Here is a 144,179-nt window from a genome sequence, read left to right on the forward strand (position 1 = left end):
CAACTGCATTAGTTACAGAATATAATAAATACATTACAGAATATAATAATCCTTTTAAAGTTTCTGATAACTGCTCATATTTTAGTGCAGGTTATAGGTGAAAAAATTGATCATCGTTACAGCCTCAACCTATTTTTTTATATTTTTAAGTATGTAATTTTAATTGTATTTTTTGTTAGTATTTATAAAAGTGTGTACTGAATTAATGGTGGTATAAACTACTTAACTAATTAAAGAATAAAATATACTATTATTATGTATACATGTTTTATTCAATCTTCTTAAAACTAAAACAAACACTTAAAATAAATTAAGTACATATAAATCCTATAAAATTTAAAGATTAAAAAGTAAAACAACTAAAGACAGAGGACAGAAAATACTGTACTTAAACTATTAAATTAAAATCAAAAACAAATTCAATATTCTTAAAACTAAAACAAACACTTAAAATAAATTAGAACATATAAATCCTATAAAATTTAAAGATTAAAAAGTAAAACTACTAAAGACAGAGGACAGAAAATACTGTACTTAAACTATTAAATTCAAATAATATTAAAATCAAAAACAATTTCTCGATGACACAATAAAAAAGTCATCGGGATATGTGAAATTCCATCATCATAAGTCCTCGTAAAAGATAAGTAATAACTTTATTACTTATATATTATACTTTTATTTTTTTAATAATTACAGTTAACTAATGTTTTTAGTGGGTTATTTCATATTTGTTGCGCTTTTAGGTAGTTATGTGAATTTGATGATATGTTAGTTATTTTTTAAATGTGTCTGGCTAGATGTAAGAACCATGAAAACTGTCTGGCTCTTAAGGTAACATCTTTTAATAGGTCCCCAACTAACATATATAAAATTTAGCTTTGAAACTATAATGAAAGTTAGGTACAATTTTATACACCCTTACTACCTGTTTCCGGCCAAAGTAACCACAACCCAGACTTGATAATCGCTAGTCGTTCTTATCTGTATCGGAGACATATACAGAGAAACTTTCAAGTTTATTAAAGAAAGGAATGTCTGGCTGTCGTGGGCTCTTGATCTACTATACAATTTAAAGATTAAAATGTAAAACAACTTAAGAAAGAGGACAGAAAATACTGTTACATTAAATAATATTAAAATCAAAAACAAATTCAATATTCTTAAAACTAAAACAAACACTTAAAATAAATTAGAACATATAAATCCTATAAAATTTAAAGATTAAAAAGTAAAACAACTAAAGACAGAGGACAAAAACAAATTCAATATTCTTAAAACTAAAACAAACTCTTAAAATAAATTAAGTACATAATTATAAATCCTATAAAATTTAAAGATATTAATCTAAAATAAACGCTTAAAATCATTTAACACAGTAAATATCATCAGCTCTATAAAAAAAATAAAATGGTCACAAATCCAGTCGCAGTCGCTCCATTTCTCTTTTATGGAGTAGTTCCTCACACTCCCTCTCACATTCATGGAGGAGCTTTTCCCTTTCCCTTTCTCGCTCATGGAAGAGCTTCTCTTGCGTCTCCTCCAGTGCAAGGAGTCTCTGTTCAACTGCCACAAATTCTGAAATATACAGCTGGGTTAACAAACAATTGAGAGTCTGAAATATACAGCTAGGTTAACAAACAATTGAGAGTCTGAAATATACAGCTAGGTTAACAAACAATTGAGAGTCTGAAATATACAGCTAGGTTAACAAACAATTGAGAGTCTGAAATATACAGCTAGGTTAACAAGGTGCAAGTTCAAACTTACTTTCTTCCACTTATCTTGTGATTTATGTACCCCACCACCAATTGAATTTAGTAAGACTGTCAGCCTTGCCCATATTTCGTCGGCTTTTACTCGACCCTGAAGTCCCCACTGAGGTCACCATACCTATAGGTAACACACACCAACGAAGCACTTGGTATTGATATGATTTCATTGTTTATTATAAGAATAATGAAGTAAGTTTGGAAACAAAACTGTATTTTTTTTATAGTACCTTTCCATGAATTCTATTAGAGCAGAAAATTGCTCCGGGCTGGCGCTGAAAAATAAGTACACATTTTAATAAATTAAATTTAAACCTTGAAGACATAATATATTTTTATGCATCATTGCAAATGCAAAATGAACTTACCTCTATATGTATTTTTATAATCTAAAGCAAAACCTGAATTTTTCAATTCACTTCTATTAAGTAAATTTATTGACTTTCTACTTTTTCGGCAGTTTAATTATTGAATTATTGAATATTTTTCAACATTACTAATGTCAAACTGAATGACAGTTCACAGTTTGACGTACCCTGACTGACGTTAGAATTCGAAGCCATAGACATTAGCGTACGATCCAATAGAATGAGCGTTCGCAAAGTTGTAATCCACTTGGCTACCTGTCGTATACCGTATTCGATAAGACGTCAACGTTTGTAGAAAGAGAAACGCTATGAAGCGTAAGCCACTTGACTAGGCCCCCAGGAACTGTAGAACTCAACTGCACGCGATAAGAACTCACATTTTTTTTTGATCTGCTAAAAATTATCTGCTACGGGAAGTTGGCAGATTATTTTTTCAAATGTCGTTTTTTAAGGTAAAAACGCCAGAACTATTTCTAAAAAGTATCAGGAACTGTAGAACTCAACTGCACGCGATAAGAACTCACATTTTTTTTGATCTGCTAAAAATTATCTACTACGGGAAGTTGGCAGATCATTTTTTCAAATGTCGTTTTTTAAGGTAAAAACGCCAGAACTATTTCTAAAAAGTATCAGGAACTGTAGAACTCAACTGCACGCGATAAGAACTCAAGTTAACTAAGTTTATTAATAAGTAATTATTAATAAGTAAGTAACTAAGTTTATTTTAAGTAATGGATGAAAAATATATCGGCTTTGAAAGTTCAATTCTAGAAAGGACATAGTTTTTATTCCATTTACATATATTTATTTTGAGATTTCATTTCGAGGAAACCGATTCCGGATCTGCGCCGAGCGGTTCGAAGAAAATAAATTAATTATTAATGAAAATTAATTAATTAATTACTAACATGGGGTCTTAAATTAACCTTATTGTCATATAATAAACGCTTTTAATAAAGTCTTAGTAGTACAATGAATGTCTGAATTGTAAGAACTTTTTTATAGAATCGCCGAGCTTATTTCATTATCTTCGCGATGTTACTTTAATTGTTGGATATTAATTACATTTATGGTGAATAGACAGATTAGACGATCGCTTCTAGTACTAATCTGGTTAAAAAAAATAATAAAAAAGTATGATTGTTCTATCTTGTCACATATTATATTCTGTAGCTTTTGTGGTAAACCCGAAATAGTAGTAGTAAAACTTTAGAATACTTATTTTTAATATTATTAAAAGATATAATTAATTAATCTATAACATGAAATGTTTTTTTTTTGCATTTATTGCGTCTCTAGATATGCTATACAAAGTAGGTAAATGATTTCCATCTAGATTAAGACTTTTTCAAACACTATAATATTTATATTCGTTTGAAAAATAAAACGCCAAGAGAGTTTTACTCTTTTACTAAACAGTTGCACATACGATTGTATTTTTTATATCTTTCAACTTCATTTCTTTAAATGAAACCTCTCACGATTTAAAGATCATTGACCTCAAGCTATGCATTTTAAATTTTACGTTTCGTTGGAATCATTGAAACGAGAAGCCATCTAATATTAACATAAATGCATGAAAGAGAATCAAATACATGGAACGTTTAAATATTTTTAATACCGAACATGTCCTACAGTCATACTGGCTCAATTTAAATTGTCAAAAGACTAGCTATAATTCAACTAGGAACCGTTGAGGCAATGAAAAGATTCCTCGCATATTATAAGTTTGAAGGAGCTGTTTCGCGCATGCGCGGTCTTTTCGCTCCTTGGCCCGAAAGTTAGCGGGTACAGTTGCGAATGGAACGCCGCGCAAGGCCATTACTGCCGCGCTTTAAAAAAAACATCGCTGTTCGAAATTCGAAATACGAATTGCGTGCTTCTTTTTGGATTAAAAAAAATATGGCCGCCTTCTATGAATACGCTTCGTGTTGAAATGATTTTTCCAGACTGATTGTGACTTATTTTGAGTTTTTTGTGATTTAAAACTTGTGATGATGTGGTCGCGTTCAGCGTTGGTTCTTTTGCTTGGAGTTTCAGTGTTGTTCCGGTGTACGGATTCTGTTGGTAAGTTTTTATCACTAATAATTTGAAAACAATATTAGAAATGTTAAGAAATAATTTAAGCTTGAATAAATAAAAAATTATAAGTCCTCGAAGAGGGAAGGGCTAAATGGCTCTATATTTTTAACTGAATAAATGAGACGAAAAGAAAATAAATAGTTTGATCATCAAAGATGTAAAAAATAAGAAATAGTTTGATCATCAAATTATATTTTACATTTTTTTAAAAACATGCGATACCATAACCGATATAGTAATTATTTAAACGACGTGATATGAAGGTAATATTATAGTTTTATTACATATTTTGAAATGAATATTGGAAATTTGACGTAAAGTGTTATTAATATTTTACACGATGTAGGTAGGTAACTTTTGTTTTTAGTCTTTTTTATATTGTTGACTTTTATTTATGCGATCCGCACGTACCTACATAATACATTTTCCAAAATAGTTAATATTTTTATCATTCAGAAAAGCCTTCATTTATGATTTCAGTTCAAAACAATAGGTACCAACTTTTAATATTTTTCAATGAGAAATCCTTATATCCATTGAATGAGTCTTAACTCGCACACAAAGAGAGGAATTTATTAACAATAAAAAAGAAGAATCTTCATACCATTTCGCACAATAGACAGATATGCAATATCTCCCATATGAAAGTAAGATCACAATAAATCAATACGAGATATCGCTATCACATAACTCATAAAAAACACTTTGGCTTCAGTAAAATATTATAATACAATGTCACTTCTTACGCAATCATATTACGGACCCTAAGACATTCGGATCGCGATGGGACAATTCCTACAAGTTTTGTTCGATAACTTTGCCCTACATGTAAGGTACCGTAGGGCATATAGGGTGGGGGTCAAATTTCATCGGAACCCTTCCTAACTTTCATAGAAATGTATTGGTTATTTTTCCAGAGATATTGAAAGTTCTGTGAGGACAGGGACGGCTGTAGATTATGACGGTTGATCTATAGGAATAATATTCCTTATGAGATTAGATTTCTTGGAAACGCTTAATAATATTTATTACACACACATATTAAAATATTACTGGCTGGCATCAAACATCTATAAGAAACATGTTCGTTAACAGATTTAAGGCGTATCTGTATATTACATTTCTGGTAAAGATATACTGCCGTGCTTCCAATCGCTATTTAGTTATTTGTACTTAATTTCAGAAGATTTGTTTCTTTATTTACCTTATTTTATAAATTTAAAACACTACAAGACAAGGTTTAGGCTATTTTTAAAGAGTACCTATCTTGATAGCTTTACTATTGAATGAAAATTAGCTGATAATAATGAAATAAAAAAAAAAGTTGTTTCTGAGACATAACTTATTAAGATTATCTTAGCTGAAGGTTAAGAAATAATTTAACGTAAGAATAATGAATTAGGCACGTAGGTAATAAAGATAAAATGAATAATACCATATTATATTTAAATATAAAATATATTATGATGATTAGTTTTAGCTTAATTATGCTTTTTTAATTACTAGCTTTCCGTCCGCGGTTTCACCTGCTTAGTCTAAAACCTAATACCTAAATGATATACGAAAACTTTTCCCTCGAATCACTCTATCTGTTATTAAAATCGCATCAAAATCCGTTACGTAGTTTTATAGATTAAGGATAAAATAGGACAGCGACTTTGTTTTATACTATGTAATGATTTAAAAAATGAAAAAGATCAAAGTTTGTATTTAATAGAAATAATTAAAATTAATTTAGAATTCACTATACGAAACAAATCGTATGAATTTTATTAAAGACTCGTAGATAGGTTTTGCTTTTTCCATATTCTGACCATCCAATATAATATGTGTTTGCACACAAAACATCAATCTTGCCTCAAAAATGATACCCGTCAATCATTGATCGATCTATCTTCTGGTTTTTAGGTATTTTCAACCGATTTCAAAAAAGGAATAAGTAGTAGTATTCGACTGTATTTTTTTTTGTTGGCTCAAAACTTTCGACTTAGTGAACCGATTTTAATGATTCTTTTTTTAAAATAAAAGACTGGTTTTATTCAATTTTTGTCTTGTACATACAATTTGAAAGTGGTTTTAGATTTTTCTTAATAAATAAATACCTTTATTACCTGTACAATTCATAGGCTATAACATTTCTACGTTAATAAGCTGACGTTATAATCAACGAAAATTGATTACATTCTTAAACACGTAAGGCTTTCAGGGCCGCCCACGGTGTAACGAAGAGCCTATACAATATATCAACGATCCATCAACTTATACTGGTTGAACTGGTTCCTTCCTGGTTCTTGTAATGGGTCATGGTTGAATTCGTGTGAATATGCTTGTGGTGGAAAAATAATGCTAGCAAACTGAGCTTATGTGGTACTAAAGTCTTTTAAAGAGTGTGCAAATACGAATATTTATGTGAGAGATACCTTCCTATTACAATTTACTCTTTGGTGTACACTATAATGTCGATATTGAATTGATATGGAGTGCATGGGGTTACGGGCCATGCTATGTTTTATATTCCTTGAGTCAGTAGCTCGATGATAAAAATTATAGTCGCGGTACTACCATCCACCGCGCAAGGTGTGGGCACTGAGTCATTATTTAATATTATTTCACATAAGTACCTACCTAATTATAATTCACTATGGAGAGTTATTTAAATTCTCCGACATTTATATTTATTTAGCAGATTATTTTATTTACAGCCATAGCAACTTCTGTGTCTGTTTTTAATATCCAGTCAAACAATGACTATAATTAGTATATAAAATTCTCGTGTAGCGATTTGAAGATGCGGATGAAGGCGAAATGGGTTTACTGATTCTCATGAAATTTTGTATGCATATAGAGTAACATAATATTCTATTCTTATTTCCTTAAGTGATAAGAACAAAGCAGAGCAATGTTTGCCGGGACCAAAGAATGTATATACGGCCGGGACAGCTAGTTAACATTATTTAGGTACTATGATTATGAATTGTATAGTATTGATGAAAATTTGAGCAATTTTATTTAGGTATTTGGCATTGCTTCAAAAGCGCATTTATATTATATTTATTAACTAAATTAAATCGTGGCTTTTGAATTAAGTTTTAATATTGACTTGCAATTAAGGAGGGCGGCGAATCGAATGAGATTTTTGATTGCTTCTATATTTTAACTTTGAAAGCTCGAAACTTTAGACGATCTTATTTATAACTTTTTTCTCATATTTATTTCAAAATTTTACTTATAATACTAATTGCTTCCTATGGTTTGTGAGTAAACATTTTAGATTTGATAAATATTTTCAGTGCATTCGATACATTTGAATTGATCAGATGTCTATTGACCTTTTATTTTTAATTAATGACAACCGTCAAATACCTTGTATCATGGAATGTAATATTATTCAGACCGTAAGAAAATATCTTTCAAATCACACTCATCTGGAAAAATTACATAGTTTATTTATTTCAATAATGTCCATCTAAATCCAAATTATTATATTATATAATATTTGCCAAATTCTCTAAAATATTAATCAACCATCGGTATAATAGTTAGGTTAGGTCGAGAGGTCGATATCCGATGATACTTAACATACATGAAATCTATCTACCACAATAGATATTTACTGTAATATAATATCTTAGGCTAGTCTTAATGAACATTAGCTGCAGTAAACAAAATTTGGTCAGCACTTCTATTATTACAATCCCTGTAAGGCGCGGGACATATACAAGCGGCGCGGCGCGCATCGGGCGCACCGCGGGCGCGCCTGCCGGCGCGCCTCGGGCGCGCTGTTGGCGTCCGAAAATGATATTTATATAGAGTGGTTAAATGCATTTTCTTCATGCATAATTTAGTAAAATTATGTTTTTTGTGCTAAAAGAGTTTAACATTAATTTGAAAGTAACGATTTTGTTTTGATAATTCCTTGTAAGTAAATAGCGAGGATAACCCCACGATTGCAAATATATCTTTGTTGGAAATGTTGGAATTTACTTGGAAAATTTTATAGTACTTTTAAAGTAATTTTAAAGTAGTACTGGTGTAATGATGGAAGAAAAGAAGGTTAAAATAACACAAAATTTATATTGTACTAGCGGTCCGCCTCGGCTTCGCCCGTGGTACATATTTCGCAATAAAAGGTAGCCTATGTTCTTTCTCAGGGTCTAAAGATTATCTGTGCCAAATGTCATCAAAATCGGTCCAGTAGTTTATGCGTGAAAACCATACATACATACAAACCTTTCCTCTTTATAATATTAGTATAGATAAAATATGGTTTTCAAACACAGGTTTACATTTAAACCATATAAATCTTATCATTAAAATCTCAGTTCAAAAGTATTTACAGTACTGATCATTCCACAATATTATTACAATTACAAATAAATAAAAAACACAATCAAAATCAGGATTATCTTTATTTCTGACATTGTAGATACATGGGAACTTTCATTATGCTCTTCTTCATTTTCACTTTCCCTACTGCCATCACCTGTGTAAATCATTTCATCGATTAATTCAATTCACCTTTAAAAACTACACGAAGAAGGGTATGTATTAGCAGCTCTATATAATTCCACACAGAGAGAACACGTGCAGTCACCACCAATATTTAAAGACGACTGACGGATTTTTGAGTTTTTTGACTGACAGGCTACCGTCTCCGCCCGATTTGTTTTTGATTGTGTATGACCGTGAATTGACCTCTATTTGGGGAAGCGCGCCTGCGGTACGCCTGCGGTACGCCCGCGGCGCAACGGTGGCGTGCCGCCTCGACGCCTGTCCAAAATTCTTTCATACAAAATGTATAAGAAGGATGTGGTGCAAAACAGATTGAAGAGGCGCGCTTATGGCACGCCCGCGCCCGCACCGCTTGTGTTTGACCCGCGCCTAATACTATTCAGCATCAAGCGCATGAAATAACATAGGTACAGTCACAATGCTGATTCTGCATAAAATATAAGTGCTTGTAAATGTAACCTACATTTGTTTGAGAAAACTTGGAGCTCGCTCCTCGAAATCAAGTTCGGAATAATGCCTAGGGATTGTTATGTTTGCGGATTGTTCCCACGAATTACAGAAACGTATTTGACCACTGAGCAAACTGCTTTGTATTCAGTTATTACCATGGTTATTACTATTGTCATTTCGCTCTAATAAAAGGGATAAAAGTTTTCGTGTATTTGCGTCTGTGTACAGATTTTCGTCTTGCCGGGATTTCAAACTTTTATTGGCAATTTGGTACATGCTTTTGGATCGTGGTTTTGTATTGATAACATATTATAGAATATAATGTGTTTTGATTAGGTTTTATATCTAAAGCCACACAATTTCTGAATTATTAGGCAAAAAAGGGGATTAATGGAAACTGTATTATGGAACTGAAAGTTCTTTCAATTATTATAAAACTAAACATTTCGATTCACATTCCAACTTTTATTTTAAAAATGCCACACATTCTCAAAGATTCAATCAAATAATTTAAAATTCCGTTGTCTTACATGAACAGATTTCGTGTAAAATATTTGTAATAAGAGAATTTCCGAATAGGGTCTGACAAGCCCGGTATTTGCTGACGTGGCGAATAAAAGCCAATACACTGAAATGCTGACGATATCTGAGAATATTATTGTTCATTTCATTTACTCGCTCTTATATTAAATTATTTCATAAATGCGGGTATAGAATACGGATTTATTGTAAAAACCTACCTGGTGGAATGATCGGAACTTACTTGTTTAAGACTGAGTTTTTCAACGAATTTATTATCATGACCCGTTTTCATAAAAATAATGAACATGACGTAGTCTATGTATGTCTATGTAAATGAAGGTAATTTTAATGTATGTAGATTTAAATAAAAAAAACCAGCGAAGTGCGAGTCGGACTCATAATATTAATATCATCATCATTCATTATTATTCCCATAATGGTCATAATATAATGAATATTGAACATAAATATTATAAATGCGAAAGTAACTCTGTCTGTCTGTCTGTTACTCAATCACGCCTAAACTACTGAACCAATTTTCATGAAATTTGGTATGGAGATATTGTGATACCCGAGAAAGGACATAGGCTACTTTTTATCGCTGGAAAATGACGCAATCCCGGAAATCCCAGGGGAACGGGAACTATGCGGGTTTTTCTTTGACTGCGCGGGCGAAGCCGCGGGCGGAAACCTAGTATAATATAAGTAGGTATAGTTTATGATTATTATTTATTAACATTATTTCTACAAAGACAATGTTCATATAAATTTTATAATTTTCACACCCTAATGTTATCATTAGGGTGTAAATTTATACAATTAGAACATTGTAACATTATTGTATATTTAACATGACGTGTATAATAATTATAATATTAATATAATTCAGGTCAAATTTTGTATGAATGAATTAATGATACTCAAGCTAAACCTACGTCGCAGACTCCTTGGTAATTATAACATCAATATTTTATTAAGGTTACAAAATGATATAGTGTTGAATATCAGTCCCTCTGGGGAATGGGCATTGTTAATATGAATCTTAGACCCGTAGAGCTGGGTTGAGACCTTGACTAGCTTATTTAGTTATTACTAGTTAGGTTAGTTAGAACACACTTTTAATTTATTACGTTAATTTATTAGGACTTAGGAATATAACAAGATTCCTAATTAATATAAATAAAAATATATTTATTTTGTAAGTAGGTACATAATTTTTTATTGAAATCATATTTACGACTAGCTAGCTGTGCCGCGCGGTTTTACCCCCAAACGAACCCGCGGGCAAAATCGAGTATTTATATATGTCATGTGTTATCCTGACGAAACTGTAAAGTTTTATCCGAATCCGTTCAATTTTTTTCGTGCAATCTTAACAAACATTCTCACAAATTTTCGCATTTATTTATTTTAATTTTGTTTGTTGTATGTTATTGGAATAACTGAATATTAATCATTAAAAGATAAAATGAGTTTTCTGTTAATTTGATATTTCCGGACAGTCACTTCAAACGAAAATATAATTTCATACAGATCGAGCAATATTGTGATTCTGGAAATTTCAAACAATTGAATTTGTAAGAATTTGTATTTGAGTAGAATATCATTCATTTTGACGTGACAACGTCTTAAATTAGGTTGCGACTGGGAGTCACTTATGAAAAAGTGTAACGTTCGGTGACGTTACGATGAGTCACCGAACGAGAGAGAGGCCCGCGGTCTGCCGCGCGCGCAGCACATAAATATTCTACCGAGAAAAAGACGTTGTCACGTAAAATCTTCGCCCGTAAAACTGACTTTACAGGCAACCATTTTTTCTATATATATATATAGTAAACAAAAAAACAACAAATTCTTAAGTTTTAAAGGTCTCATAATTATTTATACTGGATAATTCAGTCAATTTGATCGTATAGTAAAAACGTTATAATAATATTATAATTCAGAATCCATCGGGGTAAATTGCATTAACTGACCGATATAATCCTACTTCAATCTTCATTAGTTTCATTAAGTTTATTTAAAAATAATAAATCTTTGATTTAAAGGAATTTATTAAACATTTTTATTTCGATAAACGCGTTATTTTGCGAACTTAGCACGTCGCTCCTTTCAATCAATTACGGTGTTGTTGTAGGAAGTATACTAGGACCACTTTTATTTGATTTTTATGTTAATCCCATTCTTGGCTTTATGCCTATTTAAAATAACATTTTAGTAATCAATTGCCAATACACGTAAATTAAAATTATTTTAGAAATACTATTTATCAGCGTTCGCGTTAATCTAATAGGTTTATGTACGCAGTTAACCAATATAGCGTATTAAATTATATTTCATGGCATTTCGGGCATTTGCAATTCGATGAATCAAATCATTTTCCTGCTGAATACATTCTGCTCGAATGCCTGCAACGCAGAGGTAACATAATTTAGAACAATACTGAATTATACTTTGCTTTGTTTATACGTGTATCTATCCTCTAAAATTGAGCTAACAAAACAATGTTTATTCTTATACTTTTTATTAATAAGAATTATTATTCTTATACCTACATTTTATTACTAGGAATTTATTAAATGCGAAATGGGCTGAATATAAATTTACTAGCTTTCCGCCCGCGGTTTCGCCAGCTTTGTCTAAAACCTAATAAATTATACTAAAAATTTCCTCGAGAACCACTGTATCTGTTAAAAAACCGCACCAAAATCCGTTGCGTAGTTTTAAAGATTTAAGCATACATAGGGACATAGGGATAGAGAAAGCGACTTTGTTTTATACTATGTAGCGATAGTGATTAAATGCGAAGGTTATAGCATGGACTAATAGAATCTTATTAGTCCATGGTTATAGTGAACCTATTATTGTTTTAATTAATATTAAAGTTTTTGTGAAAACATATATTTTATACAAAAATCTTTCCTGTATCTGGAGTATAAAAAAATATCACCACAATGGTATCATTCATGAATTTCGCTGCGTGGAAAACTAGAATATTATTACGTTGCTATTTTTTCGTATTTTATAGAGCAGCGAAGAATAAAAAAATCTTTTTGCGTATAGAAATTTTGCGGAATGGTGTAGTATCGATAGCGCTTCTTTAATGTTAATTAATGTTTTGAGTTTGAGTTTTGAGTTTGAATAAATACTATAGATACGTGATAAATAATATTAAAACTAATACTTAGATATAATTTTAGAAATATATTGTATTTATAGTATTAAGCATGTTTAGAATATCCATATCTCTCGAAATCTTTATTAAGGTTTTATGAGAGGAATTTCCAGGAAGACGAACGAAATTTTTAGAAATATATTTTATTCATAAACGGGTTAGCTAAATAATGGTTCCTGGCTTTTAAGGCAACTTTCATTGATGTTTTTTTGTTAATTTCGACGAAAACAAATTCTCGAAAGGGCGTTTGTCCACTACAAGGAATTTTACGGTCCGGCATTCCGATTTTTTACGGTCCGGTATGGCACGCCATTAATCTATATATACTAGCTTGTGCACTATACGTAATTTTACCGTCCGACATTTTACTTTTCCCTATTCCGGATGGTTTTTTGTGTCTACGAGTCGCTGTAGGTATAATTGTTTTCGAATGCCCACTTGCTTGGATTTTACTGTTTTTACTGCATATGCCAATTGAAAGCAAGCTCTTGTTTTACTTTCTTTTAGTTGGCAATGAGATTTGAGAAGTCGGTATTGTTATTTTATATACATTGACCAAGCATTGACCTATAATTATTATCTAAGTAAGTGTTGGTAAGTTAAAGTTCAAGTGGGAATAGCTTTAGCTCCTCGTCACCGATTAAAATAAATAAGTGAAACACGCATTTTAAATCTCTTACGGAACTTTACTTTTTATTATAACGAAGTAATATACCCCGTTTTCCAATTACAGCACTAGAGCGCATTGTGCGGCATAATGCTTAAGGTTGAATGTTCCAACTACAGCAACGCTTCGCACAATCGAGCACTAGAAAAAGTAAAGCGCGTGAATTGATGCGTGCAATAGATTTATTGTTAGTAATTATTAATTGTTGGAAAAAAATGTAAAGCTTTCGTTTCATTGTAGTTTTTTCGAAATAATCAAAGTGAATTCAAATTGTGTTAAAAAAATAAATATAAGTATGGATGAAGGTACAAACATTGAAAAAAATGTTAATGAAATAATCAAAATCCAAATTACTTAAAATAACCGTAAATATTTTTCAAAATTATTATGTATACCACTTTATCTATACATTAATGAGGTTATTGCTAACTCTATGAATATTTTTTTTTAAACACTGAACTTAGCGCAACCTGCTGGTGCGTTTCATGTTCCAATTAAGCATCAGCATAATTCGGCATTGTGTGGCACTGAGTCGCATTATGCTCTGTAATTGGAAAACAGCCATAATATTTCACCTTCTATATTTTTTACTCGTTTCTTGTAAAATGCAAAAACAATCATTTATGATAGCATTATACCGCCAAACTTCCTTGAACTGAACCGCACTGATCCGAGTAAAGACGGACAGGTGCACAAGCAATTCATCGGTTTTTTCATGCCACACCGGACCGTAAAAAATCGGAATGCCGGACAGTAAAATTCCTTGTAGTGCACAAGCGCCCAAATGCTCAATTGATAAAAATGGTTTTCCTGAAATACGTTTAACCGTTGTTTTGTATTTTAATTTGATTTTTTTTATTGTTTCCTTAAATTTATGAAAAAGGAAACTGAAAATTCGAATATTGAATCTTTAATTTAAGGTTAAATATAAAATAGCTCAAACTTTTACAAGTGTTTTTAGTTTTGGTAATTTTTATAATTCCAAAAAAAATACATATTACATGCTCTGCCGAGGTCATGGACAGATTCATTATTATCAGATTTTTATTAGGATCATAAAGTGCAGTAAAGCATTATAAATACAGAAATATAAATCCATACGCCTAATTATTAGACATTAAGTATTGAAATAATAATTCTATTAAGGGCCGATTTTTCAATGCTTGGATAAAACTTATCCGTCCAATAAAGTATTAGTTATTACACGATATTATTGAAATGTCACGTAAACTGTCAAATACGGGCAATTAGAATACGTTTTTAAAATGGTAGTTTTATACATTATTCGACGAATAAGTTTTATCCAAGCATTGAAAAATCGGCTCTAAATCAAATCTATTTTACGTTTCAATAAATTAACATAACACGCAATTGAAATTTATCATCGTAGATTTAAACAAAGCTGACGCTTTGACTAAATTATAAGTGGTTTATTCCCAAAATTCGTTCCACAGTACGATTTACAATATCTGTCCTATCCTACTAATATCTACTAATATTATAAATGCGAAAGTTTGTGAGGATGTGTATGTGTGGGTTTGTTACTCTTTCACGCAAATACTGAACCGATTACAATGAAATTAAGCACACATAAATGGTAACTTGGATTAACACATAGGATAGGTTTTATCCCGGAAATACTACGGGAACGGGGACTATGCGGTTTTTTATTAATAACGCGGGCAAAGCGGCGGGTGGAAAGCTAGTTATTTTATAAGCCGCAAGAATATTCCGAGTTACAATAGAACGTTATCTTACGGTCGGATATTATGTTTGTATTGATCAATATTATTCCATTTTTCCATCTGTTGATCCGTGTAATGGAAAACCTTTGTCTTAGCTGGGATAGACTTTTGAAGAATAATATGAGCGATTTCAATAAAGATTTATATATTTTATTCGGTTTTGAACATATGCAGTTTGATTATAAGATTATCTAGAATCATATTACTAGAATATCATTAATCGAAAATGAGCATGAAATATAGTAAAGAGATTAATTAATAACGAAAAAAGAGGCTTGCATTAAAACGCTGCAAAAATGTACGACTTAGCATTAGTTGATTATTTTTTCTGAATAATTTTTATCATATAGGTAATTTTTATACTATATATTTACTGAAAATTATCGCACATTTTGAACGATTCAATTATTATATTAAATACTTCACATGCGGCTTAGTACAATATTACTTTTTATTAACTGCCAAAGTGTCCTACTCTTAATAATTGTTTAAATAAACAAAACATGGACGTTCTCAAGCAGTCCCCCTAGCGATCAACCGCGCGCTACGTTGCTTAACCAGTAAATTGTTTAACGGCGTGCTTAATTATACATATGAAAGCTCTACGATGTAGTAACCAGATTCCACTAAAACCTCGGAAGTTTAATACCTAACAACGTAAATCCAATGTTCTTGTTCCTCTTCGTTAAGCTTGTGAAATATCGGTGTTCGTTCGGTTTATCATATTGTGTTACGGCGCCTTCAAATCAAACCGATCCAAACAAGAGGTCTTTCATGAACATCCGCGTACCAATCTTCAATGCGAATGAATATTCAATCGGATCCAATGGAAGCACTTTCATTTTAATCAAAGAACTCCATTCAAAGACTTTCAAAAATGAAAGACTTTCGAATATGAAAGCATTTTTAAAAGTTTGAAGTTCGAATATTGTGTAGAGCAATTTCACAGTAACTGCAACTGGAAATAAGTTTTAAGAACTCGAGGTGAATACAATTGTCGAGTTTTACAGATCATTTAAAGCTTACAAAGACAGTTGTTTGTTGCACCTTCTACATTTTCATGTTTATAGATAGAGACTTTGTATCCGATATTTTTGTAGTATATTTTTATATACTTGTTCTTGTTCTGTATATCCCGTTCTTTGTAATTATGCGTCATATTAGTACATTCATTTCAAGCATGGTTATATTATGATTTACTAAATTTAACATCACATTTATTAAGCTATTAACATTGATATAAGAAAAGAACTGGAACACCAAACATTTCATATCAAAAACAAAAAACATATTACCAATTTCTCCTTCACCGAATTAACCAACGTCCTAATCATCTAAACATATAATATTACCGACCTTTATTATATACCCTTTTAGATACATAAATGTTATGTACAATGTGCATTGATATCTCATCTATTTGTAATATAATTCCACTCCAATAAACCCGACTTACATTGCACCGGCTGTCAAACCCAGGTACAGCCAGCAGAAATAATTTCCCATACTTAAATAAGCTCTCGTGAGACTTAGCATGATGGGAATCGATTTTCTGTTGTGATGTTTACGTGTGGACATGTAACGTTGTTTGAATCCACGTTAGAAATAATTTAGTATTCATATTTGTTTATGCTTGCTTTGGGAGTAAATATATTGTGTGCAGAGTGAGGAATGTTACGTTATTATATTATTTTTGTTTGAGAGTTAATATGTTTAAAGCTTTTTCTTTGTGTTCTTATTATCATGGAGGATGGATAGGAAAGAAGTAATTAAGGAGGGTAGTATAAGGGTGATTTGATGTTGATTGATGTCTCATTTTCGCGTGGGAATAATAATGATGAAATAGGCGGGGAACCGTTCCTTTTGAGAGGAATTAAATTATCATAGAAATATTGGACATTTTTAGAAAAACAACGCTTATTGCATGATATTCATGTATTTTTAAATAAATGTTCTAATCATTGTGAGCTTGTGATTTTATGATTCCGCAACAAAAACAGGCATCTGATAAAAACATGTGAACCCATACAAAAATTCTATGGTTTTAAACAGAGCTGTCTATGCAGGATATAATCAAAAATAATGTTCACTTGTAAAACTATCACAAAAGTTAAGTCTTAAAAATTCTTCCATGAATAATTTCAACGTCCATCTTGGACGATAAGTGCTCTTTAAAATACCATTTCTGATTTATGACTAAGAGCGGTTTAATTTAGCGGTGGATATCGCCCATTACGCCTTGATTTATGAAGTAACAATATTAACTTTTTCTATCCCAGTTTTAAAATGAATAAATGGCTTCTTTGAACGATCTTTTTGTAATTTTCTGATATGATCAGCAAATTTATGGTCTCTTGAAAGGAGCAAATACTTAAATTATATAGCGATTTGAGCTAAATCGATTATAATATTCGCAAAGGGATTAGATATTTAAAAAAATATAGTTTCAAGTTGGTTTCGAGGTTGTTTCCATAGAAACTATTATGATTTTTAAATTGGATAACGTTTTTAATCTTCAAAGCTAATTTCACCGTGAAAATGAACTTGTTAAAATAATTGCGAGTCTGATAAGTCAAAGGTCGCGACTACGATAGAGAAGGACGAATAATTTTTACTTTTTATTCTTGGCTCGGCTTTGGTGTACTAGTCGTTCCGTTGTTATGTTATCATATTATAATATAACAATCTACTACAATGAACTCACGAAGGAAGGTAGCAAAATATTTAATAACATATCGTGTGTTATTTACCTATCACCATAATTCATAGATAAAAATAATTTTACTAGTACCTCAAAAATATGCAATATTTTAATCACATTATATTGCTGTCAAAAGCCAATCGTATCCCAAAATAGCTTTACCATTCATCAACATTATTCTATTTGTTTCGTGAATAAAAACTTCATTGTTTGAATTTAAATGAACAAAATAATAACCACAAATAATTAACAATTCGTTTGTATAATACAACAATGGTATAAAAGAGAGATCTGAATGAAATTCAGCCAATAACGTAATTAGATTTTACTTTATAAGTATAATATAATATTATGTGGTGTAATTTGTTTACGAAACGTGATATTATTTTTAGTACCTACTTCTGTAAAATCCAACTTTAATTTGCTCCTCTAACTCTTATCATCTACTAATTGAATTGTTATTTAAGAACATAATAATATAATATACACAAATAACAGAAAATACAACCTACGTTAGTTATGGTTTTATATGTATAGCGACCATATCATTACACCGATGACAAAAGCTTTTACAGAATGACCTCACCTGCTTATTAAAATACAAGTAACAGAAAATATATAGCTAGAGATTCGATAAGCGCATTATACGCGCATTTCTTACTCAGAGACACAAAGACGGCTTTTTGCTGAGACCATTGTTAGTGCTAATGCTCGCATTGTGCTGCCTTCACAATAGGTTACCTAATAATTAGATCTCGGACTGTTGGTCAACCGATTTTCAGCTTTGTAAGCAATTTTTGTTTAATGTGCTTTTGTTGAATTTGTTTGAATGAGTATTTTATTGATTCAAAATATAAAATCATTTTTGTAAACTTAATTAATTTGTAGTTTGGATAGTCAATATGTATTAAGAAAAGTACTATATTTTTTTACGTTAATAGACATTAATTTCTATTAAATTTATCATAGGTACCTACCGTAATATACATTATTTTTCAATAAATTCTGGACCCACTACTAGATTCAAACTAATTTATTCCACACTAGAATCAAACTCAAACTCAAACTCAAACATTCATTTATTCAATTAGACTACTATTTAGTAGCACTTTCGAATCGTCATTACATAAGTATTTTTTAACATTTACCACCGATCGATACCTTATTAAATCTACTCATCTCAGACTATAAAAAACAACGTAAGTACCTATGCATTAGTTAGCCCTAAATTCCATTCAATTTAATATACAAAATTCAATTGGATGTTTAGTTAAAACACATTACAATTGTAAAGCAATAAACAACACATTAGGTAAAAGGTTAGAATATCTTAATCTTCTTATATATAAAATTCTCGTGTCACAATGTTAGTCTGCATACTCCTCCGAAACGGGTGGACCGATTCTCATGAAATTTTCTGTGCATATCGGGTAAGTCTGAGAATCGGCCAACATCTATTTTTCATATGTACCACGGGCGAAGCCGGGGCGGACCGCTAGTAATTCATAACAACATTCCACTGCTCGCCGTTAGCTGAAGCTCAGATTAAATTCCTATCATTGTGAAATTTAATGCTAATCCCATATGAAATATCTGTTCTATTTCGAGAAAAATGCCAACTGTTCACTTTCTATTATTGTTTTTATTGTAATTGAATATCGACTTTATTTGATACGTTGTTTCGTTTAAAGTATTACGAGTATTCTCAAGTGCCTTTTGTAGTTATATATTTTTGCCTGCTTTGTAATATTATGAAAATTGGATACTTATATGCGAAACTAAAACATGAGAATTGATTTTATATAATACTAGCTTTTCGCCCGCGGCTACGCCCGCTTTGCCTAGACCCTAATTAATTTCATAGGTACGCATAGGTATCACTCTATCTTAAAAAGAAACTGCATCAAAATCCGTTCGTAGTTTTAAAGATTTAAGCATCCTTAGGGACATAGGGACAGAGAAAGCGACTTCTATTTTACTATGTAGTAATAATAATATGTTATAAACAATGTACTTTACATTCTGTTCCGTTGTTTGTTTTATTCGTTTCCTATCAAAGTCCTAATTAGGTGTTAGTTCTATAATTTATCCTACTATTATCATTATACTGAAATTTGTTACTTCACATTGATGCTGTTTGTTACTTCACACAAAACGCTGTATTTCGTACAGAACAGATAATAATCTGGATTAGTAAACTACGTATTACCCAACACGCTTTTCAGTACAAGCAAGTTTGTATTCAAGAGTTAACAATACAGTAATTTATTGGACTTTAAAATAAAATCTTCGTCAGGTAAGGTAAATAATTGAAAACCAATATACGTAGAGCTCGTCTTTGAGCATTCAGCATTGAATTAATGATCGTCGCTCTGCAATTGATGTAACTCCGACTATGTTTTATCGCGTTTTGTGTTACTATTAATTGTTATATTATATCGATTAATCTGTTCAACTGATTTGAATCTATTTGAAATTGACGGATGCGCTGTTTGAAATGTTTTTGAACGACATTGTTCATTCAATTTTCGATAGGATGAGTGGCAAACCGTAAGGTATCTACTTAATTTTACTTTCAAATCCATACTAATATTATAAATGCGAAAGTAACTCTGTCTGTCTGTCTGTTACTCAATCACGCCTAAACTACTGAACCAATTTTCATGAAATTTGGTATGGAGATATTTTGATACCCGAGAAAGGACATAGGCTAATTTTTATCCCGGGAAAATGACGCAATCCCGGAAATCCCACGGGAACGGGAACTATGCGGGTTTTTATTTGACTGCGCGGGCGAAGCCGTGGGCGGAAACCTAGTGCTTTATAAATGAGAAACATTAATTAAATCTATTCTACGTAGACTCTAGTCTATATTATATTATCTATCAGTATTACCATGGTATTACGTCAAATTATCATTCATAGTGCATATTTGAACCGAATAATGGGGTGGTAGGTATAATCAGGAAGCGCCCTATATATCCTATTCTCGGAAATTTCAGTCAACTTCATTTACTACCAAATTAAGCTGAGCATATAGAAACTAGAGCGTTTTGAACCAATGTTTTATGTTAGTGTGACCTAACATGAATAAATATATAGTTTTATGTTATTAATAGTTTTAAAGTAATTAAAAAAGTAAATAAACCATATTTTATTTTTAAACTTCTACAGTGGTAGGTATATTAGGCACACTGGAAAAAATGTCATAGAGTACCGTTCATAGAATGCTTTTTATTTGCAATTCCATTCGTAATCGATACGAGTGCAAAAAATATGTACATATTGCAGTTACATTTTCACAAAAATACCTATTAATTTATATTTTATAGAGTTTTTGAGTGGACATTCTAGATAATATATTATTTTGGATTCATAAATATAAGTTTAAATTTATTATTCAAGTAGAACTATTTGTATTTCACACAGCCACTACTCTAAAACACATAATGCATGTTTAAATTGTCGCTTGGCTACAGTTATCTAGGAAACCTAAAAGCTTATTTATCGATTGAAACTGGAAACCATTGTAGTGTTGTGAAGACAGATAGCGAATGTCTTTGAGCACACAGTCTCAAATTAATGATAGTAATTCCACAATTGATGTTTAGTCGGACGTCTGATGTATGGATACTGGTTGTTAAGATATTTAAACCGTAATAAACTAAACAGTAAACATGAGTAGTAGTAAAACAAGTACTAAATAGCAGAGATAAAATGGATCGTAGTAACCGCGTCCTTTTACTGCTGTAATACGTAAGGTAAATAGAAAGTAAAAACATTATACTGTATTGAGTACAGTATCATGGGTATACATAGAATATTGCCTTTTAAAATAATATCATTATTTTACATAATTGATTAAAACAGTATCTTTTATTATATTCTTTAGTATCTGAAATCTTTGATCGACTTTAACAAAACCGTTTAGAACTCTAGGCGATAAATATTTGGAAAGAGTAATCGATCATAATTTAGATATTTGAAATGCAAAAAGCTCTAATTTCAGTTATTCTTGTACTTCATCGTCTTCCATACATTTTATCAAGATAAACAGATTTTATCAAGTCATAATAATATGTATTAACAATAGAATCGCGGCTGTATCTGCAACAAACGTTGCAATAATAGCAAATCAGAGCACGGTCGCAGTTATAGCGTTGGTTTAATTCAAATAAGCAAATTAATATTATACTAAACTCCCATTTCATTGCGAATGCAGGATTAAACGTAGTCTTGTATAATATAGATGAAAAGATAATAACATGAAGTCAACGTTTTGAAATTTGTATACGATTTGTATTCACTACACTTGCTTATTTTTATGAACAGATATTTGCATACATTTTATTTGCTATCAGACTCCAATTATCTTTAGCTTATCTAGCAGTTTAAATGCAAAATGAAGTGAATAGACGATCACTGAATTTATCAGTGTTTAAAATAACAGTGAAAGTTAATGCATGTACCTACCTATATTATGTACAAGGCAATTTTTTTACTATTCAAAATTTATAAAAAAATCCTACGAATAATATTTTAGAACATAATTCAAATGCGTAAATTTACCTTTTTAATAATTACGATTTCTGTTAATAAAGACGTAAGTAACCATATAAACAGTCACTAATATAATGATAGCACATTTCGCACTTATAATTCCCGGCGAATACACATATTTCCTACCCTCTAAATGGTCACTATTTTTCTTGTAAATACATTCATCCATCATCGTCAGAGATGAAGTCAGTGGCTAAATAAACGCAGAGTTATTTATCAAAACCATATTTCTGAATGCTTCGGGTCCACGAATAATAAATTTTGTTTTGCAATGAGTTAATGATACGTGCGTTTGTGGAATATTTTGTTTGGGTACAAAGTTGGTTTACGGAGTGAATGTTTTATTTAATTTGTATTGGAGTATTAAAATAAATCTCTATTATTTACTAATAATATAACACTGAAGTGTTTATTTGTTTGAAAGCGCTAATATCAGCATCTACTGCACCGATTTCAAAAATTTCACAGTCGAATACCTAAGTAGGTATGTAATTTCTGTGTGCTTTGGGACTAGGTGTACAATATATATGTACCATGAGCGAAGTCGGAAGTTAATAACTTACATAGGTACTTTCTTGATATTCAAGCTGCCACATTTCTCACTTATATTAAAACCATGCCATAATAAATTACCGTCTATCTAATATAGCAAAAGACTCAAAATAAGGCCCCTACCATCACACGATAATATCCACAAGACAATAGCAATAAAAGCAAAGCCGTATACGTGACAATAACGTATCTAATATGTCGCCGTCAAACGTTCGACCCGCCCGTTTTCTCTCCGCCAAATTGCTACCCATTCTAACCTGCGAAACAGGCTATTTAAATTTTACGTATCGTGTACGAACTGCATTTAGGCAATACATACTTAGTATAAAACAAAGTCGCTTCCCGCTGTCTATCTGTTCCAATGTATGTTTATATGATTACAACTACGCAACGGATTTAAATGGCGTTTTTGAAGAGAAAATTCTTTAGGCGCGACGAGTGTAAATTTCAAGGCCGAGTCATGGCAATACCGTCACGTAGCGACAATGCGACGATTTCTGTATCTTTGAATTATGCCAAAGAATTTTCACTTCTGACTGACTGCACGCTCTTTTTTCATAAGAGTAGTGGGTAGTTCTTGAGGAAGGCGAAGCGGGCGAATCCGCGGACGGAAAGCTAGTTTAATATACTAAATATGGATATTAAATATGGATTCTGTAGGATTCATAAATCACAACAGTAACAATAGGACTAACCTTTGTTTCGCTTCAGGTACACTTTATTAATTATCGCATTACCTAAGGTATTGGCATTAAGAAATATTAATTAAGTTACCTTTCTCTTGATATCTCGCAGACGTATAATAAATATGTCTTTGTCTTAGCTATAACAATAAGTTGTGAAGGTTGTGTACCTTTATAAGACATATGGATTGTTAGGTAAGAAGTCTATCATTTACTCGTTGTCTAAATTATCATCAATACAACGTTGATTTTCTGTAGGTGTGGGTTGTTTCTATCCAAGTAGAGTATCCAATTCAAAAGCGACTTATAAACAATATTATTCAAAATTATACCAAAAGTATACTCATTACTCTGAGTGCTACGTATTTGTTATATTTAGTTATGCTTCATGCGATAGCGTACGGAAAATGTTTAATAAATTTACTTGAAAAAACAAAGGGAACGAAATGCACCTGCTATTTTGCTCGGAATCGTGAAATTTATTTCTTAAAGTATTTAAGGCGTATAAGTTTCTCTGTTGCTATTTGCACCGCCGATGTAAATAATAAAGCGAAGGTAGTCTCCCTTTATGGACTCCAACATTGTAAGTTGCCACAAAATGTTTCCTTTAATCTCCCCAGAAGGGAAATGACGCGGAAGAATGAGATTTCGGGGGAGATACGATGTTTTGCCATTATTCAGATTCACTTGTGTACGACGTCTTGATGTTTGAGTTATTTTGAAGTGCGTTTAATAATAATATTCGTGCTCAACTTTGGCTTATATGTATTTTGTTGTTTTTAGCCACTTTTAAACGCGGCTCTGTTTATTCGCTTTTATGTGTTTATCATCATCATCAATACATATAATAAAATTCTAGAAAAGTGGTGTCTGTACAATGAAAATATGTAAAAAAAAATTAGCAGGGGTTATCACTAAATCGATCCCAAACCCAAAACTGTTGTTAAAAAAATTTTTGTCTGTTTGTCTGTTTGTCTGTTTGTCTGTTTGTCTGTATGTTTGAACACGCTAATCTCAGAAACGGCTTATCCGATTTAGATGCGGTTTTCACTAATATATTGTGGTAAGCTTCATTTAACATTTAGTGTTTATTTCATGTCAATCGGTTCATAAATAAAAAAGTTATGACCATTTAAGTAATCACAGCGAACATTTGCTAAGGCATTCTATACATGAATTACTTTATTACGTAAATTATACGCTAAAGTTATTCCTTGACATGTCCAGATGATCATATCGAAAGTCCCCAAGCGTGGGGGGGGTGGTTATGCTGAGGGGGTAGTGGGGGGGGGGAAAGGACCTTTATTTAGATTTTTGCTCATAAGTCTAAAACCTGCACAAATAGCATTATGGTTACTTCTAGGTAAATTTTCTATATAAAAGGTTTTTTTTTTAATTATGTCGTAGGTATTATATTTTTAACCCCTGACGCAAAAAGAGGGGTGTTATGTCCGCTATGTGTGTATTGCGTGTCTGTCTGTGCCACCGTAGCTCGCTAACGGGTAATACGAATTAGATGCGTTTTTTTGTTACATTAGTTGTTTATTATATTATATAGGGGTAAGTGGGAATGAAAAAAACGAATGTTAGTTGTTAATGTAGGTTGTTAATGTAGGTTATACCCAAGTGATATACCAAATGAAAATAGACGACATGTCAGAAACAATTAGTCAAATTTTATCAAAATCGGTTCATCCATTTATTTGATATAGGGGTAAAAGTGGGAATAAATAAATGAATTTTATCAAATATACTCAAGTGACGTATCTAATGAAAGACATGACGTGTAAAGTACAATAAGACATATTTTATCAAAATTGGTTCATCCATTTATTGGATAAAAGTGGCAATAAAAGTTGTCAAATATACCTAAGTGGCATATCAAATGAAAGGGCATGACCTGACGTGATATAATGAGGCATAGGTATTTAATCAAAATCGGTTCATCCATTTATTATACATATAGAGGGGTAAAAGTGGGAATGAAAAAAAACGAATGTTGTCTGTTATACCCAACTGATATATCAAATGAAAAAAGACGACCTGTCAGAAACAATTAAGTAGTCCAATGTTATCAAAATCGGTTCATCCATTTATTTGATATAGGGGTAAAAGTGGGAATAAATAAATAAATTTTATCAAATATACTCAAGTGACTTATCTAATGAAAGACATGACGTGTAAAGTACAATAAGACATATTTTATCAAAATTGGTTCATCCATTTATTGGATATAGGTATAAAAGTGGGAATAAAAGTTGTCAAATAATATACCAAGTGGCTTATCAAATGAAAGGGCATGACCTGACGTGAGAAGTATGATGAGGCATATTTAATCAAAATCGGTTCATCCATTTATTGATTTATAGCGGTAAAAGTGGGAATGAATAATCGAATGTGGTCAAATAATATAATCAAGCGGCATATCAAATGACGTGTGAATTACAATTAGTCATGTTTTATCAAAATTGGTTAATCTGTTTATTACATATAGGGCACCTTACGGGTGATAGTGGGGATAAATAATCCAAATGGAGTACCAAACGAAAGGATATGACATGTACATAATATATAGGTATGATTAGACATGGTTTAGATCAAAATCGGTTCTGCCATTTACTAGGGGTGAAAGGGAAAAGTTGAACGTCTGTGAAAGTAGAAGGAATATGGGAGCGGGAGAATAACCACATCCTGGAAATTTTGAACTCTTCTGTACCTAAGTTTTATAGCTCAGTTTAGTAATAAATTTTACTAACAGTTCTTTTGTGTTATTATTTATTTTATTTCTTAACTTTATAATAATGTGTAAGTACTTATAATTTAGTTGTATATGATAGTACGTGTTTCAAGACGTGTTTACTCAATAATTGTGTGTTAAGTAGTAACTACTATGCAGTCACTATTCCACGCGGACGAAGTCGCGGGCACAGCTAGTTGTATAATATATTATGTGTACGCTATTTTTGGATGTAATGAAAATATAGGCAATAATTTATTGGCTATATGTGCCATCAAATTATTAGATAAATTTATTGCTAATATTATAATATACCTAATGTAGATAGACTAATGATTTGAATGTTTTGTGAATTTAAGTGAATATAAAGTGAATCAGCTTTAATAAAGCTTCTCGTATTTATTCAGTAAAATTGGATTGCAACAAACAATACTCATGAAATAAAACACGTTAAATCAAAAACATTGCACTAAATAAGAGCATCAGCATCAATAGATAGATAATAATATCAGAGGTAGCATTTTTATTTTATTATTTATAAATTTAAATCAACAATTCTGAACATTAAAGTCATTCCAAGTTTTAAGAGTAATGAAAAAAATGAATTAATCACACTTTATGATTTTGTGATATTAGATAATTGTACAGGTTGATTTTAGATAACAGTACTAGATGATATGATAAGGTAAGATATTTTGTGCTTGAAATTGTATACGTAGTTAAAATGTTCATGTTGTAGAGTGAACAGGTTCTTCCTTCTAGGGAAGCGCGTTCAATCTTAGACCACATCTCAGCTTATCATCAGGCGAGATTGTGGTCAAACGCTTCCCTATTACAAATAAAAAAAAAATGTTCCATGCAGTATATTATGCTCCCGTTCACTATCTCTTAATTATTTTTATAGTTTAATTTTTTTCACCTCTTTTTTCAAAACAATTTTATTCACATTTATTTACACACAAACAGATTAAACACATCATAGTACGATTATGCAAGCTACTTTCAGAACCAAAGTAACAAAAAGATGAAACAAAGAAATCTGTACTTTAATTAAATCCACAAAGAAATGGTTGGAAAATTCATAAGTTTTCTCAACTTATTTATAAGAAAGACTCGTTAAAGACCAGAAGAAATAAAATTACTGTTAATTCCATTTTATAGGGTTTGTTTTTATCACGGTTTTAGAATGAAAAGTAAACGGTATAAAAGGTAAAGCTATTTCTTTTCAACTCAGAAAACATTATAGTCAATTTAATGTTTTTATTCTTTACTGTTCTTGTATTTTATTCCATAAAATCGTAAAACTGAAAATAGTTATTTATTATTGTACTTTTTCTATTATAGATAAATAATAAAATAGTCTTAAATTACTATGACTATATTTACCGAATAGGAATAGAAATATATTTATCGTTCTTATTATGATTGATGAATAAAAATTAGGTACCTATTCGAATAAAGGCGTCTCTCAAACGACACCAAAATTGTCACTACTTTTGGCCACTTATATCTAAAAAGAAATTTTCAGCTGGCGCAATAAAACCATTCTAACGTTATTATTATACAATCCAAATCCCGCGATTTCGACCCAAATTGCCCAGCAGCTGTTTAATTTACCCGCCGGTCAAATTTCGACCGACCGCATTCAATCCGCTCGAATTTTAATTTCGGCTCAAATAGAACGCCCTTCAGTATTCCGTTTTTATGGATCATTCGTTCGATGCAATAAAATCAATTACGAAAACATGAGTGAGTTTTTTGAACAATTAAACACTCGATCACTAAAACTAAGCGAATGGCTGAAAATTTATTTTTGGCGCAATTTTTCTATGAATGGTATGTTCTATATTCATTTGAAAATATAAATAAAGCACCGAGTTTTGCCTATTCTCAGTGTAAAAATTTAAAATGTTATATGAACGCGTACTAAATTAAATATACGTAATAGGTACTTGATATAATATATATTTTCCATCCTATAAAACATAAACATTAGATAAGTACTAGGTAATAATGCACTTCACGATAATTATCTTATTAACTAACCGCTAAAGTAACAAGCGTTTTTTTTACAATTATTATTGATATCCACTGTATTAATCGCTAGATACAATAATAATAATTAGTCTTAACTGAATCACCATATCATAGTTTAGCATAAAATCCACAAAAATCGTAGCTCACGTATTTCCGTACATTTATCACGAGAAATGCAACGTACAAATACGATATTTCTTTCGTGTTTGAGATACAGTTGACAGTCGATTCATCAATTGTTGCGTGTAGACCGTTTGAAATATTGTAGCACATATTTCTCGAGAACTTTAAGGGTAAAGTAAAATATTTTGAAAGATTTTACATACTTCAGATTGGGAATTTGATACTTACTATTAATGTAATATTTACTGTATTACCTATTGAAAATTTAGTATTACAGTATTAATTACTAATTGCCCCGCGGTTCACCCATGAACAAAACAACGTGAAAATCATCACTATTCCACTAAGTATTTAATACTTTTCTAAAAATCTTCTTTTTTCGTATCAAAATTTTATCTAAATCTGTGATGTAGATAAGTAAAAGTAGTATCTATATTATTTTACTTCTTTTACTTACACTTTCATAGACTTTCGCTATACTATTAAAATGGATTGTCATTTGCCACTGTGTAAATGTTTTTGTTTAAATATAAATATATACATGAGGAAACTTTGTAGACGTCTTAGTTTATCTACTTTGTTTGTAAACAAACTAAAGTCTAAAGATAAATACGATTAGGTTATCTTAAGACCGGGGTATTAAAAGATTTGACACTGTTTTTATAATTTCTTGTTATTATTTCGTAAACCATGATGTTCTGTCACTATAAAATAAAGCCAGTCTATATTTTCTAAGAAAATAAGAGATAAGCTTATGTTTTAGATAAAAAATACAAACAAAGTATAATATTTCAAGTTAGATTTATCCAATTTGTGAAGGTCTGGTATAAAGGTTAATACAGCATGGATTTCAATCCCAAAATGTAAGCTAAAACCTATCAATTCTATCGAGGAAGGTTTATTCAAACGTCGTGAGTTCTGCAAACTGATTTTATAATAATATTATGTAGTTAAGTATTAAATGTTTCTCTACCATAAATTCCTAATACAATTCGAAATATTGTTTCAATTAAAGATGCTAGAATATCATAAGACTATTTATTAACTTCTTCGTGAAGATTGCTAGTCTAAGGTAAGCTTCTACCTCTCGTGGGTTTGATTTACAGGTATTTTTTTACTATTAGGTATCTTAAAACTACGGATGTAGTATGTATTTGTAAACAACTAATAATATGTAGCATATTAATAATAAATAATGAGACTTTTTTTGCTTAATAGAAGTATGTATTCTTTAATTTCGTAGACCGTAGACTTTTAGATTGCAGCTTGTTTATATAGGTACTAATCGCTGTCATAACTTGAGGTAGACTATTTCCAATCCCTAACTACCGTCCTTTGATCAGAAGGCACATGGATATTGCTTCAGCCTCGGTAAGAATTCTTTCGGATCAGATATTTTCTTTAATGAAAAACCTGTCTTGGGACGATCCCAAATATTTAGGGAATTTTTATTAAAGGTATCAGATGTTACTGATTTCAAACGGTATAAAGGTATTTACCGTTATAAGTACAGGATAAGATAATATGATAGGTATAGGTTACAAGCCAATCTTATTTTATTTTGTGAGTAGGCTTTTATGTATTTTCTTAATTTTGAGGTCTGCTTACGTAGCACTACGGTGAAAAGCAATAAGCAATATTGTGTTATTCGGTTTCAGCCAAATTTCTACGTGAAAAACAATAATCATCGTAGATTTCTGATTCGATATATTGTTAGAAACTAAATCTTTTGATAGCTATAGCTAAATAAATCTCTGCATTTTTGTATATCACTCTGAAAACTTGCGACTTCATCGATACTCGAATTATTATCGAAGAGTAACTGTGCCCCGCGGTTCTACCCGCAGTGCTCCGCTCCTGTTGGTCTTAGCGTGATGATATATAGCCTATATAGCCTTCCTCGATAGGCTATCTAACATCGAAATAATTTTTTTAATTGGACTAGTAGTTCCTGAGATTAGCGCGTTCAAACCAACAAACTCTTCAGCTTTATAATATTAGAATAGATAAACAGAGCTTACATTTGAATACACTCCCAAAACATACGGTCGAAAATAAATTGAATATTTAATAGCTATTATAAGTAATACGTAAGGTCTCTATAACCATAAAGGAAATTGTGTAAAAGGGTGTATCGGAAAGGAAATAATCAACCTCACTGTACGTAACGTGACACACTGATATGCTCTTAGCCAATCTCCAAAGTGCTAACTTCGGTGCGACAAGTAGTGCAGAAACATCGCTTGACTGCTAACTTGTAACTTCAAGTTATGTTGTAAACAAGTTATATTTTGGTATGATATACGATTATGTTCGAGAAATTGTTTATATAATAGTTAGGAAGAACCAAAGAACCATTTCAACACACACAACAAAAAAATAAAATAAATTACACATTATTATAAATGGCAACACATAATATTTAGGGTGCGGTTGTGTGCGCCAAAAAAGGATGTCACTCAAGACTATGTGTGTGACTATGATGATGTGTAATGATTTGGAATTACACTTCTGAATTCTTACCGCTGTTTTATGTATGATTTTATTTTAAATATTATAACATACAGGAATATAATTTCAAGCTGTTTATATTAGACCATGAAAGTGAGAACAGAATAAGATACATAAACCTTTGTGAATTGTAAATTTGTAATATCTCTAACACAGTTGACTAGTTTCTGTCAGCGGCGCCGAAATTCGGTCAAGGATTGTTTCTATTTATACTCTAACAACATTGATCTTTATTAATATATTTTATGAGTTCTATTCATTATATTAATTAATATAATTAATGGTAAATAACTTTATTGAACAGATCGTAAATTACAGAGTTGAAAAATTTATAAAAAGAAAAAGACACGTACAATTAGCACATACTCATCATCTATTCCAGACTATCGCTAAACAATCATTATTAAACCAAATCAACTATATGAAATATTGGATAATTATTTCTTTCAATTAATAATTCAACAAAATAGCGTCTTCCATATGTATAGAAAGATAATGACTACGTGTATTCGACATATTGATTAAAAAGAAAACATTAAATTATAAACCGTAGTTAATCCAGACAAAAAAATAAAAATAAATAAAATAAAATCTTTATTTTGCTTTAAACATGGTATTCAATGGTGATACAATTATATTAATAAAGCACAAACATGTTCAGCCAATACAAGCATGCAAAATTAAAATAATTACCATAAAGGAATTAATGGTGCGTTCGGGTTGAACTTTCCATGAACTCCTTTATGGTATAGAAGTTTTTTTCCTTAAGCCAATTAAGAAGATTTTTTCTAAATTTATAATCATTAGACGTCTTTAGGTTATTTTTCAGATGATTGAATATTTTAACGGCCATCCCCACGCAACTTTCCCTGACAAAAATGTCCAATACAGATAAATGAGTAACATTTACACGCGTAACGTTTAGAAACGAACAACACCACGTAATTACCAACAGGTGATGTACGATCGACATAATTTACGCAAAACTCTAGGCAGTTATGAAATATTCGTGTAGATATATGAGAGAGGTAAGGCTGATGTATGAGCCCATTCTGTGGACTGATGCCTGTAATTATAGATGGGCGAGCGTATTTGTACAGGATTACTTTTTTAATTAAGGCTCTTACGCACCTTGGTTCTTGATTTTGTGTGGATGTTTTAGTTTCGCTTGTATTTAGTTTTCTCGTTCAATATTGATTTTGTATTTATATGATTGGTACATTTAAATATCAAGAATTTCATTTTGGAAATATAATTGTATTCTCAAGTTTCGAATTCCAATCTTTTAATGATAATTGAATCTTATTATATAGGAAATTCCTTTGTCGAGGATTCTTTGAACAATTTTCTTTCAGTTCATAATTAGCTCTACAAATGTAAGACAGTACAACGTTTTAGCATTTTGTTCTTTCGCCTATTTAAATTAAGACCTTTGTTTCTCCTTATATTAACACTTATTTGAAGAAACATCTTATATTAATATAATGAATTAATCTATATAATATAATATTATAATAAAGCTGAAGAGTTTGTTTGTTTGAACGCGCTAATCTCAGGAACTACTGGTCCGATTAGAAAAATTATTTCGGTGTTAGATAGCCCATTAATCGAGGAATGCTATGTATCATCACGCTAAGACAAACAGGAGCGGAGTAATGCGGGTGAAACCGTGGGGCACAGCTAGTTATTAATAAAATGTTTCAATATAATATGACTGTTTACACCTTCATTCATAACATCAAATCTTCAATTTAATCCCTAAATTGGAAAAACAGTACGGTACTTATTACGCTCAATACTTAAGTAAGGTCCAGTTAGCGGCAACTCGATTACATCGTGATAGAGGTCCGCTGGGAGGGTAATAGCCTCACTAATGCACATGCTTAGTATTCATGTCTGGAGACCAGATATTTTACATGAGCTTATTTGATGCAGATTGGTTGAACGTTTTATAATAGAAACACAAATATGATGTTTGGAGATGCTTGGGTGGACGTTGGTCATCATTTTACTTTAAACGTATACGGGGTAAATTAACATACCGGAGGTTTGAAACAGTATGTACTATATTGTGTTTTGTAATAGACATGTAACAGCGATAGCTAAGAAACCTTCAGGTTTCTATCAAAGTAATCACATCTATATAGGGGTTCAAATTTATTAGAATATAGAGATAGCTACAGTCCCGAGAAAGGACTAAGGATAGGTTTTATCCCGAAAATCCCACGGGAACGGGAACAATGCGGGTTTTCTTTGACCACACGGGCGAAGACGCGGAACGAAAGCTAGTGAAGAATAAAATGATGACTGTAACCTGAAGTTATACTGCACTTTTAGCACAGTAATTACTTAACAAAACTGCAGCTCGTTAATCAAGGCAGCTCCTCGGAGAGCTATTCATTTAGCGAGGAATTAAAACGAAATATATCACTCTCTGGTGGATTGCATGCTAAGTATATTATGACGTAGTCTTGTGGCTCAGCTTATTGAAGTATGGTTATAGCTGCTATGGAAATGCTCTCGTGATGAGCAATGTGCTCAATTATATTTCAAAAGGAATAGCTTAACAAAGCCGTTTTTTGAAGCAATATTTTGTTATGAAATTAAGACTTTTTAATGGGGTTTAGGCTTTTAACGCGGGCATAAATAATGTGATGAAGAAATTGAGTATAAAATCCGTTTAAAACTTTTCAATTTCTAAATGTTTAAACTTAAATTGAAGATAATGTTATCGTAAAGAATTTGTTATTAAAATGTTTATTTACACATTCGTTTACAGATAACGAAAATAAAGAGCTAATATTAACGAGATTAAATCGTAAACCTTAATATATTTTGCCGACGAAAACTCATATCTTGGTGGTACTTAATAATTACAGGCATGACTCAACCCATAAGAATAAAATTACTCGTATAAGCTCTTAAAGCAGTCAAATTACGAACTCACGTTGAAGCTGTTTAATATTAATAGACTTTTCAACTTATTAATCTCGCAAAGTTCGTGTAGATAAGGGCTTAGCAGTTTAGAGGTTATCTAAGGGCAGTTGGTGAAGTTTCTAAGCCTATAAATCTTGCTTAAGTAGCAATACTAATACAAGTGAATTCATCTTAATATATATAAATCTCGTGTCACAATGTTTGTCCTCAGTGGACTCCTAAACCACTTAACCGATTATAATAAAATTCGCACACCAGTGCAGTTCGATCCAACTTGAGAGATAGGATAGTTTAAACATGTAGGTACCACGGGCGAAGCCGGGGCGGACCGCTAGTTACATATAAATGCTAAAACGTATTAATGTGATTTTGTCTTTAATGTAATTTTGATATGCTGTGTGTCTGGGTATATTATGGGAAGAAATGAGGAGTAAAATAGACACGTTTTGTACTTTTATGTCATAAAAATTTAAGTCAAGGTGCTAAAGAAATAATAACAATTGTTGTTTTCAACGAATATAATAACTAGTGAGAGCCCTCGGTGTTCGGCATTCATATTAGATTTGTAGAATTTATGGAACATAATATATTACAAATCAATACAGATTTGTTAACCAATTTATTACAATAAAAACCGGCCAAGTGCGAGTCGGACTCGCATACAGGGTTCCGTACTATGGGGCCCCTCTTAATATTTTGTGAAAATTTGACCTTTCTGGCTATCACGGTTTATGAGATACAGCCTGGAGACAGATAGTCAGACAGAAAGACAGCGGAGGCTTAATAATAGGATCCTGTTTTACCCTTTGGCTACGGAACCCTAAAAATCGTAAGCATTATTATACGTAGAGGTATTAAAATATATGCAAAGGAAGCGGCTCTGCATTTATAAATTTCAATTGAACGGAACATTTTGCCTACAAACATATAATTGTAGTGTGTTTTAATATCATGTAATTTGGCAAAATATTGAAGATGTTTAAAATAGGTATATTTTGTGAATTGAAACTGAGACGTTAAGTGCTTAATTGCACGCCTCATAAGCGAAGCGTTGAGGTGGGTACTACTGTCACTTCGCGCAAAACATCTGATTTTTCAAACTTAAAATGTCTTTATGTATCATACATTGCACTTGTAAGATAATACATACACACACATATTAAGAAAAAACACTATTTTTAACGTTCATGATATTTTTGATGTCATTTTTGTTATTTAAACTAGTTAAAAAACAGTTTAAAAAAGTTCTGTCTTGGACGTCCGTGTGTCTGTATGTGCGGATCCTTTTTCTTGTTAACACGATAGCGACCGAAATACTTTACTAATCGAGTCTTTTTTTTTTCTCTTACGCTTGAGTATGCTCAGGAATAGAACCCTTTCATTTTTCAGGGTCTGATTCGATGTGGTTTAATTGTTATTAAATAAACAAGAATAATAATTAATAAATATTTATTAAAAAAAAATTATGAGGCGTGCACTTTTGGATTTTCCAAATTTTTTAAGATTACGCTGCTCAACTGCTAAAAGCTTTGGGTGAAATAAATAACATTTGGAATAGAAATAGCTCCATATTGGATTATGAGTTCACTTACAAATATTTAATTTTATTGCTTTAATTTAGTGTTATATGTATTTCTGAAACTTGAATATACCGTAAAAAGACACACAAAAACTTTAATTTATTTGAAACGTAAGATGTCGTAACGTAAGAAATAGAAATTTAATCAGAAAATCTAAATCATTATCGTTTTCTTTCATAAGGTGGTCTTAATCTTATAGCTATTTCATATTCAAATGTATTCAACAAACTAATTTGCGAGAACATAATATGAGTTATATATCAAACCATCAAACTATCGCATGATAAAACTGACTGAATACACAGAACTAACATTGAGTTCATGAATATAGAAATGAGAAATTCAACATTATCTCAAGGGTTAGTGATATCGAGTGAGTCGACGTCTTGAACTAAAATTAAATAATAACTCTACGACGAAGCGTATTGCATAAAATATTAAGGTCATACTGCAGAATACACTTCTAAAACAGATGTGATATTACATTGTCTGGATTCAATAAGTTATTTTATGATATCGCAATTGAATTTTGCATTTTGATGGCCGAGTTATGTAACGACAATGTTTTTAAATTATGGATGTGTGTGCTGCAGAATATTTCATGTTGTGATTATTCTTTTTGCGTATTATGTATGAAATATGTTATTGTTATGGTGTTAGAGCGTGTTATACTTAGTGGTTGGTGAGCATTATGCCGCATTATGTGGATTTGCTTGCCGCTATAATAACAATATTAATATGATGAGGTGTTTTTATGAATCTGAACATTCAAGTATCATGCATGATATAAACATGTATATAAATAAAAATGTTAATATTATAATCACGACACTGGACATTTTCTCTTGTTCCATTTCATGCAAGTACCTATGTGTACATAATATTATTATGATAGTCAATGTAACCTAGGTATAATAGGTTTAAAACGGAATTTCAGGTTTTATTTCTTAACTAAACCCTCTAAATACGAGACAGTAAACATAAAATTATAGAGATCGTAATAGTACCTACATATTGCTATAATTCAAATTTGCTTTCATATATCGTTATGTACGTTACAAAGTTCGCTCAATGTAAGTAAGCGGTGGTACCTCAAGAGATCAACTTATCCAACAGTGTAACAAGGTAAACGTCGGAATCTCTCCTTAGGGGCTTCAGTAGAAACTATTGACAACCCTTCCGCGGAAGGTAACTCGTGTAGGTTGTAGGGAGATGTATTTAGAGAAGGAAAAAAGCTAATAATCCTACTTTAATGTTATAAATGCGAATGTATGTTTGTTTATTACGCTTTTACGCAAAAAACTGCTCGACTGATTTGTATGAAACTTTACAATAAAATAGTTTATACATAAGAATACCACATGAGATATAGAAATACGCCACCTATTATTTAAGTAAATAGCTTGCAGTTATAAAAGACTGAAATAGTATAAAAATCAAGGATACAAAATATAAATAAAATAAACACATGAAACTTCAGATGTAATTTTTAAGGTCATGACTTACTTTAAAAGTGGAACTTCTAATCAGGTTTCATATAAATAACTCATTTCAGTCAAGAAAAATATGGTTAAATAATTATTATTACGAATTATCAACTTATGACACAGGGAATCCTTGCTTTAAATTCAAACCAAACATTTATAAGCACATGCTTTTAGAAGCAGATTTGAATTGAATGAAGAAGTTATTTTGAAACAGTGGTTATCGCGTAAGCTTAATATAGATTTGCATTAAATTTGACGACGAATAGTAAAGAAACTTCATAAAATAAAGCTTTATATAGAGATGTATTCAATCTGATCTTATTTTTCAAAACTACACGAACAAAAGGCTAAACAAACTGAACTGTATTTGAAGGAATTTTCAAAAAAATGGCCCAATCCTTTTGACAAGGCGTATCCGAACACAATGCAACGCCTACGCGAGGAGCCAAAGAATTCACTATAGCAGAAGCTTAAAAACAGTATGATATTTATTCCGGCTCGTAGCTATTTATTTAATCACTCGCGATTCTAATTCAGTGAACGGGATGTATGCTATGTACGAGTGCATAAATCCTTTCTATCTAGCTATTACTCGCTGCATTTTTTTTTTTTTTTTTTTTTATAGTTAAGCGGGCAAACGAGCAGGCGGGTCACCTGATGGAAAGTGATGCCCGCCGCCCATAAGCATTCGCGTTGTCAGGGGCACCGCGAATGTGTTGCCGGCCTTTAAGAAATTTATATGCCCTTTTTTTGAAGGTCTCCTTGTCAAAGACGTTTGGAAACACCTCAGATGGTAATTCATTCCACAACGATGTTGTTCTTGGCAAAAAATTCCGGGAGAATCGCACTGTAGTAGATCGCCATGCATCCAGATGGTGAGGATGATACTTAAGTTTGTGACGCGAAGTGCGGTTGTGGAAATCGGATTGTTTGGACGTGAATAAATAGAAAACTGGTTGCGATGCTGCATGCTGAACGATTATCATTGACGCAATGGATTGTGCATCGTTTATTCTGAACTGTTTTAATTAATTGCATTTTGTTTATGTGCTAATGAATAGAACAGATTAGTCATTTAGAAATTTAAGATTTTAACGGATTTTAAAAGCGATTTATTTATTATATTATTATGCCGATGTTTCTTTCGCACACATTGCATCGAGCGCGATTTCTGGTCACAGAGAGACTGTTTCCCCATGACCAGTAATATAATAAATAAATCGCGTTAAAAATGCGTTAAAATCTTTAATTTCTAAACTCACGTAATATCAAAATTAAGAAAATACAGTTTAGGTATTCATCAACCTTCAACGTAAAAAGTTGAAGTGTCTGCTCGTTTTTGATGCTGTATTCAGTTAGAATCAGCTCTTATTAGACAGTTGAGATCCCATCAAAAACATCCTGTAAAAAACCCAAGTCTCGCAGCTCAGTCTTTCTACCGTCAAAAGTTGTGAGATCCATGTAATACCAAGTCGGTTAATCTATTTAGTGTCTACTTGAAGGACCTTCTGTCTTAAGTTATTACATAAGTTATTATCATGCCAATATTAAAAATATTTAACGTTTTAAACAAATAGATCGACTTGGACATCGCTTGATTTGATTATTAGTATGTATCACACTACACAGCACGACGGGCCAGCGACCAACAGGAACGAGAGTTTCAATCGCGTGAGGCGCGAGAGACTAAAGAATCTAATATAATATTGTAATATTCATTTTGTTTTCATGCGATGTCCAAGTCGATCTATTTGTTTAAAACGTTAAATATTTTTAATATTGGCATGATAATAACTTATGTAATAACTTAAGACAGAAGGTCCTTCAAGTAGACACTAAATAGATTAACCGACTTGGTATTACATGGATCTCACAACTTTTGACGGTAGAAAGACTGAGCTGCGAGACTTGGGTTTTTTACAGGATGTTTTTGATGGGATCTCACTTCTTTTTGTAGAGCCTTTCTTTTTGATACCATCTACTTCTAACGAATTTTGTTAAAGGTCTTACTACACCTATTAAATTTATAACCACCACCAACCACCAACTGCATAAATAACTTTGTAATCCCATATATTTATATGGGATTACAAAGTTATTGATGCAGTTGGTGTATTTGGAAAACTGGACCGAAATTACAAAATATTTAAGTTTTCCCATGATTAAGACACTAAACTCTATATGTATTCCAAATATGAAGCTTCTAAGTCTGCTAGAAGTGCCTTGGACTTTTGATGATCGGTGAGTCAGTGAGTGACAAAATTTAGAAACTTTAACAAGTTGTCATTCTTAAACTACTGGTTCAAATTGACTGAAATTTTAAATATTCCGTGTTTATACAATGCCGGATTAGTTACTGAAGATTCAGGTTTCTTGCTTTATCCACAACCGCATTATAGGGGGTCGAAAAAGGCCCGAATTGCTTCGAGAAAAGGATGGTACGGCCGTGCCGCTTTTTTTTTGCTCGACTTGGCGGGGGCACTGCCGTGCCCCCAGATATCTATAATATTATAACTTCGTCAGCTGGTTAATTACTTTATTAACTAAAAATAAATTATTATATTTTCTTCTAATAATTATAATGCTTCTAATGAATATTTCATTAATGGGCCACAGTAATATTTTGTGTACATATTCAGCCCTACAAGAGATCGTTAAAGTTATATAGGTACGTTTAGAATATTATTATCGCGCTTTGTGTGAAAAGGAAAGTGGCTGAATATAGGAATCCCTTATAAGTAGGGATTTCAGACTCAGTAAGAGGCTAGAATCTACGGCTCTAAGAATTCTTATAATGTATCAACTTGTATTTGAACGACTGGCTTATATTTTGAAGTAAGATATTTTTCCAGTAACTTTCATATTATTCTTTTATACTAAAAACACTTTTATCATATAAATATGTTCAAAGAACTTCCAGTTCTGGCTTAAAGTGACTTCGCGTAATTTATAATAGTAAAAAAAAAATAAAAAATGGAGCCTCCTCTATCATAATATTATGAATGAACGTTTGTACAAAATTTATAAGCTTTCGCAAGTCTTGAGTGATTAAAAAAAAATGTAAAAGTTTAACATTTATAAGATCGAACCAAACCCAACACGAGTTTATACAAATTTTTCTTACAGAAATACCTGGTTTTTAATACACACCTTTACCTCGTTTACACGGGTAATGTTTCTAAAGGGCAGTACACATTGTTATTATAATAAATTCTTGTTACAGACCTTCCGCGGTTCGTAGGGCCGGGTTCAAACGTCACGGTCACCGTAGGCCGGGATGCCGCCCTTACCTGCCGGGTTGACAACCTGCAGGCTTTTAAGGTAAGATATTATGATCTTTTTATCAACCCTTTTATTTGTGCTTTTGATATGTGTGGGAAGGTATTTGGGCGTATGTGTGTTTTATTTAACAGGAATTATTGTAAATATTAATTAATCCAATACAGTATTATGAATCTATATAACCATTAAATGGTTATATAGATTTATTTTATGATTTTATATAGATTTATTAAATGGTTATATAGATTCGTAATACTGTATTGGATTTTAGATACGTCATAATATTATAATTTATTGTTCAAGCATAAAGAAAAACAGCAAATTAATAAACAGAATTGCGTGATGTTATTACGTTGGCAAGCGCAAATAAATATTATATCCATTGCTCTATTTCCATTTCATAATATACGTTTTAATAATTTAAGGATTATTTCGTACCTTTTTTTATTGGTATAAACTGCTACAGTTTTCCTACTATTATATTACAAGCGATAGAATTGCAAGCGAATATGTCACCAATCTCAATAATTGGGGTTAGAGAGATAAGATTTTACGACAAGTAAGGGTAACGTATATGGGTTTTGACTCGGTTTCCTTATCGATATACCGTGGCTTTTTGTTTTTCTGTATAATGTAATATCGCTAGAAAACAGCACTGTTAAAGATAATTTGTTTCATCGTGTTTTATTCCTTGGGGTTAAATATTTATGTGCCTATTGAGAATCACGATGTTGACACATAGCAAGCTTGAGTAATATTTTAGAATTAATATGATAATATTATGTGGACGTTATGTAAATGAACGAGCCAGATAGTTACTTGTACAAGATATTTTCCTTGTAAAATGGTCTGTTTATAAAATTACTGCGTTTCTTACATCCAATTACTTCGAACAACGCTTTAAAATAAAAGGAAAGTGACGTGACAATTTGGCACAATTCAAAAGGGACAATAATTCCGTATTAACAGATAAAAAAAATAAAAACTCATCAACATGAAAGACGAGGGGACAACGCATTTATCAGCTATGAAGTGACTGAATAAAACATGATCAGTGGAAACCGTGAAAGGGAAAAAAACTTCGCATTAATCATTTGCAGGCAAAACAGTGGGTCCTTAATTTATTACGGAAATTGACCTCTGTACGGCTCGTTCAATGGTCTGTTTTTATAAGCTTAGGGTTTACATCGCTGTGTTTAATTGCGTTTGGGATTTGGAGCACATGTCGATTTTATTACGTCTAAATTGTTCATTTTGGAATATGGACACATGCGTTGATATTGCGTTTTGATTACTTGTCTCATTTTATGAGGTATATGTATATGAAGTATTTTTACTACTACTAAAACTTTTACTATTTGTATATTATCACTAGCTGCGTCCCGCGGTTTCACCCGCGTAGCTCCGCTTCTATTGGTCTTAGCGTGATGATATTATAATATAATATCATCACGCTAAGACCAATAGGCTATACATATTATGTATAGCCTATAGCCTTACTCGATAAATGGGCTATCCAACACCGAAAGAATTTTTCAAATCGGACCAGTAATTCTTGAGATTAGCTATAATAATATCTTTTTATTTATCCAATATCCATCTTTATAACATGATCTTTATTTTAATTCATTCATTCAGGTGGCCTGGCTGCGCGTTGACACGCAAACGATCCTGACCATAGCGGGTCACGTGATCACGAAGAACCACCGTGTCAGCGTGACGCACGGGGACGGCACGTGGTCGCTCATCCTTCGGGACGTGAGCCCGGGGGACGGGGGGCGGTACATGTGCCAGGTGAACACGGAGCCCATGATGAGCCAGACGCATCTGCTGCAGGTCGTAGGTAAGCATTGATATGACGACATGATTTTAAAGAACATCTACAGAGTGGTAAATATACGTTACTAGCTGTGCTCCGCGGTTTCACCCGCATTGCTCCGCTCCTGTTGGTTTTAGCGTGATGATATATAGCCTATAGCCTTCCTCGATAAATGGGCTATCTAACACCGAAAGAATTTTGCATATCGGACCAGTAGTTCCTGAGATTAGCGCGTTTAAACAAACAAACAAACAAACTCTTCAGCTTTATAATATTAGTATAGATAAGTATATAATTATAGATGATGATTTAAAACTACTTATAGAAGCAGTCTTATTGAATACGTAAGTAAATGTGTGAGTTTGTGATGTTTACGTTGTGAGTAAAGTTATCTAGTAGTTGTTAGAGTTAGATCTATAAAAGCTCATGTGAGTAAAGGAAAGTAAGATTTGTAGCATAAGGCTATTAGTAATGAATATTTATGTTTATAAGTAGTACACTCTCATCGCTTATATTGATCAAAAAATTTGCGCTCTTAGAAAAATTCACGTACCATTGTGATTTATATAATTCAAATGAAGCGTACAGATAAATTTAATATTATAGAAAAACACACACCCACTTACACATAATTCGTTTTACATTCGAACAAAAATCCTATTGTTATCGATAAAACCATTTTAATCCATCAGTCCTCGGAATCACAGACACAATAGAAAATCTATTGTGTCGCGCCCCGATCGGGGCTTACGGTGGTCAATGGGTTAATCTCTTTTTTGATATAAAATTCTTATAACATAAAAGGTTTTATATCGAACATATAAAATTCATCAATTTGAATAAAACTTTCCAATTTTTATTGGAATCGTGTAAAGAAAATTTAAAATTTAATTACCTACCTTAAACATTGTCAAGTTAAACTTTAGAATATTTAAAATTCGAGAGCAGTACGGTAACGCAAACATTTAGAAACCTAAGTTACTCAAGGAATAGCAAGTCTTGCAGAGTAAACTCGTTGAACCTAGGCTCTTAGAGAATTCTAGATCGCGATTTTCTTTCAAACTCAAATTCCGAATATATTACTCGTTAGTTTGCAACTTTGGTCTAACAATATGTGCTTTGATATTATGTTTACGCATTATCGATCCTGAATATAATATTATTGAAAAATCGCTTTTGGTTTGGTATGGTCAGTTACAAGCAGTAAAGCAACTTTATATTTATTCAATTATATCATAGTTTAAGGACAATATAAGAACTTCTTATATTAATTGTAAACATATAGGTATAGGTACCTTATGAAAACTCTATCTAATTATATTATAGCAGAAAGGCAGATGGATTGTATTGTGTTGTATTATATTATTCCTAATTATTTAAGAATTAATTATCAAAAGAAAGATAGGTAATATCAATCAAGTTCATGAAAAAATTACAAAGATGGCTTGGATACAGAAAATAATATACTAAATTGCAATTTCACCCATGGATTTTGAACAAGACAGACCAATGTATATTTCTACTTATACTACAGGGACAGATAAATAACGTGTGAAAATACACACCAGCGTAACTATACAAAAGTTTATTTTCTCGTGGGGAAGTAGAACAATGTCTTACTTGATCGTAACCGATATAATATGTATAAACAATTTGAAGACAATATATTCGGAATGTAAAGTTTACAAATATATCGCTTACGTATCTATGATATTCTTTCATTAATAAAATTACACTTTGAATATAAATTATAAAAAATATAGTATGTAGGTATTGTAAAATTAAATACACTTTGGAACTTGTTTATGATTTAATTTCATGTCCTGAGGTAACTTCGAGTAAAATCATGAAGAAACTAACTTATAGGTACCACAACTCATGGAATATGAAGAAACTTAAATTTTCTTCCCTGTCAAAAACAATTTCTTTCCTTATTCTATAAAGCTGGCAATCCATCTGTAGAATCGTAAGGTCGTTTACCATCAGGCGACCTTCCAACTCTAACATATCCTACATACCTTATTAAAACCAGAATTTCAATACACTATCCTACCACAGTGCCTCCAGACATAGATGACGAAGCCAGCAGCAGCGAGCTGGTGATCCCCGAGGGGGGAGCGGCCGCACTACGCTGCGTGGCGTCCGGTACCCCGCCCCCCACTATCACTTGGAGGAGAGAAGATTCTAGACACTTCAAGATTAATAATCAAACATCAGGTAATATATTCTAGTACTTATAGCTTCCAGATGTATATAGATCACTTATTGGATCAGTGGGTGAAAGGCTTTGATATATTTTAGCTTCGAATGGATGAGTGAGCGAGCTTACACGCATGTCTTTCCGATTGCAAACAATGAAACATTAGGTATGTATCCTGGCGATTTTGGGAAAGGAAAACATAACAATGAAATACTTATTACGGATTTTTTTTGTAATTTTCACAGTTAATTGTGCATGTGTTTTTCTTTAATTAAATTTACTGTGAAAGTATGAGCTATCATTATTTTTGATACTTCATCCTATTAAACGGTTTATAATCTGTGCTAAAAATTGGGAACTTTTTGCCGTGCTTAATATAAGCCCGGGCGAGTTTCTAGGATAATATACAGCTATGAAACAATTTAATTTACCAGCCATTTTTCCTGCCATATATTCTTGTACGGTATTTATAAGAAGGCTGTCAATACATTAATTGACTTCGCATCCATTTTATCAAGGAAAGTTATCAGAGTTTATTCATATACCATAAATACTCATAAGTTATCTGACAGTAAAAAATAAGCATTATCTTTTTCAGTTATACTATCATGTTAAAATGTTTTATGGAACCAAACATTATAAAATTTAGAACAGCGATAGAATAGGAAAGGAAAACGTTTTAAGAAACATACCTTTGTTAAAACAATACTTGATGGGATATGAAGTGCATAAGAACAAAGCTGTGGGCGGAAAGCTAGTTATTATACTTATATACGTATAGAGTAAACAAAGTACATCGCTTCATTTACCAGGTAAATAATCTAGAATCAGTATCTGTAAATATAATTATTTTATTCAAAATATCAAACGTCAATAGAAATACATAATATAATTATAATAGCTTGAAATAGAATTTATTTTTTTATTTTAGAAACATTCTTTAAAACTTTGAATACTTAATATTTTTATTAAGAAAATGACAAGTCTCTTTGGACATTAAATTATATAAAAGAAATACAAGTCACACAGGAGAATAAGCTCTTAGTGAAGTAATTTTATTTATATCTGGGTTTGTTTAGCCGGAGGACTTTATATCAACATCAAAGAGCTTTGAAAGGTATTGTTATTTTTACAGGAAATACTTATGTTTTATTGTTACTGAGATAACAATGTTACCAAATACAATATGTCAGGTGAAAGTAATAGGTTTCATTACTAAAAAGTTAATAAAATGTCAATAATAACGTATTATTTAATTTCTTTTTATCTGCTCTATTTCTCGAAAAAACCTCATTAAAAATTACTTAACATTACGATTTATAGGGCAAAAAGTACATTCAAAATATTACATATTATTCAAACCACATCCAAAATGTACCAAAGTAAAAAGAAAAAGTAAACAATCCGAAAGTATATTTCGTAACTCGGCTCTGAAAGCGAAAATAAATTCGGTGCAGAAACAGGAATAAAATCAGGTCTTTTTAATGAGGACGTATTTCATCCTTTACAATGTGATGCTGGATTGCAAGTGAGTTCTGTTTTACTTAGGTGCGGTATAACTTTTTCGTGCGGCTGGCCTCGAGTGATTTTTGCGGAAAATAACCGAAAAGCCTTCGAAAGCGCTCGAATTTATGGATACTTTCACGTTTCTGTTCTCAATGGATTTATTTTTCAATGGCAACTTTATAGAACTTCTCTGTAGAGGAGTAGAACACTCCAGTTCGAAGCGTGTTAAATTAGTCTGCTATAACCAATTTATTTTACCTATACAATGAAATGAATCTGCTCTACAACTGATGTATTTACATATTAAATTTCGAATCGAACAAAACAAAGGGACAAAAAGGTCCTAAATCCAATTGGCAAAACTCATTTCCCTAAACTATTTCACTAGCGCTAGTGATATAAATTTCAGCAATGATTCTCTAGTACTGTAACAAAAAGTGTCACAAACTACAAACAACGGCGAACTGAAGCAGAGCGTAAATTGAATGTACTGTATTTGCTCTAAATGAACCCGGGCTTGTAGATCCGCGACTCTGTGAGGGACTGCTGTTCTATGCTAATTTTGGTGCATATATACATTTATTTGGAAAGTTGAGTGTGTCTTGATGTCTTCATTCTTTGCTGCTTTTTCTATTGATCTAGATTTTTAGGAAGGATTGAAATATGCAGTACGAGTATGTCGTGTTTGAATTGAATTCTGATAGAAATAAGATACTACATTGGACTTAACAAGCGTCTTTTTAATTTTATAATAAATTATACATATTTATAAATGGGAATGGGAAATTTTTGTGCTTCTTTCATTTCGTATTTCTACATATTGTCATGTTCGTATACATGATAATGAAATTAAGATATACTTAGTATTATAATATACGAACTAAAGATTTTCAGCCAATGAACCTCCTCAACCAATTAGGTTAGCGCACTCGAACAACAAAACAGAATTGAAAACGGATAAAATACGTCATCATTAGTGGATCCATACAATCTTCAAGTCAGCGTCGCTTGAATCGGAAAATAAGACCAAAGATTTGAGATAGCTTCAATATTCTTAGAATTCGTGCACTCGGAACTGAAAGCAACGACGTTTGGATCTGTAATCCTATCAAGTTTATTTAGTTCAGTCTTCAAGCGTAAACAAGGTTTGCGCATCAGGTAATTCGAAAAATTTATGTGCAATCTTTAAACACGTTTTGAAATGGACTTGCTTGTGTATGTGTTTAAAGTGATATTTATTTATTATGTTGATACAGATGTGATACAATGACGTCATTATTAATTTAGGAATTCTGGCTCCAATGTACTTTAGTAAACTAGTTACATTAATATGTAATTGAAAACCATAATATGTGTCACAGTTTATGTAGTAGGCGTTCACAAGTAATTAATATAAATAGCGAGTATGTACATTAATTTGATATATTTAGCTCTTATATTCCTAGTATAAAATAGATGGCTGACCACTGGCCAATTAAACGTAGTCGATTCAACCTTTGCTAATCATAAACTTTTAACTTAGAAAAAAGAATAAGTATCCGTGTGTAATAACTTAATAGGAAGCACAGATATCGTAGTTTTTGTGTTGGGATCTCATCCCGTGATATTATCCTGTACATCTAGCAATTTACCAGCTTGATTATTTATTCATATAATATTCATTATTCACCTCTTGCGATGTTGTTCCATGCTTCGTCATGCAGCACCTAGTGTCCTTTAAAATTTCAGATCTACGATATTATGTTCTGCTATTTGACCTTTGACATTTCAACTTGCTCATACGATCAGCTATAAGAATAAAAGAGAACCTTGCAATTTATATACGAATTGTTTCACGTTACCATATAATATAAATCTTAATACTATTATAAAGGCGAAAGTTTGTAAGGATGTATGGATGTATGGATGTATGGATGTATGGATGTTTGTTACTCTTTCACGTAAAAACTACTGAACCGATTACAGTGAAATTTAGCGCACATATAGAGGGTAACTTGGATTAACACATAGGATAGGTTTTATCCCGGAAATCCCACGGGAACGGGAACTATGTGGGTTTTCCTTTGAAAACGCGGGCGAAGCCGCGGGTGGAAATCTAGTAATACATAAACCGCAAACGCATAAAGACTTCCATTTGCAAAGCGATTCAATTCAAGCGCAAAAAAAAACTATAGTAAGGTTCTTGGTATGTAAATGCAAGAATTGTTGAGTGCGGAATGAAAAACACTAGACCAGACGAGCCGTCGAATAGTATACAAAAAACACTTTTTCCTTTGTTTATTTATGCTGCAGTTCTTTAAATTGTGTATACTGTATAGGCGTCTGCGCTTACCATTAAGATTTAATTATAGTACATTTTTACATTGTTTTCGTGGATTTTGTCGTTCTTTTCGGGTCTGTGTTTGAAGAGTTGCATCTGGAGTGGTTTGTTATTACGAAATTGTAGTCTTTGTTGGACCTCAATAATTTTGTTTCGATCCGCAGTAGTACCTAAGGAAATAATGTACTGCAGTAGGTATTTAGGATTTTATTTTTTAAGATTTATCCAAAAAGTACTTTTTTAATAGCTTATTAAAACAAGTACATGTACGAAGGGGGATGTTACGAATATGTGACAAATAAAATTTAATTGAGCGGGAACCATCGATAGTCAATTGTTTATAGCCTCAATAATCATATTTAGTTAAGACTACAAACAATATTGTTATACGACAAATATTAAACAAAACCTTTCATAAATGTAATCAAACCGTAAAATATATAGAAGAACCAAAATATCTTTAAAATACACGACAGATATGAGGTCATCATCTCATGCATACAAAATAGAAAGAGTTTGTATACCAAGAACTTTACTTAAACATACAACCAAATGTCTTGTGAATCCTTTTAAGAAACTTTATTCCTTTTGTACATATTAAACCCGCTTTAGCAATTCATCTCCTAGACATTTGAACAAGATACGTAAATGGCGTCACATCTTGGAAAATATTCTCTCTTAATGCTCCTACATTAAGATACCATTTGAGAATGTTGCTTCGGTAATAGTTACATGTTAGCTTGTAATGTAGTATTTTATTATGTTTTGTGATAATTTGCTGCGTAGTTTTATAGCATGATTGAAAAACAAATTGGATTCACGATCGGCGACAAGTTTAATAGTATTCGATAACTTTGTGTACATATTAATAGGATATTATAAAGATAACGTCACAATGTTAATTCTAATATAGAATAACCGATTACTAGTGTTGAAGTGCACTTTTTAATTGATAACTCTAAGGTCAATAATTGTTCTATACTTCTTTATTTAAGTAATTATATATTGTAACGATTTTTATGGATAAATTATATTATATAGTAAATTACATTATAGGTACTCGAAATGCCCAAGCTTGAAGATTTCATATTTTTGTCAATATATTATGTAATACAAATCCCTACTAATAATTGTGAATGTATGTTTGTTTTTTACGTGTTCACGCAAAAACTACTAAACCGATTCGGAATTAAATTTGGAACAGAGATAGTTTGAGACCTGAGAAAGGACACAGGATATGTTTTATCCTACAGGAACTAAGCAGGTTTTTATAAAACAAAATACTAAATATTTCCTTTATTCTAGTGTCAAAGTCAAGTGGCGAATGGCTGAATCTAACTAGCGTAGAGCGGACGACGTCAGGCGCTTATCTCTGTATAGCCACGAATGGAGTCCCGCCATCAGTAAGCAAGAGAATACTACTAAATGTTATGTGTAAGTATGTTTATTATTTTTATAATTTGTGGATAATTTACCCATCAATCAAAAAGTGTGAATTACACATTAGAATCAGCAATTCGTTAAAGTGGTCATAAGTCGTCTCAAATGAGTGTTTATAACAAAAATTTTATATATAACATATTTCAGGCTTTTATTTAACGCTTAAATCTTTGTTATTTCAATGTAAAACTATTAAAATGAATGTTTACAATGCTACGAGATCTAACTACGTTTTAGGAAGTCCATGTTTTTTTAGTCCACAAAGTAAACAGACAGTCCTTATATCTACGCTTTTAAATAAAATAATTGTGTTTTCTTGACCGAAAGGGGTTTGACATGGGTTTCAGGGTAGAAAGGAAATCATTAGGTTTGGAATGTAAGATTTAAATCCAACTTGCAGAAAAAATCTTGTGGAATACTACCTACCTACCTAAATGATAAAAGGATTTAATTTGAATTTTTTTTTTTTCCAATTTTAACATCATGCCTCATAAATATTTACCATAATACCTATATTTTGTTATAGAATTTTTTGAAATAATTTTTACAATAAATAAAAGTATTATCTATTTTTCTTTAACAAACAGATCAGATAATTGTGCAAGCACTTATTCAATATAATAAACATACAAACGACTTCATACTTCATTTATTGCATAATTAAGCGAAATCAATACGAGCTAATTAAATGGAGGCACTGAGATCTGTGACGCTTTTATAATGTTCTCGTAAGAGAGCGTCGACGGATTTTATTACCGAGCAAGCTAAGATTATTTAAGTATCTACTTGATTATGCCATAATATATCTGTGCCTCCAGTGAATAAGGGAATAACTCAAAAACAGCACTTTTCAGGAGAGACAAAAAACTATATATCAATACTAAATCTTTATTAATTCAAAATTTTAAGCTTGTATGTGTAAGATATGATGTTTGACTATATTTTTACATATGAACACATATTGTAACAACCCCATAAATATACTTTTTTCGTGTTTTTTTGTAGTTGTGGCCTTATGAACGAGTACTTCATGTAATAACTCAATGTATTCACATAATTTTTTTTTTACTCTTTGCAATATAACGACTTATGCCCTTATGCACTATGTTCATAATCGCACAACACGACTTATATTATTGCCAGTTTTGGTTTTATAGAAATGATGTGACTTATTATGCTTGAAATTTGTGTACTTTATGACTCAATTGAGGCATTTTAGTGGAAAAACTATGCACGTAGCTTGAAAAACGAATGAAATCAACGGGTTTTTTTATCGTTATTAGATAATAAAAACAAAACAACATTTAGGTATTTATGAATTTAACCCTAGAAGTCCAATCTACGTAAATTAGACGTATGAACTCTTCTATATTTACCATCGAATCGCTGCAAAATCCAGAACCAACTTATTAGCCGTCGAGACCTAGCAGTACATAGTTGGCTCATCCCGGTAAATTCCGCCATTTGGTTGTCATTTTGACGTATAATTGGGCTTTTCGTAACTTTTAAGATTGTTTCAAATTTTTATTTTGTGATTTATTTGAATAATTTTTTTCTAAGCCACGTTTCACTTGATATCTATAGTATTATACTATAGATTGAGTATAAAATGGGATCCAGACAACTTTTATACTAGGACGAAGAACCTTCAATTTTAGTAAATGACGATTATTGTCCTCCGCTGGATTTGGACTTCAAGCAAGGGGATTGGGTGGCTGAAGATGTTGTCCGGAGTAAAACCGAATATGTTATGGGGTTTTGTTACCCATGTATAATTAAAGTCGTAGATTGTAAAATAAACCTTTAATCGATCTTTCAACAATACAGTACTATGTTGTTAATGCTATACAATGTTTCACCAGTCACCACAATAAGTCTAGTCTGTACAGGTTAGCAGGAGACAATCATTGAGTATTGGTATTAAATACGTATCAACTGCGTATTGCGTTTTGCGTATTAACTATTGTCCTAGTGAAAATTAATCGTCGAATCAATTTAAAATTCGATCAAGTGCGTTCCGTTTCGGAACGCCACAGATAATAAAATATAGATAATAAAAGTGGCAACGCCACAATGTCATGGTGGTATACATTGAGGATACAAGCACTATAAAGAGATAAGAGAAGCCCGAAAACCATATTCCTGTATGTTCAGTTAATACAGGAAAAGTTATAGGTGGTCAGTGGCGATATTTTACAGCATGATATATAATTTTAACAATTTCTATATCATATAATATCAAAATAATGTAGATAAATAAAGAAAAAACAATGAGCCGCAAAGATTTTATGAAAAAATTAAGGTTTTGAAGGTGCCTTGGATGCAAATACGACTTGTGGCACGCACTTTGAAGAGACTCTACGTGACAATAGCCCAATTTTTTCAAAATATGTGGTACCAGAGTATCCATAAAATGTTTACGAAAATGCAGGACCAAAGAAGTGTATCGATATTGCGGATTTTTTCCTATAAAAAAGGCAAATTACCAAAGCACAGTGGCTAAAACGCTATATGCGGAAAAAACTATATTCATAATCTGTGTTCATAATTGTCAATACCGGTTATAAATACTTTTTTTATGCGACTATTATAGACTTGATTATTGTAGTTAGATAATTTTTTTTTTAAAGATTACAAAAAAAGATTAAAAACTTACCCAATTATAAGAAGAAAATATAAGTTTAACGTTTTTGTTGGCTTTTTTAGATGATTCAATTATCGTTCTGTATTTATATATAAACAAAGAGTATAATATCTATCATTAAATGCACTTAATGTGTTAACTGTATTTTTAATATGTATTGCAAAAAATAGTTAACTTCCATAGAAATATATTAGTATCCCAAGTTAACTAATAAATACCTTTTTAAAAAAATAAAGATTTGTTGTTGCAGATTTATTGAAAAAACGATTGAAAAATAATAAGGAATAGTGTGTTTTGTTTCCGTGCAGTATTCAAATAGACCAATAGCAACACGGCATTAATGCCAAACTGTCTCATGTCGTCACTTGAACCAATGACACTAAAAGAGTTGTTCCTTTATGCTCATGTTAGAAAAATGACACAAATGCGCTTATACTAAAATAGTGTTAGGACTGATGGAACAAAATGAATTAAATCTTTATTCAAAAAGTATAACTACACATACGTCTTTGCGTTCGTGGGTACTTTTGACTCGAGACGAATAGTTCCTTTGCGATTGCCTAAAATGATGGATAAGGTAACTTATACCGTTAATCACACCCTACTTATACCGTTTGGGTCATTCGAAAAAATGGGTTAGGACGCAGCTAGAGATATGACCTTTTGATATGTTGTGTATTTTGACGAGCTGAATCCAATGGTGCAATAAAAACCAAAGGGAATAACTCGTCTTACTCCCTTATTCACTGGAGGCACAGATATGCAAGAGAGTTTATTTTTATAATATTATGTATATTACAAAGATATTACATAATATATTGGATTGACTCGTACAACTTCTGTCTAATATATATTACACTAGTTTTGCTCCGTGGTTTTACCCGCAGTGCTCCGCTCCTGTTGGTCTTAGCGAGATGAAATATTATTATAGCCTTCCTCGATAAATGGGCTATCTAACACCGAAATAATTTTTCAAATCGGACCAGTAGTTCTCGAGACTATCAAATATCAATCAAACAAACAAACTCTTCAGCTTTATAATATTAGTATAGATATTGCTTCACTAAAAATCTCTTTTAAATAAAATTTTTAAGTCTTAAAACACACCACTATCATCAATAATTAACTCATTTTTGTTAAAGTAACATGGATCACGTCTAGCGTAGACACAAAGCAGACTATTAGAAAGAAACCACAATGTCTAACCGTTTCCAATGCTAATACGTACCGCAAAAACTAACAAAGGCCCTACGTTTATATTAACCATCAGGTCGGTACAACGTCATAATAACCCTCCGCCGACAGTCGGATAAAAATGTAAATCCCCGATGTAATTGACAAGGGTCTAATTAATCCTCGTATTTCATGTTTCGTTAACCACATTAGTTACTCATTCATTAATCGTTCGGATCAGCGGCCCGGAACGTGTACGTCCGACAAACTTATCTGTGCGGTTCTTTACAATTATTCGCTATGAAATTGGCTGATGGTTTATGTTTGTCAACGTTTTCGGACGTTAAAAATCAAACTCGCATGTGTCTGCCTGCTCGACCGTCTTCAAAGGAAGGGTTGTTCTGTACTTTTTCAGCAATTATTTCCATGATTGTTTTGTTTTTTGTTACGTTATACTTTTGAGATGCATTCATATAAATTTTCAGGAAATTGCGTTTAGAGCTTTTTGGAATATTATGAAAAAAAGACAATATGAAAAAATATTTTGCTCTCTGCTAATTTGATTGTGTATCTACAATAAAATTATATAATATAAATTATCTCAGCCAATTCAATTCATCTCATCAACAATGAAACGAATTTTCTCAGACGGATTTCTTTGGATCACATCTTAAATCTCTCCATCAAGTTACAAATCGACGGTTAAAAATGGGATTGTTAGCTTTCAAGGGTATGAAAAACGTGCTATATAATCTCTGAATATATATGGATTGTGTTTTAAATTAATATTTATTAATTAACTTATAAATTAATTAATTTAATTGTAATGTGAAAATTGGGGCTCTTTTTTACCTAAAAATATAAATTATAACCGTTACAGATCCAGGTTTCTTTTAATGACGATTATTAACAACTTTTCTTTATAATTTCATAAATTTATTTGTTGCTATGTCTTCCTGTTTGATCTAGCAGATCTCTATGAGATTGGTATTGATTTTTACGAGTGTTTCACATATAGATAGCAAAACTTGCAAACAGTTATCTTGGTATTTCATTTTAATTTTTGAAAAAATAAAATTTTCCCTAAAAAAATATTTTTCCATACGTGTTACACGAGCCAACTTACTCGTATAACCTTCATCTAAATTGAGAAGAATGGTACAAAAGTTCCTAAATCTTATTCATTATTTAATTAAGCGAAAAATGTTATCTAACATCTAATGTCAAATGTATTAACAATTCAGACCGCAGAGTTTTTTTCCTCCGTGTTAATGAGAGGAAACTCCTTTCATTCGTATTTGTGATGGCATTATAATTAAAAACGGAATAAAGCACAGAAGAAATATAAAGCCACATTACTCTGTTTGAAAAATAATCTCGGTGTTTGTGAATCTAGATTTGTGCCAGGTTGGGGTCAAGTTGGAGCTTATTACATGTGTCTGTATTGAAACGTAACCAGGGTTTTATGTTTACTAAGCTTTGATGTAAATTGTACGTCGTTTATCGCATTTAATGCTGTTGGTTGGAAATTTTTGTTAGGTATTTAAATTGTCAATATTTTATAAACTCTTTTTCGTTTCAAGAGTAACATTTTTTTCCTAATTAATATTTTCTGTCTGTCTGTCTATTCACGATAAACTTAAAAACTACTATACCGAATTTCATTATAATTTCACAGATGCACAGTGTTGTTATCAAGGATAGTTGTGATAGATGATTGTTAGGTTTAGGAAGCCACAGCAAGTTTGGCTATTTACAACAACATTCAGGAACTTTCCTTTTTTTAACTTTTACATGTATCTTACTTACTTACAAGAACCTTTTCATCTATATTCTTATTTGGTACTAATTTTATAATAAATATATTTATTTTCCCATAGTCGCCCCCTCAGTATGGACGGGCAAAGTCGCGATTCGAGCCTTATCAGGGACATCCGTGACACTGCAGTGCACTGCGGAGGCCTATCCTATACCTGTCACCTATTGGGTGCTTAATGGAGAACAGAGGCTTGTTAATGGTATGTATTATAATGATAATGATTTTGTTTATTTATAATTTTAGTGATGTATAATGTACTTCACTACATTTTAGTGAACTTAGCAGATCATTTTCAGCAGATCAAAAAAAATGTGAGTTCTTATCGCGTGCAGTTGAGTTCTACAGTTCCTGATACTTTTTAGAAATACTCGCGTAAAATGAAACACTAGAAAATTTATTTATGTCATATTTCATCACGCCGTAGCACCATGCCGTAGCATCATGCCGTAGCATCATGCCGTAGCATCATGCCGTAGCATCATGCCGTAGCATCACGCCGTAGTATCATGCCGTAGCATCATGCCGTAGCATCATGCCGTAGCATCATGCCGTAGCATCGCGCCGTAGCATTACGCCGTAGCATCACGCCGTAGCATCATGCCGTAGTATCACGCCGTAGCATCATGCCGTAGCATCATGCCGTAGCATCACGCCGTAGCATCATGCCGTAGCATCATGCCGTAGCATCATGCCGTAGCATCACACCGTAGCATCACACCGTAGCATCACGCCGTAGCATCACGCCGTAACACATGCCGTAGCATTACGCCGTAGCATCACACCGTAGCATCACAGCGTAGCATCACGCCGTAGCATCACGTCGTAGCATCACGTCGTAGCATCACGTGGTAGCATTACGTCTTAGCATCACGTTAAGCCGGGTCCAGGTCGGGTTTTTTCAAATGTCGTTTGTTAAGGTAAAAACGCCAGAACTATTTCTAAAAAGTATCCTGAACTGTTGAACTCAACTGCACGCGATAAGAACTCACATTTTTTTTTTGATCTGCTAAAAATGATCTGCTACGGGAAGTTGCCAGATCATTTTTTCAAATGTCGTTTTTTAAGGTAAAAACGCCAGAACTATTTCTAAAAAGTATCAGGAACTGTAGAACTCAACTGCACGCGATAAGAACTCACATTTTTTTTTTGATCTGCTAAAAATGATCTGCTAAGTTCACTAACATCTTCACTACATAGTATTAAACAAAGTCGCTTTCTCTGTCCCTATGTCCCTATATATGCTTAAATCTTTGAAACTACTCAACAGATTTTGATGCGGTTTTTTTTAATAGATAGAGTGATTCGAAAGGAAGGTTTTAGTGTATTTATTAAGTTTAAGACAAAGCGGGCAAAGCTGCGGGCGGAAAGCTAGCTATGAATAAATCGCGATTAAAACCCGATAAGAATATTGATAATGATGTAAATTCGACTAGGGTTTCAATGTTTTCATAAAATAGTAATCCTTTACTGATAATCCTTTTTTGCATAATGTGTACAAAAGGTAACAAAACACAATATAATAATTGAATATTTAAACCACAAAGGGCAGGTAAATTACATCAGCTTCACGTAATTTAATAATAAAATGTTGTTAATTGGTATTACATTTTACATTTATCATCATCACATATAATATTTAAAAATGTGTATTAAATTATTTCGATATTGATACAATTAATCTATTTGAACCTAGGTAATTAATAACATTTATAACTCGCTTATAACATTCGTCTGTTTATTGTGAAACGGGCATAATATTTTCGATTACAACAGCTGTTAACATAATAATACTATCTGCATATTATTATGCAGTATTAACATATTTTTTGCAAGCCAGTATTAACATATTTTTTGATTTTTATTTAATATATTCATAAATGACCTCCCACTTAACTTAAAGCACTCAAAAATATTTTTATTTGCAGATGACCTTAAAATTCTGAGAACAATTAAATCAACCACTGATAGTACTCTTCTCCAAAAGGACATAAATTCTTTGGCAGAATGGTGTAAAATCAATAAAATGAAACTTAACTCAGAAAAATGTTACCATATACGATTTAGCAGACATAGAAGTAGAGGTATTATTGCACCCAGTTATCAGATTAATAATCATATCTTAGCAACAGTAGACAAAATAAAAGACTTAGGTGTTTATTTCGATGCAAAACTTAGTTTTCACGCTCACTTCAACCATATCTTCTATACATATAATAAAATCGTAGGAAAGTCAAAACTGTACATTGAATATTTTTTTAAAAGAATACATAATCCATGATCTATAATCGATATAGAAGCCAAAAACATAGTTTTTAGAATTTTTGTCTGTTTGTCTGTTTGTCTGTTTGTCTGTTTGTCTGTATGTTTGTCCAGGCTAATCTCGAAAAGTACTGCATAGATTGACTTCAAATTTTGCATGAATATTACTAACAGGTCGGGTGAGGCTTTTTTAAACATATTATCATGCTATCACCTCCGGGGGAGGAGCTGTGAACCTTTTTTTTTTCTTACGTATTCCGTGAATTACGACAGCGTACAATCTAAAGACTCATGTTTAAATGTTGATTTCGGGTAAGCCATGCTATTATCTAGCTTTACACAATAAAAACTATGTCATTTACGTAATTTGGGCAGAGAATCAGTTTAATGAATTTATTAGTATACAAATTTGAAACAGCGCCATCTATGAGATTTCGTAAAAATCAAATCAATTTACATGATAACACTACTGAACACAATGTTAAAAATTAATAATTTAAATATAATTATGTTATTTATTTATTTATCTCTTTAACGCATATCTTCCCTTACCTATAAGGTGCGCTTATAATTCGTGTGAATATACTACATTTTTAAAAGTGAGGGTAGATGTTTATTATTTTAAGTCAAACTAGACACCATTACAGTTAATCTAATATTGATTGTGTTCATTGGTTACATTTTTAAAAATCTTCGTGTTTTAAAAATTCGATAACGAGGCGGGACTCGAACCAGCATTCTTTAGTGGTCGAAAATTTCTATTCTTTATAAATTTATTGTTTATGAATTTATATTTATAAACAATAATACAAAAAGGTTAGTTCGTTGATAATTATTATTCCTTCATCATTTACATGTTGTAAGTAAAAATATACTTTGACTGTTAATACTTTTGTTCAGTATTTACCTGTATGATTATTGCTTGGTAATTAATATATTTTCATGTCGTATACCTATCTAATTAAAAACATAAGTTTGATGTGAAACTAGCTGGATTTATTTTTACACACTCACAGTCTTATATTTTGTGTTAATGTTAAAATAGTATTAATAGTGTAAATCATAATATTTTTTCACAATTAAAAATATTTCTTTTTTTGATGGTGTTGGCATCGAATTCACAAAAAGTGAAGTTATGAGGACCGAATATGTAGCCGCCTCAACTTACGGAAACGAGAGTAACCTGCGTTGTCTGTTAGTTAATGTATAGTCGAATTTAACGTTACATGGAAATTGGCATCTAATTATATGTATAATACTTATATTAAATCTGTAGAGGTCAATTCTGTACATGAAATATATTTCCTAAATAACTATCACGAGGTGATTAGGGATCGACACTGACGCCAAAAATTTTTGTCCGTCTGTCTGTCTGTATAACCGTTATAGAAACAAAAACTACTCGACGGATTTAAACGAAACTTGGTACAATTATTTTTCATATTCGTGAGCAGAGCAGTAACTCCATTTTAAGCTTTCGTCGCGTGTGCAACCTTAAGGGTTAAAGCTACACAGAAATCAAGTATGAAAGAAATGTTCTCCATATTATATAAAAAATATCTCCCGACATCATAATTAATGTCTATCTTTTATGGTTGAGCTTAGGAGTTCAAAGCTTTCTGATTATATTTGTCTACTAGCTGTGCCCGCGACTTCGTCCGCGTGGAATAGTGACTATGGGACCTATGACCATGGGCTCAGGGTGGGGCAACAATAATTGTTTTTATTTTCATGCTTCCACTCCCACGACCACTCCCAGGCCCATGCCAACGCCCACGCCCACTCCCCTTCACAATTGGTACCTACCAGATCAAAGCCAGGGTAAGCGCCCCACCCAGCCCCACCGTGGCTACGCCCATGCTGAATTACTACTTAACATACAATTATTGAGTAAATACGTACTACCATAAATAATTAAAAGAATTGTTATTAAAATTTCTTACTAAACTGAGCTGAAAAACTTACGTACCAAATTATTAAAGAAAATCAAGAAATGAAATGCCTAACCTATACCAAATAGTTACTACATAATATTGTAATTAAAAATTATGATTAGTACTTATATAATATCGAAAATCAAAAAAGAAATGCCTAACTAATTCTACGTAAAATTTCTTTTAAATTATGTCATATTATTTTTTAGGAACCAGGGGGGGAGAGGAGCAAATTCTATTTCCTTCCTTTCTTAAATTGATGTTTTTAATAATGTATGGTGTAGCCACTGATCAGCTTAATCGATACTCAATTTTTATCAAATCCAGCAACAAATCCAAATTAGATGTTTCCTGTCTCACGCACGTAACTAAAGGCTGAAGAGAGAGAGAGGGAGCACGTAACTTAACCGTTTAGACGAAGAAAAGTGTATAGAAAAAGGAATAAATAATTTCATAAACTTCCCAACGATCTTTAAAAATAAATTATTATATCATTTTTTTCATTCCCACTTTTACCCCTATGTAGGTATAATAAGTGGATGAACCGATTTCGATACAATTTATCTAAGAACCAGCGTCGGAAAATATGCTGCCTAACAAAAAAAAGCCGCATCTAATTCGGTTTACCTGTTAGCCAGCTACGGTGCCATAGACAGACACACACACACACACAGAAATACATAGCAGTCAAACACATAACACCCGTCTTTTTGCGTCGGGGGTTAAAAATATAATACGACATAATTTAAAGGACATTTTGTGTGGAAAATTTACCTATTAGAAGTAACCATAATGTTAATTTGACCCCGCCCCCCCTACTACCTCAGCTTATCCCCAAACCCTTGGGGAATTTTGATATGATCATCTGGACATGTAAAGGAATAACTGTAGCGTATAACAGATAAATTACGTTTTATCGTACACTGTACAGTGTACAATAGAATGCCTTAGCAAATGTTCGCCGTGATTACTTATAAATTGTCATAACTTTTTTATTTATGAACCGATTGACATGAAATAAACACTAACTGTTAAATGAAGATTACCACAATACATTAGTGAAAACCGCATCTAAATCGGATAAGCCGTTTCTGAGATTAGCGTGCACAAACATACAGACAAACAGACAAAAAAAATGTTAACTACAGTTTTGGGTTCAAGATCGATTTAATAATAACACCTGCTAATTTTTTTCTACATATTTTCATTGTACAGACATCACTTTTCCACAATTTTATTATATGTATTGATGATGATGATGATTGATGATTATAACACTCTCAGTCCGTTTTAACTTAATTTTTATTTATTCGCATCAGTGCCACCTAAAAAATCTTTATATCGAAATTCGAGCAAAGCTAAGAAAATGAGAAATAAGAGTTCTCAAGGATCGTTAGAGGTAAGAGGCTTACTATTGACCGAAAACAACATATTGTGTTATGCCGAGAACCTGAAACCGCTTCACAACGAGAATTGCGGCTCACAGCTGACCGCGAACGGCATGTACTATCCTGTGAGACCGAAACCTTCACTGAGAGGGTATAACGTCTCACAGCTGATCGCAAATGGCATATTTTATCTCGATAATCTGAAACTTTTACTCAATATGAAGACCGATTGACAAATGATAGGGTGCACCATAATATTATTCGATCTCTTGAAGATGAACATGAGCATAAGCAATGACTAGAGTAGGGACGCGAATATTACCATTATTTAAGACAAGATTATTTGAGACAAGTACGATTAATAAGTTTGTTTAATGAAAGATTAAGAATTGAAACTATTTGGTCTCTTGAAACGGACGAATAGCGAGAGGCCCGTCTTACTGTAGACAGATTTCGACAGTCTTAATGACTTAAGAGGTAAACATAGAAGATCAATCTACGAATTCGGTGGTGTGGTCCGACAAATATAAAAGTGGGTTGGCTTATAACCTCACAATTGATTACAGATCATCTTCTGTATAGGCGATATTAACGTAGTATGTTCTTTTTGTAATGCTTTAAAGAGGAGTAAGGAGTCGGCTTTCGTTTGAAGATACACCAGAACCTTTGAAATCACTACTTTTAGAGGAACATGTGCAATCTAAACAGTTCTTAGACAATATTCGCTCTTATAGTAGTGCGTTTTAAATTATCCTTTGGTGCTCAACAATTATCAGAGGATCCTTTCATGCTTACTTTTAAGATACAAGGTCAAGTTTATCATTTGATAGGATCCCTTTTGCCTGAAGGCCAACCTAAGTTTCTTCAAATATATTTTGTATTCGACTACAACGAATAGTCGAATACAAGAAATCAATATTTCTCGAATTTAAAATATTACAATTTTTCCTACAGTAGGGCGACGAATGTATTTTCGCATAGTAACGGAGGGGAACTCGCGGGGGGTCAAGTGACGCGGGCCACGTACCACAAACATGCTTAGTTTGTTGTACCGAGCGCGAAAGAAAGTCATCGTGTTTTTAGTAAAATTACTATGTAAACTAACGTAATTTAATACTTAGGTACATATTATATAATGATGCGCTCAAACTGTTAATCTACATTTAATTTAGATTATTATTTGAATTCCTAAGTAATGTAGAATTTAAATCAAATTCACTCATGTTTTCCTCAGATTTTCGATGTCCTCCGATTTTAAGATTTTCTTATCAGAGTATTCAATTTTAATGTAGTTTATTTTTATAAGAGACAATTAAGAACATTCAAAAATAAAGTGTCACGTATTTTTTTTAAACGACGAATGACGAAAAACGACGTAATCGCGGACGAAGTCGCGGGCAACAGCTAGTAATTAATAGCGGTTTCAAATTAAAATAAAAAAAAAATAAAATTATATTTATTAGCAAATTTTACATACTTAGTTCACAATTTTGCTCTGCCTTCTGAACTAGGTTAATACCTGTGTCTCAGAAAACAGTGCCTTCCCTTATGAGTTCATACAAGTATTATAAAATACGTAAACAGAATATTCTAGTTACAGATTAATAACAATTAAAGAATAAAAATTACTAGTTAATTATAAAAATATATATAAATACCAACCTGGGCACTAAGTTGATCCAGCCCGACTGCCGTGCATTCCTGACTCCACCTTTTCCCCCATATTACTCGACTCCGGTTGCATAGATCTTGCCCGGAGTGGCAACGGCGCAAATATTTGAGCGATGTTGCCAAACGTATTCATGGAGAAATTGATGTACTCAACATTTTTATTGCTAAGATCTCGAACTAAATCGACTCCGTAACGGCCGAAATTCAGAAACCCATAAACACTTGTTGGCTCCGTTTTATATACCAAATCCAAAGACGTATGTTGATCAGATCCATATATATTATCAAAATTACAGCTTTATTTGATCCGACAAAACGAAACTGTATATTAAGTAACGTAGATTAATTTTTCGTAAACACTACAGTATTTGTTGGCTCCGTACACAAACATATTATAGTTAGGTAATGTTCCATACATTGCTAAATCCGCCTAGACTAGACGAACTCGACTCCGTAACGGTTCAAATTTTGAAATGCTCAAACACTTCTTGACTCCGTTTTATATACCAAATCATAAGTCGTATGTTGATCTGTTCCATTTATATGCACTTGCATGACATTGACATGGGGATATGAAATTAGGGCTAGCAAAAAATCTCCTGAGTTTTATGGAAGTTGAAGAACGTTGTGAAAAATACGGAACCCTAAAAAGATAGATATTTGGACGAACCTTTCGTCATACAGTGACGGTGATAATTCTCAAGTAGTATGCATCCTACATAGACTGGGGTAGAAGCCTTTAAAAATAATAAAAAGAGAAAAAGAAACCCATTAGAAAAGGAGGGCAATATGATGAAAATAAAAGGAAAAATAAATTACGGTCAATCCGAGTTCGGGAAGTGGGAGGGGGGAGTTTTTAAGAGAAAAAAATGGTTTCTCTCGATTTCCAACAAAACTACTAGTCCTACGGAAAAACGTTCAATGGCAAAGTTGTAGGTAATAAAAAGATCTACAACTTTTGTATAAACAATTTTTTCACATAACCTCAAAATTTAGGTGAAAAGTTCAAAAAACCATGTTTTTTGTTTTTTATTTTTATCAACTTCAAAATTTATTTATTTTCTACGAAATTTGGTGGAAACTTACTTTATTATGTCTCAAATACACTGTAATTTTTTGATTGAAAATTATATTGAAGTAATACCAAAAAAAACAACCTAATTTTCAATCGAAAAGTCACCAGTCAAAATATCAGCTTTTTTCAAAACTTGGGGAGACTTTTGTTCATTGAAATCTCTACTTAAATATTTTGTAAAAAAAATAAACATTACCATAGTAAATGTTCTCAGGAAATGCATACAAACAGTGTGATAATGAGCTTTTACTAAATCTTTTACTAAATAACAACCTACCTATTGAATCATCAGTAAATATCAAGATAATTATCATAATATTTATTGACGTGTAGCGTTCGCCTTTGCCCTGAGTCTGATATCAATCTGATAAAATAATTAAAATGTTAGATTTAGGTCAAACAAATGACGACTCATATTCCTGCACAAATTATCCATTGCGGAGTAAATATGAGTGTACGCAGATCGCCAACACGTTTAACCAGCAGTGGTGCAGTGGGTACTGCCGGTGGATCGCATCGCTATCTATCGAAGCTAAGTTCGTTTTCTACGAGTTCTACGCCAACTGATACTCAAATTACTTACAGAAAACGGAAACAACCGCTAGAACAAGATTGCAGATGTAGTGATAATATGAAGGATATTCGGTCAGAGTTGAGCCGTATTAGTACATTACTTGAAAAATATGTATGCTCAAATGAACAAGTAGTAAACAAAATTCATGAAAACATTTCTGAGGTAAAAACACAAATTACCGAAATTAACCCTTAATTACTCGCGTGGGGTATATCTAACCCCACGGCGTATTTGAAGCGTCGTATCTCCGCCATTTTTAAAGCTACCTGCGTGCCTTTCTTAGTAGCTGCCTAAATACCTTCCCCTGCCGTGAATCACTCGCGAGCGCCGCTCCATGTCCTGTGGTTGTGTCAGGAGATCGCGTCTGGGGTATATATTGCCCCACGCGAGTATTCGTGCAACTTTTTTGGACGAGTGAGTATGTGTATTTTTATTTTATAATGTGCAGTACATATACTAAATGGTTCGTTTTTTTACTTATCTTTATTTTATGTTTATTTGTTTTAGGTTAGAACGCCTAAAATGGCAAGTAAGCGTCTTTCTGACTACCAGATTGTTGAGCGTTGGAATACGACGAAGAAAGCATCATAGATAGTTCCGATGAAGATGAGGTAGACGAGGACGTGATCCAGAGTGACCACAACTCCACACAACCAAATGTGTGCTAACTATAACGTCGGCAGACGAACAAAAATATGGCCTATGGTTATATTTACCACACTGCCTAGGGCCATACAAAAACGGCTAAAAAATGCTCATGTTCAGGATCCTAGCCCCACTTCCAGAGGTGGTCAATCGACGACTTATAAAAGGTGCCATATCTGTCCAAGGTCAAAGGATAAAAAAATAAGATTTATATGTGCCAAGTGCCACCAGCAAGTTTGTCAGGACCATTCCACTACGATATGTGATAAATGTATTGAATAAAAAGTTCCTAAATTTAAAGTTTCATCTTTAAAAGTTTATTATATTTATATTGATTAAAATAGTATTATAATTAAGAACAATGTTGTCTATTTCTAATTTTTATAATTAAAATAAAAGTATGTCATTAAAAATATGTTTTATTGTACCTTTAAAATTGGGGTTAAATATACCCCACGCGAGCGTAAGTGTAACTATATGGACGCGAGTAATTAAGGGTTAAATCGTCCAACGAACAATCCTTGAATTTAATTCGCCAAAATACGAATCAAATCAATGAAATTAAGTCATCACAGCATGTATGATAATTACTGAACAAAACATATTGAAGAGTACTATTTCTCAATTAGAATCACAGATCAACCAGGGTGAGAGTAAAATAAAATCAATGGAATTAAATCTTCAATCAATAAATCAGTCAGCCAATCCATCGGGTTTTACGTCTAAAAATCAACTTCATATAAATGAACACTTAATCAAGGAACTACGGGACAGAAAGAGCCGCGAAAAATATGTAATTTTTGCTGGTTTCCCAGAATCGACATCTTATAACTCAGAGGAGAGGATATCTAAATACAACTCAAACTCAAAAAATTCAAAGCTCATAACAAAATTATTCCACCACACGCTCCACTTAAAATTAACGGTGTTGTATTAGAACAGAAAACCCACGAGAAATACCTAGGTTTGCGAATCGACAGCTCTCTAAAATGGAATTATCACATCGACCACCTAAAAAATAAATTATCAGCACTTCTTAGATATCTGCGTAATATCACTTTTGCATTCCTCATAAATTACGACACACCATCTACAACACGTTAGTAAAGCCGCACCTAATGTATTTAATAGAAGTATGGGGGAGTGCTTACAAAAATAAATTAGCGCCACTCCAAATTTTACAAAATAAAATCATTAAAACTATCTTTAACTATCCTTTTTTAACTTCTACAAATAAAATCTACGACGACACTAAAATAATGAATTTAAAACAATTATACTTTTATAAAACGTGTATGTTCATCCGCAAAGCGCTACATAAAAACATAAATACAATTAATATTATATTCTCAACATCAAATCGCCACTATCCTAATAGACGAGCTAGCTATCTTGCCCTCCCGAAGATCCGAACAAATTATGGAAGGCGAACGGCAACATACGAGGGAGCACGTTTCTTTAACGGATTGCCAAGCAAATTGAAAATTGTAAACTCATTCATTGTATTCAAAAAACAATTAGACCAATGGCTGAGCTCGGTGGGCTCTGATTGGCTCATTTGAATCGGATCAACAAGAGCTAAAACGCAAAAAAGGTGGATTTGTATAAAAAGCACGTAATTATTATTATTACTGATGGTGACACTTGTGGCTCCGTTCGGATCCACATACGGTCGGTGGTGTGGCAATGGATCAACAAATACCAACCGGATCAACAAGTGAAAACGGATCAAATAATTACTAACTATATGGCACGTTTGATCAACATAGTGCCCATGGAGATATCTATATATTATATATATGACGATACATGAATTGGACAGGTGGATAAGCGTGAGTATGTGTGTGTGTATGTGTGTGTGTGTGTGTGTGTGTGTGAGAGAGAGAGTGTGCGTGTGTGTGTATGTGTCAGTGAGTGGAATATTATGATTAATTGTGTTTTTGATTTTGACACCTATTTAATAAAAGTGAAGAGACTTTCAGTTTGGAGATAATCCAGATTTTTGAGCCAGTTGATAATGAATTTTTTAAACCGATTAGTAGTCATATTTATTATTGCGCTTATGTTATTAGTCGGGATTTTATTATATATTCTTGGAGCAATGCATTTTTAATTGTTAGGTTTTTTACTGAGAACTTGTAAAAATTTTAGGAACCCTCTCACAAAAATTACCCTCTTTAATGCCCTTGTTAGAAGCAAGTTAGAATATTGCAGTGTAATATGGAATCCAAAATACAATATTCATATTAACAATATTGAACGCATTCAAAAAAGATTTTTGTGGCATCTTGCGTATCGTTGCAACGTAGCCAAAAAAATTCGTAGTTACTCAGAACGTCTTGATTATTGCACGCCTCATAAGCGAAGCGTTGAGGTGGGTACTACTGTCACTTCGCGCAAAACATCTGATTTTTCAAACTTAAAATGTCTTTATGTATCATACATTGCACTTGTAAGATAATACATACACACACATATTCAGAAAAAACACTATTTTTAACGTTCATGATATTTTTGATGTCATTTTTGTTATTTAAACTAGTTAAAAAACAGTTTAAAAAAGTTCTGTCTTGGACGTCCGTGTGTCTGTATGTGCGGATCCTTTTTCTTGTTAACACGATAGCGACCGAAATACTTTACTAATCGAGTCTTTTTTTTTCTCTTACGCTTGAGTATGCTCAGGAATAGAACCCTTTCATTTTTCAGGGTCTGATTCGATGTGGTTTAATTGTTATTAAATAAACAAAAATAATAATTAATAAATATTTATTAAAAAAAATTATGAGGCGTGCACTTTTGGTTTTTCCAAATTATTTTAAAATACGAACACTTTATCAGAGGAGGAAGGTTTTGGATCAGGTCTTTTTACATAAATTGGTGAATGGTTCAATCGATTGTGTGTCATTGGTATCTCAGCTTAATTTTAAAGTTCCAGTCAGATTGCCTAGACATTCTAATAATATGCCGTTCCATACAAAATTCCACAAAAGTAATCTAGGCCATTATTCAGGCATTTCTCGCCTTACCAAAGAATATAATAATATAGTTTCTGGCAATAACAAGACTATTGACATTTTCTCAAACACTGTACATAAATTTAAAAAGGAATTGCTCTCGATTGAACCTTTACCAAAACCCAGTTGATCAAATGTAGTTTTATTTTAACATTAATTGATTATTTTGCCGTCAAAATTGGATTTATGTATTATGTATATGTATACTTTTTACCTAATCTGCAGCTAGCTGCAGACTGTGTGTCTTTGATTTAATGTTATATTAATTGTTAGTGGTGGTTGCCTATAATTGTGACAGCACTATGTCTACGATTGTTATTACTTTAATGCTTTTATCTATGTATCAGTGTATGTCATGTTGGTGATCCTTAATGAAATAAATAAATAAATAAATAAATAAAGCCCTTTTTCTAGACAAATGCTTTTACAGTGTGTTTTTAAGCTATTGCATAGCTTTTATGACTTTGATCGCGGTGACCGAATGTAAAAATTCCGTAACGAAAAAACCTAACACCCCTCACTCCAACCGGCACAGCGATGCGATGCTATGGCAAAAGCGCAACCGCGGCAGTCCTCGAGTGCCACACGTATTTTTTTTTACGTTCTACGGTGGACCGACGTTTTTACTGTTTACATACTACTGCATAACTTAATACTTAATTCCTTACAATAACTACACAGTCTAGATCTCATGTAGACAGTATCACGTATGGCTTGATGTATTAATAGTGATTATCGGACACATCGTAATGATCTGTAGTCTATTATAGAAGTTGCATGCTCCGATACACCGCCTTATTACATGTTTCGATAACATGATGAAGTCAAGTGTGGGTTTGATTGTGTGGTATTAGAATAGTGATATTTTTTAACTGCTAGTTAGTGTATGTATATTGTGTAGTAAAGATTTGTTCAGAGTGTGAAAGCCCTTTGAAGATGATAAACTTTATATGAATGTGAAGCATAATAAGTTTCGGTAGTATGCCTAAAATATGTATGTAATTCTGCAGTTAACGACATATTTTACGAATCAATTATTATTATTAACTTATTATTATAATAATCTTATATATAAAAATGAATCGCAAAATGTGTTGGTAAGCGCATAACTCGAGAACGGCTGAACCGATTTCGACAATTCTTTTTTTATTATATTCCTTGAAGTACGAGGATGGTTCTTATGTAGAGAAAACGTAAACATGTACCACGAGCGAAGCCGGGGCGGACCGCTAGTCTTATATATAAAAATGAATCGCAAAATGTGTTGGTAAGCGCATAACTCGAGAACGGCTGAACCGATTTCGATAATTCTTTTTTTATTATATTCCTTGAAGTACGAGGATGGTTCTTATGTAGAGAAAACGTAAATATTATGTACCACGGGCGAAGCCGGGGCGGACCGCTAGTTAATAATAATAATTAATAATTCATTTATTTATTGAACATCCTTGGTCCACTTGTTAGTAACAATATTCTTATCCTAGGTTAGTAACAATACAAAATTTTATTCTAGTTAATATGTCAGTACTTATTATGAATTATATTAATTTTTATTAGATAAAATATTTTTTTTTTTCATTAACATCAAGAACATAAAAAATTAAAAACATAATACTACTCATGATATATTAGAATTTCACGGAAATGTTCTAATATTGGCGAATCCACCTTGTCGCACAACACTTTCAGAATGCTGTTGCTGCTGCCACGAAGTCTTTTTAGCAAAGATGCAGTCTTTTTTCTAAGGAGCGCGGAAAAGCTGTCAGTTTGCGCTTGAGCGAACATATTCGAAGCTGAGCAATATCGCGGCAGACGCAACAGCATTCTAAATCCATTATTATATTGCACTCTAATAGCCCTAAGAGCTTTATCTGTATAGTTGCACCACAGACTGCCCGTGTAGAGAGTTTGGCAATACGCCTTAAATAAAGATAATATTTGAGAACCATCAAATCAAAATATTTTATCCTTGTTTCCTCTGGTAGCTACCACAATCGTGAGTTTTATACTTGAAATTATTGGGCATCTCATCAAAATAAAGCTACTCACGAAAAATTAGCTTGATAGTAATCACTTGCAAAAATGGACGATGTATCCCGGACTATTAATTTAATTTATTAATTTAATTATGTTAAAAACTATGCCTGATCAATCCATGAGTCTGGTAGGCCCACAACTACTTTCACTATAAATAATAATTTAAATATAAAAGATACCAAAGTCACGAGGCTCTGTCCATTTGTCATCTAAGCTGGCTCCGCGCCAATCACAGATGATTGATATCTGGCCACCTCGTTATATACTCGTTTTGAATATCAATATCGAATGCACTGCCTTTCACTGAAACGTGGCCAAATTTTAGATAACATGTTACTTTGGGGATGGCGTTTTGTGAGGATTTTGTTGGACTAAATGGATGGATAAGCTTTGTAATTGTAATCTGGTTTTTAAATGTTAGTTCTCAGGTTCGTGATGTTGTATTTAATTAGCTTGTTAATCTTTATAATATAGAGCAATGCAGTTGTGCAATGTTGCGATTTTGAATGAAGCATTTTAGCTTTCCATCGGGCGAGATTGTGGTTAAACGCTTCCCTATCTACAATAAAAAGCAGCGGTTATATTTAACTAATTGTATACAGAATGGCTAAAAATTGCAAACATAATCTAGCCATGTGCTCTATATACAAGTAGTCACAGTAAAATCGATTTAAAATTATTAATTATTACATTCTCATTAGATTATCTATAAAACCCTTGAATTTGTATATACAAATCTGAATAAAAATACTGAAATAACTGCACCAAACAGACGCAAATTGCATAGATATCAAAGCTAGAAAATTCCGTCCGTTCTGTACATTGTGACTGTTTCCAACAAGCTATTATTTGTGAAGCCTTTGTGACTGCCTCAACTATAGTCCTCTAAATATCCGGGGGCAGGCCTGGAACGGAAATTTATTACTTGTTTTAACACGTTTACACTGTTTGGTTATGACTTGTTAATTTTGCATGACATGGTATGTGCTGAAACCAAGCTGAAACATTGTATAAAGTTGACAGATTTATGAATAATAACAACTAAAATAACAAGTATAAATTATAATCTACATGATTATAACACAATATGAATTTATTTAAATCACGAAAAGTTGTGAAATAACATATCACAATAATATGTTTCAATTAGGTATTTAAGTACATATTTGTATGAATTCAAAAATAGTTTTGAATATTATGATTAAAATATTATTGTTACTTTAAAATACTAATAGGAGTTAATTTTGAGTTAATTTTAATTTCATTACTGTCTGGCATGTCAATCGATACAGTATTTGGTTATATGTATTAAAGCAATGATTGTTGCAAAATATCTATAAAAATTATCCGCACTACCTTCTATCACATCTTCATATTATGAATACTGAGATCCCACAAAATTTAAAAACATCTACAAAACTTTGCAAGCAAAATATCTTCCACGTTTAATATTTAATGCTAAATATACGTTCATGAACCGTAACGCGACCTCGACTGCAAACGGCCTATATCTGGTTTGTGAAGTTAAAAAGAACAACATTTAGGTAGATGCGAATATTCTTAAGAATTTAAATATTTCATATATTTTTAGAATCGTAATTTCGAGCACAGGGGTCAGAAGTGAAACTTCTTTGGCAAGATTCAAAGATACCAAAATCATCGCCTTACTCCATGACGTCACAGTATTGCCACGTCCTTGAAATTTTTCTCTCAACGCGCCATAAGTAGTTTCACTTCAACAAAAAAAAATATACATATCTATAGGTACGTACGTATTTCTTGAATTTTATTTAATAGGCGCTTGAATATTTTTTTTAATGTATTCGTAGCTTCGTGTCTACGGCACACGTGCTACGCTCGTAGCACGTGTGCCGCACGCTCGTGCAAGGTTAAAAATACAGTATTGGGCACTTATATTTCTTAGCTTAAACTTAAATATGAAGAAACTTAACTCTGTTATAAAATAAAAGTGGATTGCATACAATCTATTTCAGTATAAAGATTGAGAATAAAATTAAAATAAATAAATAAATATTTCAGGACAATTTTCACACACGGCACGATCTGATCCTATACCACACCCCGGACACTCCATACAAAATTATCGTTTTGACAGTCACACTGTAGAGACTGCAAATGTGTGTGTTAACGCTTTATGGTTGGCACTTGACACATTTGTGACTAGCGTAAAAAAAAAAGTTCGCGTTTTCCTGATGAAATACATCCGTAAACAGCACAATATCTAACCATTTTCTACGAAAAACGATAATCACAAATCCAAAATAATAAAATTACTTTAAAGTCAATTTGATTAATGTTGTCAATCTTCGTTGCGTATCGTCCTTGCAGAAAAATATGGCCCATTTTATGTCTGATCGCGCGGGGGTGAGGTAAGTTTAATTTTGGCGGGAGGCGGAGAGTGTCCGTTCTGTAGCGTTTAGCTACTATTATGTATTCTGTGCCTATACTAAGCTTTCGCTTATGTTATGGAAACCAGACGGCTGATAAACATACATATATAATTTTAAATAAATACTTATATATATAGATAATTAACACCCAGACAATAGATTTGATATTTTGATAGAAACATCGTACGTATGCTTCACTAACCAGGGAATACAGTCTGTATTTATTTAGTGGTGAGCGCTCTGCGGAAAAGACCTAGCTTTATAGAACATGTAAATGAAAACATAATGACGGTCTGAAGTGAACTAAAGAATACCCTTTAACTTCCACAAAACTCATTAACCGCTAAATAGCTTCTTGCATTTTCATGACAAGATCTGCGCAGCATGAAATATTTTAATTATGACAGCTGATATTAAAGTTTACGATTAGTACTCTGTACCTACTATGTTATGACAATGTTGTTTAGGAAGAGTTAGTATTAAATTTTGTTAGTGTCTTGTTTTATTATTGAAGTGAAACTTCTTTATCGGGGTTGGAAAAAATTTAGTGTAACATTTTTCCGTTACGCGCCATCTTTTTCTTATCCCTACCACGCGTGATGCGACGTATTTCTGTAAAGTTGCATATATAGTAAATTATTTTTTGAAAAATAAGGTCATAAAGAAGTTTAACTTTTTACGTGTGTACACTAGTCGCGCACAGATTTATTTTTTGTTCAGCAGATTTTACGGGAAGATATTTAATGAGTGTAAAATTTTTGATTTAGTTTAGTTGTAAAGTAGTTTATGTTTTCTATAAATTTTTGCTTTACTCCCACAATCATATTGTTCATGACATATCCAATTATGAGAAGGAAATAGGTTTATAGGTATGAAAGAATAAAGTAAATTGAAAGTTTCAAAAGATGAGCTGAATACGTATACATATAGGTACGCTATACTTTTTTATTAATATCTGGAAATATTCGTGATATTTAAATAAAAATTATTGAAATTATCTTATATATAAAATTCTCGTGTCACAATGTTAGTCTGCATACTCCTCCGAAACGGGTGGACCGATTCTCATGAAATTTTCTGTGCATATCGGGTAAGTCTGAGAATCGGCCAACATCTATTTTTCATAATATGTACCACGGGCGAAGCCGGGGCGGACCGCTAGTAACTATATAATAGTCAGTCTTCCCGTAACCACGCTCGATGTAAAGTGTTCGAAACACAGACATATATAATATTAAGGTTCGAAACGTCGGGAATATAATATAATGAATAAATCGCGTTTAAAATCCGTCAAAAATCTTTAATTTCTAAATGTATAATACTCTCGTAAAATCAAACACTAGAAAATACTATTTAACATATTATATAGCTTGTACAATGATATTTATGAGATTAACAATCAACATACAATAGATGAAGTCATAGAGTTCAGTAAACTGTTAATCATTCAACACGACACCTAAATTAAAAAGCATCAAACAAAGATTTAGCAATAATTATATAACGAATACGGGACACGTTAATTGCATAAATTATAAAGTCCACGGAACAAAAACTACGCCGAAAACAATTAAGCATAACTGAATTGTGAAACAAGATAAAACTTCGGAATCCCAACTCAGTTCAGTGGAGATAGTTTTAACTCACTCTGCTATCTGCGAACTAGATGAATGATTTAAAGACAAACTTATGTATTATTTAAGGAGTATAATTTTGAAGGGAAATGGGGAAGTTCGTTTGTTGCACTGATTCGGTTTGAAAATGAATGGGCTTTAACTTTTAGAAATTAGTACTCTTCATATTTCACTTTATTAAGATTAAGCTGTTATTTTTAAGGTGATTGCAACGATCTGTTCCCAGCCAATATCCCGCTAGATGGCGCTGAATTCTACATTTCTAGCTTATTTGAGTTTTTGCGTAATTGGAATAGTCATCAAACCTAGGAATAGTCATGGCGGTTACTGAATATTATATTTTATTGAAATATGTTATATCATTGCCTTAAAATCCACCCAATTCGGTAAAATTATGCGTTTTAACATCTGTCATTGCATACAGGGTCGTTTACACACACAGACGTATACAAAAATGATAAAGATTTAACTCTAGATGGCGTGAATGTAAAGCGCGTCACACACGGTGAAGATACTACCTATAATATTTTATCTAATCTAGTAATATTTTATATTACAGTATCTTAAGGTATCCGGTATCAGCGTTCTGACCATCATTTTTCTTTTTTCGCTGTAGAACCGCCATCCTGTTACAAATGACCCACAAAGGAGAATGACCACGGGTGGTATCGGTAAAATTTTAGTTGTGCCACGTATTCGTTATATTGTTAATTCCTATTTGTATTTATAATGATCATATGTATCAATATTAAGTCTTAATTAAACCGGATAAATTGAAATAATAGTAAAAGTAAAAGTTTTTCTTTTGAAACATGTATGACTACGTATGGAATCGGTAAAATACTAGTTGTGTCACGTGTTCGTGATATTGTTAATTCCTATTTGTATTTATAATGATCATATTTATCACTATTAAGTTGTAATTATACCGAATAAATAGAAATAAAAGTAAAAGTTTTGTTTTGACACATACCTATATCTATCTCTCTTGCAAACGTCATATGTCATAGTTTCTATTTGAAATGTCAAATGAATGTGTTCGACGCATTGTTCGATGTTATTTTGAAATAATGTTTAAATTACGATTTACTTTTCACATTTGTCTTGTAAATTAAAATATTACCTATGTAATAAATGTAAAACTTAACGTTCATCGTTAGTTTAAACTCGATTAAGTAGTTTTTTGAAGTGTTGAATAAAACTATTGTTTTATTTTTATTGTCGCGAACTGCGGCTTATTTACATAAAAACTTTAATCATATCTAAAAGTACTAACATCAAGCTTTAAATTGAGCTATATTTCATCTTGACACAATAAGTTTGATTGCGATACCAAGTGCCATAGTCACTTGGGCAATCTTCTGTGGTTTTCATTTTACAAAACTTCAAAACGCCACCTGCTACGGTTTATATTATTATGAACGATTAGCTTTCCGCCCGCATTTTCAAAAAAAAACCCGTATAGTTCCCGTTCCCGTGGGGTTTCCGGGATAAAACCTATTCAATGTGTCCAAGTTACGTTCTATATGTGTGCTAAATTTCATTGTAATCGGTTCAGTAGTATTTGCGTGAAACACACACATACACATCCTCACAAACTTTCGCATTAGTAGGAAGTAGGATTGTTATAAAAATAAAAGTTATATTTGTTGGCGTAAACTATTTTATTGTAATTTTGGGAAATAAATAATGTCAAAATTGATTACCTACAATAAAACGCAGTTTTATTTTATTACCTACATTACACTATTGTTTTTTTTTTATCAAAACATGTATTTGAAGTAGCAAATATGATATTATGCTGATCCAAGCATTTTCACTCAAAACTAATATCACTAATGATTTGTAAAAGTAAATTATTTCAATATACATTTCATAACCAACAAGTAAGAATAATTATTCATACAACAACAAATCAAAAACACTATTTACTATGGAAAAAAAACCAGGAAGGTGAAAAACATATTTACGATTTCGATGCACTCGACTTTTAGTAAAATAATAGGTAAAAATATTATTATGGTTTTGATCACAGACATATCTGTGGTTTTGATTTTAGCTACTAGTATCAGAAAGCTGCGTGTTCAATGCACGTCGGGGTCCCACAACTGTGGAGGAAGGAAGGTAGAATACCTCCATCGAATAAGTGAAGTTTCTCGACATACTCGATTTGCCGGCCGGCCTCAATGAAGATTGTCCGAAAGTTGTATATTATGTGCTCTGTAACGAAAAAATTTCGCTAGCGCGATTCAGAGTGAGGTGTCGTACAATATACCTAATGAAGTTTTTCATCTTTTTATTTTACTGCAAATACAAAATAAAAATTAAACAATGGTAATGTAAATTCTAATAAACTACTACCAAAATGCAATTAGAACAAAAATCATTTGACTTGTTTATTTCACCCAGAGGCCAGAGGCGGCTCGTGACAAAATTGTATAGGTGTTCACTTGAAATAAAACAACGAAAATACAATAGCGTTCGGGATGATTTATTACAAAAAAATGAGCACCACATTTTATAAATGTCTATAACACTAAAAATTACAAAGTACAGGCTATTTCAAAACGAATTCAATGACTAGGTATCAATAATTAGTAAATCACCGAATTTGCATTCGCGAGCGTAGGTATCCATAGTGTTTGTCACTGACGGTCACTGACCTCTATAACTTATAGTTATAGCACAGTATTATTGTAATACTGTGGTTATAGAGGTCAGTGGTGTTTGTTGTGTAAACATGTATGTATTTGAGTAGTTAGTAGCATATTATATTCTGAATTTCTGATCCATGCCTATTCACTCAAAACTAATAACACTAATGATTTGTAACAGTAAATTATTTCAATAGGTAGGTATTTGAACATTTCCCAACAAGACGTAAGAATAATTATTCGTAGGTATACAAGATACAATAACAAATCTAATACACTATTTATTATTTTATTATTTACTAGCGGTCCGCCCCGGCTTCGCCCGTGGTACATGTTTACGTTTTCTCTCCATAAGAAGTAATAGCTAGAGAGCTAGCGCAAAGCTACCTGTATGTATTTGACCAGACCTGGATTTTTGTGTGTTGATTCCCCTATACCTACTATACATGAGATGAGGAGTCACTAAGCCCAGAGTGGTGGACGGGGCGCGCGCTTAGGTAAGACAGGTGGAAATTTTTGGCGAACTTTGAAACCATTTGACCACGTCTGCCATTTTGATATTTGAAAATAGATTATTATTACTATCGGAAAATAACAATGGCAGACCATTATCACGCGGATAACATTCTGGCAGACACTTATGAAAGTGCTGAAAAAAATACAATTTTGAAAGTATTTGACCAGATCTGCCATTCATATATTTTATTTATTAGGGTCTTAAAAACTTATTTTCGAAACGGCAGACATTTTCATTGCGTACAGACTTCAGCAGACAACAAAACTTTACAGACTTCAGCAGTCAACAAGACTTAGCTTCTACATGGTCAGATGTATATATGTATTACGTTCCCTGACCTTACATCAATGATTTACTTTATTAATGTTTTTATGGTCATTTACATTTCATTTTGAAAACTATGGAATAAAATTTATAAATTTGATGATACAAAACTAAATATAGGTACATTTGTAAAGAATCTCAAATATAAAGTTGTGTTGCAAATAACAAATCATCATTTAAATATTTAGTTTATTTCTTTATTTAAGAAACAATTAACAATTACAAAACAACATAAAAAAACACGCATGCATTTATTGAAATGTTCATTCATCATCACTATCGTATGGCGTTGTGTGACTCGTCTTCATAATCCATTGAATCGGATTCTGTAAAAGTAAAACGTAAATTATATAATAAAAGAAATGAGTCATTATAAACTTACCTAGTAAGGCAATGCTACTAGGTAAGTTTATAATACTGCTTTCCGAATCGGTGGTAAATTTTAAAATATGTAATGACGTTTCAAAAGTGCTTCTATAAGAAGTCTAATTGAATAAATAAATGTTTGAGTTTGAGTTTGAGTTTGAATGCCTTTGATGTCGCACGATGCCGCCGCGCCGCCAGTGTAGGTACTTCTGCTGCTACATGAAAATATGCTAGGGTTGCAACAAATGGGAAATAAAACAATTGTGATTATTACTATTATGATGTAATCATTTATTCATATTATGTACATTCAAAACAATTGCTATTATTAAATCTGATGTAATTATTTTTTCATAAATATATAATTATTATTAATTACATAATATATTGCACTGTGAAATATTTACGTATCACTTTATTTTTGATGTTCTTAATTGTCTTTTATAAAATTTAAGTGACGCATTCGCATTGGGATCAACAATCCGATAAGAAAAGAATGGAGACAACATATACATAGCTTTGATTTCAATTCTACAGATACAAAATATACAATCTATCTAAAATGATACAACGGATGTTTCCTGCGTTTTCTCGTCAAAATACCGAAACAACGTAATTATTGTATAGTAGTTGGGCGTGAAAGTAAAAAAACAAATGAAAAGTGTTTTCCATATGATTATTTATTAAATTTACGCGATTAAGAATAATTTCAACGATACAATTTAGTAACCGAGAATTCAGAGGATTAAAGAAAATACCTGCCTGATCATTTTATCAAACTCTAAAAGAATTATGGTTATTTCGCATCACTCGGTTTATTAGTTTGGTAATAATTATTAAAGGTAGTTACAACCCCATTGAGTCGAACGGTAGGCAACACAATATCGACTTTGTGCGGGTACATATGGTACATTTCTTCTTGCTGTGAAGCGTAATTATTATTATTAAGATTTTTTAGGCTATTTTGAATCAGCTGTTCTAATTTAATTCTAGAAATTTATTAAAACGTGATTTTTTTAAAAGTATATTATGAGTTTATAAATACCTCAACCAATAGTTATTGTGTCCTATCCTCATTTCTTTATATCTTGGTAGTTAACTAAAGTGTTAAATTTACATAACCTCAACAACAACATTTACACTGCCACTGCACTAAAACTAAACTAACTAGCTCTCTAGCTATAAGAACCATCCTCGTACTTCAAGGGATATAATAAAAAAAGAATTATCGAAATCGGTTCAGCCGTTCTCGAGTTATGCGCTTACCAACACATTTTGCGATTCATTTTTATATTAGACTAGCGGTCCGCCCCGGCTTCGCCCGTGGTACATGTTTACGTTTTCTCTACATAAGAACCATCCTCGTACTTCAAGGAATATAATAAAAAAAGAATTATCGAAATCGGTTCAGCCGTTCTCGAGTTATGCGCTTACCAACACATTTTGCGATTCATTTATATATATACACTAGCGGTCCGCCCCGGCTTCGCCCGTGGTACATAATATTTACGTTTTCTCTACATAAAAACCATCCTCGTACTTCAAGGAATATAATAAAAAAAGAATGATCGAAATCGGTTCAGCCGTTCTCGAGTTATGCGCTTACCAACACATTTTGCGATTCATTTTTATATATAAGATAAGATTATGTGAATGTCGTTGCGTACACTGTCACTAATTCACTATACTTGGATACACTAATAAAACACCACTGCTGTTGTAAGGCATTTAATTAATCAAAACACAGTATACATATGATATTACAAAAACAAAACACTAGCCAGTTATAAGATCGAACAATTCTAACGTGGCGCCATCTAGTTTGCGATAAGGAACTAAACGTAGACGGTATTGAACATCCCGCCCACCAAAAGCACCTTGTGCTTTTCTAAACAAAAGAAACATAAACAACAATTCAGTTGAAGAGTACATTTAACCTAATAAACACAAACTAATTCTTATAACATCTCAACGTAAACAATAGAAACTCTTATTACATACATCTAAACTCAACGTAAACAATATAAACTTGAGAGTGAAGTAAAACAATACTGACTTCTAAACAACAACATTTTTCAATGTAAAAAATAGGAACAAACAAATACTGCTTCATTAACTTAACTAAGAATTCTATACAATAACTAATGAGTTAGGCCTTTGGTAAAATGCATAACTTATTACAAGGACGTTTACAAAGACCGTTCTTAGTTTTAATTGTTACAACTCGGGTAAGGTTGTCTTTACCCGGATGTTTTTCAACGATTTTCCCTAATAACCATTTAGCTGGAGGAACATTGTGGTCCCTTATAATAACAATATCATCAACGTCAGGTTCTGTCTTTTTTGAAAACCATTTGTACCTATTATTTAACGTCACTAAATACTCATTTGACCACGTCTTCCAAAAATTATTAACCATCCGTTGAGTAAGCTTCCACCTTTGAAGGCCTGTGAGAGAGGTCTTTGAATAATCGCTTTCAGGAATTAAAACTAATGGTTCACCGACTAGGAAGTGCCCAGGTGTGAGGGGCATCTCGTCACCTGGGTTATCACTAATTGCAGAAATTGGACGGGAGTTTAAGCACGCTTCTACTTGGGTCAACACAGTCGTCAGTTCTTCGAAGGTAAGTATTGCGTCTCCTACTATTCGTTTCAGGTGTGTTTTCGCTGAACGAACACCCGCTTCCCACAGCCCTCCAAAGTTAGGCGCGTGTGGGGGTATAAAATGCCAAGTGGTTCCGTCCTGGGTAAGTAAATTACTAATTTCGTCGGCCAACTCTGATTTTGCTTGACATAACATTTTACGCAGCTCTTTATCCGCACCAACGAAATTAGTCCCATTGTCGCTGTACAGATCGCGGCAGTGCCCTCTTCGAGACACAAAGCGTTTGAATGCAGCTATGAATCCAGAACTGGTAAGGTCTGACACAGCTTCTAAGTGGATCGCCTTAGTCGCCATACACACAAATAGGCAAATATAGCCTTTATAGGATTTCGATCCTCTACCAGGCGAAAACCTAATATCTATGTACCCGGTAAAATCAACACCTGATGACCTAAACGGTTTATCCGGAGTCAATCTAACCTTAGGTAACTGGCCCATTAATTGGTTGTTATCCTGGCGAGAATAACGTAGGCAAGTCATGCATTCTCTGTAGCACTTCTTCACCTTTTCTCTAATTCGTAGGATCCAAAATTTACTTCTAAGGAAGTTTATCATAAGTTGTGGACCCCCGTGAAGTGTTCTGTGGTGCGCATCCAATATTAATAACCTAGTGAGATGAGACTCACTGGGCATTATTAGAGGATGTTTCTTATTAAACTGCACAGAAGACAGTTGTATTCGACCGCCCACCCTTAGCAACCCTTTTTCATCAAGAAAGGGTGCAAGAGTGTGCAGTGGACTTCCTTTAGTAACACTTCCGGCTCGAGACATTAACTTATTAATCTCATCTTCAAAATTTAGTCTTTGGGTAGCTTTTACAATTATATCTAATGTAGTGTCCATTTCATAGGTCGTAATTCTTTTATTAATATCTCTTAATTCTTTAGGTTCTCTTAGCTTTAGAAATTTTCTACAGTAAGATAAAACTCGTAACATTCTAGTTAGATTTGAAAACCGCTCCCATATAAATTCTTCAGCAGATCGCATCGTATTGGTAAGTACCTTTAACGGTCGTACTTCAACATCAGTGTCAACATCTAAATGTGTACTATAAACATGGTTTTCGTGTAGACTCTTAGGACCATGCCACCAAAGATCATAATGAACTAGTTCTCGAGAGGATATACCCCTAGAGGCACAATCGGCTGGATTTTGGTCTGTGGCAACATGGTTCCATTGATCACTATCCAAAACAGTCAAAATCTCGGAGACCCTGTTACTTACAAACGTCGTCCATCGGCTGGGTTCTCCACGGAGCCATGCAAGCACTATGGTCGAGTCGGACCAGGCAAACAACTTATCTTTAGGTACCTGCAGCACTTGTGCAACCTCAGAAATTAATTTGGCAGCCAACAACGCCGCGCATAGTTCCATTCTCGGAATGGATATCTCCTTCTGAATTGGGGCGACTTTAGTTTTAGATGTGACTACATTTACGTGAGTATTACCATCGGTGTCCATGGTTTTCAGATAGACGACAGCCGCATAAGCTACCTGAGAAGCGTCAGCAAATACGTGAAGCTCAACTGGATCATCATTCGTTGTAGAAAGCCATCTAGGAACAGCTATACCTCGAATACCATCTAACTCTTTTCTAAAGTGTAGCCATTGATTTAATAATTCTGACGAAAGATTTTCATCCCAATTCAATCCAGATTTCCACAGTGTTTGCATAAAGATCTTCGCCGTAATGAGGACAGGGGCAACCCAACCCAAAGGGTCGTAAAGTCGCGCAATATCAGACAACACTTTCCGTTTGGTTACAGGCTCATCTAACTCCGGTAAGTTGTAAGTATACTCAAATTTATCTATGTTTTTATTCCAGGAAATACCCAACACCTTAATTGTATCATTGATCTTGAAAATAAATGTATCCTTTGAAGATTGATTATCATTTTCGATATGATTCAGTAATTTTGGACAATTACTGCACCACTTTTGGAGCTTAAATCCACCTTTAGACATTAATTGATTCATCTCTTTATAAATATCTATAGCTTTCTCTTCTGAATTACAACCGGTCAACAAATCATCCATATAAAAATCTTCAAGTGTAACTTTTGCGGCAAGTGGATATCTCAACTCTTCATCTCGAGCCAATTGTTGCAGTGATTTAACCGCCAAATACGGTGCACAAGCAGTACCGAAGGTAAGTCGCGATAGCTTAAAATGTTGTATAGGTTTTGATGGATTAGCTCGCCATAAAATTCTTTGGAAATCGGAATCATCTTCATGTACCACTATCTGTCTATACATCTGTACGATGTCTGCCACAATACAATAAATATGCGTTCGCCACCTCATTATAATGTGGCGCAAAACTTGTTGAATTTTAGGTCCAACGAGTAACGTGTCATTCAATGATACGTTGTTATTCCCCTTGCACGACGCATCAAAAACAACACGAAGTTTGGTGGTTTCCTTGTCTTCCCTTATCACGGCGTGATGAGGTAGGTAAAAGGAAAATGGATACTCAATGTCCTCCTTACTTAAAATCGGTTCCATGTGTTTCTGATTCTGGTAGTCGACTAAAACCTTCTCATATTCAGCGTGCAAGTCAGAATTCTTTTTAAACTTTCTTTCTAATACCTTAAACCTCTTCAAAGCAACTTCCTTGGAATTTCCGTACACACACTTTGGATCTGGCTCCTTAAATGGCAATCTCACTACGTAACGACCTTCTTCATTTCTTGTGGTAGTACTCTCATAAATTTCTTCACATCTGATTTCTTCCTTCGTAAGTTTCTTTCCTATTAAATCTGGTTCTCTTTCAATTTCCCAAAACTGTGTCAAAATATTATCTTCTCTTACCTGTAAATGTAAATTTACTACTCTAGGATTTGCTTCTTCATTTTCGCCTATTCTTCCAGACAAGATCCAGCCAAGATGAGTATTCTGTGCAATAGGACCGTCATGCATGGGATGTTTCAAGAAACCACTCAACATTATTTGACTGAAAATATCTACTCCTAAAATAATATCTATCTTACCAGGTGAACCATATTTGGGATCTGCTAACGGTAGATTATTGAGCTCTGGCCAATCAAAAATGGAAACCTTACTCGACGGAAGAAAAGATGTTAAAGATGGCAACACAAATGCATTTACTGAAACAGAAAATTCATGATTATGTAGTGATTCTAACTCAAATGAAACAATGTGCTTAGATCTAAGTTTACCATCACCTACTCCAGTTATTAAACCATTTATTGGTGTACGCTTAAGACATAAATATTGTACAGTACTTTCGGTAATAAAAGAGGCCTCAGAGCCTTGATCGATTAATATTCGCGCAGTTTGGACGCAGCCATTTGGGGATTTAATTCTAGCTAATGCTGTAGCTAATAGCACTTTGACCGGATGTGTATCTTTCGCAAAATGAGCTACTACTTTATTATCATACTGGCGATTCTCATCTAAGCTCGTCGGTTGGTGTCTAGTACTCGTACTTGGTTCCCCAGACACAGGGGGAGGATTTCTTTCTATATGCAGCAGGGTGTGGTGTCGTCTGCCACAACGCCGGCAACACGTCGACTGGTGACAGCTCCTCACGTTGTGGTTGGATGAGAAACAATTGAAGCAAAGTCTCTTGGCTTGAATAAACTCATATCTCTCTTCGGGAGATTTGCCTCCAAATTGTTTACATTGGTATAATAAATGAGCATCTGAACAGCATACGCAGACTTTACTATTTTCTTTGTAAGTATCCTTTTTACTATCTTGTATAATATGAAACGCCTTTTGTCTTGTTTGCTTTGGACTTATACTATTCTTCATGTTTTGTTTAGATTCACCTACTAGCATCTCTAATGTTCTAAATCTACTTTCCAGGAAGGATACGAGCTCACTCCATTTTGGGATGCTGTCGGTTTGAGATCGGCCAGCCTCGGTCTCCCACTGGCGGCGGGACTCTAAATCTAATTTTGAGACTATTAAAAAATTAATAATCGCATCCCACGAAGACACGTCAATATCTAAATTCTTTAGAGCCTTCAAACATGCCTCCGTGGTATCGATAAGATGTTTGATTGCTGTAGCCGACTCGCTAGACATAGGCTTTTGACCGAACAAACGTTTTAGAATCTCATTGACATTGAATCTTTTGTTATTATACCTGCGCTTCAATCTGTCCCACGCCTCTTCATAATTTGTATCAGTAGTCGATAAGCTCCTTAATAAATTCTCTGGTTCGCCTTTTAAACTACATTTCAGGTAATGCAACTTCTGAACCTGGCTTAATGATGGATTTCTATCTATCAAAGAGACAAACATGTCGTGGAAGCTCTGCCATTCTTCATAATTACCCGAAAATGTGGGTAACTGTATTTGTGGGAGCTTCACTTCACTACCTACACAGGTGACGTTCGATGGACTGACTTTAGAAGAACCCGCTGAGCTGGAACCAAGATCAACCTTCATTTTTGATTTGTAACTAATATAAATTTCTTCTAGGTTTTCATAGATCTCTTCGGTAAAATAGGGGGTTTTTTCGCGTTCCCTTTTTGATGCAACTGATATAATATTCAAATGATTCTCGGTAAACTTCTTCCAACTTGCCTCCAAACATTCTAATTTTATTTCTATGTAAACGTTTGTCAGTCTCTCTTTTGGGGTCTTTTTATAATTTGAAAAACTTTTATTTATTTGTTCATGTATCTCTACTTGCTGAGCAACGAATGGATCCATTTCTTCTATCTTTAATTTTATTCAAAATTTTTCTAAGTCCAAAGTGTATACAAATTTTTATCAAATTTTTCTAAGTCCAGTATTCATACAAATTTTAATCAAATTTTTCTAAGTCCAAGATCCATACTAATTTTTATCGAATTTTTCTAAGTCCAAGATGCATACTAATTTTTATCGAATTTTTCTAAGTCCAATATTTAATCAAAATTTTCTAAGTTAATATTTAAGCTAATTTTTATAAGTCCAAGTTATCACAACACTGAATTTTTACAAGTCTTTATTGTCCACTTAGTTCACTTTACTCACGGTTTTTACAAGTCCTTTTATTCCTTTATTCCCGGGTTTCGGCACCAGATGTCGTTGCGTACACTGTCACTAATTCACTATACTTGGATACACTAATAAAACACCACTGCTGTTGTAAGGCATTTAATTAATCAAAACACAGTATACATATGATATTACAAAAACAAAACACTAGCCAGTTATAAGATCGAACAATTCTAACGTGGCGCCATCTAGTTTGCGATAAGGAACTAAACGTAGACGGTATTGAACATGAAAATAACCAGGAAGGTGAAAAACATATTTACGAAAACATAGTAACATAATATGGCTGTCGCTACAATAATTATATTTCAATTTTATCTTTTTATACCTAGTAGAACTGGCCGACGAATAAAAAAAATCGTATTAGAATAAATACAATAAATTACGGAACAAAAAAAGGATTGTAACTGAATTAGGTATGTTTGTTTCTGGGCGCACCGTTTTCGACGACGCGACGCGCGACGTAAGCGTATAGGTATAGGTACCTACTTTGCTAAAACAAACTAATAAAATTGTGTGTCTGTCTGAAAATTCGGAAAAGCATATTTTGCAAGTTTGTAATTACTTTGATAGTTTACCGATTTATAATAATTGTAATTGTAATTGTATAATATATAATTTGCAATGTGGTGAAATTTCATAAAAATCACGGGCCAATTTTTTGTTTTGAATCCCACCGAAAATATAATTGCGTTATTAGAATAATTAATTACTATACCTACCCACGATCAATTATTACAATATAGTCTCAAATGCATACTAGAGAAATATTGCAATTTGATTCAATTAAAATGCATAGCATACAAAAATAAATTCACAACACAAGAAATTCCGCGCGCAAATCATAGCGCGTGTCAATGAAATCAAGAATGTTTTATATCAAGCCGACGCGGACGACGACGCGACGCCGAACAAAAGTACCTACGACGGACGACCACGCTTCGAGTTGCCAAACAACATGAGTAATAAATTGTTTACAAAAAAAACAAGTTTTCCATTTTTCTGTATGAGTAGACAGAACTTCAAAACGCCACCTGCTACGGTTTATATTATGAACGATTGTTATAAAAATAAAAGTTATATTTGTTGGTGTAAACTATTTTATTGATCAATAATTTTGGAATTTAAAATTGTCAACATTGATTACAATAAAACGCAGTTTTATTTTATTACACTATTGTTTTTTTTATCAAAACATGTATTTGAAGTACCATATAATATTATGCTGATCCAAGCATTTTCACTCAAAACTTATATCACTAATGATTAGTAAAAGTAAATTATTTCAATATACATTTCATAACCAACATGTAAGAATAATTATTATTATTCCTACCTACAACAACAAACCTAAAACACTATTTACTATGGGAAAATAACCAGGAAGGTGAAAAACATATTATTATTTACGATTTCGACGCACTCGACTTTTAGTAAAATATAGTAGGTAAACATAATATTATGGTTTTGATTTTTGCTACTAGTATAAGAAAACTGCGTGTTCAAACTACTTGTTTGTCTGTCTGAAAATTCGGAAGTACTTTGGTAGTTTACCGATTTATAATAATATTGTATATATCGTTGTTTAAAAAATATTCAAACACAATAAAATATGATATACTGATTTATCACTGGTTTCAGTGATGAACTGATGAGTCAATTATAATTTATAGCCACTATACTTTCGTCATACGTGTGTATGATTGATGTGATTTGCAACGTGGTGATATTTCAGAAAAATCACGGGTCAAATTGTCCCACCGAAAATATAACTGCGTTATAAGAATAACTATACCTACGATAAATTATACATAATACAATATAGTCTCAAATGCATACTAGTGAAATATTTTATTTGAATCAATAAAATAAAAAAAAAAATAAAAAATAATAATAATACAAAAATAAATTCACAACACAAGAAAATCCGCGCGCAAATCATAGCGCGTGACAATGAAATCAAGAACTTTCGAGCCGACGCGGACGACGAAGGAGCCTAACAAAAGTACCTACAATCATAGGCGGCTCGTGACAAAATTGTATGGCCGTGTTCACTTGAAATAAAACAACGAAAATACAATAGCGTTAGCAGTACAAAAAAAATGAGCACCACATTATAAATGTCTATTTATACACTAAAAATTATAGAGTATTTCAAAACGAATTCAATTATTATTTAGCAATAATTAGAAAATCCCCGAATTTGCATTCGTGATCGTATTCATAGTGTTTGTCTACACTAATATTATAAAGAGGAAAACTTTGTTTGTTTGTTTGATTGTAATGAATAGGCTCATAAACTACTGGACATTTTACCAATGTTTGCAAGTTTGTGATTACTTTGATAGTTTACCGATTTATAATAATTGTATACTTATATCATTGTTTAAAAATATTCAAACACAATATGATATAGGTACTGATTTATCACTGGTTTCAGTGATGAACTGATGAGTCAATGTTAGCCACAATACTAATCACTTTCGTCATACATGTGTATGAACTATGATTGATGTGATTTGCAATGTGGTGAAATTTCATAAAAATCACGGGCCAATTTTTTGTTTTGAATCCCACCGAAAATACATATATTACTAATTGCGTTATTAGAATAATTAATTACTATACCCACGATCAATTATTACAATTTACAATATAGTCTCAAATGCATACTAGAGAAACATTGCAATTTGAATCAATTAAAATGCATAGCATACAAAAATAAATTCACAACACAAGAAATTCCGCGCGCAAATCATAGCGCGTGTCAATGAAATCAAGAATGTAATTTTATATCAAGCCGACGAGCGACGACGCCGAACTAAAGTACCTACAGTACCATTTACCTTCAGATACGTAGTATATTATTATTAGTCTGTGCCTTCAGTGTACAATACAGTTTACAGACCTACGACGGACGAACAATAATGAGTAATAAATAAAAAAAAACATAGTTTCTAAGGTCATTAGTTTTATTTTATTTTATTGTTATTTTCTTTGAACGATTGGAAATGAAATTACTCAATTTTTACACAGAACTTTGATTTATTAGAATTATGCTCATTATGCATAAGATAACGAACGCGAATGCACGACATCTAGCGCGTCAATGTCTAAACATCGCCTTTCGTTTAGACATTGACGCGCTAGATCTGTAATAAGTATATAGTCTATGCGCTAGATGTCGTGCTTTATGTCGTGTTTCGCTTGGCAAAAGTCACGCACACTACTGTAGAAGTGTCAAATTTTTCCGGTATTTTACTGTTGTTTTTCTAAGTAAATATTGTAAATTATTGATTAAAAAGGTCGAACGCGCACACATTTCATTATAGAGAAGTGATAAAATGATTAGTTTTAAAGAAATAGTGTCTGTGTTAAGTGTTTAGAGGTAATCAAAAATGTATGGAGGGACGGTCGGAACATCAACCTTAACGATAAAAAGTAAAAAGATATAAAAGTTTACGTTTTAATCAAATGTAAAAACATTTTACGAACACTTTTACAACGTGCTATTTTAACCTGTTGTATTTTTTTTAAGTGTAAATTTTAAATTTAAACTCTTCACGCTAATACCTACTGAGGCAGGCAGACAAATAAATTGCCATTCTCTTTCTCATCCTCATCCTCATTCCCAGTCTCATCCCCATCGTCAACCTAAAATATTACTGTAAGGTCGGCTATACACGGACCGCTTCAAGCTATCAACTACGCGGTTGGTAGCGACAGCTCGAGCAGTCAACGACCGACCGCTCGAGCAATCCGTGTACGTCGCTCAGCTGCTAACTGCTCGAGCTGCCCGTGTACGGCTGCTCTAATGTTGAAGTGAAAACTTCTTTAGCGGCGTTGAGCACTTTTTCTGTAATGGGTATAAAATCTTAAACTTGCGTCAGGACACGTGACCTGATCGAAAAAGCGTAAGACGGATGGATATCAATCATGCTCAACGTTAATAATCATGTTTTCACTTCTGCCGGCACTCCCGGAGTGCAACCCGTCTTTTTTAACGTGATAACGTTTTTAAAATCGTTTTAGTCGGGTGACATGTTCAGAAACGTGTGTTACACCAAAACCTCACGAGCGCGATCGCAGGTATAACGAGAGAGAGACGGACCGATCTCCCGTCTCATCTCGAGCGCTGCCACTGCATTATGTTATCACGCAAACATCTCGATCGTAAACCTACTTTACAAACAACCAATTTTTTTATCTTATTGAATCCTTTGAACAGGTTCAAAGTACATAATAAGCCGCACATCCCGCGGCTACCGGCACACGCTGTCGCTATCAGTGGGCGGTGTGGCGCGCGCGGACGCGGGCGCGTACCGCTGTCACGCTGAGAACAGCGCTGGGAAGGCGCACGCAGACGTTTTCTTGCACAGTCAGTATAGTTATAGTCATAGCTGTCATAATCATAGCTGTCATAATGATAGTCATAGTCATAATCCATTCTAATATTATAACTGCGAAAGTCAGAGTTACTTTCGCATTAATAATCTGGTATGGATGTCTGGATGTTTGTTACTCTTTCACGTAAAAACTACTGAACCAATTTGCATGAAATTTGGTATGGAGACATTTTGATACCCGAGAAAGGACATAGGCTACTTTTTATCCCGGGAAAATGATGCAATCCTGGAAATCCCACGGGAACGGGAACTATGCGGGTTTTTCTTTGACTGCGCGGGCGAAGCCGCAGGCGGAAATCTAGTAATGTATAAATGTAATTTACAGGAGATGAGATTGATCAATTCCGTTCCTATTTGTTAAAAAAAGACGAACGCGGACGTGTTCCTGCACAGTCAGTATAGTTACAGTGCTATCATAGAGATAGTCAATGTCTTAAAACGTATAAATGGAATATAAAATTCGCGGGAGATGGGACTGATAAATTCCTTGTTTGTCAATTCCTATCTCTCAATCACTACAAAGTTATATTGATTTGTATTGATAGGAATTTTAACATACAATCGAAGTCGTTGCTTCATATTTACGACGACGATATTTATTACGACGTACGAGCAATAAATGGCGGAAAAATAAAAATCAAAAGAAATAAAGGCCGGAATTATTTTTATTTATTATTTACTAAATATACATTTTTTGCCCACAGTGCTCACAACAACAACAACTACTACAACAACAACAACAACCACAACAACTACAACTCCGCCGCCAACAACAACAACAGTGCTGCCATGTGAGTAAAATAAAAAAAAAGACGGGTTGCACTCCGGGAGTGCCGGCAGAAGTGAAAACTTGATTATTAACGTTCAGCATGTTTGATATTTTGGAATGGTATCCGTCTTACGCATGGAATATAAGGGCTAAAAAAAATCCGTATTACGCTTTTTCGATCAGGTCACGTGTCCTGACGCGAGTTTAAGATTTTATACCCAACGCCGCTAAAGAAGTTTTCACTTCAAAATTTGTATAAAATATTTGTTTGCTATTGAGTCTCTTAGATGCCTGAAAATTTTATAATAGAAGATGATTTAAGTTCAATTCCATCGCTTAAAATATAAGAGACACCATTTTACAAAAAAAAGGTTATTCCAAGTATAGTTCTAACAAATGAATTTGTACTCAGTTATCATTTTGCGAAACCGTAACAATTTTAGCCGAGACATTATTTTACCAGTATAACATAAATGATTAAACATCCCCAGCCAATTGAATTCTAAAGATAGTAACAGATGAAAGCTTTACAAGTATCGGTTCTCGAAGGAGGAAATATTTTAACATATTGGAAGCGTAAATTGTGAACCTTTTTACGATAAACACGCGTTTTATAAGCGAATCCTTATTTGTTGGGGACTTAACATGAGTTGGAAATGCGATTTCTTTTGACGCAGCGTGTCGCAACATTTTATAATATTGAGGTTTTGCGATACGATAGAAAATGATATTTTAAATATATTTTTTAAAATAGAGATAGCCTTTATAAATTTCTTATCTGAATCTGATAAACACTCGCTCATCATAGAGACAGTTTTTAGACAGAATTAACAGAGTATTTTTGGTTAATTAATAATTATTAGTCGATATTTAATGTTTTATTTCATAATTTATACTTTAATTTCCCATTATTAAAATTCTAGTAAAAAATATTAGTTATCACATAATATTATATTAAAATTATCGTCATAAAACTCAAACATTTACGAGCACTCGGCTACTCTTACATAATTATTAACACTACAGTGCACGCGCGTTCTACTATAGTAGAACGCACTTACTTATTTTGTCGCCATTCATTCATTCTTACACCTAACCCCCCCAGCTCCCAGATAAGCTAAGTCGACAAAATTGCCAAACGGATTAGTATGGTGCATATTTGCAACGTAAGCGCATGTTCCTGTTATGACGTGTCAAAGTTCGGCTTCTACTATAGTAGTACATGCGAGTATTGGTGTAATAAAACTGAAGGTAAGTAAAACTTTCTTTTTTGGGTTTTTTAAATTATTATCAATGGACATTGAATGATTTAAATTTTAAAATTTAACTATGTACAGTTGCATTACTATTTCGTGTATAATGATGTATTTAATAATTAATATTTCTTTGCTTTAGCGAAAAAATGGACTCCGTATTGTAGGCGCGCGTGATGGCTGAACGAAGAATTAGAGGACGAGGAAGTGATCCAAAGTGACTCGGAAGATGGGGAAGTATATGTACAACCAATGAAACAGGAAGATAGGAATCAGATGCAGGAAGCTATAAGTGAAAATCATGCATCATCATCTGAAGATGACACGCCTCTTTCTGAACTTGTCCAAAACAATACACGTGATGACATTTATGTATCTCACTGGAGTAAAACATGTCCTTTAGCAACCCGGGCAAGATCTCAAAACATCCGATTCATAAATGCCTTGATAATCCACCAACTAAACAAAGGCCAAGAAAGAATTGTGAGACGTAATTTTCTTTACGATCTTTCGTACGAGCTGGTGAAACCCTTCATGGCAAGAAGATCCATGCACTCCCTCAAGACATAGTCTAGACTAATGAATATTATGTTTATTATTTCATGTGAGCGTTTATTTAAGGGCCGATTTTTCAATGCTTGGTTAAACCTTAGGTATCGAAAACCTTCCCCGCCAATTAAAAAATAAAAGTAAATAGCTTTTGGGTCACGTAGATGAGGTACCAATACGTCATGATCCTCAAAAAATGGGAAATTTTGCCTGTGCTTCCGAGCTCGAAAAAATGGTGTAAGCGATGTACCAGATGGATTTGTCCTGATCACCAAGTTGTGGTCTGTATTGAATGTCAGGATGATGGCCAATAAGTCGGTCATCGCTTATTAGAAGTTGTTTTTTTTTTGAGCTGATCTCAAACTTGCAAAAAAGGTTGATTATTTTCTTGATCTCATAATTTGATCCTAATTTTAATTATATGCTATTAAAATTTTATTTTTTTTTATAATTATTTGTTACAATAATTAAAAGTTTAATATTACTGAGTATTATCATTTTAGGACCACCCATTTTTTAAATATTTCAAATACAGTTTTCTACTATGGTAGAAGTACGCGAGCAACCAAGTAAAAAAAAAGGGCGCGTGCGCTGTAGTGTTAATTAGGTCGCTAATAATGTTATATTTTATTACGATAAGGTCAATGTCACTCCCTCAAGACATAGTCTAGACTAATGAATATTATGTTTATTATTTCATGTGAGCGTTTATTTAAGGGCCGATTTTTCAATGCTTGGTTAAACCTTAGGTATCCGTCCAATAAAGTATTACACGATAATATCAAACTGTCAAATACGGGCAATTAGAATACGTTTTTAAAATGGTAGTTTTATACATTATTCGACGAATAAGTTTTAACCAAGGATTGAAAAATCAGCCTTAAATTTAATAATATTTATTTAACCACCCAAAAGACCGTTCTGGTGTTCCAAGCGTAACAGGTCGAGGGGACTACTGAAAACCGGCGCCTCTCCCCACGTTACGAGTAGCCCACCTTATCACAAATACTGACCAAATATGTACTAGAATATAATATCAAATGTATTTTTTTTTATTGTTCTTAAAATGTATTAGTTGTAAGCTAATATGTTGTATTTGTGATTAAATGTATTTTCTTTCTTTCTTTCAAATATAAATCACATTTTTTTATTACTTAAACCTAGATTTTAAATATGTATTTGTAATCAGTTTAAAATGTGTATGAATTTGTACATTATATAGAAACAGGCGTTTCATTTAATATGGGTGGGTTTATTTTGTGTATGTGTTAATTGAAAGTAGAGTTATAAATGTATCTCTATATTCTAATTCAATTTGTATGATGCAATTTACTATCAGATATTTGGCTGCCAATATTGTAGATCAAAATTCCATGAACTTATGTAATGTTCTACAATATACTTTTTATGAAACTGTTAATTTATTAAATATCACTGATCTTTTTAAAAGAAGAATTATATGAAATTGCTTAATCCCAAAAAGCAATTTTATCGCGCAAGTAGGCAGGCTTCGCGCCAAGTCAGGGATTTCTATTCACCTCTAGGGATCTTACACATGACTTTTGACTTAACTGTTAGTAGAAGAAAATATAATATACTAACGGTCCGCCCCGGCTTCGCCCGTGGATGTACCATTTACGTTTTATCTACGTAAGAACCATCCTCGTACTTCAAGGAATATAATAAAAAAAGAATTAACGAAATTGGTTCAGCCGTTCTCAAGTTATGCGCTTACCAACACATTTTGGGATTCATTTTTATATTATAGACTAGCGGTCCGCCACGGCTTCGCCCGTGGTACGTATTTACGTTTTCTCTACATAAGAACCATCCTCGTACTTCAAGGAATATAATAAAAAAAGAATTATCGAAATCGGTTCAGCCGTTCTCGAGTTATGCGCTTACCAACACATTTTGCGATTCATTTTTATATTATAGATTATTAGACAGATAACAAAGGAGTTATTCATGTTTTTCACCAATATTTCATCTATATTTTTATCAAAATTCATCACAATTAGTTCAGCAGTTTTACATAATAACTTATAACGTCAAAAACATACGAAAGTCGCGCATGTTACATTACTTAATTCTAGTTCATGGCCGTAAAAACGTCCGATTTGTTTCATTTAGCGCACGACATACATTTTTATTTATAAATATAAATTTAAAATCCGAGAGACACGTTCCACGAACCATATTTAACGTGGCACGTTTACTATTTATGCACGTTATATACGAATGTCCGCTTTCTTTGTGCCGCTAATTGCTTAATACGTGAATACTTTGCTTTACAGTTATATAAAACACTTTATTATGCTAAAACTGTTCTCTTTTATTCTCTATTTGATATTTATGCGCTTTCAGCGTTTTAGATTCAGCCCTTTTTATAGAGATAGGATTTGTGTGTGTTTAGAATTAATGTGCAATTCTAACAACTTATTTTTAAATGCTATTTTGATATGTATAATGTGTTGTATTTGGTACGCTCTGTAGCGTAAATAATTCTGTGGATTATTTTTAACATTGGAAGAAGTGCCATAGTCAGATTTTATAATGACACTTATAAAATATCATGACATCATAATTATATGGAAATGTGGTTTGCAGGAACTAAATTATGTCTTAAAGTTTACCTACATGGCGTAGTATAATGTTTATTTTGTTCAACGTCGTCGTAGAATCAGTTAAAAGGTGGAATATTCTTAAATGGTAGATAATATGTATATTATAACTTTTTTTTTTGTTTGGAGAGCTGACGAGGTTGAGACCCGTAAACAAAAATAACAAATACTATTAATATTGTAGAAAACTTTATTACTATAATATGTGCCTATTTAATAAATATATTTTCTTTATTTCTTGTTGCAGATGACGACAGTCACTTAGAGGAGCTGCACCGCGGAGTGATCGAGGACCCCGCGCTAGAGGACACATATGTAGTGCTCAGCCAGCACCAAATGCAGAACCTTGGTAATATATTATATATTATTTTTAATTAATGAAATAAACTAAGTTTGTAATTAAGTATAGGTTAAGTTCTTATAATAATAGAGCAGTAATATAATTTATTTCAGAATATTGCATTTATGTACAAAAATAGATCTACAATGAAAATTCTTCAAAACTACAGGATTTTCAATATAATATTGTGTACAAATTGCGAGCGTCTCAAAGTAACTGCGAAGTTTGAGAATTGAACCGAAGTATAATAATAATCTCAAACAATTTGCAATTATAGATGTTAGCATAAAGTTAGGGAGGAAACCAAATTCAGAATTGCTACTCACTTGAATATAATGGGTACTCAAGATTGAGTAAAAAGAAAGAATAATCTTAGTAGGTATATTTGGTAATATTTTGATACAATATCGACTCAAATTTTTTAAATCCATACTAAAACAGAGCAAGATATTTTTTATCTCTCGATTTACTATTTTAACTACTCGATCTATTATGGAGAAAAGCATATTTTTGAAAGATATTTTTTTACACAGTTAATTATTATCTCAAAAAATGACAAAACACCTAGTAAAAGCTAGTCAATGAAAAAAACAATAATTTCGTTTGTTATATTAACTAAAACCTCAATCAAAATCTCTCCTTACGCATTTATATAGATACATACGGTAGCCTGGAAGAGATCGCTACCTAGCGATAAGGCCGCCGTTTGTACATATCTTTCTCTATTTTATGTTCTTTCTGTGTTTGTACTTTCTTATGTGTGTGCAATAAAGTATAAAATAAATAAATAAATAAAACTAAATATTTGTTACAGAAATGATAACGACGATGTGACCATCGAACGGGGGGCGCGCGGAGTCCCCTTGGTCGGACGGTTGGCCGCCACTGCGCGACCATGCGCCAACATTGGCCAACAGCTTGGCGCCAACACTCGCCATTATAGCCGCCACGCTCGCCGCATTGGCGTGATCCTAAGCGAGATGTGATAATACTTGCGCCAATAGTTGGGCCAACATTTGCGCCAATACGTGTACCAACATTGGCCATTTCTACCGTCAATACGGTTGGTGATATTAAGGACATTGCTACCATTGCGCCATCCTTGGCCATGCTGGCGTGATATAGTGAACTGTGTTTTGTGAAGTGAATTTGAACTGAAGTGAATAGGACTATGAATAAATTGTAATCGTTAATGTTACAATATTGGACATAAATTATGTAATTATTTTTTGTTTTTAGAATTATATTACTTTGTTATTATTTAGTAGGTGGCCAAATTAACTGCTACATTCATTTATTTCAGTATAAATTTGGTTTTAATATTTATTTTTATGTTTTTAAAAGCTAATAGTGTAGGAAACTTTGACTTGCTATAAGTTTGTGTCTGATGATTTGGCCGCCTACATTAAAAACTATAAAATATAAATACTTCCTCTAAGTTGTCTTAATTTAAATAAACACATTGATAATTAAGCTCTCGTGTATACTAAATAGATTCAGATTCATTTTCAATACTTTTACATTCATTTAACCTATATCAATGTTTTAATTTAAAACTAACTATAATAAAGTAACGTAATAATTATAAATTATAATATAATATAGAATTAACTATAATCTAAAGCTGTAAATAATTTTGCACAACATTCATATCAAAATAATATTTATTTTTATTGGCCTATGTAAAAAACCCGCAAAATACCCCATTTGCATTATGTTATGTTTATTTTCTTATATATTGCATTTTAAAATACAAGACTATGAAGTATGTATGATTTAAATACAAAAATGTCCAGACCCTGGTAATAATTATGTACTTTTGTATAAAATGTCACGAAACAATGTATGTAGTATGTACTTATTATACTATAATCTACTTATTATCATAAGAATGATTACCAGGAAAAGCTACAATCCTAAATAATTATTGTAACAATATTAGGTCAAAAAATCTTGTATATAATGTTCCCCTATTCATAAAAAAAATCTCAAGTGAAACAGCTGTAAACTACAGCATTCAAGCGAATGCGGTAATTTATTAAAAAAAAAATATATAATTTTGTACAAATTATAGGGAACATTCCCACTAACATAAATACAAAAATAATTATCATTTCGTTTCGCTTGTAATTTTATAGCTTGTTTGTAATTTAAAAGGGGCATAAGTACCACCGAATAGTAATTTAACATAATACGATTACTGTATTAATTATTTTAATGCTAATTTAGTTACGGCTATGATTTTATACTCACGTGCGTATAACTATGTACTAATTGTTATGTTGTACAAAATAAAGAGTTTTGAAAATTTTACTGTTTTTATTTTATACCCTTCAATTTTACATTCTACCAGCTACTACTTTTTTGTAGAGTCTTGCAATATTTGCAAAATTTTAATATTATTTCATTTAAGTAATATATTTGCTTACAACTTAAATTATAATCACTTTATTGGTTTCGATTATCACATTTGTAAGTGATTGTGACACCTACTTTCATTTAATTTAATTAGGACCATATAAATTCTATATTGGCAAGGATACACGTCACACACAATAATATTATACTCTGCATTCTAAAATCACTGAAGAAAAAGTAAAACGTACGCAGTACCATAGACAATTGATACTTAAAAACTATGTAGTTACAAAAAAGAAATACCTATACTATTAATTATTATGTTTATAATATAGTCAAATCCCGAAACACGATCTCTTCGTGGAAGGACTGGTTTATCTTAGGTTTGGCAAAAGCCATCGGGTAATCCTCGAAATACAATGAATTTCGCTCTTTGACTGAAGTATTTTTACTCAAACCTAGGAGCACCTAACTTTTCAGTCAAACATCGAACGTACATAATTCTGTTTCGGTTCTGGCCTAGTCATTCTAGTAGCGACTGCAAAACTCGGTCAGTGTTTGACTATAACATAAACATTATACACACAACAATTATTATTTCACGTTAGACCAACTCGTAAATGTAAAAAAAAATATAATACCAACAATTGTCTCATAGAATCTAAGTCTGACACTAAAACAATTTCTTTCACTCGTGTCCGATACGACCCGAATACATAAGATTACAAGACAGTGTTCTTGAAATATTGATACTTCTGGCTCGAAAAGATTTCCAAAATATTTTCTTTGTGGTTTTACTTTAATAATGTAACGTTTTTATTGTTATCGAAAGGTTTTCTGGCAGAATTTTGGCAACTGAATTAAATTGCTAGGTCAGGGTAAGTAGCTCTCATATACCAATTTATTTTGCTAACATATTGCATTAGTTCCTATTTACACAAATAAAAAAATAATATGTAGTTATATAAGTAGACGTTACTATTAATATGACTTTTTTCAAAAAGCTTTGATATTTTCATGACGGTAAAATTTAAGCTATCTGATAAATAATTATTTAATTTGAACGTAGTATTTAAGTAAAAGTAGACAAATAAAAATATTTACCACTCACTCTAGGTAGGTCGTAGGTAGGTACCTAATTAGCTAGGTACACTAGATTTTTCTAATAAGATATTCCAATGTCACAAATTATTTGACATAAACTTTGAACCATGCTATCTGTAAGAAATAACTAAATTAACGGTTAAGAATAACATCATTTGCACTTTACAATGTTATTCTTTTTATGAGACAAATTTCATTAAAAAATAACTTCCAACTTTCTTATGAAATTTAACTAGAAATACCATATTCAAATATAATAATAATACATTATTATAAAATTATCTTATGTCTTAAATTGCATTTCGAGAATTCTAGGAACACCGCCTGCTTAACATAACTTCTCTGTTCCTTGAAATTCAAGTAGTAACAACTAGATCACAGAGGGCTTCTAGCGTACCTCGTACTTACCTTCGTAATGTTAATAAAATATCAAGCTTATTTATATTGGCTTATGATGCACCATCCTTTCGTTAAGGAGAAGAACTGTGCTTATTTTTCAAAAAGATTTTTTTATATTAGAGTGGGCAAACGGGCTTGTGGAGCGCCTGATCGTAAGCGAGTCCACCGCCCATATTCATCTACAGGGGTTTCTGTAGTTGCATTGCCGACAAATCAAGATCAACTTTATATTCAAACTCAAACTCAAAAATTTATTTATTCAATAATTATACTTCTTTTAGAAGCACTTTGAATCGTCATTACATATTTTTAACAATTAACACTTTTCAAACCAACCTCTTATTATACCACATGATTAAAATGATAACACTGATTTATCTTTGTGTGCAAAATAAAACTCCAACTAACGAAAAAATTTGAGTTAATTTGTAACGTAGGTACTAGTTTAAAATTTACATCGTACTTCCTTTTTCACAACTCCAGCTGTTGTATAAAATTTGCATTATTTCAAAAAACTCCTCTAGTTTTAGTCGATAATAGACATTTCCTAATTACAAATAGAAACATTCAAACTTCAAGCAAATTAAAAGCGACAAAACGGACACTGAATCAGTGTTATAAAAACTGTAGCGACGTATTTAAGATAACAATTGTATTTCAGAACTGTGATACAATTTGCATCGATTGTTGAACGTCTCGTAGTGATGTTCGGAACAAGTAACAATATGCTCCATAACTATAGAACGAGCTCGCTTCCTTGACCTAATGAAGCATTTGCAACCAAAAGGCAACATCTTGAGACAACATCTGATGTTGGAAACTAAATTGGTTTCAATACTGGACCGTCTGGGGCCTAATGATACCTATACGCTTTTGTGATGAATTTTCGTAGAACACAGCAGTTGTAAATTAAATTTTTGAAGGATAATTTGATCTTTATTATAAACGATTTTGATACGGAGATCATAAATTTACAAAATTATTTTCGCCGCATCGAATTCGTGTACAGCAAAATTAATATCAAGTTAACAAAACAAGCCGCGAACAAGATACCCCGCTTTGCACTAAACCTAATTAGTAAGACGTTTCGAATTCTAAGGACAAAGAACTTCATAACGAGGCACTAAGAAGCCCCAAAGAAAGGCCTTCGATGGAGGAACATCACTAGACTAATAATTAATCCACGCCTGCATTTTGCGGGCGCTTTCTGTAATGTTGCGCATAAAATTACAATAAACTAGAATTATCTTCGGCTAATGTCTGGAGGTGCTTATTTATTGCACCTGCGAGATAAATCTAGCAGGTACAAGCTGCGTCCTAATGAGGCGTGCTTGCGAAAAATTAAGATGCCAGTGTTTTTGCATTGTCTTTTAGTTTAGTTTACTGCTATTGCAAACAAACAGGTATGAAACTGGTAGTAAACTATGGTCGTCGATTATGATCGACATACGTAATAATTTTTGTATGTTATCATCATCTTTACTAGTATACCTAAGAAAAGTTTGATTATATAATGTTTGAAAGAGAATGGAAAATACTTTGGAACGACTTTTCGTTGGAATTGAAAAGTTACTCGTTTGGGATAGTGTATTAATTGTCGAGGAAGGTTATACGTTAAAATGAAAATCAGAAACCTGTTCAATATCAATAAACCAGTTAAATAATAATTATTAGTCTTAAGATATTTGACTAGAGACTAGGTTAGAATTATAAAGTACAGAATTAAAAGTATCCTAGCTTCATTAAGTGAATATACGAATTTAACACCTGAGACACCATTTTTTGTCCCCCAAGCTCTAACACCTACACAATTTTTTGTCTTCTAAAGCTCTAGAAAACCACTAAGTGACCAGCCATCAATACACTGACCGTACCATAAGCTGCTTAACCTCGAGATCGTTTACCGAGCGCTGATTGCAACCAGCCACGAACACATCGTGATTACAATGTAATAAACTATTTTAACAAAGCTCTCTAGGTCTATTCCTTGAGTAAATTGGCAAAACTTAAACTTTAATAAGTGATATCTTAATTACAACTTTTACGATTTCTTTTCTGCAAGAAGAGAAGAGATCAGAATTTTTCATCCAAAATAAACTAACATCCAAATAGAAACATCCAAAATACAGTGAATTTTATACATTTGAACTTCAGTAGTTATTAGAACGTAGTTGCAGACTATATTAAAATATTCACCAAACAGCAGCATATTATTATTACTATGAACATATTTTGGTGCCAAATTTCGGTCTCAACTATTCTCATATCCGTTACAAGGTATATCATAGGAATGAAGTATGTAAAATTAGCAAAAGGTTTCAATATAACTGAAAAGTTAGGGAACAAGTTGATTTGGCTTACTCTATAATGCTATGAAGTATTCCATTTTCTGCGAAGCACGGAATTCAGTTTTCAGTCGTTTTCAACAATTTCATTATGTTTAAGAAAGTCGGAATGTACGGTTTCAAACTTTCTCATAGTTTTACTATTGATAGACGAAGTCAATTTTCCAAAAACATTTGTAAAAATACAGTTTGGCAAAATATCACCTAAATATCAAAAATCAAATTGTATAATGTACCTATTCATAATATTATTATTCTAGCAATTCTCAATAGACGGTGAAGCGAAAACAGAAGGTAGAATCGCGTATCATAATATTATTTTAACGTTCTTACGCTCCGCTCTTGCGTTATTATAAAAGTATACCCGTTCGTATGCTTCCTATTTTCCTTAATCATTTTTATCTAAATATACCCTTTTATCCCAATACCTTTCGACCCCATACATTCAATGGCTTAACGATCCATAAAAGATGACATTTTCTTAACTCAATTTAATATTAAAGCCAACACGACTTTCTAATCTAAATAAAAAATTGTATCCGCATCGTAATATGAAACTCCAGGGCTTGAATACATGTATTTCGTTTTACGACCTAAGCGACTTATGAATTGTGGCCTAAGATTTAATAATATAAGCTATGTTTGCGGCAATCGTTTCCTCGATAGAGTAGTTCACGTATAGATATTATAAGGACAGTGTTAGGTTCGACGCTGGAGAAATCTACAAAAAAAAACATAGACGTTTAGGAGCTTGCGTTATCGAGAAATTATGATCTAATAAATAGGTTTGAAAAAAATTAAATGATCTATACCTAATGAGATTAAATAAATTACGTCATTATAGTATCTAAGAAATATATTAATTATTATTATTAATGTCCTGTAGCATACACGCAACACTATTCTCTAATACTATTCTCAAGACATTCACGAAAAAAGAAATTATAAGAAAAACCTAGAGCACACAAAATGAAAAAAGTTTTGTTTTGTTCTAAAACTAATTAATATTTTCCCCGCTATATTTGATCAGAAAAGTTATAAATACCTTCATTATATAAAAATAAAAGGGAAAATTACTGAAACGTTAAATATTATACAGCTATTCAAAGTAAAATTTTATTTGCATTGACGTTGTAATCAGATAAAAATGCATGGAACATTTCATGAAATATTTAAAATAAAGCATACAATATTCGACACTTAATAAAACAGTTTCGTGGAATAATTTGGAATTTATACGAAATTGTGATTTAACAAAGCTTCAGGCAAGAGTTGCCTAAGGTGATTTTTATTAATGGCGACCTACTTTCAGATAATGAATTGTTTATCTTCGTTTAATTGGCATGAATTATTTCATTGGTTCATAAGAATACTTTTTGTGAATTAAAAACTGCAGCGTAGTGACCTATTTTAGAGATCCGTACTGGGTAACAAGATACCGTAGATACGGAACCCATTTACTCAATTACCATTAATAATAATAATTGATCCTTTGATGGTATGACCTGCTTCTCATTAGTTTAGAATTGAATTAGTGTTATGAATAATAAATCATACTTTATTGAAATCATTAGAAAATTCACAATATCCATATAAAAATAAAAAAGCTTCAAAAACACTACATTCAATACATACAACATGTTTTTTTAACTTATTTTACTAGCAAACAAAATTCATTCAGGCCAATCAAATAATCGATGTATTTCCATTCCACAGCAATAAATAGTGGCTAAGCGTTGTGCATACATCGGAAAAATCCCATCAAGTGGTCCCGAGAGGGTAATAACCGAGCCTGATTGGTACCGAGTCATCGATAGATTTGCGGAGGTCGTTGCAGTTTGACAGCGTCAGCGATGAAAATGGATATTAGACTATTTTTCTTTGTTATTGACGTGACAACGTCTTATAATTCGATAGAGCCGGCTGAACGCACGAAAAAACATGACTCATGCGGCGTTACCTAGCGAGAGCGCGGAACAAGCGACAAAGAAGCATAATCGGACGTTGTCACGTTCAACTATCGTCAGTAAACCGACTTTACAGACAACCAATTTATTTTTTATTTTTGATGAAGTCCCATGGCCCCTAGTGAGGTATGGGACGGATGAGAGACAGACATTATTAATAAATCTGTTTCTTTACCTTCTACCTGGCAGACCTAAACACTAATTTTTTTTCGTCGTCTCCACCAGGAATCGAACCTCGGTTCTATGCTCATGCTCTTAACTACTGTACCAAACAGGAGGTATATTGTTGTTCTTACTTTACCAAAAATGAAATCTTTACTAATTAAATAGTATGAAGCTAAATAGTTTGTTTGTTTGAACGCACTTATCTCAGTAACTTTAGAGCGAATTATGTACTACGGTCGAAGCCGGGGCAGTCCACTTAATGAACGTTGTTCTTGAATTCACGGACCCCTAAAACGTAACAAATAAAACTTCCACGCTTAACACCTACAAAATTATAAAAGTTCTCACAAAAACTTACATTGCCCCGTGTAAGCTTGCAACGCTCTCAAGGGTATGAGCATGATATATAGCTCGAATGTAACACTGTAAGTTAACTTATTTTTATTGACAATGTTCTAAACTTCGCTGGAAAAACTTTATCGGAGACGATTTGCTGCTGGAAACTTCGATCGAGATCTTGTGATCGATTGGATGCTTTTTGTTAAGCTTTACTTGTTTGCTATAAATTATAAATAATGTATTTTTATAGTGAAAGTCGTTAGGGAATTGCTAAGCTTTACAAAATTATAGGGAACATTTTAATACATGTTATAAAGCAGAAATGTAGAGCGTTATTTAAGCAATCAGTACTTAGCAAACTATCAATTAAAAAAAGCGTTTTCTGATCGGTTCATCTTTTTAAAACCGGCTCACCTACCTAACGCAGGGGCAATATTGGAATTGCACCCTAAGACATTATACCAAGGAAATATAATAAAGGAAAAATGTCCGCTTTACTTTGATATGGTATGAAGAATGATTGATTGCATAATCTATACTAATATTATAAAGAGGAAAGGTTTGTAATTATGTATGTATGGTTTTCACGCATAAACCACTGGACCTATTTCAAAAATTCTTTCACCATTAGAAAGCTGCATCTTCAGTGAGCAACATAGGCTATATTGCATTTTCAAAAAATTAGAGATCCTTACCAAAAATGCAATAATGTAACTCAAGGTGTAAAAAAATCCTTAATAAAAATTCTGTCGTCGCGTGCGCTGCGGAATCTATTCCTTGAAGTACGAGGATGGTTCTTATGAAAAAGAACGTAAACATACCACGGGCCAAGCCGGGGCGGACCGCTAGTTTATGTATAAAAAGATATCTCATTGACCTACTAGCAATAGCAGAAAATATTCTTCTAATAATAAAATGTAATTATAAAGTTTGTGTATAATTATTGTCTCTTTGTAATCATCGTAGTATTCAATCGTTAAATTTAATATTTTGAACCCTAATAATGCTGTTCTGTAATGTAATGAAAACTCATTCAGTCATTTATGAATGATAACGAATTAACAAATTAAAATAATATCGAATTACTATTTATTCGTACATTTGTTAATAAACAGTTTTTAACATGCAGTCTTTGTTTGTATTCAACAATAATGTGGTCAAATTTTAGTCCTAGATATTAAATATCATTAATTATAAATTTCTTTGTAATAATATATCCCAATGTTATCATTAAATTTTATTTGAATATTAATTGATGCTAAAATAAAAGTTCCTTCCTTAAATTATTTTATTTCTTCGGAAAACTTGTTGATATTTATAGCGGTGCCACTAATGATTCTGTTATCGATTTGTCTAGCCTTCATTGTTTTCTCTAAAAAGCTGATAATATAATTTTACGACATTCATCACAAGCACAAAACACAAAACATAAACCACAAGAAAATCAACATTTTCAACGACAACCCATTCAATAAAAGTATCGCTTAACATTTCAACAAAATCACTGAATCGCAGTACAAATAGAATTATTTCCATTGAGAATAAATATTTAAGTATAAATAATGACTTAATGAAAGACGGCTATGTCGGTCAACTGTCCTCTCCAATAATTAATGTAAATAAAGGGGCCGAATCGATGATTTTGTCTCGACTGGATAAGAGTGCTTCCGATTTTATAAGATATTTTGGATAAACGTTAATAAAATAAAATTAGTTCAGGCAGTGGTTGTGTGTCGGATGGTGTAAGTTGGTGATGGGATTCGATCCATAGTAGAGTATTTTATGACAATGAAATATTATTGAAATATTATTCTTATGTATTTTGACTATCTATGAATTATAAAAAATAATTATGTCTCGTTTTAAAGTTAACGTATGGTTTTAAAGTCAAAAGGATTCACAGTCATTCAAAAGGATAATCGAAAGAATGGAATGATTACTCCGTATCAACAACCACCCTTGTAAAATGATATGTTAAGGATATTATGTCGTTTGCGCATATAAGTAAACATAAACATCTAATCATCAACAGTCCCCAAACAGTAGAATTACACTTTACCATGAACTGTATTATGCACGGTCCTTGGTATTGAATTAGATTTGGACCGAGATTGCGATCGCCTTTCTTGGAATGTACGGAATTGTAATTGGAAAAAACTGCCTGATTAGATACGATTTGATGCTCAAAATTAATCACCCAAAATTGGAAATTCTGAGAACTAATTTAAGTTTACATAATAAATGAAAAAAAGTCGGAGTTCCAAATAATTTTGTTCACCCTTCCTAGTCTTTTTTTTCTTTATCCCCATGATCAATCCTTCCCTTATACCTTATCCTGTAAAGCTGGCGATCTATTTGCAGAACGCTAAGGTTTCTGCAAATGTTCATGGTGCTTGTAACCCTCGAGCGATAAAAATAATTTCAATGCCTACTTATAAAATTCGCATAGATAGAGATATTATATCGATGAATTCACAAATATAAAACTTTATTAAGTGTTTATGAAAAGACAATCTTTTGATTCTACCACTCTGTCATACTTGCGTACATAAAAAAGCATAGACTTATTTACAGTTTAATGAAAATTCTGTAAAACGAATATGAAAGAAATATTTTTTTATATAAAGGAAAGATATTATATTCTATTTTATATTTAGTATCATATAAAGTAATTATAGAGAAGTTAACAAAAAGCCAATACTTGTGTTATATAATTATAGAGCTTATTTACATTTAAAATAGTTATTCCGTACATTTAAGAAAGTATTCAATTGAATACTTTCTTAAATGTAGTTCTAGGGTAATTAACCTAATCACAAGTCAAACGGTCAATCATTACACTTAAAACAAACAGTTAAAACTATTTTCACACGTTGCATACAAGATAAAGCCTAAAAGGCGTTTACACACTACTAGGCGTCGAACACAAAAAGTTACATAGAAAACAATAGAAGAGGTCGCGATAACAAAAGTCACACTTGAAGCAAACGTGCCTGTAGTCAGTTACACGACGAGTGTCCCCATTCTCTTTGCAACCGACATTTTTTGTTTCCCGCCTTCAATTTACTTCAGCTCAAGGCCTCAGCTCTAAATAAATTAATTCTGCCCCCAATATTCCAAATGTGCCTTTGTTTTTGATTATCACGGAGCTCTCGAAAATACATTTAATTGTGAAACGCTCTATGCTCCCTTAGAAATATATTTTCATGTTATCTTTTCGTGATTTTTAAATGTTATCTAAATGGGCCTCGGAATTAAATTAGGGAGAGGGCCGTTCGTGAATACCTTTTAGTGAGTTATTTTTATATTTTTTCGCTTTACACTAGTAACGATATTTTTTCTTTTCGTTTGAGAAAAAAGTCGTGAAGTTAATGGATCCTAAGTGGATTTTCATATATTAAGTAATTATAATATAATTTTACTTTAAAATCTATCAAAATTAATATAATATTTATTATGAGTAGACAGTCTGCAGAAATTAAAAGGCTAATTAATAGTAGGTAATTTAAACTAAACTAATTTAAATTTTAAACTTGATTTCACACGACTTCGTTAGTTTAAATTGTGAAATATCGAGAATTTATGATAAATATTCATTAGACCAACTTTGTAAAATAATTTTAGTTAAAATCTTAATAGAACTATGTTATAAGGATAAAGAAATAAGAAATTAAATATTAATGGTATCGATTAGTAAAGGTACTTTATTAAAGCACTATAAAAACAGATCTATCCTTTTTATATATTGTTGATTCGCGCACAATTAATTATTGCTTTACCAAATAATTTTCTACACGAATCCGTATCAAATTCAAAATTATAGCTTTCCGCCCGCGGCTTCGCACGCGTTTTCAGAGAAAACCCCGTTTAGTTCCCTTTCCCGTGGGATTTCCGGGATAAAACCTATCCTATCTCTCAAGTTGAATCGAACTGTACATGAAGTGCGAATTGTATCTATTATAATCGGTTAAATGGTTTAGGAGTCCATTGAGGACAAACATTGTGACACGAGATTTATATTAAGATTATATATATATATATAATATTTGAGTTTGAGTTTTGTCCGGAATGGGCTTCGGCCTAAACTCCACGCGTTCTGTAGAGCCGTTTTATTCACCGAATCGCTGGTAACAATTCAACCACGAACCCAATCACAACTAAAGTGTTCTGTAAATTTGAATATTCATAAGGATTATTTTTAGATGTCCTCTAAGCATCATTAAAACATCGTTCACTGATCTTATATTATTTTATACGAAATATTTTGTGCAAAATTGTAAAAAACAAAATTAAACTGTTTGTGATCAAAGAATAATTTAAACTTTTGATCATTTAAACACAAATCTCATTTAGTTTTTCTTAATATTTATGAAAGATAATAATAAAATGGAGATTATATTTTCTTTATTAAAAATTTTAAAATTTTGATGTTAATTAAAAAAACAGATAAATTACTCATAATACATTGCTTTCTTCGTTATCAGTAATTATTTAACTGTTACTCACTCTTTTTCTGCTAATCTACGAAACGACTAAAATGATTTTTCAAAGTAGATCTAGTAGTCATGAATTTGCAAAGAGTTATATACTTAGGCGACCTACTTATTTATTTAAAAAATAATACTTTCATTAATTTAAAGAAAACCCGCAGGCGTCAGCTAGTAAGATATAAAACTATATAAATTACACTGAAACATGAGGAAATGAAATAAGTAGCACCATTTGTAAAAGGTCGTTTAGTTTGTCATCACTTAAGTGTGAATAAGAACCTTTATTTAATGAGAATACCTTGTTAGGTGAATTTTACGTGAAAATATCGATAGTTTGGTATACATTACTCCGTTAGCAATATGTTCCGTGTAATTCTAACAGTTTTATTTCACTACTTGTTCGCCCAACCGCGTAGGTATGTTTTTTGTTAATTTGAAAAATTTCAAACCCTTTGTTTAAATCATTGTCACAACTACAACTGTATTACTATAATATCATACGTATTATAAGCCACCAATTTTCCGCTGCTTACATCATCAAGGTAAACATAACTATTTTTTTTATAATCAGCTGTTATTCAAAATCTGCCAGCAATTTTCTGCCATAATTATAAAAGTGTGTAGGTATACCACTGCCATGATCAGGGTAAAAATATGATTCGACTCCTGTTTATAAATAGTCATAATACCTTAAGGCTTAAAAATACCGCCACACAAATGAATCTGCACCACAAATTAAAATGACTACCTACATACAATGAAATTACAGCGATACGATCGCTAACGACAAGATGCCTTGGTACGGGGTCGGGGCGCGTTTCCCAAATCACAAAAGGGACGGAAAGACCGTCATTTACCCTCACGTATGACGCTCAGGAAGATTTTAAAGTCAGTTTAATGTGTGCTTCAGGGAATAGTGTCCCCGTTTGTGCATATGAATTAATTTATTGGTGTTGGTGCTACGCTGGAATAAAATTTAGGAGATAAATACAAATGCCTTGATTTTCTAAATGGGCTTCTGTATTTATTAAGCGTGAATTTCTCTTTGTGTGAAAGAATAGAGTTTATTTTAACCGACGTTTTGACTTTAATTATTGTCATGCAAACTGTTATACGTCTTGAATTGTGTTTTTAATATGTTGAAATTTACTGTAAAGTTTTTAGTAACAAGTCGTAGTGTAATATTTAAAAAAATAAACCTTTAAAATTAAAATTTGCTTGGGAAATCCTTCGATCTTTAAATTAATTTCACTTAGGTAAGTTTGACACTTTCCCTTTTGCAGTTGAAGATGATTGACAATTAACTTATTATAATTATTATCTTAAAGAAATAATTAATAATTTAAATAAATTAACTTATCCACCGGTTGTTTTTTTTTACAGGGCCTTTCAAATAATACTGATATTTATTAATTGCCTCTTCCCAGATATTTCCATGTGAGTAGACAGCGCATTGCGTAATAATTAATTTAAGAAAATATATTTATAATTGTAAAATATTTTTTAACTATTCAATTAACTGTGAAATAATATAAAATACCTCTATGTTAAAACTCATGTTTATCGCATGACCAATTAGCTCTATGTTGGTCAACCTGCGTTAGTAAAATTCTTAGTACAAAGTTTTCTATATAAACTATTTTATTAAATGCCGGGTTATCGTCAAATGTAATGTTATCGTACGTACTACGTGTTACGTATTAAGAAAATTTAAGTTACTTATTGATAATTAATTATAATATTATAATCAGAGAAAAAAAATAATTTGTATTAATTATTATTTTTTTATTTTGCCCCGGAGGTGTAGTGGTATTGTATCTAACTATGTATTCGTATACAATATACATTCATACTTATAACTTAGTTAGACAGTAGACAGAATAAATCATAAGTTCAACCTAGACGGTCGTGTTATTCATTTTAACACCAGCTCCCCTCACCTCAAGGCCTAAGAAAAAAGTAATAAGCGATAGATACTATTATGCCTTAACTACAATTTATAGTTTGATAGCGTCTTCGTCGCATATTTAATTCTGTTCAGTAATTTACGTTTCTCTGTAAAAACTTCAAAAGTATAAAATTTAATGACACAAAGCATTATTGCATCAAATTCTTACAATTCAACCGAATAAACAAAAATTTTTATTTTATTCGTTCCTGTTTAAAAAATCTCAATGTCTACCCTGAAATGTTTAAACATTAATCCGTCTAGAAAGTATTAGGAATTAACAAGTAAAGTTAGTATTGTAAAGCTGGGAACAAGTAACACAACTGTAATCCATACATTAGCCAACTCTAAGCTGCCTGAGAACATACAGAACGTGTAACCTTTGGAGTGAGAATATATTTGTTTAACGATTCATTTAATTGTTGCTTGTAATGATTAGAATGATGTTTATTATACTTTTATGTTGTAAATGAGAAAATTTTTAAGAATCGATGTATGTTACTCTATCACGCAAAAAATGATCGGACCGTTATGAAATTTGGTTTAATATTATACTCTACTTTTTATGCAATTACCACGCGATTGTAGCCGCGGAATCTAGATACAGTACTAATTGTATTTCTATAGTTAATTTGTCCTATTCTATCTTTCATTATCAAAAACGATACAAAAAATACAAATGAATCGCTGAAATTCAACTAATCACGACTGCAACGCGCAATTTAAAAGGAATAAGAATAATATTATCGGTTCTTATCTCATAAAGACCTTTTAAATCAATAGAGAGCTGTCTCATCCTTACAGTCATTCGTGTTTTTCATATTAAGTACGTTGATCGTTTATAGAAAAATATTAATTATGTACATGTATGAAAATATACACTCTTTAAATGTATTTATGCAAATTAATCCATACATTGAAGGAACATAAAACTAAACATATTATTTATTAAGCTATTGCATAGCTTCTATCGCGGGCCTTGAGCGCGGGGACCGAATCCAGAAATTCCGTAACGAAAAAACCTCACGCTCCCCACTCCGACGGACACGGAGGTGTGGCTTGAAGGCATGCTATGCAACAGCTTTACCGCGGCAGTCCCCGAGTGCCACACGTCTTTTTTTTAAATGATTCTTTATTCCTATTAATAAGGGATTTGCGACGTATTCATTAACATTTACAAAATTCAATCAAACAGTTTGACAGTGTATATGCTTTCATGAATTAGGTCACACTGGAATTACAAATTTTGATAGGAATTATTCATAACATTGCTTAACTAGTTTCTTGCCTTTGATATTAATTTATAAATCATAGAGCCTATATGAATACCAATAGCATAATATTATAGTTAGTTATTCTTATGTATTTTTAACAGTAACATACAGATATATTAAAATTTGTGATTGCTTCACGATACATTTTCTGGTGGTATTCATTTGAGTACCTATTAATGGTAAAGTATTGACGAAAATTTAAATAAAACGAGGACCAATATAATATTTATATACCTTTTTACGTCTAAACTACATGTTTTTTTTTGTACTATGAAAAACCACCTAGAAGTATCACAAGATGATGAAGTAAACCGAAAGGGAAAATTTGTATGATTGAATCATAATAATATTATAATATCTTGTATTCCAAGATTTTTCTACATAGAAGAATGGACAGTTATTACGAAAAGTCTTAATTGCTAACAACAAAATATATGATTAACTTTAAATTCCACCGACTTTCCATACCACCTTTCAGGTAGCATTTATCGACAAATCACGAACAAAACAGTTCAAAACGGTATTATACAGAACAAAGGTGATTTACCGACGCATTAAATTTGTACGTGATCTGCGTCCTATATCTATTTAATAGCTTAGATAGCAAGTTCGTAACTGGCGACGTGTGATCCCTATTTGTGAATAATCAATTATACATGTGACGTAATTGGTTAGTTCATTGGTCGATTGATCAGATTTCATTTGATGGTTCTTAGTTCCTGTTCAGTGTTGTATTCAGATTGGATTTATATTTGAGTACACAAGAGTGTTTCTCTTCTTTTTAAACAAGTACCTATAGCTAGTCATTAGCACATACAAAGCTTCGTTTGCTTGAAATCGTAGTCATGTAAACTGTATGTACTAGTTTTGTTTGCTTGAAAATCATAAATATTAAAATACTAGATTTCCGCCCGCGGCTTCGCCCGCGTTTGCAAAGGAAAACCCGCATAGTTCCCGTTCCCGTGGGATTTCCGGGATAAAAACTATCCTATGTGTTAATCCAAGTTACCCTCTATATGTGTGCTAAATTTCATTGTAATCGGTTCAGTAGTTTTTACGTGAAAGAGTAACAAACATCCATCCATACATCCTTACAAACTTTCGCCTTTATAATATACAGGGTGTACCAAAAAGTAGTGATGAACGGAAGCTGAGAGGTAGAGGACCTAGAGGGCTATCCGAATCACCCCCATGTATGTTATGCGATTTTTCGTATTTTCGGAGTTATGACGTTTTTTTTCAATTTTTCACCTATCGCCGAGTACGATGATATTTTCACTCATGCTGACGTCAATGATTGCGGAAGATTGTTGATTTTTTTTTGTGTGCTAAGCTGAAAGATAGGCCAATTCAGTATGGTAACATTTACTAACGTTAGATCTTTGAATGGAATAAAAAAAAGAATTAAATGGCAAGAAAGATAAAATTACCCAGTATGTTCACCACTTCAAGGGCCCGTAAAAAAATAAAATCACATAAAAAAAGTTTTCCGTTTGACTTTTAAAAACTTGCTCTATCTATCAGATAGCTACCCTGAAAATTTCATTTAATTATTGAGAAGGCTTCAATCGAAAAATTTAAATCTAAATGTGGTAAGTGCAAAAATTGAATTAACATGATGATCATTAAAACCAATAAATAGGTGTTTAATTACCAGAAATTTTTAAAATAACCCCGCTGTTGCTCAATGCAAGTGCGACATCACCGTAAAAATTTGTCTTTTAAATGTCTGAATACCCTTTTATCATTTTTAATGGTTTCTTCTGCTACTATGAATTTCCGGGTTATTTCGTCCAAATTGTGGCAGTCTCTCGTCTTTGTAGTATCCCCACGGAAAAAAATCAATAGGGTTTATGTCCGGGGACCGTGCAGGCCAGGCTAAAGGGCAAAGATACCCTGAAAGATGGATTGGTCGTTGCAGCCTGCGCATGCGCCGGTGACGCCTGCCTTAAAGCCTGGCCTCCACGGTCCCTCGACCTAAACCCTATTGATTTTTTTCCGTGGGGATACTACAAAGACAAGAGACTGCCACAATTTGGACGAAATAACCCGGAAATTCATAGTAGCAGAAGAAACCATTAAAAATGATAAAAGGGTATTCAGACATTTAAAAGACAACTTTTTACGGTGATGTCGCACTTGCATTGAGCAACAGCGGGGTTATTTTAAAAATTTCTGGTAATTAAACACCTATTTATTGGTTTTAATGATCATCATGTTAATTCAATTTTTTCACTTACCACATTTAGATTTAAATTTTTCGATTGAAGCCTTCTCAATAATTAAATGAAATTTTTAGGGTAGCTATCTGATAGATAGAGCAAGTTTTTAAAAGTCAAACGGAATACTTTTTTTATGTGATTTTATTTTTTTACGGGCCCTTGAAGTGGTGAACATACTGGGTAATTTTATCTTTCTTGCCATTTAATTCTTTTTTTTATTCCATTCAAAGATCTAACGATAGTAAATGTTACCATATTAAATTGGCCTATCTTTCAGCTTAGCACACAAAAAAAAATCAAGCATCTTCCGCAATCATTGACGTCAGCATGAGTGAAAATATCATCGTACTCGGCGATAGGTGAAAAATTGAAAAAAACGTAATAACTCCGAAAATACGAAAAATCGCATAACATACATGGGGGTGATTCGGATAACCCTCTAGGTCCTCTACCTCTCAGCTTCCGTTCATCACTACTTTTTGGTACACCCTGTATATTAGATACTAGCTGTTGCCCGCGACTTCGTCCGCGATTACGTCGTTTTTCGTCATTCGTCGTTTAAAAAAAATACGTGACACTTTATTTTTGAATGTTCTTAATTGTCTCTTATAAAAATTAACTACATTAAAATTGAATACTCTGATAAGAAAATCTTAAAATCGGAGGACATCGAAAATCTGAGGAAAACATGAGTGAATTTGATTTAAATTCTACATTACTTAGTAATTCAAATAATAATCTAAATTAAATGTAGATTAACAGTTTGAGCGCATCATTATAATATAATATGTACCTAAGTATTAAATTACGTTAGTTTACGTAGTAATTTTACTAAAAACACGATGACTTTCTTTCGCGCTCGGTACAACAAACTAAGCATGTTTGTGGTACGTGGCCCGCGTCACTCGACCCCCCGTGAGTTCCCCTCCGTTACTATGCGAAAATACATTCGTCGCCCTACCGTAGGAAAAATTGTAATATTTTAAATTCGAGAAATATTGATTTCTTGTATTCGACTATTCGTTGTAGTCGAATACAAAATATATTTGAAGAAACTTAGGTTGGCCTTCAGGCAAAAGGGATCCTATCAAATGATAAACTTGACCTTGTATCTTAAAAGTAAGCATGAAAGGATCCTCTGATAATTGTTGAGCACCAAAGGATCATTTAAAACGCACTACTATAAGAGCGAATATTGTCTAAGAACTGTTTAGATTGCACATGTTCCTCTAAAAGTAGTGATTTCAAAGGTTCTGGTGTATCTTCAAACGAAAGCCGACTCCTTACTCCTCTTTAAAGCATTACAAAAAGAACATACTACGTTAATATCGCCTATACAGAAGATGATCTGTAATCAATTGTGAGGTTATAAGCAAACCCACTTTTATATTTGTCGGACCACACCACCGAATTCGTAGATTGATCTTCTATGTTTACCTCTAAGTCATTAAGACTCGAAATCTGTCTACAGTAAGACGGGCCTCTCGCTATTCGTCCGTTTCAAGAGACCAAATAGTTTCAATTCTTAATCTTTCATTAAACAAACTTATTAATCGTACTTGTCTCAAATAATGGTAATATTCGCGTCCCTACTCTAGTCATTGCTTATGCTCATGTTCATCTTCAAGAGATCGAATAATATTATGGTGCACCCTATCATTTGTCAAACGGTCTTCATATTGAGTAAAAGTTTCAGATTATCGAGATAAAATATGCCATTTGCGGTCAGCTGTGAGACGTTATACCCTCTCAGTGAAGGTTTCGGTCTCACAGGATAGTACATGCCGTTCGCGGTCAGCTGTGAGCTGCAATTCTCGTTGTGAAGCGGTTTCAGGTTCTCGGCATAACACATGTTGTTTTCGGTCAATAGTAAGCCTCTTACCTCTAACGATCCTTGAGAACTCTTATTTCTCATTTTCTTAGCTTTGCTTGAATTTCGATATAAAGATTTTTTAGGTGGCACTGATGCGAGTGAATAAAAATTAAGTTGAAACGGACTGAGAGTGTTATAATCATCAATCATCATCATCATCAATACATATAATAAAATTGTGGAAAAGCGATGTCTGTACAATGAAAATATGTAGAAAAAAATTAGCAGGTGTTATTATTAAATCGATCTTGAACCCAAAACTGTAGTTAAAAATTTTTTTGTCTGTTTGTATGTATGTTTGTGCATGCTAATCTCAGAAACGGCTTAACCGATTTAGATGCGGTTTTCACTAATGTATTGTGGTAATCTTCATTTAACATTTAGTGTTTAATTCATGTCAATCGGTTCATAAATAAAAAAGTTATGACAATTTATAAGTAATCACGGCGAACATTTGCTAAGGCATTCTATTGTACACTGTACAGTGTACGATAAAACGTAATTTATCTGTTATACGCTACAGTTATTCCTTTACATGTCCAGATGATCATATCAAAATTCCCCAAGGGTTTGGGGGTAAGCTGAGGTAGTAGGGGGGGGCGGGGTCAAATTAACATTATGGTTACTTCTAATAGGTAAATTTTCCACATAAAATGTCCTTTAAATTATGTCGTATTATATTTTTAACCCCCGACGCAAAAAGACGGGTGTTATGTGTTTGACTGCTATGTATTTCTGTGTGTGTGTGTGTGTGTGTGTGTCTGTCTATGGCACCGTAGCTGGCTAACAGGTAAACCGAATTAGATGCGGCTTTTTTTTTGTTAGGCAGCATATTTTCCGACGCTGGTTCTTAGATAAATTGTATCAAAATCGGTTCATCCACTTATTATACCTACATAGGGGTAAAAGTGGGAATGAAAAAAATGATATAATAATTTATTTTTAAAGATCGTCGGGAAGTTTATGAAATTATTTATTCCTTTTTCTATACACTTTTCTTCGATTAAACGGTTTAGTTACGTGCTCCCTCTCTCTCTCTTCAGCCTTTAGTTACGTGCGTGAGACAGGAAACATCTAATTTGGATTTGTTGCTGGATTTGATAAAAATTGAGTATCGATTAAGCTGATCAGTGGCTACACCATACATTATTAAAAACATCCATTTAAGAAAGGAAGGAAATAGAATTTGCTCCTCTCCCCCCCTGGTTCCTAAAAAATAATATGACATAATTTAAAATAAATTTTACGTAGAATTATTTAGGCATTTCTTTTTTGATTTTCGATATTATATACTAATCATAATTTTTAATTACAATATTATGTAGTAACTATTTGGTATAGGTTAGGCATTTCATTTCTTGATTTTCTTTAATAAGTTGGTACGTAAGTTTTTTAGCTCAGTTTAGTAAGAAACTTTAATAACAATTCTTTTAATTATTTATGGTAGTACGTATTTACTCAATAATTGTATGTTAAGTAGTAATTCAGCATGGGCGTAGCCACGGTGGGGCTGGGTGGGGCGCTTACCCTGGCTTTGATCTGGTAGGTACCAATTGTGAAGTGTAGGAAGAGTGGGCGTGGGCGTTGGCGTGGGCCTGGGAGTGGGCGTGGGAGTGGAAGCATGAAAATAAAAACAATTATTCTTGCCCCACCCTGAGCCCATGGTCATAGGTCCCATAGTCACTATTCCACGCGGACGAAGTCGCGGGCACAGCTAGTAGACAAATATAATCAGAAAGCTTTGAACTCCTACGCTCAACCATAAAAGATAGACATTTATGATGTCAGGAGATATTTTTTATATAATATGGAGAACATTTCTTTCATACTTGATTTCTGTGTAGCTTTAACCCGTAGGTTGCACACGCGACGAAAGCTTAAAAATGGAGTTACTGCTCTGCTCACGAATATGAAAAATAATTGTACCAAGTTTCGTTTAAATCCGTCGAGTAGTTTTTGTTTCTATAACGGTTATACAGACAGACAGATGGAAAAATTTTTGGCGTCAGTGTCGATCCCTAATCACCTCGTGATAGTTATTTAGGAAATATATTTCATGTACAGAATTGACCTCTACAGATTTAATATAAGTATATAAGTATACATATAATTAGATTCCAATTTCCATGTAACGTTAAATTCGACTATACAATAACTAACAGACAACGCAGGTTACTCTCGTTTCCGTAAGTTGAGGCGGCTACATATTCGGTCCTCATAACTTCACTTTTTGTGAACGAAACGACAGCGCGGTTTAATTCGATGCCAACACCATCAAAAAAAAGGAAATATTTTTAATTGTGAAAAAATATTATGATTTACACTATTAATACTATTTTAACATTAACACAAAATATAAGACTGTGAGTGTGTAAAAATAAATCCAGCTAGTTTCACATCAAACTTATGTTTTTAATTAGGTATACGACATGAAAATATTATATTAATTACCAAGCAATAATCATACAGGTAAATACTGAACAAAAGTATTAACAGTCAAAGTATATTTTTACTTACAACATGTAAATGATGAAGGAATAATAATTATCAACGAACTAACCTTTTCGTATTATTGTTTATAAATATAAATTCATAAACAATAAATTTATAAAGAATAGAAAAAATTCGACCACTAAAGAATGCTGGTTCGAGTCCCGCCTCGTTATCGAATTTTTAAAACACGAAGATTTTTAAAAATGTAACCAATGAACACAATCAATATTAGATTAACTGTAATGGTGTCTAGTTTGACTTAAAATAATAAACATCTACCCTCACTTTTAAAAATGTAGTATATTCACAGTTCACACGAATTATAAGCGCACCTTATAGGGAAGGGAAGATATGGGTTAAAGAGTTAAATAAATAAATAACATAATTATATTTAAATTATTAATTTTTAACATTGTGTCCAGTAGTGTTATCATGTAAATTGATTTGATTTTTACGAAATCTCATAGATGGCGCTGTTTCAAATTTGTATACTAATAAATTCATTAAACTGATTCTCTGCCCAAATTACGTAAATGACATAGTTTTTATTGTGTAAAGCTAGATAATAGCATGGCTTACCCGAAACCAACATTTAAACATGAGTCTTTAGATTGTACGCTGTCGTAATACACGGAATACGTAAGAAAAAAAAAGGTTCACAGCTCCTCCCCCGGAGGTGATAGCATGATAATATGTTTAAAAAAGCCTCACTCGACCTGTTAGTAATATTCATGCAAAATTTGAAGTCAATCTATGCAGTACTTTTCGAGATTAGTCTGGACAAACATACAGACAAACAGACAAACAGACAAACAGACAAACAGACAAACAGACAAAAATTCTAAAAACTATGTTTTTGGCTTCTATATCGATTATAGATCATGGATTATGTATACTTTTAAAAAAATATTCAATGTACAGTTTTGACTTTCCTACGATTTTATTATATGTATAGATTAGATTATAGCTATCGCTCAAGAAACTGTTAAATATTGTAGAACTTTTAATTTCCCGAAAATTCCGGGCTCTATGTGAATGTTTACTCGACTACCTAGGTGATTTCAAATGAGTTTTATTTTTTTATTTTTTACAAACTTAATTTGTCTCGTCTCGTATTCAAAATAATACATAATAAGACATCTTGTTTTCCATACACGTTTAACGATATAAATAAAACTATTTCTTTTCTCTCGTATTAATATGAATAAAATAATAAGTCTTAAAGATGAAAATGTAAACAATTTACGCCTAAATAATTATATTTATAGCAATTAATGTCAATCATTCATTTACTCAGAAGATTCTCAGTTGTAATCTAATTAAATTTGAGAAAACTGGTCATTATTATTAATTGTCAACAGTTAATGAAGACTAATGATAGCGAGTTTTAAAGTTCAAGAAAATTGTGAAGAGCCCTGTTCAGAACCGATCACAATATAATGAGTATTTGAATAACAATCTCGTATAAACCTTGTAAAGTTTGTTAGTTTTGAGTTAAATTTATTTTAAGCACAAATTTTTGGCACACGTGGTATGTTGATAAAAACTTTGACGTCATCGATTTACGAAGTAAATGGCCAATGTTTCCTATTACACAAAACTTCTTTCTTTAAGATTACAATGTGTAACTTTTCTCTATCAATTGAAAATAATGAGGATAACTTCCTCAAAACTTACACACGGTCACAAAAATTTCATAATATAGATATGGTTATACTACAGTTTCCTATACGTTATTACATAAATTACTTTACAGTATCGTTGAATCCTTAAGTAGTCGTCACAACGCCATTGTTTAGTTTCCAAGCACAAGCATGTTTAGGTTCACCGAAAATCAACGTGCCCGGTGACATCAATCTACTTCGAAATTTGCAAAATAGATGTTGCTTCTGATTCTGAAATGAGCAGCAAACCAAGTACCAAACAAAGCAATAACAACCGTGATGCTATGATTTACAGTCGAATTCAGATTGTCCGGTGAAATGCATTCGAGAATTATGTTGCTAGATCTGCAAATGGGCAGTCAGATATGACACAAATTATGCGTCGGCAATGGCCGATCAAAACAAGCGGGTTTTACAGATGAGTTTGAACCGTAACCGTAATGTAATGATGTCCTGCAAATTGGAACAACAAGTGATCGCAATTTGATGCATGTTTAGGATATGGCGATAATGTTAGCTCAATGTTGGGATTATCGTCTTTTATTGGCATTAGCGTTGGTATTCTGGATTGCGGAACTCGATTATACGCATTGTGTTGATATGATTTTCCATAATGCTGCTTGCTATTTTGTTTAGTAAAGCGAAAAACTTATGAGTGATTAACCACTAACGATACACGTTAAAAAACGCATGCGTTTCAAAAATCATTTTTTTGTAATAGATATTATTAGGATGAAAATTTTACACTTTTTTACATTTACTACTTATATAGTTAACAAGCGACCTAGATGGTCTAGGTGACCTATCTAGCCTTGCGCCTTCCTTTAATATTTCTTTAAGCTGCAAATTCCAACACAGAGGGTATTTAGAATAATACACGAGCTTGGCTTAGGCCAATTCTTACGGCTTTATCTCGGAAAGCCTTTCAAGAAATTTAAAAGGCTTTAAACCTCGTCCATTGTGGGTGTTCCTAATGGTTCATATTTTAAATCTTGTTACACTGTGGTGTGTGCCTTGAAGACGAGATCTTGATTCTTATTAATTTGCTGAGGAACTTTGAAAGCTATTAATATCTAGATTAGAATTCACTTTGCATCATACTTGTCGTGACAAAAGTAGATAGTAGATATATTTAATAATCACTCTCAGAAAAACGAAAGCAAAGGAATTATCACAGTAACAATTAAATTGTTTGTCTCCGTTTTAAAGAAATGGCTGTATCACTAAACGCTAACATGCTATTTTCACATTTTCGTATAATTTTGAACACCTGAGTTTAAATTTACATAATAATCCATATAGACCATAGATAATACTGTATATATAGATATAGACCGAGAGATAGTGACAAACGACCCAATAATTTACCTATGTCACTATCTCCCGGTCTAATAGCTCTGTTGCTAATTAATATTTTTTTGTTATGCATAAATATATAAGTTTAGGCGTGAAAGCGTAATATGTAAAATAATACAGTTATATTCAAGACTCGACTATATTTCATATGAAATACCTTAACTTCATATAATTTTCTAGGAAACTAATAAAGCATATTGCAACTGTTGATCTATTGATTTCCTGTAAGATCGTCGAAGGATATTATTCTAGACTGACCTGACCCCGATTCTAGACATTTGACTGTGAATAATTATTATTAGTTCTAAGTCCAGGTCGGCAAGATAAAGTTAAGTGTATATTAGTCTTAATGTAATATATTAGAATTAGTTATAAATGAAATTTTGTAAATTGTTTGAGATGAAAAGTATTTTTTTTCCAATGAGTTTATTTTATTTACATTTATATCTAATATTTCTAATATTTATATTATAAAGGCGAAAGTTTGTAAGGAAAGGAAAGTATGTATGGGTGTATGGATGTTTGTTACTCTTTCACGTAAAAACTACTGAACCGATTACAATGAAATTTAGCACACATATAGAGGGTAACTTGGATTAACACATAGGATAGTTTTTATCCCGGAAATCCCACGGGAACGGGAACTATGCGGGTTTTCCTTTGCAAACGCGGGCGAAGCCGCGGGCGGAAATCTAGTTAAGTATAAAGGTAAAAAATAATAGACTAATTGATTATCTCGAAAATGGTAAGCTCAAAACGTAATATTTTCAATCTGACTGATAAAATCAGCCTTGTGCTATATTGCGTCTGGGAAAATTTCTCAAATAATGCATGCAACTCCTAATAATGATTAGAATTTAATTCAATGATATTAATATCACATTACATGAAATATAATCAGACACCTGTCTAGAGAATGGATCACCACAATATCGCTAAAAATAACTGAAATACTTGCGAAGTAATGAAATGAGAAAAAAGTTTTTTAATTTAGGCGGGAGGAGCCAAAATTCTTCGGCTGTCGGCCTGCCTCAGGTGGATTGCTGAAAAATTATTGTACCTTTGCTGAGGACGTAGAATTGTGAATTTTTGACAGCTTTCCTTGGTTTTTCATGACATAAACGGTTTGTGATCTCGTTATTTTATATTTTTCGTATTTAAAAAGTAAAAATTTTGCACTTCTAATATAATATGGGCATTTCAAATAATATTATGTTAGGTAAATTTTATACCACGTTATTTAACTTATAAAAGAGATAAAAATGTCTACAATGATGTTACTTTCTAAACTTTATTAATTTATATGAGGCTACATTAATTAAACATTTATTTTGTGAAAACTATAATAATATGTCTATGTTTATAAAATTCTCATGTCCAAATACACTGAAAAGGTTTAATCAATTTTCAGATTTTATTTGTTTATTCTGGAGGTCTAAAAATGGCCCGTAAACTATATTTATACCCCTACATGACAAGGGTAGAACAGCGTTTGCCGATTCAGCTAGACCTTATATAAAATAAAAAAAAGACGGGTTGCACTCCGGGAGTGCCGGCAGAAGTGAAAACTTGCATGTTTGATATTTTGGAATGGTATCCGTCTTACGCATGGAATATAAAAGCTAAAAAAAAAACAAAAGTCCGTCTTACGCTTTTTCGATCAGGCCACGTGTCCTGACGCGAGTTTAAGATTTTATACCCAACGCCGCTAAAGAAGTTTTCTCTTCAATAAAATAGTGAAATATAAGCAGTGTGCATTTGAAACCTTAGTTTTACTCGGACATCCATAATAAGTTGAGTCTTACAAAGGATTTGTGGAAATCCTTAGCAATGCACGGCTTGTGTGAGACAGAAAGTTTAAAAGTATTACGAGGTGTGGCTGTAATGCGAGCAAAATATTTTAATTCAATGAGTATTATTCGACATTTTATTATTTACTGGCTGCGCATCGCGGTATCACCCGCGTGGCTCCACTCCTGTTGGTCTTAGCGTAATACTATAGTCTTCCTTGATAAACAGGCTATCCAACACCGAAAAAATTTTTCAAATCAGACCAGATTAGCGCGTTCAAACAAACAAACTCTTCAGCTTTATAATATAAGTATAGATAATAATATTAGTATAGATTTAAAATAGTAAAGTATTTATGGATGTTTAAAGAGATGGCAAGTTGATGTAGTATCCTACTAGGTAGTTTACAATAAATTAAACAATGACTGAACAATTTTAAATTTGTATTATTATGCAGGTACCTTATAAATATTGCATCTATCACCTGTTATACAAAAGCATGTTTCGTTACATTTTATTGCTTATTTCGGTTAAAAGCAGGTAACGATTTTCAATAAGTAGCTTGAAATTTTATCGAAATATTCAATAAATACACCAATATAATAATAACATAAGAATGGAGGTTTATAACACTCGCTTTTAGTGACACCGCGCAGGTAAAAAGAGCTTAATTTAATTTCCAACACTCAAGTTCCCACACAAGTGTTTGTTTTTGTAATTATTATATTTTACCTGAAGTGCTTTAAAAAAAGTCAGGTGCAAAATATATTATGTGGAATCATGCACGTCATAGTAACCTTGAAGTAAGTATTCTCAAACTCAAACATTAATTTATTCAATTAGACTTCTTCTAGTCCGAGCACTTTTGAATCGTCATTACATCTTTTAATATTTACTACGATAATATAATAAGGTTGATAACTTGTTTATATTATATCCGGTAGCTAATACATCAATAGATATGAATAATACGGTTATTTCTTTTTTTTAAGCTATTGCATAGCTTCTATCGCGGGCCTTAAGCGCGGGGACCGAATCGAGAAATTCCGTAACGAAAAAACCTCACGCTCCCCACTCCAACGGGCTCGGAGGTGTGGCTTGAAGGCATGCTATGCAATAGCTTTACCGCGGCAGTCCCCGAGTGCCACATTTCTTTTTTTATTCAGGATTAGGCATTTGACCACCGCTTCGCCTGATGGAAAGCGACAAGCGTGGTCTCCGTGGCTCGGATGGAGCATGCTGACCTAAAAGATACCTATTCACTTTTCTTTTAAATAAGTCCAGATTATAATCATCGGCAACAAAGTTATAATAAGAAATAATATAAAGGAAACAAAGATAACATAATTTATAAACTTTCACTATGTTTAAATGGTAAGCTATTCGCGATCTCTACCAGGCGTCCTTTGTCTAGGATTGTTTTATTTAATAACAAGGTTAGGTGGTGCTGTATTTTTATAACAACAAAAATTTCATTAAATTTAATTGTAATTTTCCATTGGTGAAAATAAAAGAAGTATAATAAATACGCAGAATAACTTTTCGTCGAATCATATCCACTTGAGTTTAAACGAAAAATATCCTATTAATATACACAACAGGATCACGGTTCGCATTCTGTGAATTTATTACTGAATAAACTGAATGAATGAATAATCAACGAAAGCCGTGGCTTAATAAAAAGTTTAAATTAATATCCCTGTTACGTATGTTCACGGTATCGGATTATCTCAAATTCAAGCGGCAAGGTAAGCTGTATTACAAACCCAGCTAAGATTTGCATAATTCAAAGGGTTTTTATTAAAATCTAGAGATTGCTGTGCGTAAAGGGAACGAAACTTAGGCACAATTTAAGGCGATTCGATATACAAGCCGCTTTGATCTGGTTTGATCCTGTAATCAAAAAAATATGACACTCCAAAGTAGTGTAGCATTCTGTTAGTAAAATTATTTTCATGATCGGTTCAGTAATTTCTAAGATCACCCTCTACGTACATACAAAGTTAGAATACGTTATCTCTATTATGCTTTAGTTTAACAAGCCTTAGTTTTTTAGTCCTTTAATTTTTTTATACTTATATAAGGAAATACAATCACATTTTCTCATTTTGTATGTCAGTATGTACCTATTTGTATTCGTGTTATGGAAAAAGCTGTATATAATATTTAATTTATTATTAATTAATTCCTAAAACGATTATCGTTAGTGCATTTAACTGTTGAAAAGGCCATAATTTAATTAATTACACGCTCGATTAAATGAAAACATACAAACATTTCAAATTTGTTCAACTAATTATAACTTATCTGTTTATTTCATTTTGCAAATACATTTAACCATTTTATGTCATATTATTTTTATTCAGTGTACCTATAAAAATATTTTTTGTTAATTAAAATACTATACATATTTTTAATATATCCTTATAAATGGTTAATGTAAATAATTAGGTACTTAGGAAGAAATCTGTCAAGAAACATGGATTTACTTCTTGGAAATTAAATAGGCGCACCATTTCTAAATGCATAGTACATAATATAAGTCAGAGTGGCATAATCGACTAAGCTACCTTAATAAAGAGAAAGGAATCTTCTTACATTTTCTTCCTTTTTCATAAGCCTTTTAGAGTCCTAATGAAGGATAAAATGTCCTGATAAGCGAAGTGCTTAAGTCTGAAAATTATACCTTTTAGCGTCTAGAACATGTCAAGGTAAATGAGTAAATCCTGCGTACCAATTTATATCTTCTATATTTATATCTTATAGCTTGTACGTTTGTTAAACCTTCACTCTAAAACGTGTGAATAAAATATGGATGGACAAGCTGTGCCCCGCGGTTTTACCCGCAGTTCTCAGTTAAAAAAATCCATTAAATTGATTTAAAGTCCATCATGACCGAAAAGCTTAAATGTTCTCTGATAAATTTCCCCTCAAAGGCTGAAACTTTTCGAATAAATGAAAGAATTACCATTTCTTGAAATTTTCCGTGACTTAACTAACAAATCTTCTTATATAATAAACTGAAATATAGATTGTTATAGTTATTATCATTAACTAATGTAATTTTTTTTCTGAGAACTCACAAACAAAAAATCTATGATAAGGTATGGAACAGAAAAACAAGGGCTACCGGCTACTTGTCTGAATCTGAACCAGGGCCGGAAAAGTAGTATCAAAAATAACAATATAATCATAACATTATAATTATTAAATTATAGATAGGTATAACAAAGACTCGTTTATGTTACAAGTGATCTTAAATAACATTTTGTACAATTCATAAAATGCCCGAACACGAGTACAGATCACGTTAAAAATTAATAACGATGAATGCGTCGATGTAAGTGCTATTTATAACAAAGTCGTATCTCAAATATTGTTCCCGGATTCACAAAATGGGATAAAAAAGAGGAAAAACGGTCCAATTTTACGCCTCCACCAAACTACAGTATAGAGGCTTTATTTAATCTTGTCACAAAGTGTATCGTGTATGGAGTTATAATTTTATTTCCTTGACACCGGATTTGTGACGTGAGAAGTATTATTTCGTTTTAAGTGGCGAAATGCTAGAATACTTTTGTTCAGGTGTTGAATCAATACTAATATTATAAAGCTGAAGAGTTTGTTTGTTTGTTTGAACGCGCTAATCTCTGGAACTACTGGTCCGATTTAAAAAATTCTTTCGGTGTTAGATAGCCTATAATTTATCGAGGAAGGCTATAGGCTATATATCATTACACTAAGACCAACAGGAGCGGAACCATGCGAGCGAAACCGCGAAGCGCAGCTAGTGTGGGTATATGGCCGATTGTATCAAATGAGTTGCGTGTATTGATGAAGTATGCGTAGTGATTTATAGAAGAGAATTTGGGTTTAATTACTCATATGAGAAATTTCGTATGGTAGCGATACTACTTAAAAAAGAAAAACCTAACAATTCAGTGTGTTGACAATTTAATATAATTAATTTATTAATAACAACAACGTATAAATCTAGACAGAGAATTTATAACATTATCATTCAAACACATCATGTCTAGGAAATGCTATTTGTAATTTCCATATTTCATACAATACTACAAATTCTTTCGCTGTAAAATAGCATATATTTTATTAGCCCGACCACAGACTATCCAAGTCGTAAATACGCTTAAGGGTTTCCTGTTTTCCCGCTGGAGTTTCCTTCCCAAACACCTAGCGACTACAATAGTCTGCCAAAGAACAGTGCCTTCATATGTTTAGTAAAATATGTTTTAAGATTTTAACGGATATAGTGTTTTAGACTTGTTTGAATGTATATAAGTATAAAGTTGTAATTTATACTTCCTTATTATATACTGACTCTATTTAAAAAGGTACAATTTTTTGGGAATTAAAGTTTTTTTTTGACGTGACAACGTCTTATAATTCGATAGAGCCGGCTGCACGCACGTAAAAACATGACTCATGCGGCGTTACCTCGCTCTGAGGCGTTCCATGTAAGGCTTGAAGTGGAAGCGAAAGCGCGGAACGAGCGACAAAGAAGCACAATCGGACGTTGTCACGTTCAACTATCGTCAGTAAACCGACTTTACAGACAACCAATTTTTTGTTTTCAATTTCGGTCCGTATCTAATCTGATGGAATCGTCCAACATATAAATTGATTAACACACAATGTTTTAAACCGGATACTACGCGAGTGAAGCCGCAGGCTAAAGCGGATTGTAGTACATGTGAAACTTAACATAGGTATTATCATATTATGGTTAGCTGTAGAGTGTAGATGTATTTCAGGTTTCACTGATCGATTTTCTTTACAAGTTTAAAGTGTACTTAAGTAGTATATAATAATAATAGTTCTGAGCCAGCGGTTGCATTTAATAATGTACCCTTTGGAAGTTATGTAAACAAAATATTATTATGGACATTACATAATTTGCGTAATTAGAATCGTAACAAAATATCTCCATTTATTTCTTCACAATCTTTTTACATCTCCATAAATCCACACCCCTATACTATGTTTTACAATCAATATATGTGGGCTGAAAAAGAGTAACGTAACGTCGCGTGGCGTTACCGAAACTAATGGATAGAGGGAAGCGCTCGATTGACAATAACACGGCAGTTCCTGGAACGAGTGTGGTGTAAGTTAGGGGAAACGCGATTTATATGAAAAAATATATTAATATTGAAATTAAAGTCTGGAAGAAATCGCTCTAAAGCGATAAGACCGCCATTTGTACTTAGTTAAAGCTATCTTCAAGTGTTTGTATTTCTTTTTCATTCTCTTCAAACTCAAACTCAAACATTTATTTATTCAATTAGACTTCTTCTAGAAGCACTTTTGAAACGTCATTAGGTACATATTTTTTAACATTTACCACTGATTCGGAAAGCAGTATCTACGGAGAAGAATCGGCAAGAAACTCCATAGTTCAAGTGCAATAAAGGATTGATGAATAAATAAAGGGAAATAAACTTGAGGTATATTTGTACATGTGTCTTTTTCTGTAGCTTTGTTTTAGACTTATGCCACAATTCGTCTCTTTCTGTTTGAAAATGATGACGTTTATTAAATGTACAATTATTATTAAAAAAACAAAATACCCGACTGCACACTAAAAAAAGTAAAGTAAAAATGTCTTTATCCCGTGGGACTTTTAGGATAAAATGTATCCTATGACACTCCCGTAATCAAGACAAATCTAACGATACCTCATACATCAAAACCCATCAAGCCGTTTATGCTACAGGTGGTCACAAAGGAAAAGACATACATACATACTTACATACACTCGAAAAACATTACCCTCCTTCTTTGGCAGTCGGGTAAAAAATAGAATGTTACTACATAATTATGCAGTCAATCACAAGGACCTCTGAATTCAGTTTAATCACTCTAATTGTAATAGATTTAATTATTCAAATTGACATCTCGTAAATGGTAGAGTCAACTTTAAACTGACTTTATGTTTTTCCTGATTTCAGACTGACATATAATTACCTATTACCTAATCTTCTTATATATAAAAATGAATCGCAAAATGTGTTGGTAAGCGCATAACTCGAGAACGGCTGAACCGATTTCGATAATTCTTTTTTTATTATATTCCTTGAAGTACGAGGATGGTTTTTATGTAGAGAAAACGTAAATATGTACCACGGGCGAAGCCGGGGCGGACCGCTAGTTCATAATAAAGACTCACAGCTCACCTATAATTAATAACACTTACACAATATGCCGTTTATAGATAACATAGACAGATATTTCATTACCTACTAGAAAGAAATAAAAATGTGTGATTTAATTAAAAGTGAAGATCTCTTATCACTCGAACACAATCCAATAAAACAGATCCAGCCACGTTTGTCTCTAGAGGCCCGTTAAATTACAAGGCCCGTTAAACCTTATTTATTCGACGGATGAAAAGTGGTCTTTTAAGAGTCCTAACAATGCTTTACAAAACATGGATCGTTTGATTTCGATTCTGTCATTGAAATGTTGTTGACCGTTGTTTTGTACGTGCGTTTGAGTGGGAATTATTATATGATTCGATTTTTTAGAAGAGACAAAGACATTTTAATTTTGTGGTAAATGTGGGAATAATTTAAGAATTAATTATCGGTTGGTTGATTAATGATTGGCAAAGCACTTAAAGTACCAATATTAATCCTACTTATCCCTATTAATATTATTAATGCGATGCGATGTGGCTGTCTATATAGTATCTATTTATCTCTTCTTCACGTCGCAACTACTAAACCGATTGAGATGAAATTTGCTACAAAGATAGTTTGTGACTTGCGAGTTTTATCTTAAATACGTGGTTAAGAAGGTTCTTTATAAAATAATAATATTGTATTTGTAGTCATATTTAAAAGGAAAACTCCTTAAAACTCATACCTACTACTTAGTTAATAAAATTACTTCGATCATTTTATTGATTTACTTTCTTCAATTTCACTATTGTTCTTGTCTGATTCAATTTCTTCACGGTGGATTTAATTACGTCACAAATGTAACGTTATTTGTTACTTTTCTTTGTTTCTGATTTAATTGAATTCGATACGAGTACCTTAAAATCTAAATACAATACATTCTATCTAAATTAAACACAAGGCTCAAAATTACATTTCGATTAAATTAAAATTTTCAATTATTAAGGTCTATGACTTTTTTCCAATTATTGTTAACAGAAATAATGTGATTTTCTTGCCAATTTATAAATACACATTTGTACTCTAACAAAAACCCTGTTGGCAAATATTAAGTACCTATGACTGATGTAATATCAAGAGGGACTCGTAAAATACTTGCCGATATTGACTTTTCATTAATAAATATGTATGAATACGAATACCAGTATATAATAATTTTATATAGAGTATCTTTGTTTTCATTAAATGAAATATAGTTGTAAATAAAGAACAAAGGTTTTCAGCGTAGCGGCCATAAAATACATTTAGAGAAAATTTTTAGTATACTATTCGAGTTTAAAAGAAAAGCTGAGAAACCGAAACTAGCACCTTTCTTGTTGCATTTTACTTTAATTTGTTAGACTACCGCGATTTTGTCCGAATTCCATGAGATTTTAACAAAAACAGAACTGAACAAGGTCACCTCTAGATGTAAGATGAAGGTGGTAAAACGTATTATAAGAAATAAATCTCGATCTAGCAAATATAAGAGCGAAGGCACACGATGCGTTGCGGCGGCGGTGCGGCGCCGGAGCGGTGTCGCTACGTCGTCTTACATAGAAATATCTGTGGCATGTCACACGATGCGCTCCGGCGCCGCACCGGACTTGTAACCACCAAGACGAGGCGGGGAGGGGTGAATGCGGTGCGACGTCGGAGCGGCACCGCTCAGTTGTTTTGCGTCACAAGGAAGGACACGCTGTGCAACGCTGCTACGACGCCGCTGCGTCATAAAAACGTTACGGCGCCGCACCGCTCGTGTGCCCACTGACACGGTGAAATCTTTGCGGTGCGGTGCCGCAACGCATCGTGTGCTCCCGCTCTAAGTGTTCAAAAAATAGCATGACGGCGCGGTTGGCGCAGTGGTAAAGTAACTGCCTACTGAGCCGACGGTCCCGGGTTCGATCCCCGGTCAGGGCAAATATTTGTGTGATGAACTCAATTATTTGTTCTTGGGTCTGGGTGTTATTATCTATATATGTATTTATTAAATATTATATTTATCGTCGCCTAGTACCCACAACACAAGCCTTAATTGAGCTTACTGTGGGACTAGGTCGATTTGTGTAATAATGTCCTATAATATTTATTTATTTATTTATTAATTTATTCAATTGAATTTTTATCCGATCTACTGATCTGATCTGAAAAATTCGATATCTAATAGCTTCGTGTGATAGTGTTTATATCGTTAAACATGAATCATCAACCTGTATCAGATGATATACTCATAATATTTTTATGTCCGATAGTGGATTCATCGAAAGAGCCAGTATAAAATCCCACTACAACCAAAATATTAAGCGGAGCTTCATTGAAAATTGTTTCAAAATGAGGTCCAATATTACTTATTATTTTACTAGTATTTTATTAAATCATAAACCGTTTAAATGTTCTTTAATATGAAAGGTAATGGACACAATTCCACGAAACGTAATAAAATATTCTGAATTAAAAATTATGAAAATATAATTGGAGTGTTCTCTATTAACGAAGATGGTCATTTTTCAATTAAAATATTAATTACTAATGAGTCGTCCCTCACTTATATATTTTAACCACTTCGTTTCTCAATTTATGTTCAAAGTAAGAAACTGCGGGATGAATTTATCCCATATTTTACGAGTCACTGTATAAAATATTCAATTTATCAAGGATCTTTTAACTTGCTCTTACTCTTTCCCAATTTATACGTAACTTATTTTTATAATGTTTTCTGTTACGTCATTTTTAAAAGAAAGTATAGAAAATCCGGGGTAATTGAGTTTCATTTGGAAATAATATTAAAATATTATTATAACTCTACGCTAAAGTAAATAGGTTAAGTACTTGGATGACGTTATATAAAACATTTTTCAAGAAAGTTATTATCTTCCTATTTTTGCATTAAAATATTTTTAAAAATTTTAACACGGGCTTCCAAATGTATGTATGCAAAATTTATATAAGTGTGTGTGCAACTGTTCAATCGTTTCCCTAGTTTTCTCGTCATAAACCATGTTCGAACACTAAATAAATTTTACAAATAAATAACAACATTCTTACTAATCTTTATGCTGTCAAATATTTAACGATACTTTTTGATACACGGGTATATCCTTGGTATATCGCTTATAAAACCAAAACGTGTGTAGATAGATATCTCAGCATCGAATGGCAGTGGAGCGAACTCAGAATTACGTAGCAGTATGATAGTCTGTAATCATTTATAACGTACGTAAGCGTTATAGTGCCGCAACAATGGTAGGGGTGGCCAGGAAACTTGCGATGTCTCTTACTTAAAAATGACTTTAGGTATACTTTTTTTTGTAAAAAAAAGCGGGAAAACTGGTGGGTCGCCTGGTAGAGGCCGTGAGCCTGCAGAAGAGTCTCTGTGAATGTAGAGACATGTTCTTTTTTAAATCAAAACAAACTGTCTATTGAGGAGGATTTTATAAGGAATTTATGTAATCTAAGAATTATAATAAACAGGGTATTGGTGGATGGAAAAAGAAAATCCTACTAATCTATACATATAATAAGTCTGTAGAAGGGTCAATTCTGTACATTGAAAATATTGAAAAAATAAATAGCAGGGGGTGTTACTGGATCGATACCAAACCCAAATATGTGATTAAAAATTTTTTTGTCTGTCTGTCTGTCTGTCTGTCTGTCTGTATGTGAAGACATCACGTGAAAACTAACGGTTCGATTTCGATGAAACTTGGTATAATTATACCTTATTATCCTGGACGTAAAATAGGATACTTTTTATCCTGGAAAAATACGTAGAAAAAAAATTAATCTTAATTTTTCAGTTTTATCCATAGACGTTGTTCTGTAGAACCGCGAACACACGTTGCGTATTATTATAGGCCTAGCCGTATTTGGGTCCAATAGATATTTATAAGATGTCATTGTCAGAGTTAATCAAAATGGAGACCATCCACGCGAAGACCGACATCCGCGCGGACGGAGTCGCGGGCGGAAGCTAGTACCTAATATAGACGTGGAAGATTGTAAGAATGTGGTATTGTTGCATGGAAAAAGAAAATCTTACTGCATAATTAGTAACGCGAATGTTTGTAAGCATGTGTGTGTGTTACGCTCTTACACAAGAAGCACTCGATTTTGTGTGATGTAGCTTATATACCAAAATAACACATAAGCTATAGAAATACTAGCTTTGTCGTTCTGGGTTGGTCTGCGGGTGAATCCACGGAAAATATAATGTAGTTAATGACAACTTATTAGAAACTAGCTTTCCACCCGCAGCTTCACCCGCACAGTCAAAGAAAAACCCGCATAGTTCCCGTTCCCGTGGGATTTCCGGGATAAAACCTATCCTATTTCCCGGGATAAAAAGTAGCCTATGTCCTTCTCGGGTATCAAAATATCTCTATACCAAATTTCATGCAAATTGGTTCAGTAGTTAAGGCGTGATTGAGTAACAGACAGACAGACAGAGTTACTTTCGCATTTATAATATTAGTATGGATTTATAAAACGAAATGTACAAAACATACTTTTATTGAAATAATGGCCATTATCATTATATTTTGTGTTACCAAATTATCAAACATCATTATTTTTATAATTAAACTTGTGTTATCTATTATATTATTATAAACCTAATTGGACTGAATGTATTTAATAAATTATTACGCGAACACGTTAAAACATCATAATGTTGGACTGGACCGATATGATATTCGTAACATAAATGTTTCCTATGCTAATACAAAGAGACTAAATACTTGATTTGAGTTTATAGTAGAACAACATAATCGATTCTCAACTGCATGATATTTCATTAGAATGAAAAACGATTAATTACTTGAGATTCCTTCCTTGCTTGTCATAATTTATTCAAAAGCAGTAGGTTAGAAGCAATTTGTTGCTTTAATAATAATTTTATCAAACTACTTAATTTTTCATTCGCCATTTCACTTGCGTGCAATTCTTTTTAAGCCAATGCAACGTGCTATTTAGATGCGGTGTTACGTTTTAATTTGCTACATGTTTTATGTATTATGAAATTTGGTACATGTATAGTTTATTTGATAGAGTAAAACATACACTACCCATTTATATCAGGATTAAAAATAATAAAATCTAAACAGGTTATAATCACATTTAATAGCCCCACTTAGGTCACGCAAGGTCCTAGATTTGCTGAGTAATATTTCTGCAATATTAACACACTCCAGTGGAAATGTATGACTCATGTAGTTTTGTTACAGTATTTCATACAGCTTTCTAAGAAAACGTAGCTGTAGGTACCGGGACCGTTTGATTACCCTAATTTAAAGTTAGCTTGTTCTCAGAAACGTCTAGAATTTACGAAAGAATAATAAAACTCTTAAAATACCAATGAATTTGTCACAAATGAAGTTTTTTAAGTGTCTCCAAGGATTTTGAGAGGACCGACGCGAATCAAACAACTGACAAAAATATAAAGTTATAGTTGAATAGTGTTTTCTTTTATCGACTTTATTGAACATAAACGGCACGTGTAAAGGGAATTTATTCAAGCGAAATTACCTTAAATATAACAACGAAGAAAATTTGATGAAAATAAATACCTATCTTATATTCTTATTAATTTTCCTATGGTGTGTATTCCCTTCCTTAATTAAAATTGAGGAAGTTGTTATTAGGTTTTTGGAAATAGGTATATAAACGATATAATTAGATAGATTGATAGACCTTCTAATTTGATAAAGATGTATTAAAACAATACTATTTTAACTATTACAAGTGACTTCATCTTGCTGCGCGCGTGTTAACTTTTCATTTTATCAAAAGACCTTGTATTTCTTTGAGTTTTAAATGTATAAAACCGGTCTTAAATATAAATTAACGAACTCAAAACCCACAAAACTCGTGTAACTCTTTTTAAAGTTTAAGATGTTTAAAAAGTTTATTATACGGAATTTCGCGCTGCGCTTTCATTAGAACGCGTCAGAGATTATGAAGTTGGGAACTTTGGCTCACGAGACCACTAACTTCATATCTTTATCTAGGTTTTAAGATAAACTAGAACTGACATTCATTTGGACTTGCGATTTGAAGCGCTATCGAAATGTCTGGAAAATTTACTGGTTTTAATTCTACTTTTTTCAACTCAAAATTTAAGCTCATACAAGCATATCTATTATCTATACTATACCTAATATTATAAAGCTGAAAAGTTTGTTTGTTTGTTTGAACGCGCTAATCTCAGGAACTACTGGTCCGATTTTCAAAATTCTTTCGGTGTTAGATAGCCCATTTATCGAGGAGGGTAATCTTTATATATAAAAATGAATCGCAAAATGTGTTTTTGCGATGTGTTTTTCGAGAATGGCTGAACCGATTTCGATAATTCTTTTTTTATTATATTCCTTGAAGTACGAGGATGGTTCTTATGTAGAGAAAACGTAAATATTATGTACCACGGGCGAAGCCGGGGCGGCCGCTAGTAAGCTATAAATATAAATACGCTAAGACCAACAGGGGCAGAGCCATGCGGGTGAAACCGCGAAGCGCAGCTAGTACCTAATAATAGATTACTCTACATAATATAATATGTATGTGTAATGCATATTTCTAGCAAAGAAAATGTTACAACGAAATCTTTGATCATGAGGAGTTGGTTTCAGGGATATAATCTATGTATAATTACAACAATTTAAGCATGAAATTAGCAACATAACATTTGAAATTAAACCTTACATAAAACACAATTAAATTTTAATCTACATACATTCCAGTTTCGCGATAATCCTAATTTCACAATTAACATTTAATAGTTCATTAAGAAGCGAGTATCATTACAAGTGCTAATTAGGGGTTTTCAAAGAGCGAGGGAACTTTGTAATAAAGGAATTTCACTCTTACAATTTTCAGCGGGTACAAAGTTGTTCATAGTTGGGATTTATTGCATAATGCGCTCTCCTGGGAGGCTGTGCACTCCCGGAGACACGTTAGTACTTTCTTTTAAGATGGTTTATACCTTCAGTTCTGATTATTCTATTAGTGTTTTAATTATGAGATTGAAATCATGCCGGTTTTAGTTGCCGACGTCAATAAGTGCAATACCTAATAAAATTATAAAAATTATCAGCTTTAAAAATGCCTTCCTTGATGCTTCCTGCGCTGAAGTTTGAGTTAAAAGTAGAAAGTAAAATCATCTTTTTACTTAAATTAATGCGATAGTTATAATAATGATATTAGATATGGTCCATTGAAAAGTTACATTTGGGGTCGCATTTTTTAGAGGACGCAATTTTATTTTTTTGATGTGTAGGGGGGGTCAGTGTGAAGCTATCACCAAGTTTGTGGGGTCGCCACCCTTGTCCCACGGCCGCCATCTTGAAAATAGCGATTGAAATGGTTTTTACGATATATCACTTAAACTATTTATCTGATAATAAAACAATGTTAACATTATTCGTTGCAAATTAAATTCTCTACAACTTAGGTTTAGTAACTTTTTGTCGTAGAACTATAAACAAAAAAGTTATAAGTGAAAATGTTCAGAAATTAGAGATGTTTATATTTTTCAATAAAACTTTTTTTTTATAAGTTTACGAAGAAATTATATCAGACCATTTTTGTAGATTGTTTTTCGTAGAACAACTTTTATTTACAACATTTTTTCATTAAGTAAATAGCTAAGGTTTTACAGCCATCCGAAGTGAGTACTATTTTAAGTACTCTTTACTATACAGAATACGATATATTATGTGTGTACTAATAATAATTTGTAACCAGTAATTATTTTATTTTTGTTATAATAATATTTTTAATAATTAATTTTACAATATTATTAATAATTAATTATTGAATCTTTTCCCCACAACCCAGGAGGTAGAGTCTGGAAGTGCGTTTTTTTTTACGTCGAAAAGCAGGGCTGAAATGTTCTGCAGTGTGCTTCCATTGTTGTGGAGTCTGGGAAAAGAGCCAATAGCCAATTTATTATGTATAGTTACTACTGAAAAATAGTACTCACTTCTGAGCGCTGTAAAACCTTAGCTATTGACGTAATAAAAAAATGTTGTATATAAAAGTTGTTCTACGAAAAACAATCTACAAAAATGGTCTTCGTAAACTTATAAAAAAAAAGTTTTATTGAAAAATATAAACATCTCTAATTTCTGAACATTTTCACTTATAACTTTTTTATTTATAGTTCTACGACAAAAAGTTACTGAATCAAAGTTGTAGAGAATTTAATTTGCAACGAATAATGTTAAAATTGTTTTATTATCAGATAAATAGTTTAAGAGATATATCGTTAAAACCATTTCAACCGCTATTTTCAAGATGGCGGCCATGGGACAAGGGTGGCGACCCCACAAACTTGGTTTTAGCTTCACACTGACCCCCCCTACACATCAAAAAAATAAAATTGCGTCCTCTAAAAAACTCAAGGTCAGGCCTAAAAAATGTAACATTTCAATGGATCAATAATCAGAAGCGATTCTTAGGACATACAACAGTTGAAATACCGAAATAACACCATATTCATAAGAAATTATATTATCTACTACAATAGCAGAAAGACGTGGGTTCGAATACCACTAGGCTCCATAGGCCACTATAATCGATTATTCATGCAGTTAGAGTATACATGAGTTAATCTCACAAATTTAGAATACATTACGTAAATGCAATGACTAGGAAGGAACATCAATCAAGCAAAGCTGCTATGCATTTAGAGCAAAGCCAAACCCGTTTCCGAAACTCACGAAATGTCCAAACTTCATCTACTAATGCTCCCTTATACAGACTGCATGCACACTGCTAAGGATAATAATGTATGGAAATTATGGCATAAATCCTCTAATGATTATAATATTACATTATTTTGTTAAACTCGTCAAGGAATAAAGAAACTCGCAGAAGGTTCCAGATAGTTTGAATATAATAAGAGACTTGTGTGTAATTCTGGTGTTTGTAATCAACTCCTCCGAAACGGCTTAACCAATTTATGTGAATCTCATACACAATACGAGCGTTACTATCTAGTTCAAAGGATTTCCAAAAAAAAAAAATATATGGTACCTTACAAAACAATAATATAATAAAATGGACTAACTGTTTTGAAAAGCCTTTTAATAAATTTATAAAAATTGCCTTTATAAAAATTATAACTGTGGCAACAGGAATTAACATTTAATTTTACGAAATTAACATGAACTCGTACAAGGTAATTAATTAATTAAATTCATGCACATTAATACAATCGTGAAATTGATTCCAAAATACGTTCAATTTATATTTCGTAAATTTTATTAAAAATTGTGCAATTATCGAATACTTTCAGTTCAATAAATTAAATTATTTTATAATTAATTATATTATACAGTTTTGCCTAGTAAACGACGACTATCTTTTAATATTTTTGCTCCTATCCCGGGTAAAAGAAAACAGTTTATACTAATTAGTAAGCAAATATTATTCTAATGTAAAAAATATTAATAACTTTAAATTGGTTAGCCAATTTATTTTTATTTATTAGCCGGCTTCAATCGAAACAAACAAATATAAAATCTCTCCTAAGTTTATATGAAAATTATATGTTTTTCTAAACAAAAACACGGCAGTGCGCTTACACCCTCTCTAGTCAGTAGTTCAAAGCATAACTCCTAACTAAACTATGTGTCAGTGACACCATCCCGCTCCTTGCTTTCAAGAATTCCAACAGTTTTAATCGGTGCTTGATCCAGAATCGATTTAGACACGGTTCAAATCACTTTTCTATTGAGTTCAGATGTTTTAAGTTGTCGGATTAAATTACTTCGCCGATTGCTCTTGGAGCTATGTTGAGTATTCGATGGCAGATCTATTGAGTGACGATGAGGACACTATTAGCTTTTTAAAGTTTATATTGGACAGTGAATAGCGCTAATGTTACTTGTTTTCCTTCTTTGTAACTGTTGAAGCAGAACTAGTTTAAAATGTGTATGTGCGACTTCTTTCGTCCTGTTTTTGATTATGATGTCATCAAATTGAATGATCTAAGGCGTATTTAGAATTTAATAGAAGGTACATGACAGTTACTATTTAACACTTTTTGTTATAATCAATGTTAAATCATCAGACATCAGAACCGTTAGTGAATAAAATTCGATTATACACCTGTCAAAGAGGAGAAATAATTGGATGTGGATAAAGGCAGCTTCCGATGCAATCAAAGGCGTGTGTCGTGCTGTGCGCGATATTGCGGGAATATCCGCAGAGCTTGGAAATAAACTGGTGTTAGGCGGTTTTATCTAGATCATTCCACTTCGCGTAATATTCTGCCAAATCTGGTTGTACATAGATTTTTGACAGCTTCAGTTAAGACTTCTGAATTTGGTTATTGTTGATTTAACTAGCATTTACTTCAGTGTAGGCATATAGATTATAGGCAGGTGCAATTCACAACTATTTCCCCATTTTTTCTCTTTATGAGTTAGTAAGTGATGTTTTCTGTTCCCTATCACACTGAGATTTTCTTTTAGAATTATTTTATTCTTCACCAGCAATCAAACCAATTTTGGAGGTAAAACGTGCTAATCTATAAAGCAAGGATCCCGGCAATTCTTAACAAGTATATACGGAAGACATATTGTATATCAGTCATAATAATATCAGCAGCTCAATATGTAGGTCATAGAGAATTATCGAGAACACTAAGTTCGCTTACGACCGTAACTCTGTATTAGGTTCAGCGCTTAGAGAAATTAATCGACGCACGTGTCCACGTGTATCTGGGAGCAGGGAATTGAATGCCCTTTAGTTCATTTTATAATGGAATAAATGAAATTGGATTAAACAAAGGTAACAAGTTATCTGTGTGTTTAATGTTTATGTAGGGTTTGTTTAGACGGAGAATAAAATTGTTTTCTATTAGAATTTTATCGTACACAAGAATTATCTATGCAGCTCCAAGAAATACTTGGAGAATTTTTTCTTCATTATCTGCCAACTTCTAGTAGATGTACAAATCACAATAAATACTAAGGTCATGATGATTCCTGAATATCTGATTGATTTTCCGCAACATAACCGCATTTTTAGGCCAATGCCAACTTTAACCTAGATCTCAGTACCCAGTCTCAATAACTTATTAAGACGGCAATATAAAACTAGATCTTAACCAAAAATGCAGCCAAAGTAATATAGTGTCCCATATTACAGCAGTAAACCTCAATCCCAAGAGCCAAGGGGATTACGTTAAACGCATGTTTGTGTGGTGAAAACGGCATACCTTAATATATAATGCTGTGATTTATTACCAAGATGCCAATAAATTAGGAGCGGCAATATTTTTCGGCTGTCGGGCGCCTGGGCACGCTATAAACCTTATCTTTCGGGCGACGGCTTGGTGCATTAATGACTAATTAACTTCTGAAGGGACCAATAAACTCGTTAAGTGCTTTGGATAAACTGCTTATTGTTCTTTTGTGTAGTTATAGCTGATCTCATATGTGTGATTTAGCTTACATTTCGTTTGGTGAAACTTAAGCTATGTTCGACAATTTTGATTTACTGCACGGAGGACTATGGAAATTTTAGTTTCAGAGTACGCAAGGAAAGCTAGTGTATGCAGGTGTGCCTATTTTGTTGCTCTTATAGTTGGATGAAATGAACTTTCAGATATAGGATAATATTATGATCCTTAAATAATTGTGTATCAAAAATTACAATAGGTATATCCATAATGATATCTAAATGACGCATGTATAATGTATCGTTATAAATATGTACTTACTTCTCCTTTTTTCAACGTCATAATATTAATATAAGTTGACATAGTTTAAGATATATAGGTAGGTACTACACTTCTGAAGCGATATATCGTCGCGATAAATATATTTGTTTTGCGGAAATCTAATGTTTGTCCTTGGAATGCAAAGTATAGCGTTGATTGATCGGTGAAGTTTGAAGATATAAGTTTGCGTTATGTGGGGAGAAATATCAAAGGATTTATCGATATATTACTATATTTGTGAAGATAAGTTTAGCATTCGTAATGGGATTAACACAGTAGGTACATATTCGTTAAATGTACATTGTACAATGCACAAAACAATCAAGTTCTTATATTCGTTTATTTGCAATAGTTTTCATGCTGATTATTATTTTTTCATTAGATTTCGTACAAGTCATTGAGATTGTCTTCTGTAAATCTATAGAGTTTTAAATAGTTTATTCATACTAAGTAATCGCTGCTTTCTTTTTTTATATGAGCAATATCATGTTCCAAATTTCACTATTAAAGAACATTCTTTAATAGTGAAATTTTTTGGTCTTGGAAGGAAAGTAACTGATTTTGACGACTTTTGCACATGCAAACGCCGTCAAAATCAGTTACTTTAACTTTTGAATCTTTAAGAGAGTGAGTGAAGTAACTCTAAAAACTAAACTAAGCTTAAACGTTGGCAACACATGGTCTAGAAAATGTTGAGTTATGATAAACTCCTAAAAGTTCAGTTGAAGTTAACAGAAAGACGCCTCGTGTGCTGCTGATTTGCGTAAGTCAAACTTTGCGCGGGTTAAATTATATACTGTTAGATAAATCTGAATCTCCCCTCAGCCTGCAGGATATGTAAATTATTTTAAAACTGAGACAGAGCAGATTGAATTCATTTTTTTAGGTTTTTAATTTAATAATCTATACTAATATTATAAAGCTGAAGAGTTTGTTTGTTTCAACGTGATAATCTCAGGAACTGGTCCGATTTGAAAAATTCTTTCGGTGTAAGATAGTCCATTTATCGAGGAAGGCTATAGGCTATATTATTTCATCACGCTAAGATCAACAGGAGTGGTGCACTGCGGGTAAAACTGCAGGGCACAGCTAGTTTTTAAATATCTAAAAATAAACTTTGTAAAAGAAAAAACATAAAGAATATTGTATCATTCGTATTATTTGAAGCATTTAATTGTACAAAATGTACGATATAAGTTATTTTCAAGAGAGAATCCATTAATAAAATGATCGAAAAGTAAAAACGCAGCAATACGAGGCATTCAATTTGCAAACAATATTCTGTTAAGCCTGTGGTTAAGCCGATAACACTTGCCTGTCGTTCAGATTAAATTGGTTGAGTTTTGGCCCTGTGTACTCTTTCGTGAGTAATTGTTCATTACTTTATATATTCATTTTCCTTTACTGTGAAATTGTCCTCATCATCAGTTCATAATAACTCCCACAGGAGGATAAGTCATGAAGCCCAAACAATTGGATTCTTGGACATACAGTTCAAAAAAAATATAAATGAAAATCATTTGTTGAACAACTTGTAGGTTAGGTAGGTCATGAGAAAAGTCATATTATTTGGACTCCAAGTTTATTTTAAAAGTTTTGATTTCCATTAACAGCACTTTAAAACGGTCAAAGAATTTGGTGTATTGTTAAACAGTGACTTTTAATTGAAATTGATTTTTTTTCGTATTGCGAACATTGTGGTATTATTACTTCGTATAGAGAGGACACCACAATCAAAATCGCGGCGGTGCGGGGCGCGCGTGGGGCGGTTAATAATTATTAGTAATAGATATAAGCGATCTTTGACACGCGTGACTCTAACTCGTGTTACAAATAGTGTAGTAGCGATGCCCTCTCTAATACGTAGTACATAGTACGAAGTAGTTTTGAAACTACGATTTTTGCATATTATTATGATCCAAATTAAATAATAAGTAATATAAGCCACTTCTGTTTATATCTTATTGCATAAAGTACTGCGTATTTGAAATCGCTGAAACGTTGACTCATTGCTTAGAAGTTACGTTGTGAGTTGTAGTGCAGTCATTGAGACAGTTGAAGATGCCTTTTGTTTAGAGCTAAGACAGTGAGCAGATTTCGTCAAAGAATATGCTGTCTTGTCTTTATACTGTAAAGCGTTTTGTCTTACATTGCGTGGAAAAAGAAGATGCAAATAAAGTTCGACTGCCTGTAAACAGTTCATAATATATGAACGAGAAGTATAATGTAATTTTTGTGTTAATCTGTGGTATCAGTTTTAATATATTTTTATATGACAATATCTCATTATCAATAATTAGTCTTTGTTTTGAATTATATTCGTAGGCCTACTAAAGTGTACATTTGCAATTCGTTCATGTATTCTCTTATTTCTAATTTCATTTCTTATTTCAAAAAGTTTCACAACGCAGAATCGAAGCTATTCCAAAATAACTGGAAAAATAGACGATTGAAACACATTGGTAAAGAACAATGTTACAACGCGTTTCGAACACAAAGCCATATTGAAAACATTGGCTATAACTTTTTTTATGTAATTGTTTTGATGGCTTTGCAAAAACGTGTCGATTTTTCAGGGCAATTGAGACTTGTCTATTGTCAATATAGAACAAAAATTACAGACTAGAGTTCGCTGCACAGATTAAAAATTTTCGGTCGAACATTGTTCGGATATTGTGATGTTTGTCACTGTACGGGCTAGCCGTACATCCTGACTCAGCGCTTTACACGATCCTATTTCATTATGGTGACAAGAACATCTTCTCCCAGTTGGTCTGCGCTCGCGGCTCGTGTAAAGCGCTCGGGGTGTACGCGCTATATCAATTAATCTCATTATCAATCAACTATCAAATATATCAATATCATATTATCATCATTAGTTTATAGCAATCAACAATAAAGTGATCAAAGGCAATAACTTGTTTTACATCATCAAACTATCAAACTATCAATTTA

General features: G+C 32.5%; 2 protein-coding genes and 1 long non-coding RNA gene across 5 annotated transcripts; 1 reads left to right on the forward strand and 2 right to left on the reverse strand.

Annotated features, from left to right (window-relative positions):
- Positions 1–244: 244 nt before the first annotated feature.
- On the reverse strand, positions 245–2,279 carry LOC149484982 (uncharacterized). Of its 3 annotated transcripts, XR_016316154.1 has the most exons (4): positions 2,141–2,274; positions 2,003–2,047; positions 1,771–1,893; positions 245–1,578 (listed from the first exon to the last, which is right to left on the reverse strand). It is a non-coding gene; the product is annotated as an uncharacterized LOC149484982 (long non-coding RNA). The 3 variants fall into 3 exon arrangements; XR_016316152.1 differs by having other exon boundaries at positions 1,771–2,047; positions 2,141–2,279; XR_016316153.1 differs by having other exon boundaries at positions 2,003–2,268.
- A 1,668-nt stretch (positions 2,280–3,947) lies between these two features.
- On the forward strand, positions 3,948–97,111 carry LOC149484983 (opioid-binding protein/cell adhesion molecule homolog). The gene is made up of 10 exons (XM_089699708.1): positions 3,948–4,207; positions 40,425–40,522; positions 42,122–42,326; positions 44,361–44,519; positions 49,634–49,762; positions 55,466–55,603; positions 89,817–89,966; positions 90,699–90,785; positions 95,437–95,538; positions 96,344–97,111. The coding sequence occupies exons 1-10, from the start codon at positions 4,135–4,137 to the stop codon at positions 96,361–96,363; spliced, it is 1,161 nt and encodes a 386-aa protein (XP_089555834.1). The 5' UTR covers positions 3,948–4,134; the 3' UTR covers positions 96,364–97,111.
- On the reverse strand, positions 80,057–85,670 carry LOC149484984 (uncharacterized). Its single transcript, XM_089699642.1, has 2 exons — positions 85,514–85,670; positions 80,057–85,422 (listed from the first exon to the last, which is right to left on the reverse strand). The coding sequence occupies exon 2, from the start codon at positions 85,256–85,258 to the stop codon at positions 80,057–80,059; it is 5,202 nt and encodes a 1,733-aa protein (XP_089555768.1). The 5' UTR covers positions 85,259–85,422; positions 85,514–85,670.
- Positions 97,112–144,179: the final 47,068 nt, after the last annotated feature.

The sequence above is a fragment of the Colias philodice genome, chromosome 10 (assembly GCF_061535455.1).
Source record: "Colias philodice isolate Cphi_HAF_F1 chromosome 10, ilColPhil1 Martin Lab GWU primary, whole genome shotgun sequence".
NCBI classification, from domain to species: domain Eukaryota; kingdom Metazoa; phylum Arthropoda; class Insecta; order Lepidoptera; family Pieridae; genus Colias; species Colias philodice.

Coding starts and splice junctions, on each gene's coding strand:
- LOC149484983 (XM_089699708.1), top strand. CDS start 4,135: ATGATGTGGTCGCGTTCAGCGTTGGTTCTTTTGCTTGGAGTTTCAGTG. Junction 40,523..42,121: donor ACAACCTGCAGGCTTTTAAG/GTAAGATATTAT, acceptor TCATTCATTCAG/GTGGCCTGGCTGCGCGTTGA. Junction 90,786..95,436: donor AACAACAACAGTGCTGCCAT/GTGAGTAAAATA, acceptor TTCTTGTTGCAG/ATGACGACAGTCACTTAGAG.
- LOC149484984 (XM_089699642.1), bottom strand. CDS start 85,258: ATGGATCCATTCGTTGCTCAGCAAGTAGAGATACATGAACAAATAAAT.